Below are 120,390 nucleotides of genomic sequence, written 5' to 3' on the forward strand. Positions count from 1 at the left end.
ATTTATCATATTATTGAATTAAAGAAATATAATTAATCCACACCCCCGCCCAACCTCCACCTCTGTCCCATCCCACCAATATAGGGGTCAAACCCTAATACACCACTCAACTTATCAATAATGTCAAAATACATGTCCGGGCAACTCAACTGGTCATAGGGATGAAATTTGGAAAAAATGACCAAGAATTGAACAAATGTCTAGCCTTTATGGTTCAGTTGAGTTACCATGATTTACATCTTTCCAGATGCTCTGTCAGGTCGAGGTGTGGGGGGCCCCTAATCGTAGAAGACACCTTTAAGCCCGTATCATACTCAGACTAATCCTCATTCGCACTGGGCTGGTCCAATTAAGGAACAAAGTGTTGACCAGATTGACTTTTCCATACAAGAGGAGGGTTCAAAATCTCGACCTCTCTTAATTAAGGGACAAGAGTGCATGGCCACTCACGTCAACCAAACTGGTGATGTATTATATAATATATACTATACATTCTTGTCTCGTTTTATGTATCCTCCCAAATGCTCTGTCGGGTCGGGGTGTGGGGGACCCTTAGGGTTGGGGTTCAGCTTTTGGAAGAATGTATTAAAAAAATGTATTGCCATCGTAGATGGATAACAAATTGTTGGACAGTAATTTGGAAAGTCAAATCCAACATTATAGTATTGAAATGTGAGGCAAACCGTTACGAAAATATAAAAAATAAAAAAATAAAGTTTCATCTTCACGCTTGATCTGACAATTGTAACAGAACAGGTTATTAGAAGTGTTACTTCACACGTATAAGGAAATAAAGTTGTGTATTGACAATATATATAGAGTAATAGAATTCTTCCAAAAGGCTGAACCCCAATCCTACTTTAGAAATTTTGTTTTTGAATGTTACTGGCTCTATTACAATGTAGAGTAATAGAATTGATGAGGGTATGATTGGAGTATAGAGCAGATTATTTTGAGATTTGGGTGCGTCCTACTGTGCAATATAATTGATTAATTATATGATTGAAGAGTATTAAAGTAGGAATGGTTAAGGTATGGATGTTAAGGGGTAGCTTTCAATGTGTATACAATGTATGAAACCCAGACACTCCTCATGCCACTAATAAGGACTCCAGCCCCATACTTCCATTACTTCTTTAATAAGGATCATAAATTATTTTTATTTTTGTTTTTTGTTATCACGTTATATTTAAATTAATCAAAAAATTATACAAATATCTTCAAAAGTTTTTAAAGTATTGATATGATTATATTATATTTTGAGAGTGTGTTGAAATTATAAAGATGTAGAGAAAATAATAATGGATTGAAATATATATGTTCTTCCAAAAGGCTGAACCCCAATCCTAAGGGCCCCCCACACCTCGGCCCAACAGAGCATTTGGAAGGATGTAAATCAGGCTAGACCGGTGCTCACTACGCACAAAGAGCCCTACGCACAAAGAGCCCCCCTCACTTTGAGAGGTTGCTCCCACACTGCCGCTGGTGAGACTCAATCCCTGGTCATTCTTCCAAAGTTTCACCTCTATGACCAATTGAGCTACCCATGCGGGCGATTGAAATATATATGTTGATATCACACTATGCTTGTTTTTAAAAATAAAAAGAATTATATAGATAAAGATAGTCTAAAAGGCATGTTTAGTAAAATTAATTTTATCAATTCTGTTTGAACATAGAGAGTTTAAAATAATAGTTTATTTTGAAAGTAACGTTTCAAAATAAGCTATCTAGTTTTAAGCTTTTAGCATTAAGCTAGCTTATAAACTAACTATACCAAATAGGACGAAATTTGAAATTCAAACTTATGCTGTAAGAAAATTATAGACTGAAATCAAAGACATTATTTATATAAACATAAGACTAAATTAAAATAATATTAATACAACTATATATATATGAGTGGAGTCTTGGTGGCAATTGGATTAGTGTTTGTTTTAGGTTAAACTGTGTGCAATGTTCACGATTTCTTTTAATTTTATTTTAGGGCAGAAAAAGTTTAATTTTAATACATTTAAAATTTTTTAATGGTTTCGATCATCTTAATCTTAATTATATTTAATTACCTATCCTAGTGCATCTAATATCTTGTAGAATTGAACACTTGACCTCTAATTATTAAAGATGAATGAGTCCCTTCCACTCAACTACATCCCCAAGTTATTTGTACCCTAGTATATTGATATTTAATAGTATTTATAAATAGATTAATTTAATATAATTAAATTGGTTTTACTTTTTAGTTTTAACATTTTTATCTTATAATTTACAGTCCAAATCCATCTTCGTCAATACATCTGCACCAGCCAGCATGTTGTGCTTTAATTTATATGGACTTGAGCAACCAATTTGCAGTGGGGTTAGGGAAGCTATGCTTTTCTACTGTAATAAATCTTATCCACCGACCGTTTCTTAATGTCCAATAGATCTTAAGAAGTTGATTACGACGTTAACTCGCTTCAAGGTTTTCACCTTTGATTTAAAAAAAAAAAAAAAAATTGTAATTATTATCTGAATGTGCACTATAAGTGAAGTTTGTGTTTTGATTCTAGTTCAGAGAAAATCGCAAGGAGATAAATCAACTTGGATTATCCATAGCTGACTGACTTATTAAGAAGGTTAATAGACAACTCCCATTGAGAGTGAAACTTGAAAGTCGGCAAAGGACCACAAAGATATAAAATAACTTAAATTGCCATGGCTGATTCACTCAAATAAAAAAAGATTAATATATAACTTTCACGAAGTTTTTTTTTTTTTTTTTTTTTCGAATGCTACTGACTCTATTACATTGTAGTATATGTTCACGGAGTTAAACTTGAAATCTTGTGATTACTAAGTTAACTGTACAAACTTAGTTTTGGGTTGCCCTCTTCTGTGTTTTAACCATTCATTAATTAAGTTTAATTTCTCTATAAAACTACTGCAATAATATAATGAATAAGATAGAGCTTAGAAATGGACGATGTCAGCATTAGAAAACACATGTATATAATTGGCTGATCGGAGGATGTGCAGTGGATCGGAGCACTTGTTAGTTGTTACCCCGGCCATATGGATAATATATATAAACTTAACGGATATAGATGGTTACATTATTATTTAATTATTTGAATTCGTGCTTGGTTAATATTAATCTAAAAATGTCAACATTTATCTTATCTAGTTAGCCAGGAACATGAATAATAAAAGGATTGAAAGCTAATTAAGAACACATTCTTATCTCGAGAATAAGTCTACAAGCTACTTGTAAGTCTGCATGGATGTTTAAGGATGTCTATACATGTTTTCTTAACCTATTGCGTTCAAACTTGAGACCTTCCATTTGAGAGAATCGTCACAACTATGCAGCTTGACCATAAGTTCAAACATATAACTCAGAGTATACATAAATTTATAATTAATTATCTATCATAATTACCGTAAAGACGGGTAAAAGTAAAAATAAAAACATATATACCATGGATGCATATATATATTATGAGTGATGAGGTATATATACATGCATGAAGCTAGGGTGAATATGACATGAAAGCTAAGGTAGGAATGAGAGTGACAGATGAAAGAGGAAGCTAATTAAGCAAAGTATAGAATAGTAAGTAGGGAAGTAGGATCCACCAATGATTTGGCATGATGGGCATTTGATTCTTTGGAGAGGTGAAGGGATGATTTAAAGATGATTATTATTAATTATTAATTGATTGAAAAAATATATTTGAAGGGTACAAGTTGGCAATCATGAGTGGGGGAAATGTTGGAGATAAGGTTTCAGATGTGTTTCCGCCCTTTACGCCCACCCCGACCAGTCTTAGTGTTTGTTTGTGCTTTCTGTTTGGCATTTTCACATCTTTTTTCCTGCACCCCTCAATGTCTTGCTGCCAAATATATCATTTTTCTTTTCTTTTCTGTCTTCTATGTATTAAAAAAAAAAAAAGATTAAACCTCAATCTCCAAGTATTTATGTATGTAAGAGGTAAATTATAGGATGATATATATGTTCATGTAATATACGTGTCCTAATGGTCTACACAATACTCTACGGTTGGTAGGTGTTGGCCAGATCTATGACCAACCAGCATCCTACCATTGAAATGTTACATTAGTATAAATCACTGAATTATAATTTTTTTTAGGGCATGTAAAAGATTCACGAATCGGTGAATAGTATATATGTATGAACACACATAGATAGATGCTTTTAAAAATGGCCGGTAATATAATTATCATCCCCATTTGATTGTGGAATGGGAATCTAATGATAAAATTTAAGCCCAAGAATTAACTATATAGGAACAAAAAAAAAAAAAAAAAAAAAAAAAAAAAGTGGACATATTCTTCAGATATAATAATGGAGATGTAGAATGTCAATAAAGGCTCAAATGATGTATGGAATAAGTTCCGTTGTGGACAAAAGAAGTAGAGTCAGAGCTACATGAATATATATGAGATATCTTCTTTGATTGCTTTCATTTTCCTGGTGAGAGCATCACCATGTCACCGACTTTCTATAAAGCATTGCCCTATTTTCAACCCCATTTTATTTGTCTCTCCCATCTCCTGTTTCTATGTCATACATACACACATATATACATATACAAGTTTTCTATGGTGCGGATAATATTGAGTACATTCATGTATAATATGCAAATTATACTAATCAAGTATATATTATATTATTGACATTTGCCCTGCTGAAGTACCTTGAGTAGTAGCTCAATCAACGTTTAATCTTGATTCGAGCGGCATGGTGGAGTTTGGGCCCTATTGGGATTCTAAGGAGTATGTCATTAACGACTTTGACCAATGATCAGTCATTGGTTAAGATCTCTTGTGCACAAAAATGTACCGATGGTAGGAATTTGAAATTACTTGGGCATCTCGAGATTTGCCTCTTTCATGAGTCTTGGGATGAGTTTATATATATAGGGGTCCAGAATATAGCTTGGCAAAGCTGTAAAATCTGAATTATCAAAAAAAGAAGGCAGAGACGGAGTATTATTGGCATCTTATATAGTACCTAGCACAATAAAAAGTTAATACATTTGGCACTATTAGCCTATAAACTATTCTTTATTTTTTCTTCTTTTTTCAAGTACTCAATAAATACTCCTACATTTTCTATTGTTGGTGGGAAGTATTTGTGCAAGAGACTTGTAAGAATTTTTCATGTCACTCATAATTATTATTAATGCTTGATTCCAAAATATATACTTGACCTATTGGTTACAACTTGGAAATAGCAATGATACTTGTAATAGATTTATCTGGTGAGAATCATGACACTGATCGATTGTGACTATTTTAATTTCAATTTCTAAGTACAAGTTGTGTGCTTACCTAATCCCATAATTTAATTTAGTGAAATTAGGTAAAATCTTGCCTAAGATTATTATCTAATTAATCAATACAGTATCAAAGTGGGAATTATTTTTTGGTCTGATACTCTGATCACACGTTTCTCTAATTAGGGTGCATAAGGACATCAGACATCGAAACTGATCATGCATGCTCTTGTCGAGTATGACCTCAAGAAATGACAAAGCTTTTCCTCATGGGGTTTAAGGTAGTTGCCTCTAGGGACTTGAACTTAAGACCTCTAATTAAGTTGAAAAAGATCCATGTCATTTTATCCAACCCGTAGGTATCAAAGTGAATTACAGAAAGAGTGTTAGTTACAATTTTAGTTGTTCACTGCTCTAATGATCTATTATCAAGATAGATCTAGAGATTGATAGCTACGAGTCAAGTTAGTATCAGCCAGCTTGATTGATATATCTATTACAATGACAGATTTAGAGATAGCCATGGGTCGAGTTACTTTCAACATTGGTCGAGATTTGATTTGCGTTGAATCTCCCTTAAGAAAGGTATCATTATTCGAATTTGTGATCTGCTTTCATAACGACTATCAGATTAAATGCTTAGCACTGCGCAAAAAATTATAATTAGTAACAAATGTATACTTTTATTTCCTTATATTTGTATAATAATTAGGACCATATTTCAATTACAAGATACTAGACCAATAGTGGGTCGGTGGCCATTATTAATTTGAACCGTTCCAAGTAATCTTAATTTGAACTGTTCGACAAGTAACATGTCTTATGAATGGTTGGTTTTCAAAAGTAGAAACCCTACAATTTAAATGATGACTTCATCACTACTTCGGTGCTTGAAGCATGATATGGGGTGAGATACCAATGCCACATGGCATTGTTTTGGCTAAAATAGAAAGAATATAATTTAAAAGCAACGAGCAATTCAGTGTAGGGAGCACATTTGGAGTGTATGCCCATGCTTCAAATTATGGCCTCTCCAAATCCATGTTCCTTTACTCTATCCCACTTTGAGAAAATGAAAAAAATTAAATAAATTGTCCCTTAAGGGAGGTCAGGAGTTTGAACCCCCTCTTACAACACTTTGCCCCTTAATTGAGCTGATCCGGTGTGAACGGATATTAATCTAAAAATGGTACGAGCTTAAAGATGTCCCAGCTTCTACAGTTAGGACCTGCCTAGGACAACTCGTGGTCTGACAAAAAAATTACAACTCAAGTTGATTGTAAACTACACTTCTATCATTTTGTATATTTTATTCTCAAGACACCATACTGTAAATTTATTTTTTAAATTGATCAATTTCTATAATAAATCTTGCCAAAGATGTGAAAATGGTTAGCCAGTTTCTTGCAAAAGCTTCCGATAAGTGGATTTCCCAATCAATTAAGAGTTTACTGTTGGAAAGAAAGAATAAGAATTTATTCCTATCAATGGAAGTCAATGTTATAAATTAGGGCATTAATGATTGTGAATATTAGAAGGGTGATCGAATTGAAGATGATCGATCAAGCATATAAAGAGATCAGATAATCTCACGAATATAATAAGTTCTAGCTAGAGTTAGTGATATGATGTAATTCGGTGATAATAATTTTTTTTTTAAATATATAATTTAAGGTATATAACATAATCAAGAGGAAGTGAGTTTTGGAATGTCACATTCTCATGTTTGGTTCAGGTTATCTTACTTTTTCAAAGGAATATAACTTTCTCCTATAAAATGCAACATGCCTCCACTACACATAGGATTTTGAAAGAAATGTGATCCCCTCACATCTCTTAGGTATTATGAGATTCCTATGCATATTTACTACTACTTTTACCATTTAATTATAATTAATATGAAATATATATTTTATGTTGTGTTATTATACATCTCATATTTAATTATTTTTGTAATTATATATTATTTATTTATTATATGTCATGTTAGCTTATAAATTAATTTTGTTTCTCAAGTTCAAGCTCTTAGTTAATTATTTTTAAATCATGTACTTATATATGTTACAATTATCTTATTTATTTATTTTTATTTTGAAGTTATAAAATACATAAACATATGTTAAAGGTATAGCACACAAAATAAATATTATAACATAAGAGACCACTACCCTTAACCAAACATGTATATATTACATATCTCAATTTTAACATTCTCAGTAATTTAATATTCATAGCAATCTAATATTTTATGAGGTAATCTAACATTTCATGAATCAAATGTCCATGTGAAAAATATATGTACATATAACATTTCCTTTTTGTGCAAATTAAATTGTCATCAGAGGACCATATTACAATATATTCACAAATAATTGATAGAATATTAACATATCATCATGTATAATAACATATTCAGAGAGAATTTCTACGTGGTCTATCATATAGGTAACGAAGTTGAAGCACTTCAATTTAGAACACACGTAAGGATAGAATAGTATCCACAAAAAGAATATCCCCATATTCACCAATAATAGGAATACACTGTTCTAGAGAGGGCTTTAAGATGCCATTCTATTTTAGTGAAAAGAATGCATGCAGGAATTGCAATAGTATGAGAATAAGAGACTTTTTTTTTTTTTTTTTGGGAGGGGGAAGGGGGTGTAAGGAGAAAATCCTGCAGCCACTATCTGAAGGTGTGTATTGGATAATCTCACATTGTAATTCAAGCTGGGAAAAGATGTGTACTGGGTAAACTTTGTCTTGTGATCCTAACCGTCAAATGACCACAAAAAAAAAAAAAAAAAAGTAAACAAATTTAAGTTACCTATACCAGCTCAAATTAAGAAAATCAATAAACTGTTCTCTGTCAGCTGAGAGTCGAACTTGTAACTATGTGGTTACTAGGAGAATAATTAAGATACATTTTTTTTGGTAGACAAAGGATAGATGGAGTAAATGATTCTAACAGCTAAGAGATGAGATCAAAGAATGTAAATGTCTGGTGACGCAATTAAGATTCTATTCTGGTGCATGGTATGTCGATTATTCTTGTCAACCTCGTAATATATATAATTGGCGACATTATATTTATGTAACGTTGTTTTCGCAGGATTCTTATTCATTTCACATGATGATATGATCAACTCATCGCCTTTACTACACTTCAATTCCTAGATTTTTCACAAGTCGAAGGAATTGAACAAATTAAAGTGCCTTAATTAGCTCCAAAGAAGTGGGTTTATTATTGTGCTCTCTCAGATCCCTCTGCAACATGCCAATTATTTGCAACTTTAATTTGGATCGAAAAGTAGATGGAGCAGAGAGGAAAGTGGGGGCAAATTATGATGTGGGTGAACCCGGTCCAAAATAGTGTCGTTTTGCTTCAGAATAACATCGTCTGAATTTTTTTTTTTTTTTTTTAAAAAAAATACTTCATTTCTTACCGTTAACTTAGCGTTTCTCTTCAGAATTCGTTCCTCTATATTCACAATTTTAGAATGTTATATTCACAATTTTAGAACTGAATACTCATAATTTTAGATCTCAATACACAAAATTACAGAACTCAATAATCACAATTGCAGAACTCTATATTCACAATTTTTAAATTCTATATTCACAATTTTAGAACTCTATATTCACAATTTTATATCTCAATATACAAAATTACAGAACTCAATATTCACAATTTTTGAACTCTATATTTACAATTATATTAACAGTATAACATAATTTTTGAATCTATATTCACAATTTTTGAACTCTATATTCACACACAAAATATCATTAATTGAGAAAATGGTACCACTAACAACATCATTATTCCATACGCGCAAAGTTACATCATTTTGAATCTGAGTCCACCTTGTAAAATAGACCGAGTCCATGACCTAACAATTAAAAGTGGGATGGGTGGGTTAGATGTCAGTGAGTTTAAAAAATTAATGTTACAAAAAAACATATGCAAAAGCCTTTCTTTTAGTTGGGCTCAGTCTTGAGTCTTGACCAACAAGCTTGGGCCATAAATATATAGCAGGCATATTATATTGTTGGTTGCCCACACTTACGCCCCGTTTAGTTCGTGAAAAATATTAATGGGAAATGAAATTAAAAGTTTATGAAAAGAAATTATCAGGAAGATTAGTTACATTGTATGGTTGGTGAAAAAATAAATTACTGAAAATATTAATTCTATTGTTTAGTTGAGTTTGAAATTGCAAAGAATAATAAGTTTAAATACGTTTATACCCCTACATAATAATAATAATAATAATAATAATAATAATAATAATAATAATAATAATAATAATAATAATAAAAGTTGGTGAGGGCATAATTGTTCTACTTGTTTTTCATGGAAAACAAAATACAAAGGGAGGTCATGGAAAATGTTTTCCCCATTCTTGAGGAAAATGTTTTCTATAAACCAAACAAAGGAAAAATCAGATTTCCTCAAATTCACGAAAAACATTTTCCAACGAACCAATACATACCATTGTGTGTCTATATATATACATACACACACACACACACACTAGTTCAAATGCGAACAGTGCTTCCCGTGCGGCTGGTACGGATTCACCATCAGGTATGCATAAATGCACCACACAATGTTCAGAAATGCACTACAATGAAATGCACCACAAAACGCATCACACATCACCACACCTAATAGTGCATTTTTGAATGCTTTGTAGTACATTTATACTACCTAATAATAAGTGACATCACAACTGCACAGAAAACACTACCGGAACTTCACTATATATATATACAAAGATTGCAATTCACGTGGAATACTTTTTTTTTAAACAATAATAATAATAGTTCTTGTACTCTATTAAAAAAAAAAAAACAATGCAATTCACATGCAACTAGCGCCCCCCCCCCCCCCCCCCCCCCCCAACATATAGTGTGGTCTGCATTATTTGTATTTATTTGATTGTGGTTGTTGTACATTGCAATGACATTTGATTATATTGAAAATTGCTTATTGTTATATTTTTTGCATAAAGATAAAATGAAAAAAATGTTTAATAAGCAATAATTGAGGCGGAAAAATTCACTTCACTGACAATTGAAGTCCAAAAAATGATGAGTAGTATAATTGAGAGACAAAAAATGTCATGTTTGTATAATTTAAGAATTGAAGCTGTCATTTTCTTTGGAATACGTGATTTGTCATTAATTGTGGTCGAAGCTAAACTATATTTATGTACGATAATTTTATAGGTTAGTTGAAGGAAGCATTATTCATTTCCTTTGTAAAATATTAGTCCGCAAGTTTCACGTACCTGGTTGTATAAGAGGTAATTAAATTTGGTATTATTCTTTTATTATGATTATTTCTGGAGTACGTGTTTACACGAGTAAATATAAAATTGAGTTAATAAAAAAAACTATATTAATTGCTTTGATAAACCTTAAAAAAAAAAAAGAAAAAAAAAAAAAGAACAACCATAACAAAATCTTATTACCATTCAGGTCACGTTAGTTCCAGAGAAACTCAAGCCAAATTGATCAGTTAGTTTGGTAATCATAATAATGTTTCGAGTTCGACTTTTATAGAAGTTATCTATTGACATTCTCGATTTGAGCCAATTGAGTAACCTAGACTAGTTTACTTCATTTTGACTCTTTACCGATTAAAGCTACAAGACGAACAGTTACGGAAGCATAGAAAAACAACAACCTCCCCATAATTACAACAATATTTGGCATGCCAAACATATGTTGTAACAAATTGTCTGAATTAGTTACATTCGAGCACATGAAGGTCTTGTGTTATCTAATCTCTATCCCTCTTTGTAATTACGTAATTTTTTTTTCCCTTTTATTCAAACGTATATAGTGCATATTGATGATTATAAATTAAATTGAATGTCAAAAAATGGAAAATGAAATAGATTTTTATTCAAATATATTATTTTACAAATTTGGATGAATAATAGAAATTAATGTTTTTTTTTAATTTAATAAGAATTTTAAAAAATATAAATGAATAATTTGATGATAAATACATACATAAGTTTTTATTCATATTGTCATTATAATCATCAACTAATCATGTCACCTAGGCAATTTTAGCCAAGTTAATTAGGTGTTGACTTAGTAATTGCAATGTTATAAATTTAACTCCTAACATGAGGGATCTATTGACTTTCTCAGTTTGAGTCAGTCAACTATAAGCAATCTAACGAAGCCATCTAAGCTTACAGAGGGGGATTGGCAGGCATAATTCCAACGTTAGCCTTAATTAAGAAAGTAAATCTCATAAATTATGTGCATTAATTACTAATTGATTGCCTAAAAGTACGTTCATGTAATGAAATCCCCTAAATTTGAAAATAATTCATCTCAATTGCCATTTTCAGAAAATGAGTAAACACGCCCAACAATCTCAGAATTGGCAAATTATTGTGTACATCATAAATATCAGGTATATTTTTAATATATTAAAAGTACATTATTTTTGTACTAAAGATACATTATTGTTGCACTGAAAGTATGTTATATGAAATAATGTACCCTTAGTATATTAAAAATGTACTTTTTATTTATGATCCATGTAATAATGATTGTCTCAAACTGAAATGGGCCAAGTCCAACCACTTAGGTTGAGGTCGAGCGTCATACCACAAGTAATGGCAAATTATGCTGTGCATCCGTGTGCACCATGCATGGTGCATACAAATGCAAAAACGACGTCGTTTTATTAAAAACGTGCGTCCCACTTAAAAAAAATATTTTAGTTTCGATTCTCAGCAACAACATTATGTTGTGCATAATTTGAACTATATATCCAGAATCAATGAACTAAAAATCCAGAATCAATGAACTAAAAATATAGAATGAATGAACTAAAAATACAGGGTGAATGAACTAAAAATCCATAATGAATGAACTAAATATCCAGCATGAATGAAAAAAAATCAGTTTCGATTTACGTCTAAATATCCAGAATCAATGAACTAAATATCCAGAATCAATGAACTAAAAATCCAGAATCAATGAACTAAAAATTCAGAATCAATGAACTAAAAATCCAAAATCAATGAACTAAAAATCCAGAATCAATGAACGAACTAAAAATCCATAATCAATGAACTAAAAATCCAGAATCTATGAACTAAAATTCAAGAATGAATGAACAACATAATGTGGTTGAGGGGAATCGAAACTGAATTTTTTTTTTAAGTGTGACGCGCGTTTTTAGTCAAAACGACGTCGTTTTTGCATTCGTATGCACAATGCATGGTGCAACCCATCGGTAGAATTTTGACATTTCTATATTAATGTTGACTGAATACACCACCTTGGTAACACGTTATGGGTTAATATTACAGCTCATCGGTGGACAAAAAGTACACTTACCCTTAACTCACAAACTAAAACAATAACTTCCCCTACTGTATATTATACATTTTTATCAATAATAACCTACATATTTCTTCCTCTTCTTTCTTTCATTTTATTATTTATTTATACTCTCGTTTGAACACAATTTTTTTTTTTTTGTCTCATTTTCCTTTAGGTCCGTCCTATTTCATTTCCAATTTTCCTTGAGGTTTTTAGACCTCAATATAATCCTTGTAAATGCCGACCCCTTTTCTCTCGATACTTTAATATTATTTGCTTCCCATGATGTCTAACTGGCTAGTAGTTTCCATGTATATATATATTCAATCCCTCTCCAGCCATCTGCCATCTAAACCTGAGAGTTCTTTCATATTTCTTGGTTTTCCTGCAAATTACCTAGAACTGATCGAACTCTGATCTGCAACATGATTCAACGGGCAGCTTCCCTTCGCCGATTGGTTAATTATGCATTTCTACCACAGGTCAATTTCTGGTTTTCGTTTTTAATTTATCTGTTTTATTACCATCAAGTTGAATGTAAACTTACATCTGTTTGATGACTGTGGTTGTGTAGCTTGGAGCTAGACCCATTGCCACTCATGCTGCGTCTTCGTTACGCTTGGCTGGTGATCTTTACAGGTAATTCTATAACTGTAGAGTGAAAGATTGATTCTTGTATATGTGTAACAGTTATGTTATATATCAAGTAAGAGTTAAATTCTGTAGGCTTAAAATCTTAATCAAATTCGAAAGCACTTTTAGTAGTTTGTTTGTTTTTTCTATTGAACGAATGATGACAAGTTTCTATTGAGTTTGTGGTGTTAGTGGTGAAGAGATTGCCGACATTGATTGGGACAACATCGGATTTGGCCCCAAACCTACCGATTACATGTACATGACTAAATTCAACCAGGATGGGACTTTTGAACAGGGCCAACTTAGTCCTTTTGGAAACATAGAATTGACACCACAAGCAGGGGTGTTAAATTATGGGCAGGTATGAATGTATAATACTCCGTATAACGTTACTTATTCATCTTAAAATTAATAAATTAAAATTATAGAATACTTGAATCGAGTTACCGGTCATATATATCTATGGCGAACAGGGTTTGTTTGAAGGCATAAAGGCATATAGAAGAGAAACCGGAGGCATGTTTCTTTTCCGGCCGGAACAAAACGGGATGAGAATGAAGATTGGTGCTGAGAGGATGTGTATGCCTTCCCCTCCCGTGGAGCACTTTGTTGAAGCTGTCAGACAAACAGCCGTAGCTAACAAGCGTTGGGTAAATTTATTGTTGAACATATAATCATTAATGTGCAATCCAACTATCTATTTAGACTTTTAGTTGAGACGAAACAGATGCTTCAATTCTTATTATTTAAATTTTTTAATTAGGTACTATCATTATCGCTTACTTTATTGATTCCTCGTAAATTAGTGCAGATTCCTCCTTATGGAAAAGGGTCTCTATATGTGAGGCCGTTATTACTAGCAACGGGACCAGTTTTAGGGGTTGCCCCGGCATTGGATTACACTTTCCTTGTCTATGCATGCCCCGTAGCAAACTATTTCAAGGTTAATTAATATAACAAATAGCCTATACTTTAATCAATTTCATTTCAAACTTCATGCATAATTGGTTTTATATATATTTATGTATTACTTTTATGAATTGTAGGAGGGATCTTCCTTGAATTTATATGTCGAGGATGAGTATCATCGTGCCACTCGTGGTGGAGCGGGTGGTGTTAAGAGTGTTACTAACTATGCTCCAGTATGCAACTCAAGCCCTAACATTCATTTTGGTTACTAATATTTTAAATTTTAAAATATATATTATGAATCGTTAAAGTGTGACAACGATATGAATTAATTACGGTCCAATTTGATTATGGACAATCACTTTTGTATTCATTTTTGTTCATAACTTTTACGAAAAAAAAGTTAATTTTTTGTGCCATATATATAGGTTTTGAAAGCCATAACGAGAGCAAAAAAGAGAGGGTTCTCTGAGGTATTGTATCTTGATTCAGTCCACGAGAGTTACATCGAGGAGGCTTCTGCCTCTAACATATTCATTGTTAAGGTAAATCTTTAATTAATATTACACATTATATATATAATATATGTATCTTTTTTTTTTTTTTAATGATGAAAAAATACGCAATCACTATTTAAAATGTATGCATTGGGTAAACTCTATTTTGTAACAATAATCAGTAAAAGACTATAAGGAGTTAAACCAGTCTAAGTCAGGCCACTTTCACTAAAATCGAACGTGTAATCTTGTGATTACTAAGTCAATATCTGACCAACATAGTCAACCCATATTATTATTATTATTATTTTGGATTTTGATCTTATGGTGCAGGCAATTAATTAATTAGTTTATTTATAGGGCAATGTTGTGTCAACTCCACCTGCAAACGGTACCATCCTAGAAGGTGTGACCAGAAAAAGCATCATGGACATTGCACGTGATCTTGGATTTGAAGTAATTATATTAATCCTTTTAATTAATTAATTAAGCATTAATAATGTTCTTAATTATTTAACTTGACTTTATGAGTGAGATATTATATTATAATACAGGTGGAAGAGCGCATGATACACATAGATGAATTAAGAAGTGCTGAAGAAGTATTTTGTACTGGAACTGCGGTGGGTGTTTGCAATGTGGGAAGCATCACATACAAGGGCAACAGGCACGACCACCTTAATTAATTAATTAATTTCAATTATACAATCAAGAAATGATAAAAATGAAGATCAGATCTTATCTAATAATTGTTTTGTGAAAAAAAATAAAAAGAAGATAATCTAATTGATTAAATTATTGTTTGTTTGTTCCTAAATATATCCCATGAACAGAGTTGAGTACAAGATTGGATCCGTCTCCCAGAAACTGTCATCGACATTATCAGGGATCCAAGCAGGCACCGTTGAAGATAAAAAGGGATGGGTTATGGAGATTGGACAATGAAATTGATAGATGTTACATACATTTATAATTAATAATAATGCAAGATTATTTCTCTGCATTTTCGATATTGAAATATTGTATTCACGTGATCCTAATAATAAATAATGCAAGATTATTTATCTATTGTAACATTTCGGTCTGCACCATTTCCTCTTTTATTAAACTGAATAGTAATTACCGAAATGGTCTATTGACTACAGCGAAATTAACAATTTGATCATGAGTAAACAGACGTCTGACATCTTAACAAGCGGAAAATAAAATTGGTTAAGATTTTTAAAGTTAATGGACTTAATAATTAGATAAAAATAATAGGCAATGACTAATTTAATAATTTCGCTATAGTCAAGGAAACATTTCGATAGCGGAATTTTATAATTGTGAAAGTTTTGGCAAGCCTCACACTAAACTTATTAAATGAAAGCAAATACTTGCAAGCTAGCTAGGGACATAACCAAAAATGACATTGAGCATATACTTGTAATTTAACCAAAAATATGTACGACGGAATGAAACATGCATGCTAAATTGGAAGATGGCAAGTCTACATCTTATATAATGTATTTTGGAGTCTTGCAAGGCTAGTACTATTAACACTACAAACAAATTAAGAAATTTGGTATAGGTTAATGTGGATGGAATTAATTAATTAAAATAGGACTAATGTAATTAATTATGGGAGATGAAGTCTTATATGAAAGATAAGAAAGTAATTGTATTGATTAAATGTTAAAATAACGCACCTTAAGTGTTAAAATGACATACCTTAAACTTTAAAAATATGCACCTTAAACTTTACAATTACGCGCCTTAAGTTTTCAATGCTAATAATATCCAATAAAACTAGATATACCGTCTTTAATTATGCTCAACACATAAAAAACCATAAATAAATTACCAATTGAAATGCTATTGTTCTTACTACTATACTCCGAGTTTTCAAAAAATATAAATGAAAAAGAATTAAAAATTGTTCATATCAAATACTACAATGTAATAGAGTCAATAGCATTAAAAAAAATTTGTTCATATTTTTGGGAGAGTGTAAAAAAAATTTAGAGCCCAAAAAGATTGAAAGAATGGCGCAATTGCGCAAATAAAAACTTCCAAGCCCACAAGATTGTGGGCTTAGTTGTTGGGCCTCCAGAAGTTACTCATAGTCACCAATTGACAAATATACCCTCTTATGCAAACCAACTGAACAGCGCGGCACGGCGAAAGAGAACGGCATGGCTTCGTCGGCGGCGTTAATAACGGTGCATCCAACTTCTCCGGTAACTTTCTCTTTGCCCATATTCTCCGGCTTTTCCTGATTTACTTACCCTGTGGAAACTTTCTTCTTTTCAATTTCTATTTCCTTCCACTTTTTCTTCATGGTTGGAGAATAGCGAACAAGCAAAATGAAGTAGGTTACTGTCGTCAAAGAAGTAGAGAAAGGAACAAAACTTTGGAAATTTTAATGATTATTATGTATTTAGGCATTACTCTTGATAATGTGTTTGATAATTACGGTAATTTTATGTTTCTGGGTTGAATTTTGATTGCATTTGGATGCTTGGTTTAATTTATGTTTGGTGAAGATCCGGCTATGGTTCCCTCCACTAACAAAGAAGTTTCGATGTCATGGAGAAAATTGAGCTATATCTATGATTTAATGAAAAGATTTGAAAGTCTTAACTAAATTCTCTACATAATGTTGCTTTCTGCCATTTTTGCAGATGGCATTGTTTAAAAGTGGCTTCCATCATTTACATGGTCCTGTATTGATACATATGAGAAAGAACTCAGTTCCTCCAATATGTTCTGTAAAATTACCAACAATGGGACAATTCGACGAGCCTTCTAAGTTCAAGATGCAGTTATGTTATGCTAAGCAGAAATTATGGCACTTATTTCCTGATTCATTGAAAAACTTTCAATGGGAGAAAGCTGAGAGTGTTGCAGTGAAGCAGCTGTTGGATTTTGGGAAGGAGGTATTGAAGTGGTTACTAACTGCATTATTTATTGGTGGTTCTGTATTTGACACCATATACTCTATCTCCACAAACAAAGAGCTACTGGTACCATGTGGTCTATTTGCTGGATGCATAATGGCTGACTTCTTGAAGGAGGTGTCACAAGAACTGTTATCCAACTCTAAGGTAGTTGTATGCTCCTCCACACTCCCTTAAGTGTTGCCTTGAATTGTTTTCTTCAGACTTATATTTTACTTTGATCTGCTTGTCAGGAAGAAGGCTTGACTCTACAGCTTCTGGGAATAGGTTCCTTCTTTGCCCTTCTGAAGATTATATCTATATTTTTTACACCAGGAGTAAAGGTATTTGTGTTGCATTTGGTAAATGGTGGGCTGATGCAAATTCTCTGGAATTTAAGAATTTTAACAAGAAAAGAGAAAGGCATTAAAGAGAATTCATTGCAGGAAGAAGCTTCTGTTCAAGGACAGGAAAATTAGGCACCTGATGTGATCTTTGTTAACGATGATTTTGGACAATGCGGGTTAGATTTTTTGCAAAATGAGAAGTGAGAATGTTGGAAAGCAAGATTTGAGCACATGGTTAAGTATGCTGTTATGGTATTGCCATTTCTGGCATTAAAAAAGTGGTTCAGGGAGTTTTCTGTTCCCTGAAACATTCCTGAGAGGGATGTTTCTGATAATTGTATATTTTGTTGTATGCTTTCATGCAAAACAATATTGTTATCACCATCTTCTGGCCACGAGTAATGAAATGGGATTACAAGCGATATGTTTTGCAGGCTGTATCTTGAATCTTTGATTTTTATTTTGATTGATGTGTGAATGTATGAATGAGAAATGTTTTTATATTGCCTAAGTTTATTGCTAATTTGTCATACCATTGTCGTTTTCTAGTCTTTATTGAAGGTTCTCTCGTTGTATTGGTGCTTTCAGATTCATTAAGCCCTTGAAACTACTGCTTTGAATGTTGATTCCAGTTATCTAAATTCTGAGTTAAGATTGATTGATGATTAGGTTTGCCTTAATGTGGTTCTTATTCTACAAAATTTTTGTCATAAATAAATTTCATTTAAAGTTCCCAAAATATTCAAAGTTCTAATTATCAACCTTAAGATGATGCCTCACAGGTGCATTCTTCTCTCCAAATCATGGAGGTTACACAAGAATTGTTTGGATCAGAGTGATTCACAAGGCAGGGAGGTCAATCAAAGGAAATGAAAAGAGCAAAAAGGTACTCTTTCTGAAATGAAAAGAGCAAAAAGAGTTATTTACAGCTTTTGCTTATTAAGATTTAGATATCAATAAAGTTGTGCACAGGTAGGAAGTTGCGTTGTTAGTAGCTGTGATTTTTTTATCAAAGATGATTAGGCAGTAAGATAATAATGAGCTCCGCTGATGAAGGTAACACTGTTTTCTAATAGACACTTTTGAAAAATGAGGTCCTGCAATATTGGACGTTAATGTGTTTGTCTATGCTAGCATTCAGAGGTGAAAAGCTCTGGGATTTGAGACCGGGATTTATGGGAATTTACTTAGAGCATGAATGTTGTCTCATTTCCATCCTTCTTGCTTCTCTAAATTCCAAAATGGGTATTGAAAAAAGTCAACATCTGGAAAAAAAAAACCAGATTGTGTGGCTATCTTTTCAGATTGTTCTAATTTCTCTAAATTCCAAAGTGGGCAACACCACCATTGACATGCTTCAACATGACTGCAATCTCATTTGTAGTTTTACTGGGTTAAAGTTAGGTGAAAGCTTAGAAGCTTCTGTCAAGCTCCAATTGTATCATTGATGGACACTCCAAAGTGGTCATAATCTATTGCGTAATTGATCAACAAGAAAGTTAATTGATTTTTTTGACAAGGCTGCACTGTGACAGTCTTGAGGTTATTATAAGTTTTTACCAAGCATGCTGTTGAGTTCAAGGAGTCAAAGCTGCAACACAACAATTTTCAACTGACAGAAATAGTTTCTTATAGCCAACTTGCACAGACCATCATCGGACAGTAATAGCCAACATTCAATTTCAATGGTTTGTCACTTTGCTTGAATAACCTAATGATCTGTAATTTATCACCTAATATTGTGAGTCATAAAAGATGCTTATTAATGTGCTTAATAATTGCTTATAACAGTGAGATTTATTTTGTATGAATTAAACATCCCTTTATTTTTCTAGTCCAAGTTGGGGGAAGAAAAGTGAGTTTTGGGTCTTCTCTTTGTTGGCCATTGGCATCTCCATTATCATGAATTTTGTTTCTCATAGGAGACCAGGGAAAGATGAGAAAAAAACAAGAGAGATACTACACTTTTAGTGCAAGACTAAGTCAAAAAGGTGCTGGTAGTAAAATTTATAATTATGAATATTTGGAAATTCTAAAACACTGCAGTACTGCATGATGGAAGAGATATATGATTGTTGTAGGAGGGGAACTTGGGGTAGTTAGCCATGGGAGAATTTCTCCTGCTCTTTGTATTTTCCTTACTATTTTCCATACTACCCATTTCTCCAGCAAGAGATGAAATTGCACTTAATGATACCCTTCAAGATGATGAAACCATCATTTCATCTGGAGGAATCTTTGAGATGGGGTATTTTAGCCCCAACAATTCCTTAAACCGCTATGTTGGCATATGGTACAAGAAAATTCCTGTGAAGACTGTGGTGTGGGTTGCTAACAGAGAAGGTCCACTCAGTGCTAATGCATCGACAGTTGTGCTGAGAATCATTAACGTAAGCCAACTTGCTCTTCTCAGTGATAACAATGACGTTATATGGTCTGCTAACATGTCGTTGTCAAGATCTGTACAAAATCCAGTATTGCAGTTGTTGGACTCGGGGAACCTTGTGGTGCGAGATGGTGGTGATGTGAACCCAGAAAATTTCTTCTGGCAGAGTTTTGATCATCCAACAGATACGCTCTTGCCAGGCATGAAGGTGGGCTTTGTAACTGGCCATGAGGTATACCTTACAGCATGGAAGAGTGATGACAATCCTGCACCAGCTGAATATTCAGTTCATATAGATATTACTGGATATCCACAAGGTTTTGTTATGAATGGTACGGCAGTGACATATCGGAGTGGTCCATGGAATGGTGTGCGGTGGAGCGGAGTACCAATGATGGACAAAAATCCCATATACACATATGCTTTGGTTATTAACAAGCATGAGGTTTATACTAGTTATTCTCTCAATAATAACTCAATTATATCTATATTAGTTTTAACTAACACTGGTTTTATCGAGCGCTTGGTGTGGGTTGGTGGGATGAAAAATTGGATTACTTTTGGAAAATTTCCTACAGATTCTTGTGACATGTACAGAGCATGTGGTGCAAATGGCATTTGCAGCATTTATAATTTTCCCATTTGTGGATGTTTGGATAAGTTTCTTCCCAGAAACCAAGAAGCATGGAACATGGCAGATTATTCTGGAGGATGTGTTCGGAGGAGGGGCCTGCACTGCAACAACGGAACATATATATTTGTGAAGTATCCTGGCATTAAATTGCCAGATACAAAATACTCCTGGTATGATGAGACTATGACACTCCAAGAGTGCGAGCAAGTTTGCTTGAAGAACTGCTCTTGTACTGCTTATTCAAGATTAGATATTAGGAATGGGGGAAGTGGTTGTTTGCTCTGGTTCGGGGACTTGATTGACATTAGAAAGCTATCTGATAGAGGTCAAGACATATATATCAGACTGGCATCTTCTGAGCTAGATAAGAATACAACTCATGGATTCTTGAATGGTAAATTGTCTTTTACATCTGAAATTATTCAAGTCAGCCTTGGTTTCTTTTATCATGGTGCTCACTACAGTATACACAATGTTTTCTTAGTTTCTGATGCAGGCTCCAGAAGGAAACGTGGTAAAAAGTTGGAACTACTTGCAGCCAGTTTGTCATCAGTTATTGGATTAATTCTCGTAGGGCTGAGCTTGATGTTCTGTTTGTGGAGAAAGAAGACTGAAGTACTGCACGATAATGAATTTGAGCTACCAATTTTTGACTTTCCTACCATAGCTAGAGCTACCAACAACTTTTCAGCCAACAACAAGCTTGGACAGGGTGGTTTTGGACCTGTTTATAAGGTATAATGCATAGAATGTTTGCACCAAAGTCCAACATATGAACTGTTTTTACTTTGTATGGCTGTGGTTTTTTTTTTTTTTTTATTATTTAAATTTCTCTTTCTAACATTCACAATAATCCATTTCTAGGGTGTCCTAGAAAATGGACAGGAAATTGCTGTGAAGAGGCTCTCCAAGGCATCTGTGCAAGGAATTGATGAGCTCAAGAATGAAGTTATCTTTATTGCGAAACTTCAACACCGAAATCTAGTGAGTCTTCTGGGATGCTGCATTCAACGGGAAGAACAGATGTTAATCTATGAATACATGCCTAACAGAAGTCTGGATCTCTTCATATTTGGTATGACCTTATCAGCTATAACAAGTCCAGTTTTTGAACCATTTTATGAAATTCACAAAGTCAACTTATGAAATTCTCTGGCAGACCATGACAAAAAGAAGCTACTTGATTGGCCAAAGCGGTTCAACATAATCAATGGAATTGCCCGGGGTCTAATGTATCTTCATCAAGATTCCAGGCTTAGAATTATTCATAGGGATCTCAAAGCTAGCAATGTTTTGCTAGACATAGACATGAACCCAAAGATATCAGATTTTGGATTGGCTAGGAGTGTTGCAGGAGACGAGACTGGAGCAGACACAAGTCGAGTTGTTGGAACACAGTATGGATCAATGTTAATTTTAGTACATTATCTGCCTATTTATCATTTCCTATGAATGAACTTACATGTTCTCTCTTTTCTTTGTTTGTTTGGCGGGGGCGTTGTTAATGGTACGAATAGTGGCTATATGTCTCCAGAGTATGCAGTACTTGGGATCTTTTCAATTAAATCAGATGTGTTTAGCTTCGGTGTCTCATTGCTAGAGATTGTCAGCGGCATGAGAAATAAAGGATTTTCTTTAAAAGATCAATACCACACCCTTCTTGGGCATGTAAGTGCTATATATACCCTTTTCTCCTGACGTGACAATATAATGTTTATCCCATATAGCAGAAGATCTCTAAATCTCTAATCCAGTTTTGAACATCAACAGGCATGGAAACTTCATGGCGATGGTAGATCAGCTGAACTAGTGGACGAGCATATAGTCGCTGAACCAGATGATTTGTCTCAAGTTCTAAGGTCAATCCATGTCGCCTTGATGTGCGTGCAGCAACATCCCGATGACAGGCCTACCATGTCTGAGGTAGTTCAGATGTTAACTCATGATGCTGTGCTGCCTGAACCTAAAGAACCCGGTTTCTTCACAGGAAGACCGCTAACTGCTAGTACTCAAGCTTCATCAAGCACACAACCTGCTGCATGTTCGATAAACGAAGTTTCCCTCAGTTTGATCGATCCTAGGTAGTCTGATCTGTGCTCCATGCTGATTATGAATTTTACTTGTTAAGTTGTGTTCTCACAGAATGTCATGGTTTAGTTTCACCCACGCCATCTTCTCTGTATCAAAGTGAACATTGAAAGATTCCAGGTTATTAAAATTGTTTGTTACTACGTAATTTGTTAGACATGGCAATTTGTGTAAGACTTTTTTTTTTTTTTTTTTAAAATAAATTAGTTGACTTGGATATGATAGGTCTAAACATGACATGATGATGCAACATCAGTCAAATTAGGTGATTGTTGGTTTGGTAATTACAAGATTCTAAGTTTGACCTTCATATTGGGAGCGAGCGATGTCCAATTAGTCTTCTGGGTGTGAGCCACTGACAATCGAGCTTTTTGATTTTTTTTTTGGCCGAATTTAAAATTCTTGGCCCTAACCCTAAAATCTCGAGTTATCGACCCAACTAAAACTTTTGACATTTTCAAATTAAAAATGAGCTTATATATAAATTTCCTATATATTTTGTCCCATATTACTTGTGAAACAAAAAATAGCCTTTAAGTTGCTCGGGCTAGCTTACTAAATTTTGGGCTAGTCTGTTCGAGCCATCAAGCTTATCAATTTCAAGTTTACTAGGTTAATTTTTTATCGGGCTAACATTTTTTTTTTGCCTTAACTCGAAATTTTTTCGGTCTTATTAGATCAATCCATTGATTTCGGGTTAAGATTGACATCCTATCTTTATCAACCTAGCATGCTAGCATAATTTATTTCATTGTGGTTCTTTACCGATTATGATTACGAGATGAGTTTACCAAATGCACATTGCTTAGTGACTACAGGTTTCCTTCGTCACACAACATGACTCATTAAAATTAATGAGTATGTACAAGAATATAATTTTTAAATAGGTTGATACAATTGGATCAACGCAACACGATAACCTGTTTATACATGTTAATGTACTTTTGAAAACAAAAATTTGAAGAAAAAAAATCTACAATTTAATCAAACAAAAGGGAAGATAATATTTAATTCATAACATATTATAATAATTATAAAATGATAAAATAACATTAAAGAAAAACACATAACTAACGTCCTAATCTTAATGGGAATCCGTTAAGGACTTTGAACATGGTAAAGGCTAAACAGTAAACACTAATCATTATTTTTCTGGGACTTTGTGCATAGGTCGGAGACGAAGATTGTTACGGAAACACGGAGTAGTATATACGACGACGCCTGTTGATAAATACTTAACAACCTCCATTTGTCCTCTTCTACATATATTAGTGAATGTATACTATATATATATATGCAGCTATGAGCTATCTTACAAATTATATTATATATTGTTGAAAGGCCAACCATATATTTAATATATATAGCATTATATTCATGTTTGTCTCATCTTACAAAGCCCTAATATGCATGCATGCAATAAAATATAATCTAGCTAATTGAAGGTGTTCCACCTCAATAATCTAAATTCATTTAGATTATACATTTATAGTTATATATTATATGCTCAACATGTTCATTGGGTCGGGATTGATTTTGATACTAAATTGAAACATACATGTGCTCTACATCAATTAACCACTAAGCTGATATTTGGATTGCATATATATGTTTATATATTATATATGCCCAACAGCTAAGCAACTTGTTTAAATGGTCAAATTGTTAATTTGATAACCCTAACATTTTGAGTTGCGGTTTATTAACATAACCTTCTTGATTTGAGCGGATCAGTCCCGGAAATGAATTGTTGATTTCCCGGAAGAGAAGAGGTTACATCTATCCAAGTTGGAAGAAGATAGCTGTGAGTGTTTAAGGATTGACTACTGGTGAAGTGGTACTCAATTCACCTTTGTCGGCCATTTACATTTCCTTTGTCAAAAAAGGTGAGATTAGAAAAAGCAAAGAACACGTCGAAGCTTCCTATTTGAATCATCATATATTCATATATCGTGGGCAAAGACCAAGACATTTAACAGTTTTTTAATTTGTGTCAATTGAAAATGAAAGCGAAATCACAAATTAAACAACCAATTAAGTTCCTGTTCGTTTGGACTGTATAGTACAACTGGGAAATTAAAAGATAAATTTAACAGCTAGCTTACTAGCAGAAAAGATACTGGAAATTTTTAATTGGTTAGTGCAAGACCAACTAACCAGGACGTCTTAATGAGTCAATTCAAACTGGTAATAATATATAGTAAAATATTACTGAATATAATGGGCATGATAATCAGAGTAACATAATCTGATCTTAATTATCATTATTGTTGTTGTATAGGATTTGGGGTGGTTAGCCATGGCGGATTCTCATCACCTTTTTCTCTTCTGCTGCTTAATCTTCTCCATACTAAAGATTTCTCCGGCAAGAGATACAATTTCTGTTGATGATCCTCTCCCAGAAAATGAAACCATTATTTCGTCCGGAAGAACCTTTGAGATGGGGATTTTCAGCCCTTCTTCCACTTCCTCAAACCGCTACGTCGGAATATGGTACAAGAATATTCCGGCGAGACTTGTGGTGTGGGTTGCCGACAGAAAACTTCCACTCAGTAAAAACGCGACGTCTGTGGTGTTGAAGATCGTTAACTCATCCCACCTCGCTCTCCTTAGCGACGCCAACGACGTTGTCTTGTCCGTTAACACGCCGTCATCTTCTTCGTCTCCGGTGATGCAGTTGCTGGATTCCGGGAACCTTGTCGTGCGAGATGGCGGCAATGGAAACCCAGAAAATTTCTTCTGGCAGAGCTTTGATTATCCGACGGATACTTACCTACCGGGGATGAAAATGGGGATAAACTTTGAAACTGGCCATGAAGTTTACCTTTCGGCATGGAAAAGTGCTGAAGATCCAACACCGTCTGAATATACATCAAATCTTCTTGTCACCGGATATCCACAGGGAATTATCCGGCAAGGAAAAGCTCTCATTTGCCGGAGCGGACCGTGGAACGGCGTGAGGTGGAGCGGGATTCCCAGTCCGGACACAAATCCCATTTACAATTACGATTTGTTCATCAACAAGACCGAGATTTACACCAACTATTCTCTGGTCAATAAATCTGTCATATCAGTGTTGTATATAAACTACACAGGTGTTGTCCATCGCCTGATCTGGCTGGACGGGATGGACGACTGGATAACGATTGGGAAATTGCCCACAGATGACTGTGACAGATATGGAAACTGTGGGGGAAATGGGCTCTGCAACATAGGTAACTTCCCAGTTTGCGGTTGCTTGGATCATTTCTTGCCCAGAAACCAGGCAGAATGGGGGATGGCAAAGTTTGCAGGAGGGTGTGTTAGGAGGAAGAGCCTGGATTGCCACAATGGAAAAGATGCAGGTGGGTTTCTCAAGTATTCTGGGATTAAAGTGCCAGATACCCAGAATTCCTGGTACAACGAGACGATGACGATCCAAGAATGCCAGCAAGAATGCTTAAAAAACTGTTCTTGTACTGCTTTTTCCAGTTTGGATGTCAGGAATGGAGGGAGTGGGTGTCTGATATGGTTTGGGGACTTGGTTGACATTAGACAGATGTCTGAAAGAGGGCAAGACATATACATCAGACTCGCATCTTCTGAACTAGGTAAGAATTCTTGTCTTTTGCACCTGAAATAACTAAATATTTGTTGAGCATATAGCCATTAATGTGCAATCCAACTATCAGCTTAGACTTTTAATTGAGATGGGGCGTGTTGAGCATATAGCCATTAATGTGCAATCCAACTATCAGCTTAGACTTTTAGTTGAGATGGAGCACATGCCAGTTCAATTATATTCACTACAGTTTTCTTTAGATCCCGGTTCAGGATCAAGAAGGGAGCACAGAAAGATTCTGGAAATAGTTGCAGTTACTTTGTCAGCAGTTGCTGGATTGATTCTTGTCGGGTTCAGCTTTATGTTGTATGTGAGGAGAAAGAAGAAGACTAAAGTTCTGCGCGATGAAGATTTCGAGCTGCCGGTTTTTGACTTGCGTACAGTAGCTCGAGCTACCAACAATTTTTCAGCCGAGAACAAGCTTGGAGAGGGCGGTTTTGGACCTGTTTACAAGGTAATAATGCACCGAATATGAACAGTTAGTTGTTACTTTGGAATTTCATTTTAATAACTTCTTTCTGTGTTCTCTGTTGTGCAGGGTGTACTGGAAAATGGGCAGGAAATTGCTGTGAAGAGGCTTTCCAAGGCATCTGTGCAGGGAATTCATGAGTTCAAGAACGAAGTCGTCTTTATTGCCAAGCTTCAACATCGAAACCTGGTGAGTATTCTGGGCTGCTGCATTCAAGGGGAAGAACAGATGTTAATCTATGAATACATGCCTAACAGAAGCTTGGACCTCTTCATATTTGGTATGGCCTACTCATCATCAGTTCCTGCAAATTAATTGTTTCTATTGATTCTATGTTATGAGATTGTGTTGTGGAACTCTTGGCAGATCCCACAAAAAGGAAGCTACTCGACTGGCCTAAACGGTTCAACATAATCAATGGAATCGCTCGAGGCTTGATGTATCTTCATCAAGATTCAAGACTCAGAATAATTCATAGGGATCTCAAAGCTAGCAACGTTCTGCTAGACGTTGAAATGAACCCGAAGATATCAGATTTTGGATTGGCCAGGAGCGTCGCAGGGAATGAGACCGGAGCAGACACAAGTCGAGTTGTTGGAACACAGTAAGCTAGGAACAAGAATATATATATATATATCAAATTCATTTCTTATGAATCAAGTTTTATGTTCTCGATCTCATCTTCTTTCTTTGTCATGAACAGTGGCTATATGTCTCCAGAATATGCAGTTCTCGGGATTTTTTCAATTAAGTCAGACGTGTTCAGTTTCGGTGTCTCCGTGCTTGAGATTGTGAGTGGTAAGAGAAACAAAGGGTTTTCCCTGGAAGATCAATACCACACCCTCCTTGGGCATGTAAGTATTATATTATCTCTGAGTCTATTTAATTCATCTATTTCCTGATATGCTCCTAATCCAGTTTATGAACTTCAACAGGCCTGGAAACTTTACAGAGAAGAAAGATCATATGAACTAGTAGATGATGATCTAGTAGTTGAATCGGGTGATTTGTCTCAAGTTCTGAGATCAATCCATGTCGGTTTACTATGTGTGCAACAACATCCCGATGACAGACCAACCATGTCGTCTGTAGTTCAGATGTTAAGCAACGATGCCGCATTGCCTGAACCAAAAGAACCCGGTTTCTTCACAGCAGGAAGGGGGCTTACCAGTGGTGAATGTTCATCAAGCACACAAGCTGCAAGTTCCTTAAATGAAGTTTCCATTAGCTTGTTTGATCCTAGGTAGTTGGCTGCTTGGATTTTCCTATGCTAAAGTTCTGCACAAACACATCAAAACCATGTAAATAGTTTTGCTGTTTATGTTCATCAAGATTCTTGATTAGGGATTACCAAATTGTGTATCTACCTATACAGAACTTGGTTTGAGTCGGTCAGCTATGGACAATGTAGGCTGGTTTACATCTTTGTGGTTCTTTGTCAGCTAGAGTCACAATTCGGGATTTGCCCAGTGTACACCCTCAGTAACTACGGGTTTCCCTCGTTATTAATGAACTTTAAAAAACAAAACAAAAAGTCAAGACTTACAAGATGTGTACTGTGTACATTGTGACTACCATTGGTTCTATAATTAATTACTGAAAGAAAAGTCAAAGTGGGGGCAAGTTTCATGCCTTTACACTGGATTCTGATCGTCATTTTCGCCTGTTTTCGCCTTCTGGCAGTAGCCATGGAAGCTATTTTAATGGTTCTGCTGCTTCTGTTATTCTTAGCTTCAACGTCAAATATTTCCTTGGGGAAGGACTTAATTACTAAAACCCAGTTCCTTAAAGATGGGGACACCATCGTTTCAGAGGGTGGAACCTTTGTAATGGGATTTTTTAGCCCCACCAATTCCTTAAACCGTTACATAGGAATCTGGTACAAACAAATTCCTGTTCAGACAGTGGTTTGGGTTGCAAACAGAGATGCTCCAATGGCAAACACATCTTCAGCAGTCTTGAAGATCACCCCGGGAGGCCAATTCGCACTTGTTGGAGACAACAGTCAGGCTGTTTGGTCTGCAAACTCATCAAGATCAGTGCAGAATCCAGTTGCAGAGTTGCTGGATTCTGGGAACCTTGTGGTTAGAGATGCAGATGATGAAAACCCGGAGAATTTTCTCTGGCAAAGTTTTGATTACCCAACTGACAATTTTTTACCCGGAATGAAGATAGGATGGAATTTCCAGACTGGTCATGAGGTTTTCATCAAAGCTTGGAAGAGTGAAGACGATCCAGCTTCCGGGCAATACACACTTCACCTGGATCCTTCTGGGTACCCACAAGTTATCATCAAGAATGGAACAACTGAGACTTATGGCTCGGGGCCATGGAACGGTCTGCACTTTAGTGGAATGAGATCAGAAGGAAACAACACTGAAAGACCATATGGCCTGGTCATAAATAAGAAAGAGGTTTATCTCAGATATGGTGTCACATATGGCTCAAGTTTACTGAGATTAGTCCTTGCCAGCAATGGTGTTCTGCAATCAATTGTGTGGGATCTAAAGGAATGGGTGAGTTTTCCAAGGGAGCCATCAGATCTTTGTGATAGCTATGATCAATGTGGTGGAAATGGTGTCTGCAACATAGACAATTTTCCCAGTTGTGGATGTTTGGACAGGTTTTTGCCTAATGAAAATGCAGCTCAAAACTGGTTACAGGGATGCCATAGAAGAAAGCCCCTGAATTGCCAGAATGGGTTTACAACAGATGGGTTTGTTAAGTATTCTGGGATCAAATTGCCAGATGCAAAGAACTCTTGGTATAATGAGTCTATGAGTCTTCAAGAGTGTGAAGAACTTTGCTTGAGGAATTGCTCTTGTATGGCTTATTCGCCTCTCGATATAAGCGATGGAGGGAGTGGGTGTTTGGTTTGGTCTGGGGATTTGATCAATATCAGATCAATATCTTCATATGGGCAAGACATATACATCAAACTGGCTTCTACAGAAATTCCAGGTAGAATTCCTGTCGTTTATATATATATATACTTATGATAGCCTTATGATGATAAAGTTGAATTGAGAGATCTCTTTTGACTAAAAACAGAACCAATTCATTCAAGCTCAAGGGGGAAGAAAACACAAATCCTTGTACTTTGTTTGTCACTGCTGGTTGTAATAGTATTTGCAGGCTTGTTGACTTCTTGGCACTTTAGCAAAAAGAAAACTACAAAACAAATGTTGAAGAAAGAGTTAGAGCTGCCAATATTTGATTGGTCAACTATATTAAGAGCAACGAATAACTTCTCAGAGAAGAACAAGATTGGACAGGGTGGATTTGGAACAGTGTATAAGGTAAAGTTCATATAACAAAATGTAGGTTTCTTGGTTAAGTATATTAGGAGTGTTATTTATTTGTCTTTCAATTTGTAGGGTGCTTTAGATGGTGGAGAAGAAATAGCTGTGAAGAGGCTATCAAAGAATTCTACACAAGGACTTGTGGAATTCAAGAACGAAGTTATTTGTTTAGTCAAATTACAACACCGGAATCTTGTGAAGCTTTTGGGGTGTTGCATTAGTGGGGAAGAAAAGATGTTGATCTATGAATACATGCCTAACAAAAGTTTAGACATTTTCATATTTGGTATGGTTATCTTTTGAACTTTAACGGATTGAAAGGAATTTATTTGAATGAAACTGACTTAAATAAACCTTTGGCAGATCAAAGAAGGAAAAAGTTACTTGACTGGCCGAAACGCTTCGACATAATTAATGGAGTTGCTCGAGGTCTATTGTATCTTCATCAAGATTCTCGCCTAAGAATTATTCATAGAGATCTCAAAACTAGCAACATTTTGCTTGATATTGACTTGATTCCAAAGATATCAGACTTTGGTTTGGCTAGGAGTATAGTAGGAAATGCAACCGAAGATAATACAAAACGAGTTGCTGGAACACAGTAAGAATTTTTAAATTTCATATAAAAATCCTCTACTACACATCTATTCCATATGTTTGTTTCATAATGCCATCTTCTCATTGGGTATTACCCATACTATGCAGTGGGTATATGTCTCCAGAATACGCTGGGCATGGGATCTTTTCAGTTAAATCAGATGTGTTTAGCTTTGGCATTTTAGTATTAGAGATAGTTAGCGGTAAGAGAAATAGTGAATTTTCCAATAATGAAGATGAATATGAGACTCTTCCCGGGCATGTAAGTGTATGCTCCATTTTAGATGCTTCCATTAATTCATCCTTTCATATTTGAAATATTTTATTTTTCTCGGTATGATTTTACATATTATACAGGCATGGAAGCTATATAGAAACGACAAACCAATTGTATTGGTTGATGAGCATATGACTGATTCATATGATGTAGATGAAGTTTTAAGGTCAATCCATGTCGGCCTTCTATGCGTGCAACAGTCTCCCAAGGATAGACCTAACATGTCTTCTGTAATTCAGATGTTGGTAAATGATGTTCCATTGCCTCAAGCTAAGGAGCCTGGCTTCTTTGTTGGCAAGCACTACCCTTTAGGCACACATGCTGCAAAATGTTCCAAAAATGAAGTTACAATTACAACATTGGATCCTCGTTGACTGTATAATCTAGTTTTATTTAAATTAAGCTCGCAGAACAAGAACTTAAGTGGTAAAAGATATCATATGGTTAAGAAATATGAACATTGCTTTTACATATACTGTAGTTAGCATATTTTATGTGCAAGTATATAATCTGAATGTCATTTTGAATCAAGGTCCACAATGATAACAAATATATAATCTGAATGACATTTTAAATTAGAATTCACAATACAAGGTAAATTTTAATTCATGGTATAATTTGCCGTCTTAAGTGCAATAGACTCAGACCACTAGGCCAAGAATGCAACTATGATAATCAGAATCATAAAAATATTACGTGAGTTTTCTCAACCACCCCTTATTAGGATACATTGATAGCAATTGTAGCCATGGTACTGTTTGGTAGATGAAAGAGTTTTTCCACCGCACGCCAAAGTAGACTTTTTTTTTTTTTAAAGAAAAATCTATAATTACTATCTGATGATGATGTGTACGAATAAAGTTTGCTCTTAGGTAAATAATAATATTAAGATGACCATGTGTGATTGAGTCGACCAAGACTTCAAGAGGATATAATCTTGGTATACAACCTTTTCCTAGACTTGTTGGCAAGAGAAGAATCAGAAGATATTTACACTCAGTTCATCTCAAATATCATTGAGGTGTAATAACAATCACCGTAAATTTCATAAGAAGAATAACGTAATTTGTATTTAGCTAAGTATAAATATTTAATGTTTTCAAAAAAAAAAGTATAAATATTTAATAAGATATTGAGATTTATTGACTTATTTTATTTATATCTATATTTGATTAGATCACGAGATGTTTCAGTAGACACTTAACTCGACTAATTCCTATTCACACCGAACTAGCTCAATTAAGGAGTAAAGTGAAATGTTTGAATAGACATTTAATTTGACTAATCCTTATTCACACTGAACTAGCTCAATTAAGGAGTAAAGTGCTGACTGTATTGATTTCACTTTCAAAAATCATAATTGCTATCAATTTGGCCAACCACTCTAGATGAGAAATTTTTGGCAATTATTTGCCATGATTTTTACTCAATATTTCATACGCATAGAACTAGTCAATCAAATTAATGCGAATAAGCTGCAAATACAAGCCTATAGGAGTTATTGCCACTTTTCATCTATTGTTATTCTCACTATTGGCACACAATTATGAAAATTGCCACTAAAAACATGTACACCTTGCATTTTTCTTCCATTTTTGATCCTTTAAGTGAAATCAGGTTGGGTTTTTTACACGACATGCATTCAAGTAATTAAAGTTTATGAATAACATACAAAAATGTCCATTTACACAATGTACTTGTAGAAAATGTGGTTTCTACTTATAAATTTTGGTTACTTGCAAGTCATGTAACAAAAATAGAGTAGATTTCATTGGATCTCTCATCGGAAGAACAAAAAGTAGGAACTCTGTTCTGCTACTAGGTAAACTTTGTTGTTGTGTAATAGTCCACAAATTACACAAGAAAGTAAATCATACTAAAAAGATCATGTGCGACAGACTCAATTAAGAGAATATTAATGAGAATCAAACTCGTGATCCACCTACTCGTGCCCTTCCCGAGCTGATAGTTTCTATAGTTATGTACCAATAATGAGAATGATATAAAACTTGTAGGTCAAAAATAGCAAAAACTGAATTATGAATGTTGAATTAAGTGTGACCCACAGACCCTTAATAGTCTAGTCTAGTAGACTCAATAAAGAGAGCAAAAAATGAGGCAAGAAGAGTTCCACGATCTTGCATGGTTGGCCGATATTCATTATATTTCCCCCAATTCAACAATTAAGTTTCCTCTCCCACTCAAGCTAGCAATAGCCATGGAAGCTCTGTTACTGGCTTTACTTCTGTTTTTCTCATTTTCCATATCAAACACGTCGTCTCTCGCAAAGAATTTAGTTACTCAAACACAATCCCTAAAATCTGGGGATACCGTCGTCTCCAAAGGCGGAATCTTTGAGATGGGATTTTTTAGCCCCACCAATTCCTTAAACACTTACATAGGCATATGGTACACACAAGATCCTAAGAAGACAGTGGTTTGGGTTGCAAACAGAGATCATCCACTCACAAACACATCTTCAGCAGCCTTGAAGATCACCCTGGAAGGCCAACTCGCACTTGTAGCAGACAACGAACAGGCTGTTTGGCATTCATACTCATCATCAAGATCGGTGCAGAATCCGGTAGCCGAGTTGTTGGATTCCGGGAACCTTGTGGTGAGAGAAGCAGATGATGAAAGGCCGGAGAATTTTGTCTGGCAAAGTTTTGATTATCCCACAGATCATAACTTAGCCGGAATGAAGATAGGATGGAATTTCCAGACTGGTCATGAGGTTTTCATCAGAGCTTGGAAGAGCGAAGACGATCCAGCTTCCGGGCAATACACACTTCACCTGGATCCTTCTGGGTATCCCCAGATTGTGATCAAGAATGGACCGACCAAGATTTATTCCTCGGGGCCATGGACTAATTTGAGCTCGAGTGAATCAGGAGGAAAGGGCAGCGTTTTACCATTTTGGCTGGCTAGGAATAGAAGGGAGGTTTACATGACATATGGTCTCAGTAAGGCCATAAGTTCTTTAAGAGTTGTGCTTACCAGTAATGGTGCTCTCAAAGGATTTGTATGGGAAGATCAGACAAAAGAATGGCAGAATTTTGGAATGAGATCATTGGATAGTTGTGACACTTATGGTGTTTGTGGTGGAAATGGTTTCTGCAACGTGGATGGTTTTCCTACTTGTGGGTGTTTGGAAAAGTTTTTGCCTAATAACAATTCCTCTGAGAATTTTTCACTGGGATGCCATAGGAGAAAGCCACTTAGCTGCCTGCAGGATGGATTCCAAATCTATTCTGGAATCAAATTGCCAGACACAAACAACTCCTGGTTTAACGAGTCCGTGAGTAATCTGCAAGAGTGTGAGCAAATTTGCTCGAGGAATTGCTCGTGCACGGCCTATTCGATTCTCAGCATAAGAAATGGAGGGATTGGGTGTTTGATTTGGTTTGGAGATTTGATTGGGATTAAACCAGTGTCTCCCAACGGGCAAGACATATACATCAGACTCGCTTCTTCTGAAGTAACAGCAGGTATATATGATATATAATATATTCATGTAGTTTATACTTATGATGACAGCCTCAGATCACAGTAAAGGTGAAATGATCAGAAAAGCCTTTTGTTGGCAGGACCAAATCATTCAAGCTCAATGGGGAGGAAGACAAAAATCATTGTGCTTTGTTTGTTGCTGCCGGTTGTAATAGTTTTTCTAGGGGTGTTGCTTTCTTGGTATTTTTGCAGGAATAAAAAGACAGAACAAAGGTTGGAGGAAGAATTAGAGCTACCAATGTTCGACTGGTCGACAATGTCAAGAGCTACAAATAACTTTTCAAACAAGATAGGACAAGGTGGATTTGGGATAGTGTACAAGGTAAAAAAAAATATGTGCATCTTTCTTGAATGGATGTGGGCAGAATCTTATTTCCTTGATTTTTAAATTCTCAGGGTGTTTTAGATGGGGGAGAAGAAATAGCTGTGAAGAGGCTATCAAAGAATTCTGTACAAGGACTACAGGAATTTAAGAATGAAGTCAGTTGTATCGCCAAATTACAGCATCGGAATCTTGTGAAGCTTCTTGGGTGTTACATTAGTGAGGAAGAAAAGATGTTGATCTACGAATACATGCCTAACAAAAGTTTGGACTTTTTCATATTTGGTATGATTAGTTATCTTCTCATCTATATAACCAAATCATATATTATAAATAGTTAGTACAAAACTAATTAAGGAAACCTTGTGTAGATCAGTCAAGGAAAAAGTTGCTTGATTGGCCAAAACGCTTCAACATAATTAATGGAATTGCGCGAGGATTATTATATCTCCATCAAGATTCTCGATTAAGAATAATCCATAGAGATCTCAAAGCAAGCAATGTTTTGCTTGATACTGATTTGAACCCAAAGATATCAGACTTTGGCTTGGCTAGAAGTATAGTAGGAAATGCAACAGGAGATAATACAAAACGAGTTGCTGGAACACAGTAAGATTTTGAATTTCATTTTAAGATATTCTACTATACATCTATTGCATATGTTTATTTGATGTCATCTTCTCATTTGGTATATGTAGTGGGTATATGTCTCCAGAATATGCAGGGCATGGAATCTTTTCCATTAAATCGGATGTGTTTAGCTTTGGCATTTCAGTCCTTGAGATAATCAGTGGTAGGAGAAATAATGAGTTTATCAATGAAGATCAATATGTGACTCTTCCTGAACATGTAAGCGTTTCATTTTATATGTTTCCATTAATTCATTCTTTCTTGTCTAGAATATTTCTTTTTATTTGTATGTATGATTTAAATACTATATAGGCATGGAAGCTTTACAGACAAGGAAAATCAATTGCTTTGGTTGATGAGCATATAGCTGCTGGTTCATATGATGTAGTTCAAGTTCTAAGGTCAATCCATGTCGGCCTTCTATGTGTGCAACAATCTCCAGATGATAGACCAGACATGTCTTCTATAGTTCAGATGTTGGTTAATGATTTTGCATTGCCTCAAGCTAAAGAGCCTGGATTCTTTTTTGGTAAGGAATATCCATCGGGTACACATTCAAAAAGTTCCCAAAATGAAGTTACTATTACGTTGTTGAGTCCCCGTTGAATGTATAATTTAGATTTAATTTAAATTCAGTATAGAAAAAACTTAGATAGTACGTCAAAGATATCGTATGTTAGATCAATTGATGGTTATGAATTTGAAGTGCAGACATCAATAAGAAATGTGAATATTATTTTTGTACATGTACATCATGTTATTTAATAACTGGATTTTATAATATAACACAAAAGAATTAACTTGAATAATATTGTTCAGCACAATAACTCCCAAATTAAATACTATGATTCCACAAAAGACAAATGTTTAACTGAGTTGGTTAGACAATTAACTTGATAACCACATGTTTGAAACAAGGACTACCCCTTACTTTGAGAGATTGTTCCCAGTGAGACACGATATGATAAATAGTCGTTATTTTCAAACTTTATCAATGTGACCAATTGAGCTGTCTGGACATGAATTTGTTAAGATCCAAAGCGTAATAGGTGCCATTGGCTTTCATGATTTGATAAACATAAACCAAAACGTGTCCAGAATTGATAGCTCTAATGGGCGTCGGTTTGAAATTTCACGGGACATTGAAAATACATACAGAAGTGAAGTTAAGACACGCTTTGAGGAAAAGGACCACCCGGCATTTACATGCAGTCTTTTGTTGTCATCACAATCAATCCGCCAAAGTTGACTAGTCCTCCCAGGCCAAATTCTTTTTTTGGTCACCAAGGAAATTTACATTCTATTTCTGAAGGAGTAATTCTATATCAACTCTTATTCTATACTTTCATTTTTCACTTCTTAATATGTGGCATGTTTTGATTGTTTAATACAAGAGAGTTATGATTTTTATCCATTAATTTTTTTTCCCTCTAATAAGACTAGATTGATAATGTTTGGAGCAGTTGAGAAACTACAATTTTAAAAATTAACAATAAAATATTAAATTGAAAGATCAATAGTGCGATATTACCATACAAATGTATAGTCTTAATTAATGTTTAGTATTATTAGTTTGAACCAATCAGCTACATATAATATAGGCTGATTTTGTCACATTGTCATCATTTGCTGACTTGGTTCACAAAATGAAATTTACCCAATGTATGAATAGTGACTCTGAATTTTCTTGATCACTCCAAAAAATTTATAATGGGTTTAATAGGTGAATTTGTTAAGATGCAAAGCAGTCAAGACACGTTACTAGGGAAAGATCCTTCCTTGCATTTACACGAGGTGTTGATTGTCTGATCTTCATTTTAGCCTATTGTAAAAATTCCTCTACCATTCTCTATCTGCAGTAGCCATGGAAGTTCTTTTACCAGCTTTGATTATACTTTTGATATCAAATATTTGCTTGGGAAAGGATATCGATTTAATTTCAAGAACAAAGTTTCTGAAAAATGGGGATACCATCATCTCAAAAGGTGGAACCTTCGTAATGGGATTTTTTAACCCCACCAATTCCTTAAACCATTACATAGGTATATGGTACAAACAAGATCCAGCTAAGACAGTGGTTTGGGTTGCAAACAGAGATGCTCCACTCGCAAACACAACTTCAGCAGTCTTGAAGATCACCCTGGGAGGCCAACTTTCACTTGTTGGAGACAAGGGTCAGCCTGTTTGGTCTGCCAACACATCAACATCATCGGTGCAAAATCCGGTTGCAGAGCTGCTGGATTCAGGGAACCTGGTGGTGAGAGATGCAGATGATGAAAACCCCGAGAATTTTGTCTGGCAAAGTTTTGATCATCCAACTGATCATTTGTTACCCGGAATGAAGTTTGGGTGGAATTTGCAGACTGGTCATGAGGTTTTTTTAACAGCTTGGAAGGGTGAAAATGACCCAGCTTCAGGCCAGTATACACAGCACCTGGATGTTACTGGATATCCACAACTTATTCTCAAGAATGGAACAACTGAGATTTTTAGCACAGGTCCATGGAATGGTTTGCGCTTTAGTGTATCAACAGTAGAACAGAACATCAACAACATTGGCCCACAAGTAGTGGTTATAAATAAAAAGGAGGTTTATTTTTGGTATAATCCCAGTAATGATTTTGGTTTATTTAGATTTGTTGTTACAAGCAATGGTTTTATAAAAGCATGGGTATGGGAAGATGAGATGAACCAATGGGTGAGTTATCGTAGGCAACCTGCAGATATTTGTGCCACATATGGTTTATGTGGTGGAAATTGTGTCTGCAACATACAGCAATTTCATGGTTGTGTATGTTTAGACAAATTTTTGCCTAATAATAATGCCACAGTCACAGGAACCTTGTCACGAGGATGCCGTAGGAGAAAACCCCTGAATTGCCACAATAATGGATCTTCATCAGATGGATTCCTCAAATATTCTAATATCAAATTGCCAGATACAAGGCACTCTTGGTATAATGAATCTATGAGCCTTCAAGAGTGTGAACAAGTTTGCTTGAGGAATTGCTCTTGTATGGCTTATTCCACTCTCAATATAAGCAATGGCGGAAGAGGGTGTTTGATTTGGTATGGAGATTTGGTTGATATGAGACCAGTACAGAATGGGCAAGATATGTTCATCAGACTGGCTGCTTCTGAAATTCCAGGTATAGTTAATGTGTTTATTATCAGTTTGACAGCCTGACAATAAAGTAGAAATAAGAGAGGTTGGAAGCAATCCAGTCAAATTGATCAGATTGTTGGCTTAGTAACTACAATGTTCTAAGTTCGTTTTTCTGTGAGAGAGGTCTACTGACTTTCTTAGTTTAAGTTAATCTAAGCTTGTTTACCTTCTTCTGATCCTTTACCACCTAAGATCACAAGGAAGGTTTACCCAGTACACACCTTTATGTAATGGTTACGGTTTTTCTCATCATTAAAATTTTAAAAAATAAGAAATAAGAGAAGTTTTTTTGAACTACAGGGTTAAAAGCAGAACCACATCATTCAACCTCATTCAGGAGGAAAATAAAAATCCTTGCACTTTGTTTGTCGCTGCTGGTTGTAATAGTTCTTGCTGGGGTGTATCTTTTCTTGTATTTCTGCAAAAGAAAAAGGAAGGAACAAAAGTTGGAGCAAGAATTAGAGCTACCAATATATGATCAGTCAACAATATCAAGAGCTACAAATAATTTTTCAGAAATAAACAAATTAGGTCAAGGTGGATTTGGAGCTGTGTACAAGGTAAAAGTATATGCATCTTTCTTGGATGGGCATGTACATAATCTTATTTTATTTATGTTAATTGCTTAGGGTGCATTGGATGGGGGAGAAGAAATAGCTGTGAAGAGGCTATCAAAAAATTCTAAACAAGGACTTGAAGAATTCAAGAATGAAGTCATTTGTATTGCCAAATTACAGCATCGAAATCTTGTCAAGCTTTTGGGGTGCTGCATTAGCGAGGAAGAAAAAATGTTGATCTATGAATACATGCCTAACAAAAGTTTGGACTTCTTCATATTTGGTATGTTTACCTTGTCATCTATATCCAAATCACAGGAAATTATTGAAACAAAACTAACTTAAACCTTTGGCAGATCAAACAAAAAAAAGGTTGCTTGATTGGCCAAAACGCTTCAACATAATTAATGGAGTTGCGCGAGGGTTATTATATCTCCATCAAGATTCTCGACTGAGAATAATCCACAGAGATATCAAAGTTAGTAATGTTTTGCTTGATATTGATTTGAATCCAAAGATATCAGACTTTGGCTTGGCTAGGAGTATAGTAGGAAATGCAGTGGGAGATAACACAAAACGAGTTGCTGGAACACAGTAAGAATTCGAATTTCATCTAAGATCTACTACACATCTATTGCATATTTTTGTTTCATGTCATCCTCTCATTTGGTATCACCTATACTATGTAGTGGGTATATGTCTCCAGAATATGCTGGGCATGGAATCTTTTCAGTTAAGTCGGATGTGTTTAGTTTTGGCATATCAGTACTTGAGATAGTCAGTGGTAGGAGAAATAATAAATTTATCAATGAAGATCAATACATGACTCTTCCTGAACATGTAAGTGTTCGATTTTATGTCTCAATTAATTCATTCTTTCTTGTCTAGATTATATATTCCATTTTTCTTTGTATATATGATTTTAAATACTATATAGGCATGGCGGCTTTATAGAGAAGGAAAACCAATTGCACTGGTTGATAAGGATATAGCTGGTCCATATGATGTAGTTCAAGTTCTACGGTCAATCCATATCGCCCTTCTATGTGTGCAACAATCTCCAGATGATAGACCAGACATGTCTTCTGTAGTTCAGATGTTGGTTAATGATTTTGCATTGCCTCAAGCTAAAGAGCCTGGCTTCTTTTTTGGCAAGGAATATCCTCCAAAGAGACATGCAAAAAGTTCCCTAAATGAAGTTACTATTACGACAATGAGTCCTCGGTAAATGTATAATTTAAATTTATTTAAACTCAATTTGGAGTAAACTTAGATAGCAAAAGATATCCTTGTTATATCAATTGATGCTTACAAATTTGAAATGCAGACATCAATAAGAATTAAGAACATTATTTTTGCATTGGTGTATCATGTCATTTAACAATCTGATTTTAATATAACACTGATGAAATAACTTGAATAAAATTGTTCAGAGCAATGACTCCTAAGTACTAGGATTTCACAAAGGCCCGGACAATCTTTAATTTAGATCAACAATTGATTTGGTAACCATATGTTTCAAGTACAGTTCAACTTCTTTTAGGCCGGAGTGAAAATATTTAATAAGATAATGAGATGGATATGATATATCATAAACATAATATAAACTTTGGGAGGAATTCGACAATCTCCATACGGTAATGTCCAGAACGGGCCAAGAACATAAATTTTTCATACATACATATAAGGTAATTTTTACTGTTGACCATGGTCCATGTAGTAATGTGATCCATAAATTAAGTATCATTCTAATTACACTTCAGTTTCATTTAACGATATTGTTCTGTTTTTTAGTTTCATTTTTCACACTCACTAGTTTCATTATAGCAATACCAAAGTATCATTTTAATTATACTATAGTTTCATTTGACAATATATATTATTATATAAATTCTATTTTGTAGTTTCATTTTCCACACACTAATCTCTTATTATAATAAAGCAACAACTTTCTACCTAAACCATTTTCCCGCTCAAATCTCTTATTATAATAAAGCAACAACTTTCTACCTAAACCATTTTCCCGCTCAAATGAAACGACGTCGCTCAATGTCCACAAAAAAAAAGATTTTAAATAAATGATGCTAAACGCGTGGAATTTATTTGTGCCAGCTACTTTTTGGCAATACCAAGTAAAATAGATCAAATTAAATAGACTTCTACTAATTACAGACTTCTAAACACAGTGTTCATATTAAACATTGCTTCGAAAACATACATGCTCTTGAAAACTGAACGGTCGACAGCACCATTCCTACTTCCAAGATTTTGAACTCCATAGTTTTACATTCTATATAAGCCTGTGTCCATGGAGAAATCCCCTCCCAACTTCACCATATCTGCAGTTCGTATCACCTGCCAATTAGAAAAAAGAGAACCAAAATATCAGCAACTAAACCATGGCAATGTATGTTGCTGTAAAATAATAAGAGATTGGCCCTCTCGATAGGGAGAAAGCAATAAGAGTCAAGTGTGTTAGATGCTATGAAATAGCTGAAAACAGAGAGTCTATAGAGATCAAGAGTCCAGAAGTGTTGGTCTGCGATAAAGAGGTATTTTAGTTCACTGTTTAATATTTTCGTTTACTATTTAAACTTTAGGCTTTACACAGATTTATGCTCTACACATGTTTTATTTATTTCACTAAAGTTATGTGCAGAGAACTTTCATACATTTGAACATGCAAAACAATGGTGTCAAAAAATACAAAAATGTTTTAATAGAAGGAAAGCTCTATTCAGTAAAAAAAAAAAATTGGTGTTCACCCACTATTATATGTACAAAACTTGTGATCACAAATATATGATTAGGCTAAACTATAAGACTCGGGTAAATGCAATCAAATCCAAAGGTTTTCCTACTAAGATGTTTCAGCTAAAAACCTATGAATCTTTGAAAGACCCTACTCAAGTCAATGACAAGGTGTTGTTTGGTAAGTATTTTGTTCTTATTTTTGCTATTTTTCTTTCAACTATTTTTGTATTTGGTCTACTATTCAATTATTTTTGTGTTGATACAGATTTAATAGGCAGAGTTGTCGAGATCCATGCTCCTAGACAATTCAATTCAACTCAATTCAAACAAACTGGCTGAAAGTGGAGCAGTAAAGAGGTCTCTACTGATGAATTTTCAAGTACCCAGAGTTCCAAAAAAACTAAAGAGCATGTTGTCAAGCTTGAGAAAGGAGCAGATATGTAATGAGTGGAAAGAGTGAAGGATTGGACTAAGTTGTATTGAATTTTTCTGTGTTTTTTGGTTGGACAATGCTATTACCAGACAATGATGCCTGTAAAACTTTTTTAAGTAGGTTTTTTGGTTGAAAGACATTGATGCCTATTATTCAATGTCTATATGCCTTACATATAGACATTGAAGGATAATGGGCATGTGGGCAGATTTCAAATTATGCATTAAGACTTAACTATTTCATTGCAACATTCTTTATATATATACACTGTTTTGCATAGGCTCTTTTTTTTTTTTTTTTTTTGCAGGTAGTGGAGCACCTTCCTAATGGCAAACACAGAAGATGATGTTCTAAATGCATGACTAGAAGATTGTATATGTACTTAATAAGGATTGTGTTATAGGGAATGTCAAATATTTATTGTCCTAAAGATAGTTACCCTAGAAAGGAGAATAGTAATATTATGTACCTCTGAAATATGATGAAACTTCATTTTTGATCTAAAGTCTTCTGTACTTCTTCAACTAATCTTCAGATAGTTATATAGAACTCTTCCCTTGTCTTCATATAAAAAATCAGAAATTCTTAAGTTAGTCTATACGTAAAATTCTAAATATAAGTTTGCAGATGCATGCCATGAAAATCAATACTCTGAAAAAACGCATGCCGGGTCACATAAACAAAATCACATTCATATAAATTGTGTGATTTAAAAATGACTTATCCAAATATAACATTGTGAAATTCACAAGTATGACTGTCAGTAAATTTCTAACCACTTCATACAGATGCAATAGGCTTGAAAACCAATACTCATAGCAAACACAAATCACATAAACAAAATCACTTTCATATAAAAAAAGTGTAATCAAAATAAATCACATTTGGTCATTTGTTACCCAAACTAAGAATAATAAATCACTTTTTACACCAAACTTTTTAAAACCAATACAAAATTGACCTAAGCACTCATTCTCAATGTTTAAAAGACAGTTCTTAACCAACAAGTCACATAAACAAAATCACTTTCATATAAAAAAGTGTAATCAAAATAAATCACATTTGGTCATTTGTTACACAAACTAAGAATTATAAATCACTTTTTATACCAAATTTTTTAAAACCAATAATTAATGGACCTAAGCAGTCGTTCACAATATTTAAAAAACAGTTCTTAGCCAATAAGTAACCTCATAAATCAAGTGTATCAAAAAGTATAGTGATATTTAACTTACTTATCAACAAGTTAATTGATAGAAAAATATTTAAGAACTATTTCTCAAAAAGTCCAGTAAAAAACAACAATTGCAGAATTATAAGTATAACAAAATATATATATATATATTTTTTTGAATGCAAGTATAACAAAATATGGTTACATGTGATTTTACAATTGCAGAATTGGCTTCACACGTTCTTGAGGTGTTATTACCACAGCATCGTGTTGAGTATTCTTAAACTTTATCTGCAAAAGAAATTTTATCAATAAATGATAAGGTAAACATGATTCAAACACAGCTATAACCAACTAAAAAATAAAAGATGATGTACATTATCAATAATATGCATAATCTGCCAGTTTTCAAGAATCGGTAACACTTAATGGGAAAAGGACATAAGAATATGACTTATTTAGGCTCATGCTTAAAATGGTTAAAATTAAGTAAATCAAATTTTCTGAAATGATGAATTTTCAAACTGTGAAAACAAATTAGTTATTTTAATACTTTGCAATAAATAGCACACATAAAAGTCATAGTATTCCAAGATTTAAAATAAAGATCACAGATTTCAAGAAACTGATGACCTTCCTCTCTCAATCTGAAATTATTATTATTTAAGAACTATAAAAGGGACTCCATACATCATCAGAAAACATTTTCAGAACAATGTCTCCACACATATAGTCTGTATAATAAATCTATGAAGACACCATGAGGAAAATTACATCTCTCAATCACTATTGGGTCTAAGAGGAAGAATCTCTCAATCAAAGGTAAACCTAACTACTTTTCTTATTATTACACCATTGATGCTTTATAAATCTTATGTATGACTGAAAAATACCACAGAGGAAAGTAAATATCAGTACACAATTAGGCAGACCTTACAACCATGGGCAGAAAGTAAATCACAATAAATTAAGTTCAATAACTTACCCATAACTAATAGAGTTTTGTCTGTAGCATGAATCAAGCTTTACGGTCAAATTATATAGTTCCAAACATGAATATATAAATAGTAAACGAAATTTAAGAATGAAAAAAATAATCTCTATCAAATGGCCGTTAACTTTTTGTTATCCAAACATGCATCTGAAAAACATAAACATCAAACATCAGATCTCGCCCTAGGTCAATATGAATAGCAGAGTATTAAGTTTATTCCTTCCAGATTACATGATAACACAATATTTACGCAAATTTTCGACCAAAAATACATAAATTAAGCAATTCATGTTCGAACATTTACCTGAATCGAGTTTGAGATGAACTCTGGGTCGGAACCTTAAGCCGGAAATGGTTGATGCGAACTCCGTTCGAGTGTCGGTTTTCTGAACTCGGAAGCTGGAAAACAAAATTCCATATACAAATAGTCTCCTTGAGACATCAGATTGAAAGATGTATTCCAAAATCAGGTATTTTGGAACGGATATACTGATTATACACTCAGAATGTTAAAATTAAACGGTAAATCGAGCCAGAATTTTAGAGAGAAGTAGGCTGTTCATCATGTAAAGAGCTAGAGAGATACAGAGATGGTGAAATGAAAGAAGGTTCTCGGCCTTGCTCCTGACAAGAGAAGACGGTGAATGAAATATTACCACAAAATGAAATGGATTTTAGGACAAAATACTATTAAAATATTAATAATAATATGTAATATGTAATTTAACTGTGTATATTAATATTCTATTTTAGGATTAGGATAGTTAGGATTATTATTATGTAAAGTATTAATACTTTTAATGTTATGTCAGTATTTATAATTATTATATATAATTATTATATATAATTATTATATAATGTTTCATTATTTTAAAATCCTAAATGTATACTCAAATTTATTAATAATTAATTTTATTATTTTTAAAGAAGACAATTTCCGTTGATGCTATCATATGCAATGACCATAAACAAAAGTCAAGGTCAAACATTGTCACATGTTGGATTGCTACTAAAGAAATCGGTGTTTGTACATGGCCAATTGTACAAGGCTGCATCTCGAATTAACAATATTAGTATGGTCTGAAAATATTGATTGTAAAAGACTCAAGTACAACTACTACATCAACTACAAACGTGGTATATCATGAAGTTTCAATAATTTTAATACCATAACCTTAATTTCAGGTATTTATTATGTTCCACTTTAAGCTAAAATTAACATCGAAGATCGAAGATCGCCGACCTAAATTGACAGGTGTGAAGTGCTAAACAAAAAAACAAACCCGCGACGAGGATCTGACTCGATCAAGACTACAAAAGATGCATACAGAGATGCATCAAAGCTCTTTTTAGTTGGGATCGAAGTTCTGGGTGAGAAATTTTGGGCAAATCGTTACATAGATCATGAGAGTAAGAGATGACCTAGGTAGAAATTATGGTAGAAGTAAGCTTTGCTGAAAGAGTGGAACATAGTTTGAAGAAATTTGGGTAGTAACAAGGTGTTAAGACAGACTACATCAACATAGATCGAAGAACTGATCGTGGAATCAAAGTTCATCGGACAGAATAGAGAAAACAAACTGTGCATCGATGTCTAGAGAGAAGATGGAGCGTCGGCTAGATGAAGGGTAACTTGATGCTCGGTCTATATCAACTGCGCAGATATGGGGTGGGGTCGACTAGATGAAGGGTATCCCAATATTGGGCCTTACATAAATGAAATAAACAGTTCTTTAAACATTGAGCCTAATTACATCCCGCAATTATATTATGGCAAGTAATTGAATAAGTATATTTAACATTATATAATCAGGCTGTAAATATTAATTTGTTATTATTATTTTATTAAAATAATACATTATGTTATATATATTATATAGCTAAATAATAATATGACGAAGCTAATAAAGATAAAATTTATGTATAATAAATAAATTATGTGTTCCACATTTTATTTTAAGCCCTAATCATAATTAGTACTATTGCAGCAAATGTACAAATTCTTGTGTTGACCAATACTCAACATCAGCTTAAACACGATTGCGGGCCGATTAAATCTCGAAGACAATTCGTAGAAGGATATGAGAAATATTTTTCTACTCACACGTGAGTTATGTATGTAGCACTTTGAGGAGTAAGTAATCTAAGGAGATTAAAAATTTTGATTGGTATGGATAATGGACAATCTATAACTACGACAAAAAATGTTGTATACAATTTTTTTTTAATAATGTGTAATACATTTTCAATGTTAATTGTTATTAAATAATTTACTCTATATAAATTTTCTTCATTTTTTTATTATTTTGTTAGATTGTTTAATTATATTATTATTATTTAGAATATATTATTATTATTTATGGCCGTGCACCGCACGGGTACAAATACTAGTTAATTATAATAGTACTAAAGTATTGCTTTTATTTGACAATATATGTTATTCTCACTATTGGCGCACTATTATAAACATGTACAACTTGCATTTTTCTTCCACTTTTGATCCTTTCAGTGAAATCAGGTTGTGTTTTTTACACGACATTCAAGTAATTAAAGTTTATGAACAAAATGGAAAAATGTCCATTTACACAATGTACACTTGTAGAAAATGTGATTTCTACTCATAAATTTTGGTTACTTGCAAGTCATGTAACAAAAATAGAGTAGATTTCATTGGATCTCTCACCTAAAAAACAAAAAGTAGGAACTCTGCTATTAGATAAATTCTGTTGTTGTGTAATAGTCCACAAACTATTCAAGAAAAATAAATCGCACTACAAAGATCATATGCGACAGACTCAATTAAGAGATTATTGATGAGAATCAAACTCGTGATCCATTGGCAAATTATGTTGTGCAACCGTGTGCACCATGCATGGTGCACACGGAATTAGATCCATAATTTCTATACTATAGATCCATAATTTCTATACTATAAATTCATAATTTCTATACTACAGATTCATAATTATTGAACTCTATATTCACAATTACAAAACTCTATGTTCATAATTTTCAAAGTTCATATTCCCAATTGTTGAACTCTGTATTCACAAATCACCGAACTATATGTTCATAATTTGATAACTATACAAATTAGAAATTATGAATCTATAGTATAGAAGTTATGAATCTATAGTATAGAATTTATGAATCTACAGTTTAGAAATTATGAATCTACAGTATATAAATTATGAATCTATAATATAAAAATTATGAATTTATGGTATAGAAATTATAGATCTAGTATAAAAATTATGGATCCAATTCTGTGTGCACCTTGCATGGTGCACACGATTGCACAGCATAACGCTCTGTGATCCACCTACTCGGACCCTTTCCGAGCTGAAGTTTCTATAGCTATGTACCAATAATGAGAATGATATAAAACTTGTAGGTCAAACAAGGAAAAAGTTGCTTGATTGGCCAAAACGCTTCAACATAATTAATAGAATTGCACGAGGATTATTATATCTCCATCAAGATTCTCGACTAAGAATAATCCATAGAGATCTCAAAGCAAGCAATGTTTTGCTTGATACTGATTTGAACCCAAATATATCAGACTTTGACTTGGCTAGAAGTATAGTAGGAAATGAAACCGGAGATAACACAAAACAAGTTACTGGAGCACATTAAGAGTTTGAATTTCATTTTAAGATATTCTACTACACATCTATTGCATATGTTTGTTTCAATTCATGCATGTAATCTTCTCATTTGGTATATGTAGTGGGTATATGTCTCCAGAATATGTCGGGCATGATATCTTTTTCATTAAATCGGATGTGTTTAGCTTTGACATTTCAGTACTTGAGATAGTCAGTGGTAGGAGAAATAGTGAGTTTATCAATAAAGATCAATATGTGACTCTTCCTTAACATGTAAGTCAGTAAGTGTTCCATTTTATATGTTTCCATTAATTCAATCTTTCTTCTCTAGAATATTTCATTTTTATTTGTATGTATATACTAGCTATATAGGCATGGAAGCTTTACAAAGAATGAAAATCAATTGCGTTGGTTGATGAGCATATAGCTAGTTCATATGATGTAGTTCAAGTTCTAAGGTCAATGCATGTCAGTTTTTTATGTGTGCAACAATCTCCAGATGATAGACTAGACACGTTAAAGTGCCTGGATTCTTTTTTAGCGCCCGGTTGCATTTCTTACTGTATTTCTAGCCAAGCCAAAGTCTGATATTTTTTTTTAGAAATTAACAGCAGACACGCGAAATGTACAAAACGATGTCGTTTTTGGCCAAGGCGCACAATGTGCCTGTGCACGGTCTAATTTTCCCAATAATGATCAATAGTTATGCTGTGCATCCGGATGCACCATGCATGGTGCATACGGATGCCAAAACGACGTCGTTTTATTAAAAAACGCGCGTCTCCCCTTTAAAAAAAATTTAGGTTCGATTCCCAGCAACAACATTATATTGTTCATTCATTCTGAAATTTTAGTTCATAGATTATGGAATTATAGTTCATTGATTATGGAATTATAGTTCATCGATTCTGGAATTGTAGTTCATCGATTCTGAAATGTTAGTTCATAGATTATGGAATTTTAGTTCATTCATTCTGGAATTTTTAGTTCATAGATTAGATTCTGGAATTATAGTTCATCGATTATGGAATTATAGTTCATCGATTCTGGAATTTTAGTTTATATGTTGTTGCTGGAAATCGAACATGATTTTTTTTTTAAGAGGAGACGCGCATTTTATTAAAACGACGTCGTTTTTGCATCCGTATGCACCATGCATGGTGCATACGGATGCACAGCATAATTTGCCAATAATGATTGCTATTGTCCAAAACGGGCCAAGAACATAATTTTTTCATACATATAACGGGCTAACCTTTTAGTGGCTCAAAATCTAAATAACATAATGGGTTTAAGGGGTGAATTTATTAAGATCCAAAGCGTGTCCAGAATTGATAGCTCTAATGGGACATTTAGGCGAATTATACCGTGCACCAGGATACACAATGCATTATGCACCCTGACCCAAAACGACCTTATTTTGTATCTTTTCGTGCGGCTGTTAACTCCTTAAAAAAATTTATGTTTCGAATGTACAGAATTGTATAATAAAAAACACAGAATTTTATTCCTGAAAATACAGAATTTTATAATTGAAAATTCGCATGTTTTGAATGTACAAAAATATATAATAAAATGCACATAATTTTATACTTGAAAACACATAATTTTATAATTGAAAATTCTCATGTTTCGAATGTATAGAATTATATAATAGAATGCACACAAAATTTTATACCTAAAATTCTGAAAATATAAAACTTATTAAAATAATATCATTTTGAAAGGCGCGGGTAACACATGCATTGGTATAACGATTGAGACATTTAAGACACGCTTTGAGGAAATTAAAAGGACCACCCGACATTTACATGCAGTCTTGTTGTCATCAGAATCAATACTAAAGTTGACTAGTCCTCCCAACTCTTTTTTTGGTCACCAAGGAAATTTACATCTCCTTTTTGAAGTATGCTGCTTTGTAATAGTTCACCTAACTATGTCCCTACAAGCAAAAGTGTGTAACCCCATACTCCATTGGGTTGTCAGTTGTCACCATGGTCACAATAAGACTAGATTGATAATATTTGGAACAGTTGAGAAACTAAAATTTTAAAAATTAAGAGTTAATGAGCGATTTGTTCCCTCCATTATTAGCGAACTGTCAATGTAGTCCCTCAATCGCTTATTCATCGATTTGGTCCATGCAAATAATTATTTTTAGCCGATTTAGTCGCTCCAACCGTCGATTTGGTCCTCGAAAATAATTACATTTAGTCGATTTAGTCTCTCTGACCATCGACGGAAGACGGCCCGAGGGACTAAATCGACTAAAAATAATTTTTTTTCGGGGACCAAATCGATGAATAAGCAATTGAAGGGCTACATTGACAGTTTGCTAATAATTGAGGGACCAAATTGTTCATTAACTCAAAAATTAATAATAAAATATTAAATTGCAAAGAAGAAAACAATTGAAGGATCAATAGTGTAATGTTATCATACAAATGTATAGCCTTAATTAATATTTAGCATTCTTAGTTTGAGTCAGTTAGTTATAGATAATATATGATGTTTTTTTGACACATTATGTTCTTTTGCCAGTTAGGTTCACAAGAGACTTACATACCCGGTGCACAACGTCGGTCACTCAAAAAAAAAAAAATTATAAGCCCGCACGGGCTTAGCTCAATGGTTCAGTGTGCAATATTTGGAAAAAGAAACCAAGGTTCGAATTTCGGCGGCAGCAGTGTGGGAATTATGTTCACAGATTCTTTGTGCGCACCAGCTTTTGACCCTGTTCGCTGAACTATTGAATCACCGTGATTTACATCCTCGCAAATACTCTGTCGGAACTATTGAATCACCGTGATTTACATCTTTGCAAATACTCTGTCGGGCCAGGGTGGGGGGCCCTTAGGGTTAGGGTTTCAACCTTTTGGGAGAAGGGGAAAAAAACAATTATAATGGGTTTAATAGGTGAATTTGATAACATGCAAAGCACACAAGACACGTGATTAGGGAAAGATCCCTCCCTGCATTTACACGAGGTCTTGATTGTCTGATCTTCATTTTCGCCTATTCTAAAAATTCCTCTACCAGTCTCTATCTGCAGTAGCCATGGAAGTTCTTTTCCCAGTTTTGGTTTTGTCATTCTTACTTTCAATATCAAATATTTGCTTGGGAAAGGATATCGATATAATTTCAAGAACGGAATTTCTGAAAGATGGGGATACCATCATCTCAAAAGGTGGAACCTTTGTGATGGGATTTTTTAGTCCCACCAATTCCTCAAACCGATATGTAGGAATCTGGTACAACCAAATTCCTGTTCAGACAGTGGTTTGGGTTGCAAACAGAGATGCTCCACTTGCTAACACATCTTCAGCAGTCTTGAAGATCACCCTGGGAGGCCAACTTTCACTTGTTGGAGACAAGGGTCAGGCTGTTTGGTCTGCGAACACATCAAGATCATCGGTGCAAAATCCGGTTGCAGAGTTGCTGGATTCAGGGAACCTGGTGGTGAGAGATGCAGATGATGAAAGCCCCGAGAATTTTCTCTGGCAAAGTTTTGATTATCCAACTGACAATTTTTTATCCCGAACGAAGGTTGGGTGGAATTTGCAGACTGGGCATGAGGTTTTCTTAACAGCTTGGAAGAGTGAAAATGACCCAGCTTCAGGCCAGTATACACTGCACCTGATTCCTACTGGATATCCACAATTTATTATCAAGAATGGAACAACTGAGATTTTTAGCACAGGTCCATGGAATGGTTTGCGCTTTAGTGTATCAACAGTAGAACAGAACACCAACACCCTTGACCCACAAGAAGTGGTTATAAATAAAAAGGAGGTTTATTATCGGTATAATCCCAGTAATGATTTGGGTTTATTTAGATTTGTTGTTACAAGCAATGGTTTTCTAAAAGCATGGGTATGGGAAGATGAGATCAAGCAATGGGTGAATTTTCGTAGCCAACCTGCAGATATTTGTGGAACATATGGTTTATGTGGTGGAAATGCTGTCTGCGACATACAGCAACTTCATGGTTGTGTATGTTTAGACAAATTTTTGCCTAATAATAATGCCACAGCCACAGGAAGCTTGCCACGAGGATGCCATAGGAGAAAACCCCTGAGTTGCCACAATAATGGATCTTCATCAGATGGATTCCTCAAATATTCTGATATCAAATTGCCAGATACAAAGCACTCTTGGTATAATGAATCTCTGAGCCTTCAAGAATGTGAACAAGTTTGCTTGAGGAATTGCTCTTGTATGGCTTATTCCACTCTCAATATAAGCAATGGAGGAAGTGGGTGTTTGTTTTGGTATGGAGATTTGGTTGATATGAGAACAGTACATAATGGGCAAGATATGTTCATCAGATTGGCTACTTCTGAAATGCCAGAAATGCCAGGTATAGTTAATGTGTTTATTATCAGTTTGATAGCCTGACAACAAAGTAGAAATAAGAGAAATTAGGAAGCAACTCAGCCAAGTTGATCAAACTGTTGGCTTAGTAATTACAAAGTTCTAAATTCAATTCTCCGTGGGAGAGGTTTATCGACTTTTTAATTTAAGTCAATCAATTATGAACAATTTAAGGTGATTTACCTTCTTGTGGTCCTTTACCGTCTAAGGTCACAAGGAAACGTTTACCTAATGCGCACCTTCATGTAATGGTTGCGAGTTTTTCTCATCGTTAATAAAATGAAGAAATAAGAGAAGTTTTTTTGAACTACAGGGTTAAAAGCAGAGCCACATCATTCAACCTCATTCAGGAGGAAAATAAAAATCCTTGCGCTTTGTTTGTCGCTGCTGGTTGTAATAGTTCTTGCTGGGGTGTATATTTTCTTGTATTTCTGCAAAAGAAAAAGGAAAGAACAAAAATTGAAGCAAGAATTAGAGCTACCAATATTCGATTGGTCAACAATATCAAGAGCTACAAATAATTTTTCAGAGATGAACAAATTAGGTCAAGGAGGATTTGGAGTCGTGTACAAGGTAAAAGTAGATGCATCTTTTTGTGTGTGTGTGTGTGTGTGTGTGTGTGTGTGTGTGTGTATAAACCACGAGATAGTCCGGGTCTTTCTTTGTCCGTTTAACGGTCCAGATCCACCCGACTAATCCCCTTTCGTTCCGGGAGGCACAGGACTAGCCCAAAGGAAATTGTCACTTGTGGGAATCGAACCCATCTTTCTTGAATGGGCAAGTACATAATCTTATTTTATTTATTTGAAATGCTTAGGGTGCATTGGATGGGGGAGAAGAAATAGCTGTTAAGAGGCTATCAAAGAATTCCAAACAAGGACTTGAAGAATTCAAGAATGAAGTTATTTGCATTGCTAAATTACAACATAGGAATCTTGTCAAGCTTCTGGGATGCTGCATTAGGGGAGAAGAAAAAATGTTGATCTATGAGTACATGCCTAACAAAAGTTTGGGCTTTTTCATATTTGGTATGGTTATCTTCTCCACTATATAACCACTTCTATATTATAAATCTTTGGAACAAAACTAAGGAAAACCTTTTGCAGATCAAACAAAGAAAAAGTTGCTTGATTGGCCAAAACGCTTCAACATAATTAATGGAGTTGCACGATGGTTATTATATCTCCATCAAGATTCCCGACTAAGAATAATCCATAGAGATCTCAAAATTAGTAATGTTTTGCTTGATATTGATTTGAATCCAAAGATATCAGACTTCGGCTTGGCTAGGAGTATAGTAGGAAATGCAATGGGAGATAACACAAAACGAGTTGCTGGAACATAGTAAGAATTTGATTTTCATCTTAAGATCTTCTACTACACTACATCTATTGCATATGTTTGTTTCATGTCATCCTCTCATTAGGTATCACCTATACTATGTAGTGGGTATATGTCTCCAGAATATGCCGGGCATGGAATCTTTTCCATTAAATCGGATGTGTTTAGCTTTGGCATTTCAGTACTTGAGATAGTCAGTGGTAGGAGAAATAGTGAGTTTATCAATGAAGATCAATACATGACTCTTCCTGAACATGTAAGTGTTCCATTTTATGTCTCATTTAATTCATTCTTTCTTGTCTAGATTATATATTCCATTTTTCTTTGTATATATGAATTTAAATACTATATAGGCATGGAAGCTTTATAGAGAAGGAAAATCAATTGCACTGGTTGATAAGGATATAGCTGGTCCATATGATGTAGTTCAAGTTCTACGGTCAATCCATGTCGCCCTTCTATGTGTACAACAATCTCCAGAGGATAGACCACACATGTCTTCTGTAGTTCAGATGTTGGTTAATGATTTTGCATTGCCTCAAGCTAAAGAGCCTGGCTTCTTCTTTGGTAAGGAATATCCTCCACGCACACATGCAAAAAGTTCCCTAAATGAAATTACTATTACGACATTGAGTCCTCGTTGAATGTATAATTTAGATTTATTTAAATTTAATTTGGAGAAAACTTAGATAGCAAAAGATATCCTTGTTATATCAATTATATTGATGCTTACAAATTTGAAATGCAGACATCAATAAGAATTAAGAAATGTGAACATTATTTTTGCATGTGTATCACATTATCATGTCATTTAACAACCAAATTTTAAAATATCACAAAGGAATAAAATTGTATAATTTAGATTTATTTAAACTCAATTTGGAGAAAACTTAGATAGCAAAAGATATCCTTGTTATATCAATTATATTGATGCTTACAAATTTGAAATGCAGACATCAATAAGAATTAAGAAATGTGAACATTATTTTTGCATGTGTATCACATTATCATGTCATTTAACAACCAAATTTTAAAATATCACAAAGGAATAAAATTGTTCGATACAATAAATCGTAACAGGGCGTTTGGTTGGAGGGGGAATTATGTGGGAAAGGGATTGTAATTCCATGGGAGTTGAATTACTGGGAATAAAGTGAGAATTTAAATTCCAGTGTTTGGTTTACAGGAATAGAATTACTGGGAATTTTAATTCCAATGTTTGGTATACATGGGAATTGAAACATGGGAATTGAAAGGGAATAAGTAGTATAAAGTCAAAAATGTCCATTATTGTTGTTAGACATTAATTTTAAGTTAAAAAAGGAAGGGGTAATTTTGACTCATCACTATCTTTTTTCTTCAGGAATTAAAATCTCAGGGGGACATGGGATTTTAATTCCATGAAAATGGGTCCCTCCAACTAAACTACGGAATTTAATGGCCTTTGGAATTAGGTGGGAATTAAGTGAGAAGAGAATTTAAAATCTCTCCAACCAAACATCTGTAATACTAGGATTTCAAAAAAGGACAACTCCTAACTAAGTTGATTGGGACGAAGTTAAGTTAAACTCTCTATAGTAATAATTTAGAGTCTAGACTGCTGGTTATTATCTCTTTGTGGTTTTTGGTTGGTTATGCTCATTCAAGTCAAAGTGCGTTAAAGTCATATCGACTGTATTTATAATAATAATAATAATAATAATAATAATAATAATAATAATAATTTCGAATCTCGATAGCCGCAGTGTGAGGTTATGCTCAAAGTAGACAGATTCCTGGTGCGTACCGATACTAAGTTATCATAATTTACATCCTCCAAATACTCAGGTCGGGATGTAAAGGACATTGGAATTGTGGATTCAACTTTTTGGGAAAAGGCTGTGAATTGACAGCTTTAATTAAGGGGAAAAGGGAACCTGGTGCTTTAATTGCTTGGTCTGTGAAAACATAAAGATCGGTGCAAAATCCGGTTGCAGTGTTGTTGGATTCAGGAACCTGGTGCTGAGAGATGCGGAAGATGAAAACCCCCAGAATTTTCTCTGGCAAAGTTTTGATCATCCAACTGATCAGTGGTTACCTGGAATGAAGCTTGGGTGGAATTTGCAGACTGGTCATGAAGTTTTTTATACAGCTTGGAAGGGTGAAAATGACCCAGCTTCAGGACAATATACACTGCACCTAGATCTTACTGGATATCCACAAGTTAGTCTCAAGAATAGAACATCTGAGATTTTTAGCTCAGGTCCATGGAATGGCTTGCGCTTTAGTATGGCACCAGTAGAACAGAGCAGCACCTACCTTGGCCCACAAGAAGTGGTTATAAATAAAAAGGAGGATGCCATAGGAGAAAACCCCTGAATTGCCACAATAATGGATCTTCATCAGATGGATTCCTCAAATATTCTGATATCAAATTGCCAGATACAAAGCACTCTTGGTATAATGAATCTATGAGCCTTCAAGAGTGTGAACAAGTTTGCTTCAGGAATTGCTCTTGTATGGCTTATTCCACTCTCAGTATAAACAATGGAGGAAGTGGTTGTTTGATTTGGTACGAAGATTTGGTTGATATGAGAACAGTACAGAATGGGCAAGATTTGTATATTAGACTGGCTTCTTCTGAAATACCAGGTATATAATTGATGTGTTTATAATCACTTTTCGCAAGCTCATAATAAAGTAGAAATAAGAAAATTCTTTTGGAACTACAGGGTTAAAACCAGAACCACATCATTCAACCTCATTAGGGAGGAAAGTAAAAATCCTTGTGCTTTGTTTGTCGCAGCTGGTTGTAATAGTTGTTGCTGCGGTGTATCTTTTCTTCTATTTCTACAAAAGTAAAAGGAAAGAACAAATGTTGAAGCAAGAATTAGAGTTACCAATATTCGATTGGTCGACAATATCAAGAGCAACAAATAATTTCTCAGAGATAAATAAATTAGGCCAAGGTGGATTTGGAGTAGTGTACAAGGTAAAAATATATGCATCTTTTTTTGATGGGCATGTACGTACATAATCTTATTTTATTTAGTTTAATTGCCTAAGGTGCATTGGATGGGGGAGAAGAAATAGCTGTGAAAAGGCTATCAAAGAACTCCAAACAAGGGATTGAGGAATTCAAGAATGAAGTTCTTTGTATAGCCAAATTATAGCATCGAAATCTTGTCAAGCTTCTAGGATGTTGCATTAGCGGAGATGAAAAAATGTTAATTTATGAATACATGCCAAACAAAAGTTTGGACTTCTTCATATTTGGTATGGTTATCTTCTCCACTATATAACCAAATCTATTTTATAAATCTTTGGAACAAGACTAATTAAGGAAAACCTTTTGTAGATCAAACAAAGAAAAAGTTGCTAAATTGGCCAAATGGCTTCAACATAATTAATGGAGTTGCGCGAGGGTTATTATATCTCCATCAAGATTCTCGATTAAGAATAATCCATAGAGATCTCAAAGCTAGTAATGTTTTGCTTGATACTAATTTGAATCCAAAGATATCTGATTTTGGCTTGGCTAGAAGTATAGATGGAAATGCAACTGGAGATAACACAAAACGAGTTGCTGGAACACGGTAGGAATTTGAATTTCATCTTAAGAACTTCTATAACACATCTATTGCATATGTTTGTTTCATGGCATCCTCTCATTTAATACACCTATACTGTGTAGTGGGTATATGTCTCCAGAATATGCCGGACATGGAATCTTTTCAGTTAAATCGGATGTATTTAGCTTTGGCATTTCAGTACTTGAGATAGTCAGTGGTAGGAGAAATAGTGAATTTGTCAATGATGATCAATACCTGACTCTTCCTGAACATGTAAGTGTTTCAATATATATGTTTCCATTAATTCTTTCTTTCTTGTCTATCTAGAATATTCCATTTTTCTTTGTATGATTTTAAATACTATATAGGCATGGAAGCTTTACAGAGAAGGAAGATCAATTGCACTGGTTGATGAACATATAGCTGGTTCATGTGATGTAGTTCAAGTTCTACGGTCAATTCATATCGGCCTTTTATGTGTGCAGCAATTTCCAAAGGATAGACCGGACATGTCTTCTGTAGTTCAAATGTTGATTAATGATTTTGCATTACCTCAAGCTAAATAGCCTGGCTTCTTTTTTGGCGAAGAATATCCTTCAAGCAAACATGCAAAAAGTTCCCTAAATGAAGTTACTATTACGACATTGAGTCCTCGTTGAATGTATAATTTAAATTTATTTACACTCAATATGGATAAAGCTTAGATAGTACGGATATTGTAGTTATATCAATTGATGCTTACAAATTTGAAATGCATCAATAAGAAATTAAATGTGAACATTATTATTTTTGAATATGTGTATCATGTCATTTAACAACCCAATTTTAATATAACACAAAGGAATTAACTTGAATAAAATTATTCAATAAAATAACTCCCAAATACTAGGATTTCACAAAAGATTAGGACAACTCCAAGCCAAGTTAATTTGGACAAAGTTTCAGGTTAGACTCTATGTAGGAATAATCTAGGTTGGTTACTTCGCCTCTTTGTGATTTAAATTTTTCTTGGAAGCTCAGTAATAAAGTCATGTCAACCACATTTATTTCCTATTTTTCTTATAAACAACGTAAATTGCACTTACTTAAGTATAAATATTTAATGGCATTCAAAAAAAGTATAAATATTTAATGAGATATTGAGATGGATTCGCTTATTATATTTATGTTTGTTTATATATATTCGAATACGTACAAATAGCATTTCATCTTGAAAAATCATAATTACCATCAATTATTTAAAAAAAAATGATACATCTTTAATATAAACATTATTTATTAGCATAAATAAAAGTTAATTATATATACATATTAAAAAATCACACTTTTAGCCACTCAATTTTTATCTAAGATACAATTTAGCACATGATTTTCAATTTTATTTTTTAAAAAATTAATACATTTTTTGAATGGTACTGACTCCATTACATTGTCAAAATTAATACCTTAATCGTTCCAAACGTTGTCAAAATAATTTAACCAGATTACTTTGTAATTAAATTCTTATTTATTTGCTAATGATTTAATGGCATAAGTGACTTTTTCAAACGAAAGTTTATGAATTTGAATCTCAGTGGAGGTGATATCGACTCATTGTAAGGGCAGCCTAAACTAAATGATGTCTTGATTTGACGGCTCTAATCGAAGGGGATGAACCGCTGTTACGGCCTATGATCGTTGGCTACAAACATCATGAAGTCAAGACACGTTTTCATGGAAAGTTACCCGCAATTACACGCACTCTTGACTCTTTAATTGGGTGTTTGATCTTCATTTTCACCTCAAAATTCCTCAACCACTCTATCATTAGCCATGGATGCTATTTTACTTCTTTTGCATTTCCCTTTCTTTCAATATCAAACATTTATTTGGTGATTGGATCAAGGGCTTACTAGCTAAATGTTATAATTCATAGCGAAAACATAATTTTATTTTCACCATCACATTTTCGAGAGAAAGGTGCTAGACTTACCTTTCATGGATCTCCTCCATCCCAACAATTTCTTAACCACCAGTTACTGGATTTGACCCTTTATTGGTCTCCATCCAACACTTGGAGAACCATTTAATTACTAAAACCCAAATTTTCAAGTTATTAACCACATCATACACCTAATATTGCTAATAAACCACGCCGCTAGAGTTAGGACTTAGGAATCTTGGTGGTTTATTCGTCTTATCATATTCAATTCAAAGCATTCCTCCAGCTAGCAGTAGCCATGGAAACTCTTTTACTCCTTTTGCTTTTGTCGGTTTTCTTACTTTCAATATCAAATATTTGCTTGGCAAAGCATATCGATAATTTAATTTCAAGAACGCAATTTCTGAAAGATGGGGATACCATCATCTCAAAAGGTGGGACATTTGAGATGGGATTTTTTAGCCCCACCAATTCCTCAAACCGTTACGTAGGAATCTGGTACAAACAAATTCCTGTTCAGACGGTGGTTTGGGTTGCAAACAGAGATGCTCCACTTGCCGACACATCATCTTCAACAGTGTTGAAGATCACCAAGCTGGGAGGCCAACTTGCACTTCTCGGAGACAAGGGTCAGCCTGTTTGGTCTGTGAACACATCAAGATCCGTGCAAAATCCGGTTGCAGAGTTGTTGGATTCAGGGAACCTGGTGCTGAGAGATGCAGAAGATGAAAACCCGGAGAATTTTCTTTGGCAAAGTTTTGATCATCCAACTGATCATTGGTTACCTGGGGTGAAGTTTGGGTGGAATATACAGACTGGCCATGAAATCTTTTTTACAGCTTGGAAGGGTGAAAATGACCCAGCTTCAGGCCAATATACACTGCACCTGGATCCTACTGGATATCCACAATATATTATCAAGAATGGAACAACTGAGATTTTTAGCTCAGGTCCATGGAATGGTTTGTACTTTAGTGCAACCAGCAGCACCAGAATCAGCCCCCTCATCAATTTCCAACATGGAATGGTTATAAATAAAAAAGAGGTTTATGTTTGGTATAATCCCAGTAATAATTTGGGTTTATTTAGATTTGTTGTTACAAGCAATGGTATTCTGAAATTATGGGTATGGGAAGATGAGATGAAGCAGTGGGTGAGTAATCGGGGCCAACCATCAGATACTTGTGGTACATATGGTTTATGTGGTGGAAATGGTGTCTGCAACATATATCAATTTCGTATTTGTGTATGTTTAGACACATTTTTGCCTAATAATAATGCCACAGCCACAGCAAGCTTGTCACAAGGATGCCACAGGAGAAAACCCCTGAGTTGCCAAAATAATGGATCTTCATCGGATGGATTCCTCAAATATTCTGATATCAAATTGCCAGATACAAAGCACTCTTGGTATGACGAATCTATGAGCCTTCAAGAGTGTGAACGAGTTTGCTTGAGGAATTGCTCTTGTATGGCTTATTCAACTCTCAATATAAGCAATGGAGGAAGTGGGTGTTTGATTTGGTATGATGATTTAGTTGATATTAGAACAATACCGAATGGGCAAGACATATACATCAGACTGGCTGCTACTGAAATACCAGGTATAGTAAATGTGTTTATACTCACTTTGAAAGCCTCATAATAAAGTGTAAATAAGAAAATTCTTTTGGAACTACTACAGGATTAAAACCAGAACCACATCATTCAAGTTCATTGGGGAGTAAAAATAAAATCCTTGTGCCTTGTTTGTCTATGCTGGTTGTAATAGTTCTTGCTGGGGTGTCTCTTTACTTGTATTTTTGCAAATCAAAAAGGAAAGAGCAAATGTTGAAGCAAGAATTAGAGCTACCAATTTTCGATTGGTCAACAATATCAAGAGCTACAAATAACTTTTCAGAAATGAACAAGTTAGGCCAAGGTGGATTTGGAACTGTATACAAGGTAAAATTATATGCAGCTTTAATTTCTTAGATGGGTCGTGTACATAATCTTATTTTATTTATTTTAATTACCTAGGGTGCATTAGATGGGGGAGAAGAAATAGCTGTCAAGAGGCTATCAAAGATTTCCACGCAAGGTCTTGAGGAATTCATGAATGAAGTCATTTGTATTGCCAAATTACAACATCGAAATCTTGTCAAGCTTTTGGGGTGCTGCATTAGCGGGGAAGAAAAGATGTTGATCTATGAATACATGCCTAACAAAAGTTTGGACTTCTTCATATTTGGTATGTTTACCTTGTCATCTATATCCAATAATCCAAATCATAAGAAATTATAGAAACAACACTAACTTAAACCTTTGGCAGATCAAACAAGAAAAAAGTTGCTTGACTGGCTTAAACGCTTTAACATAATCAATGGAATTGCTCGAGGGTTATTGTATCTCCATCAAGATTCTCGACTAAGAATTATCCATAGAGACCTCAAGAGTAGCAATGTTTTGCTTGATATTGACTTAAACCCAAAAATATCCGACTTTGGTCTGGCTAGAAGTTTAGTAGGAAACGCAACTGGAGATAATACAAAACGAGTTGCTGGAACCCAGTAAGAATATATTACAATTTACTCTTAAACACTTTTGCAAGCCATCTTTTGCATATGTTTGTTCTTAATTATATTTTTAAATGCATCTACTCATTGAGTGTTTACCATATATGTAGTGGGTATATATCTCCGGAATATGCAACACATGGGATCTTCTCAGTTAAATCAGATGTGTTTAGCTTTGGTGTTTTAGTACTAGAGATTGTTAGCGGCAAGAGAAATAACGAATTTTCAAATGAAGATCAATACGAGACACTTCCTGGACATGTAAGATTTTTAGATGATTCCATTAATTTACTCATTCATGTCAGCTGAATATTCATCATTTCTCTCTGCAATATTGTTAAATATATATTATACAGGCATGGAAGCTTTATAAAGAAGGAGAATCACTCAAACTCGTTGATGAGCATATATTTGATTCATATGATGTGACTCAAGTTCTAAGGTCAATTCATGTTGGTCTTTTATGTGTGCAACAATCTTCAAAAGATAGACCAAACATGTCTTCTGTTGTTCAGATGCTGGTTAATGACGCTGCGTTGCCTCAACCTAAAGAGCCTGGCTTCTTCGTTGGGAGAAGGGCTGTTTTTAACTCAGAGAGTTCTTCAGCCAAACATGCAACAAGTTCCCTTAATGAAGTAACAATGTCATCACTGGGTCCTCGTTGATTAATGCATAACTTAGATTCCTTAAATTGTCTCAGAATTTAAATTTCATCTTAAGATCTTCAACTACGTACACATTTATTCCTCGTGCATATGTTAGTTAGTTGCTCAAAATCTAAATAACATACTGGGTTTAAGAGGTGAATTTGTTAAGATCCAAAGCGTAATAGGTGCCCTTGGCTTTCATGAATCATGATTTGATAAGCATAAACCAAAACATGTCAAGAATTGATAGCTCTAATGGGCGTCGGTTTGAAATTTCATGGGACATTTAAGACACGCTTTGAGGAAATTAAGAGGACCACCCGACATTTACATGCACTCAGCTTCTTGTCATCAGAATCAATCCGCCAAAGTTGACTAGTCCTCCCAACTCTTTTTTTGGTCACCAACCAAGGAAATTTGCATCCCAGAAGGAGTAATTCTATATGTACTTTTATTCTATATTCTCATTCATTACTGGAAATTTTGAAATTTCCGACCATCTGAAAGTTATCTTAAATCAAGTCGAAAGTCTTGTTCCGACCACTTTTGGTATCCGGAAAAACCCTTGTTGCTATTTCCGACCACTTTTTGCTTTCAACTTGATTTAAGATCATATTCAGGTGGTCAGAAATTCAATAATTTCTAGTTGTGATTTTCAATTTTTTAATATGTGGTATGTTTTGATTGTTTAATATAAGGGAGTCATGATTTTTATCCATTACTATAATGTTGAGCAATTGTGAAATTACAATTTTAAAAATAAATAATAAAATATTAAAATTGAAGGATCAATAGTGTGATGCTACCAATATTCAATATAGACTGTTTATCACATTGTAGTCATTTGTTGACTTGGTTCATCATATGAAATTTATTCAGTGCACATCGAATTTCCTTGATCACTCCAAAAGAATTATAATGGGTTTAATAGGTCAATTTGTTAAGATACAAATCAGTCAAAGACACATTACTAGGGAAAGATCGCTCCCTGCATTTACACGAGGTCTTGATTGTCTGATCTTCATTTTCGCCTATTCTAAAAGTTCCTCTACCACTCTCTTTCTGTAGTAGCCATGGAAGTTCTTTTACCAGCTTTGATCATACTTTCGATATCAAATATTTGCTTGGGAAAGGAAATCGATTTAATTTCAAGAACGCAATTTCTGAAAGATGGGGATACCATCATCTCAAAAGGTGGAACCTTTGTGATGGGATTTTTTAGTCCCACCAATTCCTCAAACCGATATGTAGGAATCTGGTACAAAAAAATTCCTGTTCAGACAGTGGTTTGGGTTGCAAACAGAGATGCTCCACTTGCTAACACAACTTCAGCAGCCTTGAAGATTACCCTGGGAGGCCAACTTTCACTTCTTGGAGACAAAGGTCAGGCTGTTTGGTCCGCGAACACATCAAGATCAACGGTGCAAAATCCGGTTGCAGAGTTGCTGGATACTGGGAACCTTGTGGTGAGAGATGCAGATGATGAAAAGCTGCAGAATTTTCTGTGGCAAAGTTTTGATTATCCAACTGATCATTGGTTACCCGGAATGAAGCTTGGGTGGAACTTACAGACTGGTCATGAGGTTTTTTTTACAGCTTGGAAGGGTGAAAATGACCCAGCTTCAGGCCAATATACACTGCACCTGGATCCTGCTGGATACCCACAACTTATTATCAAGAATGGAACAGCTGAGGTTTTTAGCACAGGTCCATGGAATGGTTTGCGCTTTAGTGTAACATCAAGTGAACAGAGCAGCAGCAACCTTGGCGCACATGGACTGGTTATAAATAAAAAAGAGGTTTATGTTTGGTATAATCCCAATAATGTTTTGGGTTTAATTAGATTTGTTGTTACAAGCAATGGTATTATAAAATCATGGGTATGGGAAGATGAGATGAACCAATGGGTGAGTTATCGTAGCCAACCATCAGATACTTGTGGCGCATACGGTTTATGTGGTGGAAATAGTGTCTGCGACAGCCACAGGTTGTGTATGTTTAGACAATTTTGAGGTTGTGTATGTTTAGACAATTTTTTGCCTAATAATAATCCCACAGCCACAGGAAGCTTGTCACGAGGATGCCATAGGAGAAAACCCCTGAATTGCCACAATAATGGATCTTCATCAGATGGATTCCTCAAATATTCTGATATCAAATTGCCAGATACAAAGCAGTCTTGGTATAATGAATCTATGAGCCTTCAAGAGTGTGAACAAGTTTGCTTCAGGAATTGCTCTTGTATGGCTTATTCCACTCTCAATATAAGCAATGGAGGTAGTGGGTGTTTGATTTGGTATGGAGATTTGGTTGATATGAGACCAGTACAGAATGGGCAAGATATGTTCATCAGATTGGCTGCTTCTGAAATGCCAGGTACCTGACAATAAAGTAGAAATAAGAGAGGATGGAAGCAATCCAGTCAAGTTGATCAGATTGTTGGCTTAGTAACTACAATGTTCTAAGTTGGTCTTTCTGTGAGAGAGGCCTACTGACTTTCTTAGTTTAAGTCAATCTAAGCTTGTTTATCTTCTTTTGTTCCTTTACCACCTAAGGTCACAAGGAAGGTTTACCCCGTGCACACCTTTATGTAATGGTTACGGATTTTTCTCATCATTAAAAAAAATAAGAAATAAAAGAAGTTTTTTTGAACTTCAGGGTTAAAAGCAGAACCACATCATTCAACCTCATTCAGGAGGAAAATAAAAATCCTTGCGCTTTGTTTGTCGCTGCTGGTTGTAATAGTTCTTGCTGGGGTGTATCTTTTCTTGTATTTCTGCAAAAGAAAAAGGAAAGAACAAAAGTTGGAGCTGGAGCAAGAATTAGAGCTACCAATATTCGGTTGGTCAACAATATCAAGAGCTACAAATAACTTCTCAAAGATGAACAAATTAGGTCAAGGTGGATTTGGAGCTGTGTACAAGGTAAAAGTATATGCATCTTTCTTGGATGGTCATGTACATAATCTTATTTTATTTATTTCAATTGCCTAGGGTGCATTGGATGGGGGAGAAGAAATAGCTGTGAAGAGGCTATCAAAGAATTCTAAACAAGGACTTCAGGAATTCAAGAATGAACTCATTTGTATTGTCAAATTACAGCATCGAAATCTTGTCAAGCTTTTGGGGTGCTGCATTAGCGGGGAAGAAAAGATGTTGATCTATGAATACATGTATAACAAAAGTTTGGACTTCTTCATATTTGGTATGTTTACCTTGTCATCTATATCCAAATTACTGGAAATTATTGAAACAAAACTAACTTAAACCTTTGGCAGATCAAACAAAAAAAAGGTTGCTTGATTGGCCAAAACGCTTCAACATAATTTATGGAGTTGCGCGAGGGTTATTATATCTCCATCAAGATTCCCGACTAAGAATAATCCATAGAGATCTCAAAGTTAGTAATGTTTTGCTTGATATTGATTTGAATCCAAAGATATCAGACTTTGGCTTGGCTAGGAGTATAGTAGGAAATGCAATGGGAGATAACACAAAACGAGTTGCTGGAACAGAGTAAGAATTCGAATTTCTATCTTAAGATCTTCTACTACACATCTATTGCATATGTTTGTTTCATGTCATCCTCTCATTTGGTATCACCTATACTATGTAGTGGGTATATGTCCCCAGAATATGCCGGGCATGGAATCTTTTCAGTTAAATCGGATGTGTTTAGCTTTGGCATTTCAGTACTTGAGATAGTCAGTGGTAGGAGAAATAATGAGTGTAATAACAGTAGCTCAGGTCCATGGAATGGTTTGCGCTTTAGTGTAATAACAGTAGAACAGAACATCAACAACCTTGGCCCACAAGAAGTGGTTATAAATAAAAAGGAGGTTTATTATTGGTACAATCCCAGTAATGATTTGGGTTTATAAAGATTTGTTGTTACAAGTAATGGTTTTCTAAAAGCATGGGTATGGGAAGATGAGATCAAGCAATGGGTGAGTTATCGTAGCCAACCTGCAGATATTTGTGGAACATATGGTTTATGTGGTGGAAATGGTGTCTGCGACATACAGCAATTTCATGGTTGTGTATGTTTAGACAAATTTTTGCCTAATAATAATGCCACAGTCACAGGAACCTTGTCACGAGGATGCCATAGGAGAAAACCCCTGAATTGTCACAAGAATGGATCTTCATCAGATGGATTCCTCAAATATTCAAATATCAAATTGCCAGATACAAACCAGTCTTGGTATAATGAATCTATGAGCCTTCAAGAATGTGAACGAGTTTGCTTGAGGAATTGCTCTTGTATGGCTTATTCCACTCTCAATATAAGCAATGGAGGAAGTGGGTGTTTGATTTGGTATGGAGATTTGGTTGATATGAGAACAGTACATAATGGGCAAGATATGTTCATCAGATTGGCTACTTCTGAAATGCCAGAAATGCCAGGTATAGTTAATGTGTTTATTATCAGTTTGACAGCCTGACAATAAAGTAGAAATAAGAGAAATTAGGAAGCAACTCAGCCAAGTTGATCAAACTGTTGGCTTAGTAATTATAAAATTCTAAGTTTGATTTTCCGTGGGAGAGGCCTACTAAACTTTTTAATTCAAGTCAATCAACTATGAACAATTTAAGGTGATTTATCTTCTTGTGGTCCTTTACCGTCTAAGGTCACAAGGAAAAGTTTATCCAATGTGTAATGGTTGTGAATTTTTCTCATAGTTAAAAAAAGGGGAAAGGGTCAAATAAGCCCTCAAACATTTGTTAAAGAGTCAATTAGCCCCTCCAACTTTTTAAAGGTGCAATTACACCCATCAACAATGCATTTTGATGCAATGAAGCCCAAATACAGCTAAATGACATGCTATTATGTGTCATTAAAGATCCGACCATTTTCCGACGTATTTTCTGACAAAAAAGTGACTGGCTACCGTCGAATAGTCGCCGGTCACGAACTCCGGTGACCACTGTGGTCACCTTCTCCAGTCGAGGAGACCACCACAGTGGTGGCTTTCTCAACCAGAGAAGGCAACCCAGATCTGGGTTGCCTTTTCTGGCGAGAAGGTGACCACAATGGTTATCGGAGTCCGTGACGGGCGACCGTTCGACGTTCGACGGTCGACGGTCACCTTTTTGCCTGAAAATACGTCGAAAAATGACTGGATCTTCAATGACCTATGATAGCAGGTCATCTATATGTATTTGAGCTTTATTGCATCAAAATGCATTGTTTATGGGTGTAATTGCACCTTTAAAGAGTTGGGAGGGCTAATTGACTCTTTAACAAATGTTTGAGGACCTATTTGATCATTTTTCCTTTAAAAAGTGAAGAAATAAGAGAAGTTTTTTTGAATTACAGGGTTAAAAGCAGAGCCATATCATTCAACCTCATTCAGGAGTAAAATAAAAATCCTTGCGCTTTGTTTGTCGCTGCTGGTTGTAATAGTTCTTGCTGGGGTGTATATTTTCTTGTACTTCTGCAAAAGAAAAAGGAAAGAACAAAAATTGAAGCAAGAACTAGAGCTACCAATATTTGATTGGTCAACAATATCAAGAGTTACAAATAATTTTTCAGAGATGAACAAATTAGGTCAAGGAGGATTTGGAGTTGTGTATAAGGTAAAAGTAGATGCATCCTTCTTTTATTTTTATTTATTTATTTATTTATTTTGGTGTGTAAACCACGAGGTGGTCCGGATCTTTCTCTGTCCGTTTAACGGTCCAGATCCACCCGACTAATTCCCGTTCGTTCCGGGAGGCACAGGACTAGCCCAAAGGAAATCGTCACTTGTGGGAATCGAACCCATCTTTCTTGAATGGGCAAGTACATAATCTTATTTTATTTATTTGAAATGCTTAGGGTGCATTGGATGGGGGAGAAGAAATAGCTGTTAAGAGGCTATCAAAGAATTCCAAACAAGGACTTTAAGAATTCAAGAATGAAGTTATTTGCATTGCTAAATTGCAACATAGGAATCTTGTCAAGCTTCTGGGATGCTGCATTAGGGGAGAAGAAAAAATGTTGATCTATGAGTACATGCCTAACAAAAGTTTGGACTTTTTCATATTTGGTATGGTTATCTTCTCCACTATATAACCACTTCTATATTATAAATCTTTGGAACAAAACTAAGGAAAACCTTTTGCAGATCAAACAAAGAAAAAGTTGCTTGATTGGCCAAAACGCTTCAACATAATTAATGGAGTTGCACGAGGGTTATTATATCTCCATCAAGATTCCCGACTAAGAATAATCCATAGAGATTTCAAAATTAGTAATGTTTTGCTTGATATTGATTTGAATCCAAAGATATCAGACTTCGGCTTGGCTAGGAGTATAGTAGGAAATGCAATGGGAGATAACACAAAACGAGTTGCTGGAACATAGTAAGAATTTGATTTTCATCTTAAGATCTTCTACTACACTACATCTATTGCATATGTTTGTTTCATGTCATCCTCTCATTAGGTATCACCTATACTATGTAGTGGGTATATGTCTCCAGAATATGCCGGGCATGGAATCTTTTCCGTTAAATCGGATGTGTTTAGCTTTGGCATTTCAGTACTTGAGATAGTCAGTGGTAGGAGAAATAATGAGTTTATCAATGAAGATCAGTACATGACTCTTCTTGAACATGTAAGTGTTCCATTTTATGTCTCAATTAATTCATTCTTTCTTGTCTAGATTATATATTCCATTTTTCTTTGTATATATGAATTTAAATACTATATAGGCATGGAAGCTTTATAGAGAAGGAAAATCAATTGCACTGGTTGATAAGGATATAGCTGGTCCATATGATGTAGTTCAAGTTCTACGGTCAATCCATGTCGCCCTTCTATGTGTACAACAATCTCCAGAGGATAGACCAGACATGTCTTCTGTAGTTCAGATGTTGGTTAATGATTTTGCATTGCCTCAAGCTAAACAGCCTGGCTTCTTCTTTGGTAAGGAATGTCCTCCACGCACACATGCAAAAAGTTCCCTAAATGAAATTACTATTACGATATTGAGTCCTCGTTGAATGTATAATTTAGATTTATCATTTATTTATACTCAATTTGGAGAAAACTTAGATAGCAAAAGATATCCTTGTTATATCAATTATATTGATGCTTACAAATTTGAAATGCAGACATCAATAAGAATTATGAAATGTGAACATTATTTTTGCATGTGTATCACATTATCATGTCATTTAACAACCAAATTTTAAAATCACAAAGGAATAAAATTGTTCGATACAATAAATCCTAACAGGGCGTTTGGTTGGAAGGGGGAATTATGTGGGAAATGAATTGTAATTCCATGGGAGTTGAATTACTGGGAATAAAGTGAGAATTTAAATTCCAGTGTTTGGTTGACAGGAATAGAATTACTGGGAATTTTAATTCCAATGTTTGGTATACATGGGAATTGAAAGGGAATAAGTAGTATAAAGTCAAAAATGTCCATTATTGTTGTTAGACATTAATTTCAAGTTAAAAAAGGAAGGGGTAATTTTAACTCATCACTATCTTTTTTTCCCAGGAATTAAAATTCCAGGGGGGACATGCGATTTTAATTCCATGAAAATGGGTCCCTCCAACCAAACTACGGAATTTAATGGCCTTTGGAATTAGGTAGGAATTAAGTAAGAAGGGAATTTAAAATCCCTTCAACCAAACACCTGTAGTACTAGGATTTCAAAAAAAGGACAACTCCTAACTAAGTTGATTGGGACAAAGTTAAGTTAAACTCTCTATAGTAATAATTTAGAGTCTAGACTGCAGGTTATTATCTCTTTGTGGTTTTTGGTTGGTTATGCTCATTCAAGTCAAAGTGCGTTACCAGGACTATGTGGTCTAATGGTATTCGGGTTGGACTTCCATTTGGAAGGTTGTGAGTTCGAGCCTCAGTGGAGGCGTTATTGGCTCTTTGTGTTTCAGTAGGTTGAGAAAGTATATGAACAGATACTACAATGTAATAGGGCCAGTAGCATTCAAAAAAAAAAAAAAAATAGTCAAAGTGCGTTAAAGTTGTAATAGGGCCAGTAGCATTCAAAAAAAATAAAACACTCATACATTTAAAGATCATTTTACATGTAATCAGTTATCAACTAACAATACTACAATGTAATAGGGCCAGTAGCATTCAAAAAAAAAAAAAAAGTCAAAGTGCGTTAAAGTCATATCAACTGCATTTATTATTATTATTATTATTATTATTATTATTATTATTACACTCATACATTTAAAGATCATTTTACATGTAATCAGTTATCAACTAACAATTAATTTTTATTAAATAGTTTTTTTTTTAATAATCAGCTACCTAGTCAAACTCATTAATTCAATTCGCTAACCGCTATTAGCTATCCGCTATCCCTATTTGTCAAACACCCTATATGTCTAGCTCGATCATGTGTCATTATTCACAATCTAACCCAAGAAATATTTAGTTGGCAATGCCGATTGTGAATTCACAACTATCAACAAGATTCGAATCTCGACAGCCGCAGTGTGAGGTTATGCTCAAAGTAGACAGATTTTTGGTGTGCACCGATACTAAGTTATCATAATTTACATCCTTCAAATACTCAGGTCGGGATGTAAAGGACATTGGAATTGTAGATTCAACTTTTTGGGAAAAGGTCGTGAATTGACAGCTTTAATTAAGGGGAAAAGGGAACCTGGTGCTTGGTCTGTGAAAACATTAAGATCGGTGCAAAATCCGGTTGCAGTGTTGTTGGATTCAGGGAACCTGGTGCTGAGAGATGCGGAAGATGAAAACCCCCAGAATTTTCTCTGCCAAAGTTTTGATCATCCAACTGATCAGTGGTTACCTGGAATGAAGCTTGGAAGGGTGAAAATGACCCAGCTTCAGGCCAATATACACTGCACCCGGATCTTACTGGATATCCACAACTTAGTCTCAAGAATAGAACAACTGAGATTTTTAGCTCAGGTCCATGGAATGGCTTGCGCTTTAGTATAGCACCAGTTGAACAGAGCAGCACCTACCTTGGCCCACAAGAAGTGGTTATAAATAAAAGGGAAAATGACACTTTTTCCCTCTGAGTTATATACTTATAGTCATTTTTCCTTCTCAATTATTTAGGTAAGCACATTAGTCCCCTCAATTATTCTAAAAGTGGTGGTTTTTTCCCCTGATATATTAAATTGATATTTCTACCCTTAAAGTAAACATTTTATTTATTTTACTTCTCCAACAAATTATCGCGTATACGTAGGGATGACCACGGTTCAGATCAAACTGAACTGGACATTATAGCAATTGAATTAAAAGTTTCCGGTTATGATTCAGATCTAGAACCTAATATTTGGATTTCAATTTATTAAAATTATGAATTAAAAAAATTGGATCTTGAACCGTGAATCGGCGGTTCTGGATCCGGTTCGCGATTTTGAACCGTCTTTATTTTAAAATTTTATTTTTTATTTTAAATAGTCTAAATTCAACAATAAATGTATTTTATTTTTTCAGTTCGGAACATGAATCGTCCGTTCCGGTTCGCGATTTTAATAAACTCTAAATATCGAGTTTCGATTCTAAATTGTAATTGGAATATTTCGGTTTGGTTGCTATAGTGTTTGTTTGGTTTGAACCAAATTATTGTCATAATTTGTTCGAGAAGTAAAATAAATAAAATATTTATTTTAAATATTTATTTTAAGGGTATATATGTCCATTTAACATTTCAGAGGGAAAAACAGCCACTTGAATAATTTAGGAGGAGAAAGTGCTATAAGTATATAACTTTGTGGGGGAAGAAGTGTCATTTTCCATAAATAAAAAGGAGGTTTATTTTTGGAGTAATCCCAGTAATAATTTGGGTTTATTGAGATTTATTTTAACAAGCAATGGTTTTATAAAATCATGGACATGGGAAGATGAGATCAAACAATGGGTGAGTTTTCATAGCCAACCGTCAGATACTTGTGACACATATGGTTTATGTGGTAGAAATGGTGTCTGCAACATACATGATTATCGTAGTTGTGGATGTTTGGACAAATTTTTGCCCAATAATAATGCACCAGAGAGTTTGTCACAAGGATGCCATAGGAGAAAACCCATGAATTGCCACAATAATGGATCTTCATCAGATGGATTCCTCAAATATTCTGATATCAAATTGCCAGATACAAAGCACTCTTGGTATAATGAATCTATGAGCCTTCAAGAGTGTGAACAAGTTTGCTTCAGGAATTGCTCTTGTATGGCTTATTCCACTCTCAATATAAACAATGGAGGAAGTGGTTGTTTGATTTGGTACGAAGATTTGGTTGATATGAGAACAGTACAGAATGGGCAAGATTTGTATATCAGATTGGCTTCTTCTGAAATACCAGGTATAATTGATATGATGTGTTTATAATCACTTTTCACAAGCTCATAATAAAGTAGAAATAAGAAAATTCTTTTGGAACTACAGGGTTAAAACCAGAACCACATCATTCAACCTCATTAGGGAGGAAAGTAAAAATCCTTGTACTTTGTTTGTCGCTGCTGGTTGTAATAGTTGTTGCTGCGGTGTATCTTTTCTTCTATTTCTACAAAAGGAAAAGGAAAGAACAAATGTTGAAGCAAGAATTAGAGTTACCAATATTCGATTGGTCGACAATATCAAGAGCAACAAATAATTTTTCAGAGATAAATAAATTAGGCCGAGGTGGATTTGGAGTAGTGTACAAGGTAAAAATATATGCATCTTTTTTTGATGGGCATGTATGTACATAATCTTATTTTATTTAGTTTAATTGCCTAGGGTGCATTGGATGGGGGAGAAGAAATAGCTGTGAAAAGGCTATCAAAGAAATCCAAACAAGGGATTGAGGAATTCAAGAATGAAGTTATTTGTATAGTCAAATTACAGCATCGAAATCTTGTCAAGCTGCTAGGATATTGTATTAGCGGAGAAGAAAAGATGTTGATCTATGAATACATGCCTAACAAAAGTTTGGACTTCTCCATGCAGATGATGGTTTTTTCTTTTTACTGCCTGGAAGAGTGAAAATGATCCAGCTTCAGGCCAATATATACTGTACCTGGTTCTTACACTAGTATATTGAAACAATTCATATTCGAATTTGACCAAAATATATATATGCATCACAAAATTGCACAAATAAACACCAATCAAACTCCTCCTCTACCCCCACTCCACCATACTTATTGGCAAGAGAATATGAAACTTACACTCAATTAATCGAGCTGAAATAACATTGAGATAGATGTAATGGACGTCATCTTTATTGTATGTCTTAAAAACAATATAATGCAATTTAATTTGCACCTACCTAACCGAGTGGAAATATTTTATGGGATAGTGGCATCGATTTACTTATTTTATTAATAATTATAGTTTCAACTTTGAATGACTCAAAGAGAGTCTATAATGGGTTTAAGAGGTGAATTTGTTAAGATGCAAATTAAAGCTTAGCATGCAGGTGAATTGACAGCTCTAATTATATTCAAGGCGATGAATGGGTGTTAATTGTTATGGCGTACACGTTTTGGTTAGAAATTTCATGAGACATTGAAATTACATACAGGTTCCGGCATTCTCATGAAATTTTAAAGGACTAAAATTTCTCTACCACTCAGCTCACTGTTTCAGTAGCCATGGAAACTCCTTTACTCCTTTTGCTTTTGTCGGCTTTCTTACTTTCCATATCAAATATTTGCTTGGGAAAGGATATCGATTTAATTTCAAGAACGCAATTTCTGAAAGATGGGGATACCATCATCTCAAAAGGTGGGAAATTTGAGATGGGATTTTTTAGCCCCACCAATTCCCCAAACCGTTACGTAGGAATCTGGTACAAACAAATTCCTGTTCAGACAGTGGTTTGGGTTGCAAACAGAGATGCTCCACTTGCCAAAACATCATCTTCAACAGTCTTGAAGATCACCAAGCTGGGAGGCCAACTTGCACTTGTCGGAGACAAGGGTCAGGCTGTTTGGTCTGTGAAAACATCAAGATCCGTGCAAAATCCGGTTGCAGAGTTGTTGGATTCAGGGAACCTGGTGGTGAGAGATGCAGAAGATGAAAAGCCAGAGAATTTTATTTGGCAAAGTTTTGATCATCCAACTGATCATTGGTTACCTGGGATGAAGTTTGGGTGGAATATAGAGACTGGCCATGAAGTCTTTTTTACAGCTTGGAAGGGTGAAAATGACCCAGCTTCAGGCCAATATACAATGCACCTGGATCCGACTGGATATCCACAACTTATTATCAACAATGGAACAACTGAGGTTTTAAGCTTAGGTCCATGGAATGGTTTGCGCTTTAGTGCAACATCAGTAGATCCGAGCAGCAGTAGAGGAATCCCCCGCATCAATGGCCCACATGGAGTGGTTATAAATAAAAAGGAGGTTTATGCTTGGTATAATCTCAGCAATGATTTGGGTTTATTTAGATTTGTTGTTACAAGCAATGGTATTCTGAAATTATGGGTATGGGAAGATGAGATGAAGCAGTGGGTGAGTAATCGTGGCCAACCATCAGATACTTGTGGCACATATGGTTTATGTGGTGGAAATGGTGTCTGCAACATATATGAATTTCGTATTTGTGTATGTTTAGACACATTTTTGCCTAATAATAATGCCATAGCCACAGAAAGTATGTCACAAGGATGCCACAGGAGAAAACCCCTGAGTTGCCACAATAATGGATCTTCATCGGATGGATTCCTCAAATATTCTGATATCAAATTGCCAGATTCAAAGCACTCTTGGTATAATGAATCTATGAGCCTTCAAGAGTGCGAACAAGTTTGCTTGAGGAATTGCTCTTGCATGGCTTATTCCACTCTCAATATAACTAATGGAGGAAGTGGGTGTTTGATTTGGTATGATGATTTGGTTGATATGAGAACCGTATACAATGGGCAAGATTTGTACATCAGACTGGCTTCTTCTGAAATACCAGGTATTATATACTTTCAGTGTTTATAATCACTTTGACAACCTCATAATAATAAAGTGGAAATAAGAAAATTCTTTTGGAACTACTACAGGGTTAAAACCAGAACCACATCATTCAAGCTTATTGGGGAGGAAAATAAAAATCCTTGTGCTTTGTTTGTCGATGCTTGTTGTAATAGTTCTTGCTGGGGTGTCTCTTTTCTTGTATATTTGCAAATCAAAAAGGAAAGATCAAAAGTTGAAGGAAGAATTTGAGCTACCTGTATTCGATTGGTCAACAGTATCAAGAGCTACAAATAATTTCTCAGAGATGAACAAATTAGGCCAAGGTGGATTTGGAGCTGTGTACAAGGTAATATACAGTATATACATATTTCTTGGATGGGCATGTACATAGTCTTATTTCAATTTTTTAATTGTCTAGGGTGTAATGGATGGGAGAGAAGAAATAGCTGTGAAGAGGCTATCAAAGAATTCCAAACAAGGACTTGAGGAATTCAAAAATGAAGTTATTTGTATTGCCAAATTGCAACATAGGAATCTTGTCAAGCTTTTGGGATGCTGCATTAGTGGGGAAGAAAAAATCTTGATCTATGAATACATGCCGAACAAAAGTTTGAACTTTTTCATATTTGGTATGGTTATCTTCTGATCTCCTCTATATATGACCAAATCTATATTATAAATCTTTGGAACAAAACTAAGGAAATTAAAACCTTTTGTAGATCAAACAAAGAAAAAGTTGCTTGATTGGCCAAAACGCTTCAACATAATTAATGGAGTTGCGCGAGGGTTATTATATCTCCATCAAGATTCTCGACTAAGAATAATCCATAGAGATCTCAAAGCCAGTAATGTTTTGCTTGATACTGATTTGAACCCAAAGATATCAGACTTTGGCTTGGCTAGGAGTATAGTAGAAAATTCAACGGGAGATAACACAAACCGAGTTGCTGGAACACAGTAAGAATATATCTCATCTTTTGCATATGTTTGTTCTTAATTTTCAATGCATCTACTCATTGAGTGTTGGCCATACAATGTAGTGGGTATATATCTCCTGAATATGCAACACATGGGATCTTCTCAGTTAAATCAGATGTGTTTAGCTTTGGTGTTTTAATACTAGAGATAGTTTGTGGCAAGAGAAATAGCAAATTTTCGAATGAAGATCAATATGAGACCCTTCCTGGGCATGTAAGTAAGATTTCCATTTATGATGATTCCATTAATTTACTCATTCATGAAAGCGGAATATCTATCATTTCTCTCTACAATATTAATTATTAAATATATATTATACAGGTATGGAAGTTTTTTAGAGAAGGAGAATCACTCACACTAGTTGATGAGCATATATCTGATTCATATGATGTAGCTCAAGTCTTAAGGTCAATTCACGTCGGTCTTTTATGTGTTCAACAATCTCCTGAAGATAGACCAAACATGTCTTCTGTTGTTCAAATGTTGGTTAATGACGTTGTGTTGTCACAACCTAAAGAGCCTGGCTTCTTCGTTAGCAGGAGGGTTGCTGTTAACTCAGAGAGTTCTTCAGGCAAACATGCAACAAGTTCCCTCAATGAAGTCACAATGTCATCATTGGATCCTCGTTGATTAATGCATAACTTAGAATCCTAAAATTCGCTCAGAATGCATAAACTCATATGACAAAAACGTAAGTTGTGAAAAATGTATGATATGTTGAATTGATGCTTATAAATTTGAAATGCATCCAGACATTATTGTTAAGAAATGTGAACATTATTATTTATGTATAGGTATATCATGTCATGCAAATTATAGTTTTTTTTTTTTTTTTGGTGACAGGAAAAACATGCAATCACTTTTTGAGAGTGTGCATATGCATGGGATAAACTTTACTCCCGTATAATGATACAAGTAACAACCCAATTTTAATACATATAATTATAACACCATGGAAGTGTTCGTTGGAGATTTATATATATAGTAATGTGTAATTAAAGTTTAGACATGGATACCTGATAATTGCCCAAATCTATAAGTTATGAGGTAAAAGAAGAAATGCTGAGACCAATTACGTAGAAGCAGATTTTGAATTACTTCAAAATCTATAACTAAATTTATGATGGGGTATTCAAAATAAAATATACAAATTAAAGAGTTTGTGTGTAAGTTCTATCTTTAGTATTTTTTTTTAAATTAAATTTTTTAATAATATATTAATAAATTTATTACAAAATAAAATATTTTTATGAAAATAAAAAATGAAAAATAAAAAAAAATATTATAATTATTGTATTATAATGTAAGTATATTAATTATTTTAAGTTGAAATTTGAAAATGAAAGTTTAAATGATGTATACGTTTATATTTATTAGTGTAAACGCACAAATTTATTAAAATTGAAAGTTTAAAATGTTGATGTAAAAATATTAAAAGTTTTAGTTGAGTTAGCCTGATAAGTTCAAGGTTTAGAATTAGGGCTAAAAATTTTAAATCCAACCAAACAAAACAGATAGGACCGAAATCCCAATAGGGCTAGCTTAAAATAGAATGGGTTGGTCCTATTGACATCCTTACTTGTGATCAATAGGTATTGGTCCTCTCCCTAAGAGGCTTTTGAGTTTTGAGTCACATTTATCCCTCCACCATCATGCTGACCCCGAGGTGTGAGGGTCTTTAGGGCAATAAATTTTACCATCATAATTATAAAGAGTTAATACTCAATATAGTCCCCGACTATTGTGGTTTTACTCAATGGTCCATTTGAAAAGGAGAAAAATGACTTCTGAAAAATGCTTTCTGGAAAATGAGTCATTTTCCAGAAAGCATTTTCCTTTCCGGTGTTTGGCTGCATAACAAAAAATTGTCTTTGTGTGTTTGGTTCATTTTCTAGAAAATGACTTGAATTGTATAATTAAACATTTTAATTATATTATTTTGTTTAATTAAATTTTAAACTCACTAGTTTAATTAACATTTAAACTCATCCTTGGAAAATGAGAAGAGGGCAGAATGAACTGCCCTTTCAAGTGCTGCAGGTTCAACGAGAACGAAGAAGGAATGAAAATGATAGACAAATTCATCAGAAGGTTGCGCCCAGATCCGCCTCACAAGAGAGAATCTGGATGGATTATGAGCACCAAGAATCTGATTTGAGACTTGTGCTTTCCAAACACTGACCAAGCAGAATGTGCTGTCCACCACGACTCCTAAAGGCTCCTGTCGTCCTGCCCTGCGAATCTCCTGGAGCATCTAAGAAGACGATCCAGAGATTTTCGCCGGCCAAAACCCGTTGTTTCTCGGAGATTCGTTCCAAGTCTTCATTTCACTGCATTTCGGGATCTCTTCTTTCCTGAGCTTCATGGATTCGCTGATACGCGTGATGAGAGGGCTAGGAAAATGACTTCCCCCCAAAAAAGGGGAAGTCATTTTTCCTGAAAATATGATGCATTTTTCCATTGACCAATAAGTGATTTTCCATTGACTTTAAATTTTTCATCTTGTCAAACATTCAAAACTCAATCATTTTCCGAGTTTCCAAACACACCATGTTAAAATCCACATAGAAATGCAAATTTCGTACTCAAATCAACTTCAACCGACGCAAAAAAAATAAATATTTGCCTAATCTTCCTTCCTTAAGGGGTTGGAATTGATTTGGGTACGAAAATTTGCATTTATGCATGGATCTTAATAAGTGGAAGAAAAAGTAATCATCCATGAGAAATTATCATTAGTACCCCATTTCTAATATTCAACTAGCAGAATTTTTAACAAAAGGACTAAATTGTATAAAATCATCAAAATTGATGACTAAATTAAGCATAAAAAGTCATTTAGAACTAAATTGAGGAAAACCATTATAGTCTAGTACTATATTGGATATTAACTCTAATTATAAATTTGCAACAGTTTTGTCAACCGCATGCCATGGATGCCAAAGGCGACTTTTGTATTACTTTCCACACTTATTCTCAAGAGAATATGATATTTCCACACGTTAATTTGACGGAAAGATCCCGGCATCCACCCGCAGTCTTGGTTGTCTGATCTTTCATTACGGCTACTGAAGAAATTTCTCTCGCACTCACTCTCTCAGTAGCCATGGAAGCTCTTTTGCTCGTTTTGCTTTTGGCTTTCTTACTTTCAATACAAAATATTTGCTTGGGAAAAGATTTAATTACTAAAACCCAACTTCTTAGAGAAGGGGACACCATCATTTCAGAGGGTGGAACCTTCGTAATGGGATTCTTTAGCCCCACCAATTCCTTAAACCGTTACATAGGTATATGGTACAAACAAGATCCAGTTAAGACAGTGGTTTGGGTTGCAAACAGAGATGCTCCACTTGCAAACACATCTTCGGCTGTCTTGAAGATCAACCTGGGAGGCCAACTTTCACTTGTTGGAGACAAGGGTCAGGCTGTTTGGTCTGCCAACACATCAAGATCATCGGTGCAAAATCCGGTTGCAGAGTTGCTGGATACTGGGAACCTGGTGGTGAGAGATGCAGATGATGAAAACCCCGAGAATTTTCTCTGGCAAAGTTTTGATTATCCAACTGACACTTTTTTACCCGGAATGAAGGTTGGGTGGAATTTACAGACTGCGCATGAGGTTTTTTTAACAGCTTGGAAGAGTGAAAATGACCCCGCTTCAGGCCAATATACACTGCACCTGCATCCTACAGGATACCCACAATTTATTCTCAAGAATGGAACAACTGAGATTTTTTGCTCAGGTCCATGGAATGGTTTGCGCTTTAGTGTAACATCAGAACACAGGAGCAACAAGCTTGGCCAACATGGACTGGTTATAAATAAAAAGGAGGTTTATTATTGTTATAATATCAGTAATGAGTTGGGTTTAATTAGATTTCTTGTTACAAGCAATGGTATTGTAAAATCATGGGTATGGGAAGATGAGATTAAACAATGGGTGAGTTTTCATAGCCTACCGTCAGATACTTGTGACACATATGGTTTATGTGGTAGAAATGGCGTCTGCAACATACAGGATTACCGTAGTTGTGAATGTTTAGAAAATTTTTTGCCTAATGATAATGCAACAGAAAGCTTGTCAGGAGGATGCCATAGGAGAACACCCCTGACGAATTGCCACAATAATGGATCTTCATCAGATGAATTCTTGAAATATTCTAATATCAAATTGCCAGATACAAAGCACTCTTGGTATAATGAATCTATGAGCCTTCAAGAATGTGAACGAGTTTGCTTGAGGAATTGCACATGTATGGCTTATTCCACTCTCAATATAAGCAATGGAGGAAGTGGGTGTTTGATTTGGTATGATGATTTAGTTGATATGAGAACAATACCAGATGGGCAAGATATTTACATCAGACTGGCTGCTACTGAAATACCAGGTATAATAAATGTGTTTATACTCACTTTGAATGCCTCATAATAAAGTGTAAATAAGAAAGTTGTTTTGGAACTACAGGGTTAACACCAGAACCACATCATTCAAGCTCATTGGGGAGGAAAGCAAAAATCCTTGTGCTTTGTTTGTCGATGCTGGTTGTAATAGTTCTTGCTGGGGTGTCTCTTTTCTTGTATTTTTGCAAATCAAAAAGGAAAGAGCAAAAGTTGAAGCAAGAATTAGAGCTACCAGTTTTCGATTGGTCAACAATATCAAGAGCTACAAATAACTTCTCAGTGATGAACAAGTTAGGCCAAGGTGGATTTGGAACTGTATACAAGGTAAAATTATATGCAGCTTTAATTTCTTAGATGGGCATGTACATAATCTTATTTTATTTATTTTAATTACCTAGGGTGCATTGGATGGGGGAGAAGAAATAGCTGTGAAGAGGCTATCAAAGAATTCCACGCAAGGTCTTGAAGAATTCATGAATGAAGTCATTTGTATTGCCAAATTACAACATCGGAATCTTGTCAAGCTTTTGGGGTGTTGCATTAGCGGGGAAGAAAAGATGTTGATCTATGAATACATGCCTAACAAAAGTTTGGACTTCTTCATATTTGGTATATATGTTTACCTTGTCATCTATATCAAAATCATAAGAAATTATTGAAACAACACTAACTTAAACCTTTGGCAGATCAAACAAGAAAAATGTTACTTGACTGGCTAAAACGCTTTAATATAATCAATGGAATTGCTCGAGGGTTATTGTATCTCCATCAAGATTCTCGACTAAGAATTATCCATAGAGACCTCAAGAGTAGCAATGTTTTGCTTGATATTGACTTAAACCCAAAAATATCCGACTTTGGTCTGGCTAGAAGTTTAGCAGGAAACGCAACTGGAGATAATACAAAACGAGTTGCTGGAACGCAGTAAGAATATATCACAATTTACTCTTAAACACTTTTGCAAGCCATCTTTTGCGTATGTTTGTTCTTAATTATATTTTTAAATGCATCTACTCATTGAGTGTTTACCATACAATGTAGTGGGTATATATCTCCGGAATATGCAACACATGGGATCTTCTCAGTTAAATCAGATGTGTTTAGCTTTGGTGTTTTAGTACTAGAGATTGTTAGCGGCAAGAGAAATAACGAATTTTCAAATGAAGATCAATACGAGACACTTCCTGGACATGTAAGATTTTTAGATGATTCAATTATATTAATTTACTCATTCATGTAAGCGGAATATTCATCATTTCTCTTTACAATATTGTTAAATATATATTATACAGGCATGGAAGCTTTATAAAGAAGGAGAATCACTCAAACTCATTGATGAGCATATATCTGATTCATATGATGTAGCTCAAGTTCTAAGGTCAATTCATATTAGTCTTTTGTGTGTGCAACAATTTTCAGAAGATAGACCAAACATGTCTTCTGTTGTTCAAATGCTAGTTAATGACGTTGTGTTGCCTCAACCTAAAGAGCCTGGTTTCTTCGTTGGCAGAAGAGCTGTTTTTAACTCAGAGAGTTCTTCAGGCAAACATGCAACAAGTTCCCTCAATGAAGTCACAATGTCATCACTGGATTATCCTCGCTGATTAATGCATAACTTATATTCCTTAAATTGGCTTAGAATTTAAATTTAATCTTAAGATCTTCAACTACACATTTATTCCATAATGTCATCTTCCCATTTGGTGTCACCCATTCCCCCTAGAATTGTTGATTCATATTATGTAGCATTTCCTCAAGCTAAGGAGCCTGCCTTCTTTGTTGGCAAGCAATATGGCACACATTCAAAAAGTTGTCAAAATGGGACAACCTAGTTCGATCAACTTTTTTGGCTCTAATAAATTCAATCAAGGGGCAAATTGCTGACCAGATTAGTTGGTTAATATGAGAGGGGTTCAAACTCTCGACCTCTCTTAAGGGATGAGAGTACCTGACCACTCAGGTCAATTAAGGTGGTTGTATAACATTGAATTTTTTTGAAATTTATATAGTAACGAGTAATTAAAGTTTTATGTAAAATAAAATATTATTTTAAGTCTATAGTAATTTTATTATGGTTGATCAAGAACATTGATTATTTGACTCCTTATTGGGAAGAAATAAATTATTTATTAATTATAGAATCAAATTAAAAGATGTTTTCAAACAATAGACTTTGAATATCGGTAGAGGTATGTATACTTGTAACTGCTAACTAACAGAGTGTAAATATTTAATAGGAGAGTGACATGGATTGAATTATTTTATTTATATTTATAGTTTTAATTGGTCAACTTAGAATGACTCAAAAGATATAAATGGGTGAATTGACAGCTTCACAGCTCTAGCTAGCTAATTCAAGGCCGGGGATGAACATCATTCACCCACAGAAATTTCTCTAGCACTCACTCTTTCAGTAGCTATGGAAGCTCTTTCGCTCATTTTGCTTTTGGCTTTCTTACTTTCAATACCAAATATTTGCTTGGGAAAGGATTTGATTACTAAAACCCAATTCCTTAGAGATGGGGACACCATTGTTTCAGAGGGTGGAACCTTTGTAATGGGATTCTTTAACCCCACCAATTCCTTAAACCATTACATAGGTATATGGTACAGAAAAGATCCAGATAAGACAGTGGTTTGGGTTGCAAACAGAGATGCTCCACTTGCTAACACATCTTCGGCTGTCTTGAAGATCAACCTGGGAGGCCAACTTGCACTTCTTGGAGACAAGGGTCAGCCTGTTTGGTCTGCCAACACATCAAGATCGGTGCCAAATCCTGTTGCAGAGTTGTTGGATACTGGGAACCTTGTGGTTAGAGATGCAGATGATGAAAAGATGCAGAATATTCTCTGGCAAAGTATTGATCATCCAACTGATCATTGGTTATCTGGAATGAAGTTTGGGTGGAATTTACAGACTGGTGATGAGGTTTTTATTACATCTTGGAAGGGTGAAAATGACCCAGCTTCAGGCCAATATACACTGCACCTGGATCCTACTGGATATCCACAATTCAGTCTCAAGAATAGAACAACTGAGATTTTTAACACAGGTCCATGGAATGGTTTGCGCTTTAGTGTAGCACCAGTAGAACAGAGCACCAACAACCATGGCTATTATGGACTGGTAAGAAATAAAAAGGAGGTTTATATTAGGTATGATATCAGTAATGAATTTGGTTTATTTAGATTTGTTGTTACAAGCAATGGTATTATAAAAACATGGGTATGGGAAGATGAGCTCAAACAATGGGTGAGTTTTTTTAGCGAACCGGCTGATATTTGTGGCACATATGGTTTGTGTGGTGGAAATGGTGTCTGCAGCATACATGATTATCATAGTTGTGGATGTCTGCCCAAATTTTTGCCTAATAATAATGCTACAGATAGTTTGTCACTAGGATGTCATAGGAGAAAACCCCTGAATTGCCACAATAATGGATCCTCATCAGATGGATTCCTCAAATATTCTGATATCAAATTGCCAGATACAAAACACTCTTGGTTTAATGAATCTATGAGTCTTCAAGAGTGTGAACAAGTTTGCTTGAGGAATTGCTCTTGTATGGCTTATTCGACTCTCGATATAAGCAATGGAGGAAGTGGGTGTTTGATTTGGTATGAAGATTTAGTTGATATGAGATCAATACAGAATGGGCAAGACATATATATCAGACTGGCTGCTACCGAAATACCAGGATTACCAGGTATAATAAATGTGTTTATACTCACTTTGAAAGCCTCATAATAAAGTCTAAATAAGAAAGTTGTTTTGGAACTACAGGGTTAACACCAGAATCACATCATTCAAGCTCAATGGGGAGGAAATTAAAAGTCCTTGTGCTTTGTTTGTCAATGCTGGTTGTAATAGTTCTTGCTGGTGTGTCTCTTTTCTTGTATTTTTACAAAACAAAAAAGAAAGAGAAAAATTTGAAGCAAGAATTAGAGCTGCCCGTTTTCGATTGGTCAACAATATCAAGAGCTACAAATAATTTCTCAGAGACGAACAAGTTAGGTGAAGGTGGATTTGGAGCTGTATATAAGGTAAAATTATATGCAACTTTAATTTCTTAGATGGGCATGTACATAATCTTAGTTTATTTATTTTAATTGCCTAGGGTACATTGGATGGGGGAGAAGAAATAGCTGTGAAGAGGCTATCAAAGAATTCCGCGCAAGGTCTTGAGGAATTCATGAATGAAGTCATTTGTATTGCTAAATTACAGCATCGAAATCTTGTTAAGCTTTTGGGGTGTTGCATTAGAGGAGAAGAAAAGATGTTGATCTACGAATACATGCCTAACAAAAGTTTGGACTTCTTCATATTTGGTATGTTTACCTCGTCATCTATATATCCAAATTATAGGAAATTATTGAAACAAAACTAACTTAAACCTTTGGCAGATCAAACAAAGAAAAGGTTGCTTGATTGGCCAAAACGCTTCAACATAATTAATGGTGTTGCGCGAGGGTTATTATATCTCCATCAAGATTCTCGATTAAGAATAATCCATAGAGATCTCAAAGCTAGTAATGTTTTGCTTGATGCTGATTTGAACCCAAAGATATCAGACTTTGGTTTGGCTAGGAGTATACTAGGAAATGCAACTGGATATAACACAAAACGAGTTGCTGGAACACGGTAAGAATTTGAATTTCATTTTAAGATGTTCTACTACACATGCATTTATTGCATATGTTTGTTTCATGTCATCTTCTCATTTTGTATCGCCAATACTATGTAGTGGGTATATGGCTCCAGAATATGCCGGACATGGAATCTTTTCCGTTAAATCGGATGTGTTTAGCTTTGGCATTTTAGTTCTTGAGATAGTCAGTGGTAAGAGAAATACTGAGTATATCAATGAAGATCAATATGTGGCTCTTCCCGAACATGTAAGTGCATGTTACAATTTACATGTTTCGATTAATTCATTCTTTCTTGTCTATAATATTCTATTTTTCTTTGTATGATCTTAAATATTGTATAGGCATGGAAGCTTTATAGAGAAGGAAAATCAATTGCGCTGGTTGATGAGTATATAGTCGATTCATATGATGTAGTTCAAGTTCTAAGGTCAATCCATGTCGCCCTCTTATGTGTACAACAATCTCCAAAGGATAGACCAGACATGTCTTCTGTAGTTCAGATGTTGGTTAATGATTATGCATTGCCTCAAGCTAAAGAGCCTGACTTCTTTTTTGGCAAGGAATATTCTTCAAGCACACATGCAAAAGGTTCCCAAAATGAAGTTACAATTACGACATTGAATCCTCGTTGAATGTATAAATTAGATTTATTTAAGTTCAGTATGGGAAAAACTTAGTAAAAGATTTCCTAGATTGGATCTGTTGATGCTTACAAATTTGAAATGTAGACATCAATAAGAAATGTGCACTTACAACTTTTATGTGCACAATTGATATAAAACTCATATGATTTCATGTTAATTGGAAGCTAAGTGTTGAAAATGTATATATGAGTTTAATGTTTCGGATGTACTACCATGAAAACTTAAATAATATTTGGTGTTGTGGTTCTATAAGTATTATTTAAACTTTGGTAGGAAGTTATTTGATTGGGGAAAGAAAAAATTGAAGTCTGTTAGTGCATAAGTTAAAAATCAGCTGGGTTACTTAAGTTGATACACTAGTTCAAGCTGATGAGTAAGTGAGCTGATTTACTGAGCATACGGAGCTGATAAACGAGTTGATTTACTAGCTTAGCCTAGTTAGTCAAACTGTTGTCTTGGTAATCAAAATGTTAAGTTAAATTTTCAGCAAGAGCGATCTAATAATCTTTTTAGTTTGAGTTGATCAGCTATGGACAATCTAAACTATTTTACCTCATTGTAATCTTTTGCCAGCTAGGGTCACACGACTGAATTTACATACCTAGTGCACACTGCAAAAAAAGAAAAAAAAAAGTTCCGAAAATGAACTTACAATTAAGGGAAACACGTAACCAATTTTCGTGAGTGTACACCAGATCAATTTTGTTTCTTTGTAATGATACATGTAACAACATAATTTTAATACATATAACAACATTGAATTTGTTAGAAATTTATATAGTAACCGGTAATTAAAGTAAAATATTATTATAAGTTTGTAGAAATTTTGTTACTGATTGATTAAGAATACCTATTACGGAGTATATGATTATTTCTCGGGAAGAAATAAATTATTGATTAATTATAGAATCAAAAGATGATTTCAAACAAGACTTTAAATATCGGTAGAAGTATGTATACTTGTAAGTTGTAACTATTAACTAACAGTGTAAATAATTAATAAGAGAGTGACATCATTGATTTATTTTATGGAAAATACTGGGTGTACTCTCATTTTAAACTCTCAACTTGTACTCCCTCTCATGCTCACATCTTTCTGTGAACCCACATGATAAAAATAACCAATTTTAATTTGCCACCTCAGAGAGTACAAATGAAGAAGTAGAATTTTGGGAGTCTATGTTGTAGAACTCTTTATTTTATTTATATTTATAGTTTTAATTGGTCAACTTAGAATGGCTCAAAGATATAAATGGGTGAATTGACAGCTTCATAGCTCCAGCTAGCTAATTCAAGGCCGGGGATGGGGATGAACAGCATTCACCCACAGTCTTGCTTGTCTCATCTTCATTTTAGGCTGCTGTACTGTAGAAATTTCTCTACCACTCACTCTTTCAGTAGCCATGGAAGCTCTTTTGCTCATTTTGCTTTTGGCTTTCTTACTTTCAATACCAAATATTTGCTTGGGAAAGGATTTGATTACTAAAACCCAATTCCTTAGAGATGGGGACACCATGGTTTCAGAGGGTGGAACCTTTGTAATGGGATTCTTTAGCCCCACCAATTCCATAAACCGTTTCATAGGTATATGGTACAAACAAGATCCAGTTAAGACAGTGGTTTGGGTTGCAAACAGAGATGCTCCACTTGCTGACACATCTTCGGCTGTCTTGAAGATCAACCTGGGAGGCCAACTTTCACTTCTCGGAGACAACGATGAGGCTGTTTGGTTTGCCAACACATCAAGATCATCGGTGCCAAATCCTGTTGCAGAGTTGTTGGATACTGGGAACCTTGTGGTTAGAGATGCAGATGATGAAAAGCTGCAGAATTTTGTCTGGCAAAGTTTTGATCATCCAACTGATCATTGGATATCTGGAATGAAGTTAGGGTGGAATTTACAGACTGGTCATGAGGTTTTTATTACATCTTGGAAAGGTGAAAATGACCCAGCTTCAGGCCAATATACACTGCACCTGGATCCTACTGGATATCCACAACTCAGTCTAAAGAATAGAACAACTGAGATTTTTAACTCAGGTCCATGGAATGGTTTGCGCTTAAGTGCAGCACCAGTAGAACAGAGCAACACCAACATTGGCCCTTATGGACTGGTAAGAAATAAAAAGGAGGTTTATGGTTGGTATAATATTACCAGTATTTATTCGGGTTTATTTAGATTTCGTGTTACAAGCAATGGTATTGTAAAAACATGGGTATGGGAAGATGAGCTCAAACAATGGGTGAGTTTTTTTAGCGAACCCGCAGATATTTGTGGCACATATGGTTTATGTGGTGGAAATGGTGTCTGCAACATACCGCATGAATATTATCATAGTTGTGGATGTCTGCCCAAATTTTTGCCTAATAATAATGCTACAGAGAGTCTGTCACTAGGATGTCATAGGAGAAAACCCCTGAATTGTCACAATAATGGATCCTCATCAGATGGATTCCTCAAATATTCTGATATCAAATTGCCAGATACAAAGCACTCTTGGTTTAATGAATCTATGAGCCTTCAAGAGTGTGAACGAGTTTGCTTGAGGAATTGCTCTTGTATGGCTTATTCAACTCTCAATATAAGCAATGGAGGAAGTGGGTGTTTGATTTGGTATGATGATTTAGTTGATATTAGAACAATACCGAATGGGCAAGACATATACATCAGACTGGCTGCTACAGAAATACCATTACCAGGTATAATAAATGTGTTTATACTCACTTTAAAAGCCTCATAATAAAGTGTAAATAAGAAAGTTGTTTTGGAATTACAGGGTTAACACCAGAACCACATCATTCAAGCTCATTATTGGGGAGAAAAATAAAAATCCTTGTGCTTTGTTTGTCAATGCTGGTTGTAATAGTTCTTGCTGGGGTGTCTCTTTACTTGTGTTTTTGCAAATCAAAAAGGAAAGAGCAAAAGTTGAAGCAAGAATTAGAGCTACCAGTTTTCGATTGGTCAACAATATCAAAAGCTACAAATAACTTTTCAGAGATGAACAAGTTAGGTCAAGGTGGATTTGGAGTTGTATACAAGGTAAAATTATATGTAGCTTTAATTTCTTAGATGAGCATATATGTACATAATCTTATTTTATTTATTTTAATTGCCCAGGGTGCATTGGATGGGGGAGAAGAAATAGCTGTGAAGAGACTATCAAAGAATTCCGCGCAAGGTCTTGAGGAATTCATGAATGAAGTCATTTGCATTGCCAAATTACAGCATCGAAATCTTGTGAAGCTTTTGGGGTGTTGCATTAGCGGGGAAGAAAATATGTTGATATATGAATACATGCCAAACAAAAGTTTGGACTTCTTCATATTTGGTATGTTTACATTGTCATCTATATCCAAATCATAGGAAATTATTGAAACAAAACTAACTTAAACCTTTGGCAGATCCAACAAAGAAAAGGTTGCTTGATTGGCCAAAACGCTTCAACATAATTAATGGAGTTGCGCGAGGGTTATTATATCTCCATCAGGACTCTCGACTAAGAATAATCCATAGAGATCTCAAAGCTAGTAATATTTTGCTTGATGCTGATTTGAACCCAAAGATATCAGACTTTGGCTTGGCTAGGAGTATACTAGGAAATGCCACAGGAGATAACACAAAACGAGTTGCTGGAACACGGTAAGAATTTGAATTTTATCTTAAGATGTTCTACTACACATGCATCTAGTGCATATGTTTGTTTCATGTCATCTTCTCATTTTGTATTGCCAATACTATGTAGTGGGTATATGTCTCCTGAATATGCCGGGCATGGAATCTTTTCGGTTAAATCGGATGTGTTTAGCTTTGGCATTTCAGTACTTGAGATAGTCAGTGGTAGGAAAAATAGTGAGTTTATCAATGAAGATCAATATGTGGCTCTTCCCGAACATGTAAGTGTTCCAATTTATATGTTTCTATTAATTCATTCTTTATTGTCTAGAATATTCCGTTTTTCGTGTATGATTTTAAATATTGTATAGGCATGGAAGCTTTATAGAGAAGGAAAATCAATTGCGATGGTTGATGAACATATAGCTGGTTCATATGATGTAGTTCAAGTTCTAAGATCAATCCATGTCGCTCTTCTATGTGTGCAACAATCTCCAGAGGATAGACCAGACATGTCCACTGTAGTTCAGATGTTGGTTAATGATTTTGCATTGCCTCAAGCTAAAGAGCCCGGTTTCTTTTTTGGCAAGGAATATTCTTCAAGCACACATGTAAAATGTTCCCAAAATGAAGTTACAATTACGACATTGAATCCTCGTTGTTGAATGTATAATTAGATTTACTTAATTTCAGTATTGGAGAAACTTAGATAGTAAAGGATATCCTAGATTAGATACATTAATGCTTACAGATTTGAAATGTAGACATCAATAAGAAATGTGAACATTATTATGATAAGCGTGCTAATTCTTATAATTTTTATGTGCATAATTGATATCAAACTTATATAATTTTATGTTAATTAGAAACTAAGTAATGAAGATTAATGTTTAAGATGTACTTCCATGAGAACTTAAATAATATTTAGTGTTGTGATGTTAATGTGTTATAAGTATTACTCCGTATTTAAAGTTTGGTAGGAATTTATTTTATTGGGAAAGCAAAAGTTTGAAGTTTGCTATTGCATAAGTTAAAATCAACTCGGTTGAATGTGCTGATGAAATCTGTAGTTAACATATTATTGCATGTAGTTAACATATGTATCTTCAATTTATTTAATATGTACATATATGTTAAGCAAATTTTTCTATAAATCATAAATACAAATACATTTTTAATATATTAAAAATATATTATTTAATAGTTTACAAAATAATGTATTTTTAATACTCAAATAATATACTTTTAAATAATATATTTTAAATAAATTAAAATATACACTTTATTTATGGTCCACAGTTGTGTGGACCATATTATTTCAATATGAAATAATGATTGTTGCATTTACCTGCAATCTAACCAGTCTTTGTTGTCATCCTAATCAATCCGCCAAAGTTGACTAGTCCGCCAAAGTCATCAGTTTTAATGCTTATTAAACTCACTTGAAAAGCCATTTTCTTTTTCATGCAATTGTTATACTATGGTCCATGTACTATGGTCCACTGGCAGATTCAGAAAATTTTTTTCAGCGGGGGACAAAACATTAAAGCATAAATGATAATTAAAAAAAAAAATGAAACACTTCAAAAGTATAGTCGTAAATATTATTAGATATAGACAAATTATAAAACACATCAAAACATTATAAAAGTATTCATAACAAAATATGAACATAATCAATTTGATAAAATAATTTGAATAAAAAATTCATTATAAATTACACATCTCATCATTAATATAAATGAAAATTATATATATATATATATATATATATATATATATATATATATATATATATATATATATATATATATATATATATATGAAATTGTGTTGAAGCAATATGCACTGTTAATAATAGTGAAAATGTGAAATAATGACCTCACTGTAGGTCCAACCTTGTTAAGAGCTACAAATAATTTCTCAAGAGATAAACAAATTAGACTAAGGAGGGTAAAAATATATGCAGCTTTCTTGGATGGGGATATACATAATCTTATTTTATTTATTTATTTTAATTGTCTAGGGTACATTGGATGGGGGAGAAGAAATAGTTGTGAAGAGGCTATCAAAAACTTGCACACAATTAAGGATTAATGAGAAATTTAAGAATGAAGTCATTTGTATAATATTGTCAAGCTTTTGGGGTGCTACATTAGTGGGGAGAAAAGATGTTGATCTATGAATACATGTCTAACAAAAGTTTGGACTTCTTCATATTTGGTATGGTTACCTTGTCATCTACACCCAAATCATAGGAAATTATTGAAACAAAACTAATTTAAACCTTTTGTAGATCAAACAAGAAAAAAGTTACTTGACTGGCGAAAACACTTCAACATAATCAATGGAATTGCTCGAGGATTATTATATCTCCATCATGATTCTCGACTAAGAATTATTCATAGAGACCTCAAAAGTGGTAATATTTGGCTTGATATTGACTTAGAACCAAAAATATCTGACTTTGGTTTGGCTAGAAGTTTAGTAGGAAATGCAACTGGAGATAACACAAAATGTGTTGCTGGAACCCAGTAAGAATCTCAATTTACTCTTAAACACTTTTGCAAGCCATCTTCTGCATATGATTGTTCTTCATTTTCAATGCATCTACTCATTGAGTGTTGGCCATACAATGTAGTGGGTATATATCTTCGGAATATGCAACACATGAGATCTTCTCAATTAAATTAGATGTGTTTACTAGAGATAGTTAGCGGCAAAAGAAATAGTGAATTTTCAAATGAAGATCGATACGAGACTCTTCCTGGGCATGTAAGATATTGATTTAGATGATTCCATTAATTTATTCATTCATGTCAGCAAAATATTAATAATTTCTCTCTACAATGTTAAATATCTATTATACAGGTATGGAAGCTTTATAGAGAAGGAGAATCAATCACACTGGTTGATGCGCATATATCTAATTCATATGATGTAGCTCAAATCTTAAGGTCAATTCATGTCGGCCTTTTATGCGTGCAACAATCTCCGGAAGATAGATCAAACATGTCTTGCGTTGTTCAAATGCTGGTTAATGATGTTGTGTTGCCTCAACCTAAAGAGCCTGGCTTCTTTGTTGGCAGGAGGGCAGCTGTTAGCTCATCATCAGAAAGTTCTTCAGGCAAACATGCAACAACTTCCCTAAATGAAGTCTCAATGTCATCACTAAATCCTCGTTGATTAATGCAGCATAACTTTGTGTGTAGTCAGAATTTTAATAAAATCGCCAAAGTACGTTGACTAGTCTGCCTAACATTGTACGTCCCTACAAGCAACCGTGTCCAATATATATTTCACAACTATATTATGTTGCAACCACAAGAATCAACAATTAATTAAAATAATTATCTTAAAATTATTTTATTATATTATTATTTGTAGTAATTTGTTTATTAATGGTTATTTAAGATTTTAAGATTATTGTTTAATCAAGTCATAGTGTTCCTGACTTATTAAGTATGAAATCTCACCTTATAATTCGGTGTGGCCAAAAAAGTATTAAAACATGAAAATTAAAGTATGAAGGATCTACTAGGTTCGCATCATTATTCAAATCAAACTCGATTTGTCAACCTCAAAATTATCAATAATTAATAAATGAACGGTTGCCTGATGCAAGTTCATCTTCATCTATTAGTAAGTCAGCAGCCATGAAAGCTCTTTTCATACCTTTTCTTCTGTTATACTCACTTCCCTTGCCGAAGACGTCCCTTGCAGGGAACATATTTACCAAAACTCAATTCCTTAAAGATGGTGAGACCATCGTCTCAAACGGGGGAACCTTCGAGATGGGATTTTTTAGCCCGACCAATTCCTCAAACCGTTACGTAGGAATCTGGTACAAACAAATTCCTGGTCAGACAGTGGTTTGGGTTGCAAACAGAGACGCTCCAATCAAGAACACTTCTTCAGCAGTCTTGAAGATCACTCTGGGAGGCCAACTTTCCCTTGTTGGAGACAACAGTCAGGCCGTTTGGTCTGCAAACATATCAAGATCGGTGCAAAATCCGGTTGCAGAGTTGCTGGATACTGGGAACCTGGTGGTGAGAGATGCAGATGATGAAAACCCGGAGAATTTTCTCTGGCAAAGTTTCGATTTTCCGACTGATCATTACTTACCCGGAATGAAACTTGGCCGGAATCTTGTCTCCGGCCATGAGGTTTATGTTACTGCAAGGAAACACGACGAATCTCCAGCTTCTGGTGAATATACATTTCACTTGGACCCTACTGGATACCCACAAGCTGTCATCAAGAACGGCTCAACTGAGATTTATGGATTAGGACCCTGGAACGGGTTGCGCTTTAGTGGAACAAGAGCTGTAGATCAGAACAACACCCATGACCCAAATGGACTTGTTATAAACAAAAAGGAGGTTTATATTTGGTATAATCTTAATAAGGATTTGGGTGTATTCAGGTTTTTTCTTACAAGCAATGGTGTCCTAGAAGCCTGGATATGGGAAGATCAGAGGAAGGAATGGGTGAATTTGTCAAGTGTGCCGTCAGATGATTGTGACACATATGGTTTGTGTGGTGCAAATGGTGTCTGCAATGTTGGTAAGTATCCTCCTTGTGGATGTTTGGATAAATTTTTGCCTAATAATAGAACTGCAGAAAATCCAGTTCAAGCCTGCCATAGGAGAAACCCACTGAACTGCCACAATGGATCCACAACTGATGGATTCCTCAAGTACTCTGGTGTCAAATTGCCAGATACAAAGCAGTCTTGGTATAATGAGACTATGACCCTTCAAGAGTGTGAAGAAATTTGCTTGAGGAATTGCTCTTGTATGGCTTATTCCTCTTTGAATATAAGTGAGGGAGGAACTGGCTGCCTGCTATGGTTAGGGGACTTGGTTGACATTAGATGGCTGTCTGAAAATGGACAAGACATATACATCAGACTTGCTTCTTCGGAAGTACCTGCAGGTAGTAATCATTTGATTTTCACTTACTTCAACACCATGGTTAATTATTTTGAGTGGGAGACACTCATCCATTCTTAACTAAATTTGAGGGTTTGATACGGCAAATTATGCTGTTAAACTGTTCATAATTATGAATATATAGTTCAAAAATTATGAACATATAGTTCTATGATTATGAACATAGAGTTGTGAACATAATTATGAATATAGAGATTCAATGATTGTGAATATGAAGTTCAACAATTATGAATATGTAGTTTTATAATTATGAACATATAGTTTTGAGTTCAATAATTATGAATATGAAGTTAAAAAATTATGAATATATAGCTTTGTAATTATAGACATATAGTTCAGTAATTATGAACATAAAACCGTATCCACCTTGCAAGGTGGACACGGTTCCACAACATAACGATTGGTTCCATACTTGGTTTTGGGTGTAGATCAACCTTAAATTCCAAGTCAAATGTCCCATCAATTAGAAATGCTTACAATTCAGTGAGGGGATTAATCATTGTGTCCGACAATGAAAACCCTGAGTACATCCAAAACAATAATTAGTTCCTTTACTATTGATTTTGTCCAGATTTAGTCCACCGGTTTATTTGTATTCTTTTAAGCTCCACTCGATTTTTAATTTCTTTCTTCAAAAACTTCACATTCATCTTCAATTCATTAAGATCAATGCCACCATTTTCTTCACTATTGTTATCAACCCCCCAAATCGGTGATGATTCTTTACCCTTCAGACCATCAAGGTAGTGCTTTGGAAGTTGGAACTTGCTCCCCACCTTTTTCCATCACTTCTCATCCCCTTTATGGTCAAATTAAAAATCGAGGATATAAATTGAAAAATATCAATAATCAAGTGACCATTCTAGAAATTACTCAAACAAGTTTCTTCATATTGCAGGGCCTGAAACAGGTTCAATTCATTCAAGCTCCAAGAAGAAGAAAGTACTAATCATTGTACTTTGTTTGTCACTACTGGTTCTAGTGCTTCTGGTTGGCTGCTTATTGTCTTTATGGTATTTTTGCAAAAGGAGAATCGCCAAACAAGCGATGAAGAAAGAATTAGAGCTACCATTATTTGATTTATCTACTATAACAAGAGCTACGATTAGCTTTTCAGAAAATAACAAACTTGGCCATGGTGGATTTGGAGATGTTTACAAGGTTAGAAGTCAAATAACTTCATGCATCTTTCTTGCTACTAATATATATATATATATATATATATATATATATATATAGTCTGCATTATTTTCTTAAATTTCAATTCTTAGGGTGTTTTGAATGAGGGACAAGAAATAGCTGTCAAGAGATTATCAAAGACTTCCACACAAGGACTTGAGGAATTCAAGAATGAAGTCATTTGTATCGCCAAATTACAACATCGGAATCTTGTCAAGCTTTTAGGGTGTTACATTAGCGGGGAAGAAAAGATGTTGATCTATGAATACATGCCGAACAAAAGTTTAGACTTCTTCATATTTGGTATGGTCATCATCTTCTCATGTATATATACATCACATTATTTAGATAAATATAATGTCTTTGATCACAATGGAATTTCCAATTCCCACTTTACTAATCAATCCTCAAGTTAGTGAAATACCTGAGCCTTTGGCAGATGAAACAAGAAAAAAATTACTTGATTGGCACAAACGCTTCAACATAATCAATGGAATTGCTCGAGGATTATTATATCTCCATCAAGATTCTAGGCTAAGAGTTATTCATAGAGACCTAAAAGCCAGCAACATTTTGCTTGATATTGACCTAAACCCTAAGATATCAGACTTTGGATTAGCTAGGAGTGTAAGAGAGAATGAGACTGGAGATCAAACAAAACGAGTCGCTAGGACACAGTAATAATCTCAACTCAACTTACTCATTTGCTACGCATGGATGTTGTTGTCTACAATATAATGTATCTTCTCACAATCTCATTGAATACTAACTTATGATGCAGTGGTTATATATCTCCCGAATATGCAGCACATGGGATGTTCTCAGTGAAATCAGATGTGTTCAGTTATGGTGTTCTAGTACAAGAGATAGTAAGTGGTAGGAGAAATAATGATTTTTGCGATGAAGATCAATATGAGACCCTACCCGGACATGTAAGAGTCCTGTTTTAGACATTTTCATTCATTCAATGATGTATATATGTTCATCATTTTGCTGTACTATTTTAAATATCCCTTGCAGGCATGGAAGCTTAATATAGAAGGAAGATCAATTGCACTGGTAGATGAGCATATTGCTGATTCATGTGATGTAGTCCAAGTTCTAAGGTCAATCCACGTCGGCCTATTATGTGTGCAACAAAATCCAAATGATAGGCCAACCATGTCTTCAGTAGTTCAAATGTTGGTTAACGATGTTGCCTTGCCTCAACCTAAAGAGCCCGGTTTCTTCTCTGGCAAAAGGGAGATTAACAATGAACTGTCTCCAGTCACACGTGCAACAAGTTCGATAAATGAAGTCACTATGACTTCACTTCATCCTCGTTGAGGGGTGTGTACTGGGAAAACTTCATCTCGACCACTAGGTATTAAACTTAGAACATTGTGATTATCATGTCAACAGGCATACTAACTTGGCTGGAGTTGATGCTCTACCTCTTCCTATATATATATATATATATATATATATATATATATATATATATATATATATATATATATATATATATATATATATATAATGTATATCTTGGATTTACATAACCTCATATGGCAATATTACATATATTGATTATTGCTTACAAGAGATTTAATTAATTAGTATGCTTAGAACAAATTAAAGAGCATGCCCAAAACATATATAAGAATGGACTAAATAGTTTTAGCTTTGGACTGCAAGCAAGATAATGTTTAACTAGACTAGTTAGACCATGCCCCTCTAGACTGAGGTCATAAACACTCATACAAAGTTGGAAAATCAGATAGATATATATATATTTTAAACTATTTTTTCATGCGATGATATTTTATATTTGGGTGGTCAGTAATCTAGAAACACATCCGACAACCTAACCGCTATCTATTTACTCCATAAACAATTATTAATTGCCTAATTGGAGATGTGAGTTAAAGACATTTATTATTGAGTAAAAGATGTAATAGTAATTTAGTTGAGTCGATGAGACAGTTGACTTGAGAACAGTTAATAATTATAAAATTTCAAGTTTGACAGTAGAGACTTGTGGGAGCAAACCATACAAATTTGCCCACTGAGGAATTGGATCTGGATAGAGTGGACCACGATATTTTGCTGAAATCTTGAACAAAGTCGCAATTTGGATCAATGTTGAAAAAATCGCTAAGCGCCCTCTAGGCGCCTGGGGACCGCCTAGGGCGCCTAGAGCGTCTAGGAGGCCGACCGCCTAGCGCCTAGGCGCGATTTTTACAACACTGATTTGGACAATTGGGCAAATATGAATTTATTTTAAGACTTGCTACTTTGGCAACAAATTATTCTGTGAACCCGGATCTACCTTGCAAGGTGGATCCGGGTCTAAAATACAAAATTTACATACTGAATGTTCATAATTTATATATTAAATATTTTATAATTTTGTAAAAAATAAATTGTGTATTTTGAATTCGGATCCACCTTTCAAGATGGACCTGGTAGATGGTATAACAACTGTATTTTGACCTATACAGATAATGGTGTGAGTAATTGACAGCGTCAGGTGTGGAATTGACGGAGAGAAGATGCCTCTTTTTTTTTCTTTTTCTTTTTTTTGGTAGGTATGTAGAAAGTGAAGGGAGCGGGAGTCAAAAATGGGGGGAGAAGAAATTTGGGGTTTAATTAGTGGATAGTAAGAAAATTAGTGAAAATTGGGGGGATAGTCAATTTGTGTGTGTCATCAACTTTTCCCCATATTTTTTTTGTCAGATAGCAAGTTTTTCTCAACAATTAATTAAGACCATATATTAAAACTAATCATGAAATTAGAGTTTATTTAAAAACTTAAAAATGATTTCTAGAAGTCATTTTTTAGATTTTTTGTGTTTGAGTATTCAATGAAAATAGAGTCAAAGGAAAATATTTGAGAAAAAAAAAACGAAATAATTTAGTAAAAAATGTCTTCCTAAATTTTTAATCGGAAGACATTTTCAAAATTCTTTATTTTCCTGTATTTTTATCTTATTTCTCATCTTTTTTCAAGTTAGTTTTCGAATTGCAATTCCTTCCAATCAAACACTATAATTGAAGTTTTCATTAAATTACAATTCAATTACAACTAAATTACATCCAACCAAACGCCTCCTTAACAGGGCATTTGGTTGGAGGGATTTTAAATTCCCTTCCCACTTAATTCCCACATAATTCCAAAGGCCATTAAATTCCGTAGTTTGGTTGGAGAGAATTGCAATTCCCCCACTTTCATGGAACTAAAATCCTATGTCCCCCCATGGGATTTTAATTCCTGGGAAAAAAGATAGTGATGAGTCAAAATTACCCCTCCCTTTTTTAACCTAAAATTAATGTCTAACAACAATAATGGGCATTTTTAAATTTATACTACTTATTCCCTTTCAATTCCCATGTATACCAAACATTGGAATTGAAATTCCCAGTAATTTTATTCCTGTCAACCAAATACTGAAATTTAAATTCCCACTTTATTCCCAGTAATTCAACTCCCATGAAATTACAATTCATTTCCCACATAATTCCCCCCCTCCAACCAAACGCCCTGTTAGAGTTCAATACTTCAATAGTCGAATTCCACAATTTCATATAATTCAAAGCTTATTTGATCCCTTTCTCTTTAAAATATGAATGAATAAATAATTATTTTTTAAATGGAAAAATACTACCCCGTGTTTTGAACAAATTATGGCGTAATTTACTAATGTTTGGTATCTCATAATTCATAGTATAGTATTGTCTTCAGTAGTCAAATCAATGATTAGGCGGCTGGATGACAAGTTATTTTTTGAAAGTTCAAATGTTTAGATAATCTTATAATAATGCCAAATTCAAATTCAAAACTTTTACCTAAAATTGTCCCAATTATCAAATCAAATTATAATCCTCGAAGATTCAACCCAATTTTAAATGTCGTCCACTTTTACCAAATATTTTTACAATTCGGTAATACAATTTACTTGTTAAAGTTACTGACACAATCTAAAGGTGCTGATACAATTTGCTATTCATTGTTCGATAATTCTTAATTACCAAATGAGATCAAGGTAATTGTTGAAAAATTCACTTGATTATCATATTTCGTGAGGAAGGTAAGACTTAAGAGCATCTAGATTAGTAAATCTTTCATGATTTTTTTGAGTAAAAGAACTAAATATGAAGGAGAGAGAGGGAAGAAGGTCCTCACAAAGAAGGAGTTTTTCGCAAAAATGTGGGACCCACGGCAAAAACCAGTCAACTGCGCCGCCTCGAGTGGTTGTCACAACTGCGTCCAGCTGACCCGTGCGTTACAGTGTGACACTGTAATAATATTTTTTTAAAAAAGAAATCAGCTTTGTTTTATTTATTTTTCTTTTTTCTCTTTCCTCTCATATTCTTTTTCCTATTACAAAAACTCTTCAAAAATCACACCAAAAACTTCTATGCACTAAAGATATAGAATCCAACCACGACAACTACAGTATTATTCTGATTTATCTTTCACTATCATGCGGGGTTGGGGTGTTAAGAAATTTGGCCTTTGTGGGCAAGATTTGCTGGCGAACCAGGAGGGGCTGCTTTTTTCATCTCCTCCAATTAACATGCATGAATAGGATATGCAGAATTAATTCTGAGAAGTAATAATAATGGTTGGTTGCTGTCACAATCTAAGATAGAATTTTCATCTTTAATAAAAGTGGGGAGATGAAACGTCGTTTTTCCTCTATGACTGTGCCACCTGCCCTTACAGATTTGGATTAAAACACATTTAATATTGAGGATGGAAACAAGAAACCTTGCCCCAATCATTAAAAACTCCAAAATTCAATTCCTCCGCGTATGACGTACTTGAGTAGTGTTGTTATCATGGAGGTTGAAGCAGCAGCTCAACGTACGACCAAATTCTGAAGCTGTCTGGCAATGGAAACCGCTCCGCTGTTCTTTGCGTTTCTGTCTTTTCTTTCCATTCTGCAGTGTTGTGTGGCGAGAGATGCCATTATCTGGAACCAAACTCTCAGACAAGGAGACACCATCGTTTCAGCAAATGGAGCCTTTGAGATGGGATTCTTCAGCCCTCCCAATTCCCAGAATCTTTATGTCGGCATCTGGTACAGAAACATTAATCCTCAGACGGTCTGCTGGGTTGCAAACCGCGAGAATCCTATCAAAAACTCATCATCCATGTCCCCAGTTTTAAGAATGTCCAAGAAAGGCGTGCTGGATCTTATTGTTGACACTAACACCACAATATGGTCCTCTACGGCCACCAGATCAGTTGCAAATCCAGTTGCAAGGCTGCTGGATTCTGGGAATCTTGTGGTTAAAGATGATGATGATTCGGGGGATTTCGTGTGGCAGAGTTTTGTTTATGCGACTGACATGCTTTTAACAGGTCAGGGAATGGGGAAGAACTTTGTGACAGGGCATGAGGTGTACCTGTCATCATGGAAGAGTGACAGTGATCCATCTCCAGGGGATTTCAGTCTGCACTGTGATCCTACTGGGTGGATACAGTGTTTCGTGAGGCGAAATGGGACGATTGAGGTGTCGAGATCAGGGCCGTGGAACGGGTTGGGGTGGAGTGGGGTGCCTGCTCTGAGAGCCCCCTTTTACATAATGAATTTCATAAATGACAAGACTCAGGTTTTCATTAGCTACACTCCAGCAAACACCCATTTTGTGTCTCATTTGATGATCACTAAAGACGGTGTTGTGGAGCGAAATTGGGTGGATAATCAGTGGCAGAGTTACCATAGTCTTCCTCAAGATAACTGTGATCAATATGGGTTATGCAGCCCGAATGGCTACTGCAACATTGAGAAATCCCCACCCTGTGCCTGTCTGGATAAGTTTCTGCCAAAAGATAGCCAAGCCTGGAGAAGGCCAGACTTCTCGAAAGGGTGCGTTAGGCGGGCAGCGTTGGATTGCCATGAAAACGCATCCTCGGATGGGTTTCTCAAGTTCTCGGGTATCAAATTACCAGACACTAAGAAATCCCGGTTCAATCAGACCATGACACTCCAAGAATGCGAGCGAGTCTGCCTCAGGAACTGCTCCTGCACAGCTTATTCGACGCTGAATATAAGCGACGGGAGTGGTTGTTTGCTCTGGTTTGGAGATTTGATTGATATCCGACACCTCTCCGAAATTGGGCAAGACATATACATCAGGATGGCTTCTTCTGAGCTCCCTAAAAATGTTAACAGTAAGTTAGTTGGGCTAATTTATGCAGATTTTTTGTTCCTAAATGTATCTTTTACTGCCAAAAGTTTCCTTATTGTGTAGATGGAAGAGGAAAGAAACATACAGCTTTTGTGGTGAGCTTATCAGCAGGAATAGGAGCAGTTCTGGTAATCATCAGCCTGTTGTTATATTACAGGAAGAAGAAGAAGGATTATGACAAACTCAAAAAAGATTTGGAGTTGCCCCTGTTTGACTTATCTAAAATAACAAGAGCTACCAACAATTTCTCCGACGACAATAAGCTCGGGGAGGGCGGGTTTGGACCTGTTTACAAGGTAAAAGTTTGTAGCTTTTTTCCGAGTGATCGAGTATATGCTGCAGAATCTCATTTGTGGTTTTGCGATTTGAAGGGGGTGATGAAAGATGGACAAGCGATTGCAGTGAAGCGGCTCTCAAAGGCTTCCACGCAAGGAATAAACGAGTTCAAGAATGAAGTCATCTGTATCGCGAAGCTTCAGCATCGGAATCTTGTGAAGCTTTTGGGGTGCTGTATTCACGGAGACGAAAAGATGTTAATTTACGAATATATGCCTAACAAAAGCTTGGACTTGTTCATATTTGGTACATTTCTTTTCACCTTTGGTTATATAGTTTGTTATAATGTAATAATTTCCTGCATTATATTGTTTGTGACCAAAAAGGTTTGGCTGCAGATGAAACCAAAAAGAAGTTACTTGATTGGCCTAAATGTTTCAATATTATCATTGGAATTGCTCGAGGCCTACTGTATCTACACCAAGATTCTCATCTAAGAATAATCCACAGAGACCTCAAAGCCAGCAACATCTTGCTGGATACCGACCTAAACCCGAAGATATCAGACTTTGGCTTGGCTAGAAGTGTTAAAGGGAATGAGACAGGAGCAAATACAAACCTAGTTGCCGGAACATAGTAAGAATCCAATTTACATTACATTATATGTACTCCCTCGGTAACAAATTAAACTAAAATTGTTGCATTGCAGCGGGTACATGTCACCAGAGTATGCAGTGCACGGGGCTTTCTCAGTCAAATCTGACGTATTCAGTTTCGGTGTCTCGGTAATAGAAATAATTAGTGGGAAAAGAAACAGGGGATTCCGCCATCAAGATCACTGTGAAAGCCTTCTTGGACATGTGAGAATGTTGCATTAATTTTACCATCCCATTCACAGATAACTGCATACATGTTATATATGTTATGAGCTAAGATTATCATATACAAATTGTGCAGGCATGGAAGCTCTTCACAGATGGAAGATCAGGTGAACTAATAGATGAGCATCTAGCAGAGCCATGTCATTTGCCTCAAGTGCTGAGATCAATACACGTCGGCCTATTGTGTGTGCAGCAACACCCCGAGGATCGGCCAAGCATGTCTTCTATCGTTAAAATGTTGGACAGTGAGGACGTGTTACATGAGCCGAAAGAGCCGGGATTTTTCACAGAAAGTAGTAGTAGGGTTATTACGGATGCTGAATCTTCCACAGGCCAAAGAACAACAGGTTCCATTAATGAATTATCCACCACAATGTTATATCCACGCTAGAGTACTGCAGATTGGTTAGGACTTAGGATTGGTTTTTATCAGTTTTCCCAAAGTTTCAAGCTTTGTGGCTTTTTTCTTTGATGTCATTGGGATACAGATTCTGGTGTAAAATTTTAGTTTTTCTTCATAGCCTAAATTTATTTGTTGTTGCAATGTAAAAACTAAAAACAAAAAATTAAGTTATTGTAGTTTATATGGTATCCGCTGTATTCAATTTGTCGTCACTTCAAGATTAATTTGGATTTAGTTCAGATCGCATCCATAATTTGACTTTTATTGTAGTTAATAAATCTACTTTATTTTGTCAAACAATTGGTAAGGCAATAGCCTACAAAGTAATTACAACCACTTTAGTCCAAGCTCGGAATTATGGGTTCCTCAATCATATGCCATCCATTTTTATTTTATTTTATGAACATAAAAACTTGGACGTTTTTGTTAAGCAATCAATAATTGTGTTGTGCTCAACCTATATGTAATGCTTGTTACTGACTAGAGCCGTCAAAATGGGCTTAGTCCGCCAGGCTTTCTCTCCCCGCCCGCCAAAAGGACGGGGTGGGCTCATGTTTTTGAAGCCCGTTTTAAAAACGGGCTTTTTTGCCCGCCCCGCCTGGCGGGCTAGCCCGCCAGCCCGCTTTTTTTTTTTTTTTTTTTTTTTTTAGTTATATATATATATATATATATATATATATAATTAAAATTAATATATATAATATGTATAATATAATAACCGTTATCGGTCGGTTCGGTTATCGGTTATCAGTTTTTCAATAATTATATTTATCCCTATTGGTGTCATTGTTGTCATGTTGTGGCTTGTGATGAACGAATTTATGTTATTTTCTTATGAATAAGTGTTTTAAGTAGATAGCAATTAAGTTATTAACATAGTCATATTAGAGTTTAGATTTTAGGGACACATCACACATGATAAAAAAAAAAAAAAAAAAAAAAAAAAAAAACAGCCGGGCTTTGGCGGGGGCCCGCGGGGCGGGCTGCCCCTACCTAGGCCCTTATTCTTGGTGGGCTTTTTAGCCCGTCCCGCCAAAAGGCGGGCCCCGCTCCGCCAGCCCTCATTGACAGCTCTATTACTGACGAATTATATTACGTAGACAATACCAATAACTTTGTGGTCTAGTGGCACGAAATGATTTTTTCATATAGAAGGTGATATTGACTCTCGAGCCCTAGTAGTACTCAAAAAATATTATTGCGTAGACAATTCAATTTGCTTACTTTTTTTTTTTTTTTTTTTTTTTGAAAACTTCAATTTGCTTACTTTTTATAGTTAAAAAATAAAAATTGATATAGCTCATTCCATGAAGTAACGCGTTTGATAGAAATATAATTAGAAGAGTTGCAATTGATAATAAGAGTAGTTAGAGGTCCTTTGTCAATAATGAATATCTAATCTTAATTAATTGAGAAGATATCTGTGATAATCAAGAGTGGTTTAATGATATATTATGCATTCAGGTGACTTATTCATATAATAATTGTGTACAGAACGGGTACGCACTATCAGGTAATGATTGACAATTTCTCTCGTTACTCAAAAAAAAAAAAGAGTTTAAGACACCAAAAATTGTTAGCTCAAATGAAATAGGTTTTTTTTTTAAAAAGAAAAATTAAAAATTATTTTCTGACTTTTTACCACAAGAACTCAAACTGAGACGGTTAATAAGTTTAGTCCGCACAAAAGTCAAATTTGAAATATAAAATCAACTTATCAACTAACTTAATTAGAGTTACCCTTATAATATCTCATTATTTTATTTACTATCTAATGATTGAATCAATCAATTAATTAATAAGTAGCTAATGAATATAAAACTTAAAATTTTGTATTTATTTTAATTTTGATAGGAAGTGTGAATATTACAAAAATAATTTAAGAAGAAAAAAAATCTAATATAAATATCTAATCCTTTTCTAGAAGGGTCTAGTGTTGAATATAGTAATAGTTCCAAAACAGGAAAAACTCTATTCAATCGGTGACCATACTTGGGAAAGTCATGAGGTCCACTGAAGCTTGATCTCATGACTTCTCATATGAGATAATCACTACGATTATCTGAGTACATGGTGCTTGGTATATATTATTAGTAATTTTTTTTGAAAGATATACTACTAGTAATTAATTGCTTATATACCTCATTTATTTTTCGGCTAAGTAGTTTACTGCACTGTGGTGTTGTGGTGTTGTTTGGTTCATTGAATGTTAGATTACCTTAGGAAATATTAAATTGTTAGAAATATTAGATAATGTTATATTCTTTTGTTTGATTAAAATTGTGGTATATAATATAAACATGTTAAGTTTAGGAGTTATCTTTTATGTAATATATAAACAATTTACTTTAATACCCTTAACATATTTTCATATATGTGAATAAAATTTAAAATTAAAATAAATAAACAAGATAATTATATCATATATAATTACATGATTTAATTTAAAATAATTAAATAAAATAATCTTGAACTTGAGAAACAAAATTATTTTATAAGCTACCATGACGTAATAAAAAATAAAATAAATTACATAATTACAAAAAAAAATAATTAAATATAATACATATAATTAATGAGATACCATAAAATAATATTTTATAATAATTAGAAATAAAATGAAAATTTGTGTTAATATCCATGGTAATCTTAGATAACCTAAGAATTGTAAGGGAATCATATTTCCTTCAAAATCCTATGTGGAGGGTATGTTAATTGCATTCCTTGGTAAATGTTATATTTCCTTAGAAAAGTAAGATAGCGTGAACCAAATATAGAAATGTAAGTTTTGAAATGTCGCATTCCCTTGATTAAGTTGTATAACTTAAACCAAACACCTCCTAAGGGGTCGTTTGGTTTACAGAATGTTAGATTACTTTAGGAAATGTTAGATTTCTGGGAATGTTATATTCTGATTAAAATTGAGGTATGTAATGTAATATAATACTGTTTGGTTTAGGGTTATCGTTTATATATATATATATATATATATACATGGGAATCACATTTCCTTCAAAATTCTATGTGGAGTCCATTCATTGAGAATGTTTATATTTCCTAAGATAATATGAAACAAATATAGGAAACTGTCTTATGCTGCTTCTGTTAATGATTGGCTTGAGGAGATGTGGAGCCTTCATTCAAAAGAGTTGCTGGAACAAATTGTGATGGTAGCTTGGGCTATTTGGGAGGCACGAAATAACAGGCTTTGGTAGAGCAAACAATCGAATCCACCCAGTATGGTACACCAAGCTATTACCTATGCTAGATCGAAGTTGGCAGCAAAGCAATGGGTATGATGTGGCACCTTTGTCTACAAATGGGGCAGATTCTCATACGGTACACACTCTCTTTGTCGCCTGGAGATGTGGAAATAAAAATAGATGTAGCAATGGATTATGCCAACAACCATATGGGATTTGGGTGGTGTGTTTTGGACCATGAAGGTGCAGTGCTAGGGGTGGTTATGTCTACCAAAGAAGGTCTGTACAAGGTTCGGGAGGCAGAAGCGATTGGAGCTAGGGAAGCTTTGAGTTGGATAAAGGAAAGGGGATGGCGGCGAGTAGTGTTAGGGACAGATGCTCAGATTGTGACGAGAGCAGTCACGGGAGGATTAAACGTGTCACCGTTTGGCTCGATTGTTGAAGAGATTCGCGAGTTGCTGGGTCAAATGTCTATGGTCTCTTTTTGTTAGGTGAGCCAAAAAGACAATATGATAGCTCATTATCTAGCCAAAAAAAGCTCTTAATTATATGAGGGAGAAGAGAATTGAGTGTTTCGATTTTATTCCGCGCTTTCTATGTTCTTCCTTGTGTAACAGTTCAACTCTTTATTAATGGATGATTTCGTTTTGCTGTTTTCAAAAAAAAAAAAGTAAGACTCTCATTCAAACTACATATATTTTTAACTAACATTACATGTACACATGCATAATCCACAACAAATTAAAACTCAAATCGTTGCCTTGTACTGGGTACATGCATGGCTATGTTGTAAAATAGACTTTCTAGATTAAATCAGACCTATTTAATTTCGGTGTTTGGTACAAGAAACAGGGGATATTGCCATCAAGATCACTCCCAAGTCCCAAAGCACTTTACCAATTCACAGATGAATGCTTACATGTTCTGAATTAAAACCATATAATAAAATTTTTCATAATAAATATATTTACATTGGTGGAATTGAATAAACTTAACCAGGCCATCCATTTGATTATTAATTATGATAGAAATTCAGTCAATACTGCATACAAGTGACCTCTTCATTCCCAGGATGAATATTCCGGCAATCTTCTCCGACGCCGACGACGGAACTCACAAACACCTTAATCCGCCGCATCGCCGCAACCAATGCTTCTTCCGACATGTTCGCGAAACAGACGCGGAACCAACCCGGTTCGCTGCAATGGAAAGACGCTCCAGGGGAGACATTTAGCCCAACATCACACAGTATTTTCATCCAAATCTCCATTTCTGCTTCAAAGGTGTTGAAGCTCAGCAAATGCCTCATGTCCACCCAGCAAAACAATCCCGCGTTTCCCTCCAAACACCGAATCCCGAAACCGTCGAGCCAGGAAACGATGGTCTCTCTCCTTTTCTTCAGTCTTCTCCGGCTCTCCTCGACGTAATTTTCCGTGAATTTCCTGTCGCCGAGGATGTTCGCCAGCAAGTACTGCGTCTGCGACGAGACGAGCCCGAAGCTCGACATTTTGGTCGCCGCCGCCACGACGGTTTCGTTGTTGGAATAAATCATCCCGATTCTGAACCCCGGCAGGCCTAAATCCTTGGAAAGGCTCGACACGATGTGGACGCGTCTCCAGACGCTGTGGTTTTCCAGGTTCTTGTCGGTTATGGCCGACATTAGGCTCGTGATGAACGTCGGAGAATCGAAAACCGTCCCGGAATAGACTTCGTCGCTGACGATGTGGACGTTCTTGGAGACGGCAAATGCGACGATCGTGTCCAGCTCGTCGGCCGTCATCGTTGTGCCTAGTGGGTTTGAAGGGTTGGTGATGAAGACGCCTTTGACTTTCAGGCCAAGCTTTTGAGCTGCTTCGTATGCTTCTTCCATGGCGGACTCAGTTATTCTGAAGCTGTTGGAGCTGTAACAATGGATAGGCACAATTTCTACCCCGGTTCTCCATTTAAGATCTCTATCAAACCTGCAAGTAAATTCAATACAAATTAACTTTTCTTTACAATAATTATCGTGCATGCGGTTAATATTACACTTGGTCGGATTGGTGGCTTAATAACTACAAGATTAACTGTTGTAAATTATGGAATTTCTGACCACGCGAAAGTAATCTTAAATCAAGTCGAAAGACCACTTTTAGAATTCGAAAAAACCTTTGTTGCTATTTCCGACCACTTTTTTGCTTTCGACTTGATTTAAGATCAGATGGTTGGAAATTCCATAATTTCCAGCAATGATTCTAAAATTTGATTTTTCATAGGAGCGACGTATTAAGAGTTTCTTGGTTTAAGCCCGTCAGCTATGAACAACGTAACTGAAAGTAATGATCTTTTGGTGGCCAGAGTCATAACGTGAGCTATTAGTTGTTAATGGAAATTAAATTACCCTGGATAGTAAGGTGTTGGGACAAGGAAAGCTTCGCCAGGTTCAGCAAGGCAAAACATGAGGGTTTCATTTGCAGAGGTTGAACCAGCTGTGAGCACTAGCTTTTTAGGATCAAATTTCACCTTGTCTCCTCTAAGTTTGGACATATATGCTGCTAATTCCTGCACAAAAGTTTCAGATGTAACACGTACATTATATTATGATCGATTAATTATATAATAATATACTAAATCAAAAAGTAATTTTATCCCGAGAGACATGTTTATCATATTCCTTGAACTATAAGTTGATATATAAGAACTATGAATAATTAAGCTAAGGAATTGAGTACACGCAAAGAGCAGCAAAAAGAATGAGTGAAAACTAAACCCACATGTCTATGTTGTTCGACCATAAGCTAAGGTCACATAAGCCATGTCCCATCTCCATTGCGATTAATATTTAGAGGGGCGACTTAGCCCCAAACATTGTAATACTTAAGCAATAACTTGACCAATTTAATTAGAGTTATCTCACAATTTTTTTAAATTTTTTTTAACCATAGAATGAGATATTTTATGCATCAGTCATTGTAAAGGTTGATTCCGCCATTTAATAAAATTTCTCTTATTTTTCTTTTAAAAAACGCATAGGATGATATCTTATTTTAAATAGAATATTTTAAATGTCAACTCAATCATATAACTACTAATTAATATAATGCATTTACTTATCAATAAAAATCGATTTTACCTTAAGTGGGTTTTGGAATAATGGTCAAATAGGTCATTGAACTGTACACAATAATGCAATTAGGCCACTGAACCTTAAAAAATACTCCCTCCGTCCCGAATTGGTTGTCTCATTTGCTTTTTGCACGCTTTTTAAGGAATTAAAGTAAATGTTATGTAGTTTCCAATTATGCCCTTCACCTTTTCACTTTTGAAAATAAAAAGCAAAAGGCATAAGGGTAATTTGGGAAAAAGTAGAATGATGGTGATGTTCAATTTTGGAAAGAGGACAACATTTTGGGACAAACAAAAAAGGAAAGTAAGACATGCAAAATGGGACAGAGAGAGTAACAATTAGGCCACTGAACCTTAAAAAATAATAATTAGGCCACTAAACTAACAAATTTCATTCAATTAGTCTAATTTACAGGTTTTGTAGGTTAGTAACAAGTCACCCAAAAAATTTAAAATATTTTTTTAAAAATTATTATTTTAAAATAATAAATTAAAATTAAAAAAAAAAAACGTTTCTTCGCCGCCGGAGACGAAGAACCTTCTTCGTCTCCGGCCATGGAGACGAAGAAACGATTAAACTTTTTATATATATATATAATTTTTAATTTTAAATTATTATTTTTAAATAATAATTAAAAAAATATATTTTAAAATTTGGGTGACCTGTTACTAACTTGCAAAATCTGTAAATTGGCTTAATTGCATGAAAATGGTTAGTTTAGGGACTCAATTGTTGTTTTTTTAGGTTCAATGGCCTAATTGCATTATTGTGTGCGGTTCGATGGCCTATTTGACCCTTATTCCGTGGGTTTTTAAAAAGGAATTAAAGAAGACGGTTTAATTTAGTTTAGCTTAATGATAAGTTAATATCTTCTCTAAATATCCAAAATCATACATCCCCCACTAACGTAATTATTGTGCCGATCGATATACATTATATATGATGAAACTGTTTTTGTATTAATTGCCTACTATATATGAAATTATATATATATTTTTGGATACTATTACCCTATTACAAGGTAGTATCTGTTTTATACTTTCTCAATTATTGCACCACCTGAATTCGATCATGTGACCTTCCCTCGAGGAGAGCCACAGAGGTGCCATCTGAGTACAAGATGTTTGGCATATATGAAATTTTATATATATATATATATATATATATATATATATATATATATATATGTGTGTGTGTGTGTGTGTGAGAGAGAACTAACACAGCCAGAAAATAAATAAATAAAAATTCAGAATTTTTTTTTAAAGAAGAAAATAAGGACATACGTTCTTGAGAGATGGCAATCCATGATAATCTTGGAAAAGAGCTAATTCTTTGAAAATTGATTCTCCATCTTTCCTCCTCAACTGGATTGCATCTTTGTTTCTTGTTAGCCACTGCTCAAGAAGATCAAAGCAGAGCTGTTCACATGAAAAAAAAAAAAAAAAAAAAAAAATCAGAAAGGAGAAAATTAGCAAACCATATATGCAAGAAATGGTAGGAGGTGAGATAATGATGCATGAGAAAATTAGCAAATCATATATGTTTTAATCTCGTGATGTGGTTAAATCAATAAAATACTTTTAACTTTTTCATATTTTTTTTTTTGGTAAGAGACACCTGAGACATGCATGAAATGACCTTGAAATTTTTTCATATATTAACAATCTTTTCTAGTTTACAAACAGCACAAGAAAAAATTAAATTTACTTCCTATGTAAAACAATAAAATCCGTAGATATTTAATTTATTAACAAATTTTCATATGTAAATAAATGAAATTCATAGGTATTTCAGTGTTTTCTCAGAGCGGAATAAAAGACAAATGCATGCAAGACATAATTGTGTATAGAAGAAACTAAGGTTATAAGTATGGGAAAACATGGGCAGGAAAGAAACAATAATAGAACATATTGGAATGTAAAAGATATGATGCATATATAAAATGCCAAAAAAGGGGCAGAATATTCTCACTTGATTCTCAGCAAGTCCCATTTGAATAATCCCAGATGGATTATCTATAGCATCATAAGGATTCTTCTCATATTCTTGCCACCCCATAAAGTAGGAAGACTCTTGGCTGTGTGAGTTGTCTGTTGCCTTTTTGGCCAACATTATATTTCCACTCAACCTAGTCTATACAAAAATATGGATGTTCAAAGAAATTTATGTATGTTGAAACCAAAAGGACAAGACCACCCAACACTACTCTGAGAAAACTAGGAAAGAAACAATATATGGATAAGATGAGATTGAATTGGGGTATGGTAGTTGCCTTCTTGCTTATTTATAGAAGAGTAACCTAGCCATGCCAAAGCAATAAAGTGTACAATATAATGCATCAACAAATATTTTCTCTTATAAGACTAAAAAAAAATGTTTTCTAAAGCATACATAAAATAAAAATAAAAAAATAAAAAAAAATACCTGGCTATGATCAACTATGAAAAGCCGGTTTAAAAGTTCAGGTGTTGTTAAGGAGATTTAAACTTCCCCCACTTAAATTATTAGAAAGTTATTAGTCAACATAGAGTTAGTAGTATTTAAAAAAAAAAAATTGAGAAAGTTATTAATTTGTTTTTTTTTTTTAAAAGATCAAAATATATAATATTGAATAAACAACGGTTACTTGTACGATGAGGTGGAATTAAATCATTATTACACTACGATCTCTTTATCAACAATGTAACAGCCAAATTACGAGGCCAAATGCAATTAGTTAATGTATAGGAACTCCTAATTAATTTGATTTAAAAGGGCTAAATATCCACAACAAAATACAGAACTTATAACAAGCATTTCGGGCATATAGGCCAATTGATGCATATTTGTGATTTACCCCTCCAGGTACATATCTTTAAGGCAAGAGCGGTAAGGGGTTTTTTAATTTGAGATTCAAAATTTATTACGACTACGTATGTTTTATTAGAGCAAATCTTTTATAAAATATTTAATTATTTACTCTGATATTTTTCATATTCCACTACGGTAAATCATGAGATAGATTGAGGCATCGAGCAGGCAAGCAACCTATCCATGTTAGGCATAGTATACGAATCAGAATTTAAATTTTTAATTGGGACAGAACATCATATTCTTTAATTATCTAAACCAAATCATGCTCGGGACAATAAGCAGATATATTATTATTATTATTATTATTATTATTATTATTATTATTATTGCATTCCTGCGGCACGTAAATGGCTCAGCTTAGAAAAAAACATCCAAATCATGTGAGTGCATGTCATTATTTCGTGGATCGAATTGAATTCCACGAATACGATGGAGCATATATACATAGATACTTGAAACCTTGAATAATCCCTTTGAACCAAACATATATACAAACAATAATATATGTGCATGTGATAAAAAGGATGTTATCTGATATACATGTCTGCTTCTTACTCTATAACTCCACGGCATTAGCTAGGTCAATCCCATCCTTTAATTCCTTTTCCAGCACTTGCTGTGAAGTGATGGCTATAAAAGCTTTCTACTCAATTCCCATTCAAGAAACCCATCACCATCTTCATGTTCATATATATGCCACATTATTAATTAATTAAATATTATGGAGGGCTGTTGCAGTGCGAGCGGGATCCTTATGTGGCTGAGACAATGGCAGTCAAGGAAGCACTTGCTTGGTTGAAGAATCGCAATTTGTCACATGTAACTATTGAGTAAGACTGTCTAAATTTCTGCACCAACTATAATTCTCTGTCTCTAGATTTGTCATATGTTGGTTTAATTCTGAAGCAATGTTGTGCTATTGCTAGGGACATTGGTGACATTGTTGTCAACCATGTCCGAAGGTCAGCGAACCAGGTTGCTCATCACGTGCTAGCGCGGGTGACTGTTTCATCATCTGTCTTTGGTGTGTGGGATATTATTCCACCCAGTTGTATTTTTAAGTTGTTTTGATGAAAGAAGTTGTTTGGGTTTGAAAATAAAAAAATATTAGTGAGATAGACTCTTATTAACACCACAATATATGACCCCTCACTAATCTTGTTAATTGGTGCGGTTAATTATAGCATATTAATGTTGATTGCAATTTAGTAATTTATATATGTATATATCATGCACTAATATGATGATACCTTTACCTACTTGTACTACGTTTTGTGATATGACTGACCTTATATTTAAACTCCAAGTTCTTTAACTTATATTGAATTAATCTTTTGAGATTAACTTTTTTTTTTTAGTTTAATTTGAGTATCAATCATTAATTTATATTTTTTTTTTCACAGACTTTGTCATGGTTGCGGATAAATATAATCCATCATTTTTCAAACTTCCATTTACATTGTGTGGGAAGATAAGAACAAAAATGAAACACCTTAAATCAAGAACATATGATTCACACATTATAATTAGCTTAGGCTAATTAATTAGTTAACCATATATGAAATGAATTGATAAATGAGCACGTACCCGGCCGGCCTAGTCCAGTTCTTCATTCATTTAATTTGTCCCAAAATGATGAAGGACACAAAGCTCTATAGTATCTGTGCCACAAGTTGAAATTCAATGTCACAAAGTCTAAAAATGGAAAGACAAGGTACTTACCAGAAGGCCACAAAGTCTGGCTCTTTCCCCAATATTTCAAATGCATTTTTTTCTTGTTTTTTAGTATTGTATTTGTTGATTGGACATTTGGACTTTGGTGGCATTGTTATATGTGCGGCGTGACAGATGGATAATTCAACAGTGGAGGGCGGTGGGTTGGCCATGCCAAAATCCACCAGCGCCTGCCACTTGGAAGCAAGGCCAGGCCATGTCTTAACGATTTTGAATTGGATGCCACCATTACTTCACCTCCTTGGCTTTTCATCAGAAGAGGAAATAGAGAACCCACTTGCAATATGAGGTTACTATTTTAACTCCTCTTTTTCCATCTTTTGAGAAATCGCATCCTTCCTCAACTAATGCAATAGTTCTATCAAAATGAAACATTTTGTTAGCTGATAGTCTCATACTCATTAACTGATTCGGTTAGTGAGTTTGACTAGGTAATAACATTAGCTGATTGTAAATGTTAGTAATGGCTGATTATATGTAAAATGACTTTCTCATAAAGTTGATAAAAAAACGATTTTGAACAGCTTTTTAAATTTACAATTTTAGAGCAATAAACTATTACAAAAAAAACTAATTAATCAAACACTCATATTAATTGTTTAACCAAGTCAAATAGCTAATAGTGATCAAATAAGTTAAAATTGATTGATAAGCTAACTGTGTTACTAAACAAAGCCATTATATATGTATCTACATAAGTATATTTACTATTTTACATGCATTCATTTGAAATTAAAGTCTCAATGCTATAATTACCTTCTTTTTGTTTTTAGTACAATGCTGTAATTACCTTCTTTTTTTGAGTACTATTGATCCGGTTACATGTATATATTATATATATATATACTTTTTTAATCTACTGAAGCCCAATAAGTCAATACCGTCTCCACTGAGGCTCAAACTCATGACCTCCCACTTGGAAGAGTCACTTCATGCTGTAATTACGTTACTTGCTTACAAAAGGCCAGGTAAATTTATTGGGCTAAGAGTTCCCACACCTTGACCAGATAGGATAATAGATGGATAAATCAATCATTGTGATTCAACGAATTCTTAATATGGAGCTGAGGATCTATATTTGATTCTCACAATGAGTCCATCATAGTAGGTGTATTATCTCCGGTGAGTATCAGATATTAATCTTTCATCTTTATCTATAATGAGTTCTGCTACATGTATATCTCAAATTTTACTTTTCCACTTTTACTCTATGATGTGACAATTAAAGATTTATTTTAATCATATGAATCTCAGAAAAATATCTACATCAAAGATTTGTGAATGAAAGTAAAAATTGGAGTAAGAAATGAGAGTCTATATAGCATTTGTTATCTATAATTTACCACCTGAGTTGTAGGGATCAGATGACATGTTTTGCCTAGCTTTTCAGTGAACTAAAAAAAGTCTCAATGTTGCAGTGCATTAGTGACATAAAAAGTTTTCCTACTGACTTAACACGCAATAATTGACCCGATCGAAAAGAAGGGAATTGAAGTACTCATTGTTTTTTTCTTTTTCATTCTTCCAATGAAATTATATATGAATTGAAATAAGAGAGATTGTCACCACAACTATTTAATTCAATATAAATTTATAAACTTTGTTTTGTTAAAGATAACATTGTACATCTCTACAAGCTAGTATTTGAAAATTTGTATGTCAATTAAATCACATCTGGCATTTACCTCCTCCTCTAGTCTGCAAGACATAAGCGGAGGGGGCAAGAAAAAGAGTCTTTACCAAAAAAAATATTAAATGCAACAATCATTTAATAATTTTCTCCAAACCCGAACCGGACAGAGCATCTGGAAGGATGTAAATAATGATAACTCAACTAAACATGAAACACAGAAGCTAAACCTTTGCTTATTGCGCACAAAGAGCCCCCTCACTTTGAGAGATTGCTCCTACACTGCTGCTAGTGAGACTCGATCCATGGTCATTCTTTCTAAACTTCACATCTATTACCAGTTGAGCTGCCCATGCGGGCCTTTTCTCCATTTATTATTGTCATGCCTTGCCGTTCTTCGATCCAGGATAGCTTATCCTAGTACATTGGGGTCGGGTCCAGAACCCAAGAGATAGTATATATAGATCATAGTCTCTTTAATTTTGTTTTATGCATTCTTGAATTGCATGCCAGGGGATATGGGAGGAGACCACGCATGTATACTTCACATGGAACTCAAGTTCTGGCGGGGACTATGAACAGACGTAATAAGCAGATTAGCAGAAACTACTGCACCAATATAACAAAAGTCAAAAAGATTGAACTCCACTTTCTCCTGACCAATTTATATTCCCCAGGGACAGGCTGTGCTAGCTGAAGTGATCGATCACTTGACCTAAAATCAGCAATGCAATAGTAAGGTGGCCTGGTGGTTCCACTGGTTCGACTCCCACCGACAACTTCTTAGAGTTAAAGTTCAATTCCCGTACTAGAGTTTGGGCCGGTCTTTAGGATCTTAAAATTAATTAATCCCTAAAAAACTTAATGCATGTATCAAAAAAATTATATTCTCCGGCCAGGGGCCAGTACAGAATTTCCACATCATGCACGTGAAATAGCACATACAAGGTTTCTGTGGTTTCTTACCAGACACGTCTTTGTTAATCTCATGGGAATTGTCAGATCCTCTTATTTTTTGTTTGTTTTCGTCGTCGACATCAATTGCTGCTTGAATATATGCAAAATTGGAAAATCAAGTACACTACAGAAATTACTGTTTTTACTTTTTGTCGCAAAAAAGCTTGCTTCTCCCAATCAAAGACGATAAATGTTGGAACATATATATATATGCTCATAGCCTGCCCTAGCTAATGCTTGCCCAACCTCCACTCTTAAGTCGGCTAGGGCATGATCGGTTTATAAGATAACCTCGTCTGAATTGATTAAACAATTAACTCGATAATTACAGTGTTTTAAAACTTTTAAATAGTATTTGTTTCACATTGGCAAAGCATGCATATATGTAAGTTTGCATTGTTGAGCATATAATACAAAAACATAAATGTGTAATATAACTATTAGTTTAATTAGACTTTTAATTGACACGGTACACATTTTTCACTTGGCATAAGAGTCAATCACAGTATAGTCTGACTATCAGCTTGAGCTTTTAATTAATACAGAGCAAATCATTCAATTTACACTAGCATATAGGCTCTCTCACACCCTTCTTCCAATGCCCAACGTCGTTAACGAGACTTCTAACTATATATAGGTGTGTGCTCCACTCACTCGCATCTTCATTTTCTTTCTACATTATCTCTTATCAGCATATCCATTGTAATTAAAACTAATCATCCAACACTAAGAAAGACGGGTAAAATGGAGGCAATTATTGCATTTTGTCCCCTACTACCTAATTAAACTGAAACTGGATAAACTAACATGGTTTAGTGGTGTTTATCTATCCAGACTACCCACATCACATGCAAGCTAAGATTAAACTTGTTGGTGTGGTAGTATATATGTATGTAGGGATGCCAGAAATGGCAAAGATAGGTATAGATAAGAAACAAAAGGAAATGGAATTAAATATAGGAAAACGTGAAGATTACGTATGCATGCATATATGAACGAATTGTAAAGTAGAGATAAATCTGAGAGAATTATATTAAAGATGGTATCATAAATGCATGGAAAAATCCTTGTCTAGTAGCTAGCTAGATTGATACAGGTTGACAGTTGATAATAATATTGCTGAGTCAGGGTCCATATAGCTTGTATGGTATCAATTTGCTTGTTACATCAGATAGCTATCCCTATTGTATCATGGAATATTATATATGGAGCTCATCTGAGGTGCTTGGCTTATTATATATGAGTTTATTAAAGGTAAGGAATTGGAATTGGAATTGGAATTGGAATGGATACTTGGTTGATATTTTGAATGACTCTAGATGGCCGGAATTCAAATGTCCTTGAAATAAACAAAAATTATTTCATATTTCATTTAGGGTTTTATTTTTTTTTTTTTCAAAACAAAAGCTTTATTAAACAATGGGAAAAAGAGTCTTACAATTGACCGTTCAAAAGTGACCAGAACTGAGCCCATTTAGGCCTATAATGCTCAAAAGAAAATAAATAAGGAATGTACCCAAGCCCTGACAGGCCAAGCCTAAAGAAGGAAGGAATAAAATAATAGACCCAAGCCCAACTAATAGGCCAGATCAAAAGAATAATAAATGGAGAGAAGAAATAAATAAAAGAGGATGTTGAAATGGAAGCGCAGAATCTCCCTATCTACATCACCAATTTTCGCAGAATCCAGCAGCATAAGGGTTGTTTCTATGATAGCAGTCTGTACCTGCGTGCTACCATGTACTATTGCGCCACCATGCCGCATCACCACAAAGTTGCAATGTCGTGACTCTGCACCACAATGCAACGATGAAACAGTGCCAACACAGTCACAACGCTTCACGTCCACGTCTCGTCTAGAGCTATTGGCTGGCTCCAAACTAGGACATTTTGTAAGATATCCGGCAGCGTAACGGTTGTTGCAAGGCTATCTCACAAGGACAGAAATATACAACAACAGCTGCCCAACTATCAGCACTCGGCAAACAAAGGCCTAAAAAAGATAAATGGCACGCTGGGCAAAACATACGGGCACGCAGGCCTAAAACATCCCCGCTAACGATATTAAGAAAAGCGACTCGCAGGCCAAAAATATACAGGCACGCAGGCCACCACAAAAAACACATGCCAGCCAATAGCAACAATCCTCCCGAACGGCACCAGCAACGAACAGTAACCAGAACCCTAACGAGATTAGCTACTATGGGCCAGCAGCAAGCCTGGACTACCGCCAACGAATTTGATAAATCCCTACCCGGCCACCGTTCAGCCCGGGCTAGGATGCAATTTCTTACCGCTTGCACCAACGTTGAGGCGTGGTCTATTTTAAGAAACCCACATGGGCGAAACCAAATAAGTCTAAGACCACCAATACCTCAGAAGCCAAAGAAGACCTACAAAATGAAAACGTGACAGGACAAACAAACGCCACATTTCCTAATCCAATACAGCACAAAATCATGATCTGAAAGGTAGTGTATAAGGGAATAACAGGCAGACACGAACAAAGGCAACCCCCATCATATATCCCGCCCCACCCAGAGCCCAGAAGGGACTCGGTTACTATTGGCCAGCAGCATGGCTGACTAGGTCAACGGCCGGAAGGACTAAATCGACTAAAATTAATTGTTTTCGGGGACCAAATCAATGAATAAGTAAGAGATTACATTGACAATTAACTAATAATTGAAGGACCAAATCGTTGATTAACTCTATATAAAAACACTGCACGAATCTAGCTAGCAGCTAACTGGCTAGTCCTCTAATAAGTTACACATGCAAACATTATATTATATTCAAAGTCTAGAGTGTAGAGTCTAATTAGGTTGAGTACAATAAAACAATAAAATGTCAATGAAATGGAACCATGCATTGTGCGAATGTTGGTGAAGTGGTTGACAAAACCTTAAATTTTCCGCAGCAACTTGACTTCAATGGGGGGCCCAATTATATTCAAGTTGCTGCAGGAAGAAGATGATCGAGCAGCCAGCACTGCATGGACC

At 34.8% G+C, this 120,390-nt stretch overlaps 14 protein-coding genes, 1 long non-coding RNA gene and 1 pseudogene across 18 annotated transcripts; 14 read left to right on the forward strand and 2 right to left on the reverse strand.

The window, feature by feature from the left end:
- The first annotated feature begins 12,782 nt into the window (after positions 1 to 12,782).
- LOC109149317 (branched-chain-amino-acid aminotransferase 2, chloroplastic-like) lies at positions 12,783 to 15,757 on the forward strand. The gene is made up of 10 exons (XM_019297033.1): positions 12,783 to 13,123; positions 13,216 to 13,280; positions 13,467 to 13,638; positions 13,751 to 13,927; positions 14,089 to 14,220; positions 14,324 to 14,419; positions 14,615 to 14,731; positions 15,044 to 15,139; positions 15,238 to 15,350; positions 15,517 to 15,757. The coding sequence occupies exons 1-10, from the start codon at positions 13,067 to 13,069 to the stop codon at positions 15,626 to 15,628; spliced, it is 1,137 nt and encodes a 378-aa protein (XP_019152578.1). The 5' UTR covers positions 12,783 to 13,066; the 3' UTR covers positions 15,629 to 15,757.
- A 1,070-nt stretch (positions 15,758 to 16,827) lies between these two features.
- On the forward strand, positions 16,828 to 18,372 carry LOC109149321. Its single transcript, XM_019297040.1, has 3 exons — positions 16,828 to 16,902; positions 17,347 to 17,769; positions 17,856 to 18,372. The coding sequence occupies exons 1-3, from the start codon at positions 16,858 to 16,860 to the stop codon at positions 18,078 to 18,080; spliced, it is 693 nt and encodes a 230-aa protein (XP_019152585.1). The 5' UTR covers positions 16,828 to 16,857; the 3' UTR covers positions 18,081 to 18,372.
- Positions 18,373 to 19,801: 1,429 nt separating this feature from the next.
- On the forward strand, positions 19,802 to 28,560 carry LOC109149192. Its single transcript, XM_019296855.1, has 13 exons — positions 19,802 to 21,362; positions 21,453 to 21,703; positions 21,833 to 22,043; positions 22,128 to 22,365; positions 22,486 to 22,636; positions 22,739 to 23,052; positions 25,198 to 25,243; positions 25,338 to 26,646; positions 26,858 to 27,111; positions 27,196 to 27,406; positions 27,493 to 27,730; positions 27,830 to 27,980; positions 28,062 to 28,560. The coding sequence occupies exons 1-13, from the start codon at positions 20,054 to 20,056 to the stop codon at positions 28,371 to 28,373; spliced, it is 4,995 nt and encodes a 1,664-aa protein (XP_019152400.1). The 5' UTR covers positions 19,802 to 20,053; the 3' UTR covers positions 28,374 to 28,560.
- Positions 28,561 to 28,799: 239 nt separating this feature from the next.
- Positions 28,800 to 36,507, forward strand: LOC109149193. The gene is made up of 12 exons (XM_019296857.1): positions 28,800 to 30,098; positions 30,207 to 30,425; positions 30,504 to 30,714; positions 30,792 to 31,029; positions 31,134 to 31,287; positions 31,383 to 31,671; positions 33,408 to 34,790; positions 34,890 to 35,131; positions 35,206 to 35,416; positions 35,503 to 35,740; positions 35,830 to 35,980; positions 36,074 to 36,507. Exons 1-12 carry the CDS (start codon positions 28,815 to 28,817, stop codon positions 36,365 to 36,367), a joined length of 4,914 nt encoding a protein of 1,637 aa, XP_019152402.1. The 5' UTR covers positions 28,800 to 28,814; the 3' UTR covers positions 36,368 to 36,507.
- A 950-nt stretch (positions 36,508 to 37,457) lies between these two features.
- On the forward strand, positions 37,458 to 40,841 carry LOC109149314 (G-type lectin S-receptor-like serine/threonine-protein kinase At4g27290). Its single transcript, XM_019297031.1, has 6 exons — positions 37,458 to 38,910; positions 39,228 to 39,487; positions 39,557 to 39,767; positions 39,841 to 40,078; positions 40,174 to 40,324; positions 40,422 to 40,841. Exons 1-6 carry the CDS (start codon positions 37,626 to 37,628, stop codon positions 40,710 to 40,712), a joined length of 2,436 nt encoding a protein of 811 aa, XP_019152576.1. The 5' UTR covers positions 37,458 to 37,625; the 3' UTR covers positions 40,713 to 40,841.
- Positions 40,842 to 41,552: 711 nt separating this feature from the next.
- Positions 41,553 to 45,484, reverse strand: LOC109149322. 2 transcript variants are annotated; one of them, XR_002048947.1, is made up of 4 exons: positions 45,144 to 45,484; positions 44,063 to 44,136; positions 43,141 to 43,232; positions 41,553 to 41,839 (listed from the first exon to the last, which is right to left on the reverse strand). It is a non-coding gene; the product is annotated as an uncharacterized LOC109149322 (long non-coding RNA). The 2 variants fall into 2 exon arrangements; XR_002048946.1 differs by having other exon boundaries at positions 44,051 to 44,136.
- A 5,923-nt stretch (positions 45,485 to 51,407) lies between these two features.
- Positions 51,408 to 54,879, forward strand: LOC109149313 (G-type lectin S-receptor-like serine/threonine-protein kinase At4g27290). Its single transcript, XM_019297030.1, has 6 exons — positions 51,408 to 52,807; positions 53,135 to 53,394; positions 53,639 to 53,849; positions 53,928 to 54,165; positions 54,268 to 54,418; positions 54,516 to 54,879. The coding sequence occupies exons 1-6, from the start codon at positions 51,505 to 51,507 to the stop codon at positions 54,804 to 54,806; spliced, it is 2,454 nt and encodes an 817-aa protein (XP_019152575.1). The 5' UTR covers positions 51,408 to 51,504; the 3' UTR covers positions 54,807 to 54,879.
- A 1,037-nt stretch (positions 54,880 to 55,916) lies between these two features.
- Positions 55,917 to 58,417, forward strand: LOC109149194 (G-type lectin S-receptor-like serine/threonine-protein kinase At4g27290). The gene is made up of 6 exons (XM_019296858.1): positions 55,917 to 55,940; positions 56,116 to 56,404; positions 56,548 to 56,793; positions 57,500 to 57,737; positions 57,836 to 57,986; positions 58,082 to 58,417. Exons 1-6 carry the CDS (start codon positions 55,917 to 55,919, stop codon positions 58,277 to 58,279), a joined length of 1,146 nt encoding a protein of 381 aa, XP_019152403.1. The 3' UTR covers positions 58,280 to 58,417.
- A 1,515-nt stretch (positions 58,418 to 59,932) lies between these two features.
- LOC109149195 (G-type lectin S-receptor-like serine/threonine-protein kinase At4g27290) lies at positions 59,933 to 62,936 on the forward strand. Its single transcript, XM_019296859.1, has 6 exons — positions 59,933 to 61,251; positions 61,359 to 61,578; positions 61,654 to 61,864; positions 61,946 to 62,183; positions 62,300 to 62,450; positions 62,546 to 62,936. The coding sequence occupies exons 1-6, from the start codon at positions 59,933 to 59,935 to the stop codon at positions 62,852 to 62,854; spliced, it is 2,448 nt and encodes an 815-aa protein (XP_019152404.1). The 3' UTR covers positions 62,855 to 62,936.
- Positions 62,937 to 63,909: 973 nt separating this feature from the next.
- Positions 63,910 to 64,848, forward strand: LOC109149196 (G-type lectin S-receptor-like serine/threonine-protein kinase At4g27290). Its single transcript, XM_019296860.1, has one exon. The coding sequence runs from the start codon at positions 63,910 to 63,912 to the stop codon at positions 64,846 to 64,848; it is 939 nt and encodes a 312-aa protein (XP_019152405.1).
- On the forward strand, positions 64,847 to 67,056 carry LOC109149197 (G-type lectin S-receptor-like serine/threonine-protein kinase SD1-1). The gene is made up of 7 exons (XM_019296861.1): positions 64,847 to 65,212; positions 65,495 to 65,760; positions 65,830 to 66,040; positions 66,282 to 66,351; positions 66,452 to 66,594; positions 66,751 to 66,875; positions 66,988 to 67,056. Exons 1-7 carry the CDS (start codon positions 65,032 to 65,034, stop codon positions 67,054 to 67,056), a joined length of 1,065 nt encoding a protein of 354 aa, XP_019152406.1. The 5' UTR covers positions 64,847 to 65,031.
- On the forward strand, positions 66,735 to 71,776 carry LOC109149198 (annotated as a pseudogene).
- A 2,619-nt stretch (positions 71,777 to 74,395) lies between these two features.
- LOC109149312 (G-type lectin S-receptor-like serine/threonine-protein kinase At4g27290) lies at positions 74,396 to 82,728 on the forward strand. 3 transcript variants are annotated; one of them, XM_019297027.1, is made up of 6 exons: positions 74,396 to 75,743; positions 81,189 to 81,448; positions 81,523 to 81,733; positions 81,811 to 82,048; positions 82,166 to 82,316; positions 82,417 to 82,728. In XM_019297027.1, the coding sequence occupies exons 1-6, from the start codon at positions 74,429 to 74,431 to the stop codon at positions 82,726 to 82,728; spliced, it is 2,487 nt and encodes an 828-aa protein (XP_019152572.1). In that variant the 5' UTR covers positions 74,396 to 74,428. The 3 variants fall into 3 exon arrangements, with proteins under 3 accessions (XP_019152572.1, XP_019152573.1, XP_019152574.1); XM_019297028.1 differs by lacking the exons at positions 81,189 to 81,448; positions 81,523 to 81,733; positions 81,811 to 82,048; positions 82,166 to 82,316; positions 82,417 to 82,728 and adding exons at positions 75,832 to 76,091; positions 76,164 to 76,374; positions 76,465 to 76,702; positions 76,786 to 76,936; positions 77,045 to 77,514; XM_019297029.1 differs by lacking the exons at positions 81,189 to 81,448; positions 81,523 to 81,733; positions 81,811 to 82,048; positions 82,166 to 82,316; positions 82,417 to 82,728 and adding exons at positions 75,832 to 76,091; positions 76,164 to 76,374; positions 76,465 to 76,717; positions 82,064 to 82,104.
- A 787-nt stretch (positions 82,729 to 83,515) lies between these two features.
- LOC109149199 lies at positions 83,516 to 90,844 on the forward strand. The gene is made up of 12 exons (XM_019296862.1): positions 83,516 to 84,831; positions 84,909 to 85,168; positions 85,243 to 85,453; positions 85,529 to 85,766; positions 85,870 to 86,020; positions 86,116 to 86,401; positions 87,730 to 89,118; positions 89,196 to 89,458; positions 89,537 to 89,747; positions 89,821 to 90,058; positions 90,162 to 90,312; positions 90,403 to 90,844. Exons 1-12 carry the CDS (start codon positions 83,544 to 83,546, stop codon positions 90,694 to 90,696), a joined length of 4,980 nt encoding a protein of 1,659 aa, XP_019152407.1. The 5' UTR covers positions 83,516 to 83,543; the 3' UTR covers positions 90,697 to 90,844.
- A 2,804-nt stretch (positions 90,845 to 93,648) lies between these two features.
- Positions 93,649 to 104,079, forward strand: LOC109149200. Its single transcript, XM_019296864.1, has 12 exons — positions 93,649 to 94,969; positions 95,885 to 96,147; positions 96,258 to 96,468; positions 96,605 to 96,842; positions 96,947 to 97,097; positions 97,186 to 97,486; positions 101,030 to 102,328; positions 102,409 to 102,641; positions 102,717 to 102,927; positions 103,020 to 103,257; positions 103,331 to 103,481; positions 103,579 to 104,079. The coding sequence occupies exons 1-12, from the start codon at positions 93,688 to 93,690 to the stop codon at positions 103,891 to 103,893; spliced, it is 4,893 nt and encodes a 1,630-aa protein (XP_019152409.1). The 5' UTR covers positions 93,649 to 93,687; the 3' UTR covers positions 103,894 to 104,079.
- A 4,039-nt stretch (positions 104,080 to 108,118) lies between these two features.
- LOC109149201 (1-aminocyclopropane-1-carboxylate synthase 9-like) lies at positions 108,119 to 112,326 on the reverse strand. Its single transcript, XM_019296865.1, has 4 exons — positions 112,186 to 112,326; positions 111,498 to 111,632; positions 109,489 to 109,649; positions 108,119 to 109,069 (listed from the first exon to the last, which is right to left on the reverse strand). Exons 1-4 carry the CDS (start codon positions 112,324 to 112,326, stop codon positions 108,145 to 108,147), a joined length of 1,362 nt encoding a protein of 453 aa, XP_019152410.1. The 3' UTR covers positions 108,119 to 108,144.
- Positions 112,327 to 120,390: the final 8,064 nt, after the last annotated feature.

This window comes from Ipomoea nil, unplaced genomic scaffold (genome assembly GCF_001879475.1).
Source record: "Ipomoea nil cultivar Tokyo-kokei standard unplaced genomic scaffold, Asagao_1.1 scaffold2159, whole genome shotgun sequence".
NCBI lineage: Eukaryota > Viridiplantae > Streptophyta > Magnoliopsida > Solanales > Convolvulaceae > Ipomoea > Ipomoea nil.

Excerpts from the sequence above, each read along its gene's own strand:
- LOC109149317 (XM_019297033.1), top strand. The coding sequence starts at position 13,067 with ATGATTCAACGGGCAGCTTCCCTTCGCCGATTGGTTAATTATGCATTT. Across the intron at positions 13,281-13,466 it reads TTGGCTGGTGATCTTTACAG|TGGTGAAGAGATTGCCGACA; the intron begins GTAATTCTATAA and ends TTGTGGTGTTAG. Across the intron at positions 15,351-15,516 it reads ATCACATACAAGGGCAACAG|AGTTGAGTACAAGATTGGAT; the intron begins GCACGACCACCT and ends TCCCATGAACAG.
- LOC109149321 (XM_019297040.1), top strand. The coding sequence starts at position 16,858 with ATGGCTTCGTCGGCGGCGTTAATAACGGTGCATCCAACTTCTCCG. Across the intron at positions 16,903-17,346 it reads CGGTGCATCCAACTTCTCCG|ATGGCATTGTTTAAAAGTGG; the intron begins GTAACTTTCTCT and ends CCATTTTTGCAG. Across the intron at positions 17,770-17,855 it reads AACTGTTATCCAACTCTAAG|GAAGAAGGCTTGACTCTACA; the intron begins GTAGTTGTATGC and ends TCTGCTTGTCAG.
- LOC109149192 (XM_019296855.1), top strand. The coding sequence starts at position 20,054 with ATGGGAGAATTTCTCCTGCTCTTTGTATTTTCCTTACTATTTTCCATA. Across the intron at positions 22,044-22,127 it reads TCTGGATCTCTTCATATTTG|ACCATGACAAAAAGAAGCTA; the intron begins GTATGACCTTAT and ends ATTCTCTGGCAG. Across the intron at positions 25,244-25,337 it reads TAATGAGTCAATTCAAACTG|GATTTGGGGTGGTTAGCCAT; the intron begins GTAATAATATAT and ends GTTGTTGTATAG.
- LOC109149193 (XM_019296857.1), top strand. The coding sequence starts at position 28,815 with ATGGAAGCTATTTTAATGGTTCTGCTGCTTCTGTTATTCTTAGCTTCA. Across the intron at positions 30,099-30,206 it reads AAATTCCAGGTAGAATTCCT|AAAACACAAATCCTTGTACT; the intron begins GTCGTTTATATA and ends TCAAGGGGGAAG. Across the intron at positions 30,426-30,503 it reads GATTTGGAACAGTGTATAAG|GGTGCTTTAGATGGTGGAGA; the intron begins GTAAAGTTCATA and ends TTCAATTTGTAG.
- LOC109149314 (XM_019297031.1), top strand. The coding sequence starts at position 37,626 with ATGGAAGTTCTTTTACCAGCTTTGATTATACTTTTGATATCAAATATT. Across the intron at positions 39,488-39,556 it reads GATTTGGAGCTGTGTACAAG|GGTGCATTGGATGGGGGAGA; the intron begins GTAAAAGTATAT and ends TTAATTGCTTAG. Across the intron at positions 40,325-40,421 it reads ACATGACTCTTCCTGAACAT|GCATGGCGGCTTTATAGAGA; the intron begins GTAAGTGTTCGA and ends AATACTATATAG.
- LOC109149313 (XM_019297030.1), top strand. The coding sequence starts at position 51,505 with ATGGAAGTTCTTTTCCCAGTTTTGGTTTTGTCATTCTTACTTTCAATA. Across the intron at positions 52,808-53,134 it reads TGAAATGCCAGAAATGCCAG|GGTTAAAAGCAGAGCCACAT; the intron begins GTATAGTTAATG and ends TTTGAACTACAG. Across the intron at positions 54,166-54,267 it reads AAACGAGTTGCTGGAACATA|TGGGTATATGTCTCCAGAAT; the intron begins GTAAGAATTTGA and ends TATACTATGTAG.
- LOC109149194 (XM_019296858.1), top strand. The coding sequence starts at position 55,917 with ATGCTCAAAGTAGACAGATTCCTG. Across the intron at positions 56,405-56,547 it reads ATCTGAGATTTTTAGCTCAG|ATGGATTCCTCAAATATTCT; the intron begins GTCCATGGAATG and ends GATCTTCATCAG. Across the intron at positions 57,987-58,081 it reads ACCTGACTCTTCCTGAACAT|GCATGGAAGCTTTACAGAGA; the intron begins GTAAGTGTTTCA and ends AATACTATATAG.
- LOC109149195 (XM_019296859.1), top strand. The coding sequence starts at position 59,933 with ATGGAAACTCTTTTACTCCTTTTGCTTTTGTCGGTTTTCTTACTTTCA. Across the intron at positions 61,579-61,653 it reads GATTTGGAACTGTATACAAG|GGTGCATTAGATGGGGGAGA; the intron begins GTAAAATTATAT and ends TTAATTACCTAG. Across the intron at positions 62,451-62,545 it reads ACGAGACACTTCCTGGACAT|GCATGGAAGCTTTATAAAGA; the intron begins GTAAGATTTTTA and ends TATATTATACAG.
- LOC109149196 (XM_019296860.1), top strand. The coding sequence starts at position 63,910 with ATGGAAGTTCTTTTACCAGCTTTGATCATACTTTCGATATCAAATATT.
- LOC109149197 (XM_019296861.1), top strand. The coding sequence starts at position 65,032 with ATGAGCCTTCAAGAGTGTGAACAAGTTTGCTTCAGGAATTGCTCTTGT. Across the intron at positions 65,761-65,829 it reads GATTTGGAGCTGTGTACAAG|GGTGCATTGGATGGGGGAGA; the intron begins GTAAAAGTATAT and ends TCAATTGCCTAG. Across the intron at positions 66,352-66,451 it reads AAACGAGTTGCTGGAACAGA|TGGGTATATGTCCCCAGAAT; the intron begins GTAAGAATTCGA and ends TATACTATGTAG.
- LOC109149312 (XM_019297027.1), top strand. The coding sequence starts at position 74,429 with ATGGAAACTCCTTTACTCCTTTTGCTTTTGTCGGCTTTCTTACTTTCC. Across the intron at positions 75,744-81,188 it reads GGCTTCTTCTGAAATACCAG|GGTTAACACCAGAACCACAT; the intron begins GTATTATATACT and ends TTGGAACTACAG. Across the intron at positions 81,449-81,522 it reads GATTTGGAACTGTATACAAG|GGTGCATTGGATGGGGGAGA; the intron begins GTAAAATTATAT and ends TTAATTACCTAG.
- LOC109149199 (XM_019296862.1), top strand. The coding sequence starts at position 83,544 with ATGGAAGCTCTTTCGCTCATTTTGCTTTTGGCTTTCTTACTTTCAATA. Across the intron at positions 86,402-87,729 it reads AATTACGACATTGAATCCTC|GAACAGCATTCACCCACAGT; the intron begins GTTGAATGTATA and ends GGGGATGGGGAT. Across the intron at positions 90,313-90,402 it reads ATGTGGCTCTTCCCGAACAT|GCATGGAAGCTTTATAGAGA; the intron begins GTAAGTGTTCCA and ends AATATTGTATAG.
- LOC109149200 (XM_019296864.1), top strand. The coding sequence starts at position 93,688 with ATGAAAGCTCTTTTCATACCTTTTCTTCTGTTATACTCACTTCCCTTG. Across the intron at positions 102,642-102,716 it reads GGTTTGGACCTGTTTACAAG|GGGGTGATGAAAGATGGACA; the intron begins GTAAAAGTTTGT and ends TGCGATTTGAAG. Across the intron at positions 102,928-103,019 it reads CTTGGACTTGTTCATATTTG|ATGAAACCAAAAAGAAGTTA; the intron begins GTACATTTCTTT and ends GTTTGGCTGCAG.
- LOC109149201 (XM_019296865.1), bottom strand. The coding sequence starts at position 112,326 with ATGTTGGCCAAAAAGGCAACAGACAACTCACACAGCCAAGAGTCTTCC. Across the intron at positions 109,650-111,497 it reads GATTGCCATCTCTCAAGAAC|GAATTAGCAGCATATATGTC; the intron begins GTATGTCCTTAT and ends ACTTTTGTGCAG. Across the intron at positions 109,070-109,488 it reads CCAACACCTTACTATCCAGG|GTTTGATAGAGATCTTAAAT; the intron begins GTAATTTAATTT and ends ATTTACTTGCAG.